Genomic DNA, 144,179 nt, shown 5'->3' with positions numbered 1-144,179 from the left:
TAGCTCAGAAAAGTAGATTTCTTCAGTGGTTTTCCAGGTTTAATGAGTTTTATTTTTCTTGCTACAAATGTCTCTATTGCTGTAGATGTTGGGTGCTCAACAGAGCATCTAAGTCATGGTCTAGGTGGGAGAACTGCATCTGAAAATGCACAGAAAAACTTCACAGCAGAGCAGGGAAATGAGCACAGGTTTCCAAGCACTTTTCCTCCTGCTTTCAGGACAGAGGAATTTTTTATTTGCGAAATAAAAAACTAGCCAGTGAAAAGGATTGACCAACATTGTAAATTGTAGCATTGACCAAAACATGAATAGTTTGGATAAAAACCCATTTATTTTTATTGAAGCCATCTTTCCCTTCCTTGTACTTCTCCATTTGAATGTCAAATTTTCTCTTCTTTTTTTTTCCTCATGCCAGAATTTCTTCACCTTCCAGCCTGCTTCCATCTCTTCAGCTAACACACTGGACTTTGTATTACCCAAGCTCCCCAGTTCCTGCTCTGAGCTGTTCTTTCACACCAGCTTCTCTCTAAACTCAGAATTAATTTTCTAAATCTCTGCTATCTATCACTAGAGTGTTAAACAGACAATCTTTAATTCCACCTGCTGCTGCTTTCATCAATTAATTTTCATTTTCAGTGACAAAGAGGAAGGATGCCAAGTTTTATGGTAATTCCCATCAACCACTAATTTGAACCTGTCAGCATAGCAGCACATTTTGACAAGGATTTACCCCTGGGAAAATCTTTGTCTGCTTTTGTGCTGAGGACAAGAGATGACAAACAATTATGAAGTGTACAATGTTGTCAAGAGCAGTCATGGAAGATCATCTGTTAATTGTTTCCTTCTAGTACCTTCTGGAAAGCTCTTTTTTTTTTTTCTTTTTTTTTTTTTTTTTTTTTCTTTTTTGCACCAGACAAGCAATTAGTTTGAATTGGCTGCTGGGTAGAAACAACGTCCTGATATCTGTGCAGAAATACCCCGATTAGAAAATTTAATATGCACATATTAATGTATTTTAGGACAGCCAGGTGAGTGGAAAGTGCAATGAAATACTAAAAATAACAAAAGAAAGATTGTTCTGTTCTGTTTTTTGACCTCTTCCAGTGGCCAAAGGTTCCTTTTATTAAGTTTTCTAATAATATTGACTAAGATAGCTGTGGTGTTTTCAGGGTCCCCTGTTGTGGGGAGGAAAGATGAATCTGACTCTGTGTTCTTAGAAGACTATTCCATTCCATTCCATTCCATTCCCATACTAAACTAAACCAAAGAATAGAGAAAGGATACTGAGAGAAAGCTTAACAAGATACTAATGAAAAACTCATTACTCTTTCCAGAGTCTTGACACACCTGGATGTGATTGGTTATTAAGTTAAAACAATTCACATGAAACCAATCAAACACTGACCAGTTGGTGACCATGTTCAAACCACATTCCAAAGCAGCAAAACACAGGAGAAGCAAATCAGATAATTCTTGTTTTCCTTTTTCTCTGAGGCTTCTTAGCTTCCCAGGAGAAGAATCCTGGCAAAGGGATTTTTCAGAAAATGTGATGGTGACAGATAGCCAAGAGTGTGGTGGGAGATTGATGGGCAGGACAGGAGGAGGAATGCCAGGGCAGCTTTCCTTCCCTGCCACAGTGCTGCTCCCCAGTGCTATGGAAATCCTCCCACTCCTCATCTGTGGGAATTTCTCCAGCAGCCAGGAGAGCTCCCAGCAGCCTAGAAAAAGGACTATAAAACACCTGACTGTCCTTAGAGCTGCAGCAAAGGTTCCCTTTTCAATCAAAACAATTAGCAGGGAGAGAAAAGCCATAAATCACTGCAGCACAAAAGTTTTTCATCCACCCTAATTACTTTCCATAGGGAAGGCATTAAAAGTCCAAGCTGTCCTTGTCAGAGGGTTCCAAAATGATGGTGAACAGCCCCAGGCAGGGATTTGTGGCTGGCTATTCACACACAGACTGATATAATGAGATGGGGCTTTGTCTCCAGCTTTTTTCTTCTGTAGGGAGTTGTGTGCTCTTGGATTCCATCCATGCACAGCCCCAGCTCTTCCTTTCTGTGCTTGCAACGAATCACATTAGTACCTGAAAACTCCCTTTGTTTAAAGTGAAAGCTCATTGTCATTAACAAAAGCTGCATCTGGGAGAAGATGAGCATAGAAATGCAGTGACAAATGGAATCCTGAAGAAGTCCAAGGGTGGTTATGAGCACTGTGTATGAAATTGGCTTGTTCAGCGCTGCTCAGAAAAGGAAAAGCTCTTTGTCAGTGAATATCCCAGACATCCAGAAAAATGTGACTTCTTCTGAAAAGCATATTTTACTGCATAATGACAAGAAGCAAGCAAATGCATTAATTGCTCATTGGAATGGCTTTGCTGCCACAGTCACCTCACTGGAAGGGAAATCTTCCAAATGCAATTAAAATTTCGAAATTAACTCAGAATGAGTTGTCAGCCTTCCAGAGCCAGGGAACTGAGGGACAGCAATGATGGGAAATGATGAATTTTCCCTGTGCTGTGTGTGAACTGGGGAACTGGGGCTGTCTGGAGCAGAGCAGGGCAAGGGAGAGTGCTGGAATCCAAAATGCAAGAACTCCCAGAACTTTGGGCCTGTGAGCCAAAGGTTAGCATTAAACACAGGATTTGATCTGAGACTTTGGAAAAGGCTTCCAAACTAAGGTGCTGGAAATGAGAATGTGGATTTATGATTTAAAGCAGAGACATGTTAAACTGAGTAAAGTTTAGAGTTTAAGACTGAAAAAACTAGCTACAAAGGTAAACAAGGAGATTAGAGTGCAGCACAGTAGGCTTGTGTGTCATAACACGATTGGCTAAGAAATCTCACAATGTAGCATGGGTCCATAAGATGAAATATTTAAGGATTGAGTCAAAAACATAAATATCCTTATTAGCAGTGTTTTATTGGGCAATAAATCTTTAAAAGGTCTTGTAACTAAGGGTCTCTTGACTTTCTAAACCATACAGTAAAGATGCGAGCCAAACTCACCCTTCTTTTCGCTGTAGAAGTTAAAAATAAAATCATCTAAAAACTCAGAGGTCCCATCTCAAATTCCTTCCAAAATTCCCCACAAGTGAATTATCACAGGAGAGCACATCTGGGAAGAATCAGAGACAGGAAATTTATGGGGATTCTGGAAGATGTCTGTGATGGCATCCCTCTCATGGGGCTGCCAGAGGAGCCTGTGCCCCTGTGCCCACCCCTCCCAAAATCCCCATGGGGTGCTGCTGCCCCAAATTCAGGGAGGGGATGTTTATTAATGCACTCTGCCACCCTGCAAGAGTGGGGTTATAGCACAGAGGAAACACTGCTTCTTATTAAATTGTGGAAATGGTTGGGATTACAGAACTATGCACTGCCAAAAGCACTTCATAGCTGAGCTCCTGTTCCACCCCACGTGAGCACTGGGCTGGAATCTCTGAAGTGCAGAATTCTCCTAGAGGAAATGAGCCATCCCAGGAAAATCTGTGATACCTGGAGAATAAATACACCAAAACACTAATCATGCATCTTAATGGATTGTCTTCCTTATTTTTTTAAACAGATGCCTGCAGGAGATTGAGGAATTCAGGAGAGACTGGGAGCTTTAAATATTAAATTCTAACATTAAGTTCTCCCATGATTGCCCCTCTCTTTTTTAGATTTTCCTGATAAACACTCAATTAACTTACATTGCCTTTGAACAATACTTCAGACAAATCCATCAGTTAAGTTGCTTTGAAGGATTTAAACTAAGTAAAAAAATTAAAATAAAATAAACCTAAGCCCAGCAACCTTACTCATAATGAGTCCACAACCATCTGTGGGTTATTTTTGGGTGTGTTGCTAATCACTGCCATTATTTATTTGTTGAAAAGCTCCCCTTGCAGAGGGGTGTGTGTGTCTGAGGGCTGTGAAGGTGGCAAACACCTCCTGAACACGAAATGTGGCTCTGCTTGATGTCTCTTTTTAGATGCTTTGGATGTTGCAGCCATAGAGCAACTCGTGGATTCTTTTGCTGTTAGTTTTAACAAGCAAATGAGTCATCAAATAATTATATTTACAGTTCTGAATCTGTGTGCACCTGATTATGAAAACCCTCAGCAGAGCATGTCTGAACCTGTGTCAGTTTTGGCTTCCAGCAGACATCAGCATGTTTAAATTCAAGGTGTCCTGAAAACCTTCCCTGTGTCAGGAATCAGCTGTTAATGATTAATGACTGTTAATTAAAGCACAGCTTCCTCCTTGTCTTGGTACTTCTGTAGCTCTTTACTTCAGGTTTGACACCCCTGTGCTCTATTGGTCTGTGAAAAAAACTGAAAAAGACTGAAAAAGACTGTTTGCATTTTTTAATTTATTTTCTGGAAGAATAGAAGTGACTAGCAAAAGTATATTTTAAATAAGCAAAAATAGTAGTAAAATATACTAAAATTAATTATTAACTAATATATAATGTTTAATTAAGTTAGTTAAATATACTAAAATTATTAATTAATTAATAATTAATAAATATATTAAAATTAATTAATACTACAAAAGCCTTTTGAAACTTGAAGGCCTATTATTTTCTTTTGTCCTTGGCACTGTGTGTGGTGGTCACAACCAATTGCATGGGACTTTTGCTCTCAACACTGTCTGATTTTGGAATAACACCACTGTAGTACCTTGTTTATTATTAGCACCAGTGAAAGCTGAGACTTGTTTTGCTTTTTATTTATTCTTTCATTTATTGGTTAATTACAGCAGCTCCACACAATAATTTGAAAATAAGACCATGCACACCCTTTATTGCAGGTAGTAAAGTGACAGCCAGAGCAGGGGGTGCTGGGAGCAGCCAAGAAACGCAAGTTTTGCTAACTGGGATTATCAGAGAGTAATGGAAAGGTAATGGAAAGGGGCAGTGTGTGAAAACAGAAATAAAATAGGAAAAATTTTGTCTTTGTAAAACCAGAGTCCATCATCAGGCTTCAGGGAAATTCTCCCATTGAGTTTAATTTCAAGGTTTCTCATTTTCATAGTCTTAAGAGAGTCAAAGTGGTAAATAAGCTCCATCTTTCTATAAAATATAGTGCAACACACTCTGTCCTCCCAATCCAAGTTTTTGATATTATTTCCTCTTGTGCTTGAGCACTTCTTGTTGGTTTACTTTCCAATTCTCCTTTTTGGTCTTATTTCCCCTCAGGGCATTTTTGGTCTTGTGCACACTTACTTATTTCATCATTTCTTCACAATCTTTCAAGTACATGGATTTCTCTTGTGTTTTTGATTTTCTTTGCACAGCTATTTTTCTTTCCAGATATTTCCTGTTCTTTAATGAGGATTTTTGTTTTCAGGCTTTCAGTCTAGATTCCTTCCCTTTTTCTCTCTGCACTCTAGTAAGGACATTTTTGTCCATGTAGATTTTATTTCTCTCACCTTCTTACTCTGGGATTTCCCTTTTGTCCTTTTTTTTTTTTTCCCTTGTGATTAATTTTGTTTTGTCTAACTTACCTCCTTTAAATGCACTTGGACAATTCCAGTGTTCTTTCATTGTGCATCGTGGTTATCTTAAATGGAAATTGCATTCAACAGCTAAAAGATTCCTAAAGATTATTTGGAATTCCACCTCCTTTTCCTACCTTCTGTTCTTCTGTTTATTCTTCCTAAGTTGGAATGAGTATTTCCTGTCTAAAGGTTACTTTGGTATCCTCAGAACCTAAAGCTTCACCTCAGAGCTGAGACAATCCCAGGGGAGCACCTGTGTGACATCTGGTTCAGGCCATTCGTGGGATTCAGGCTTAAATTATCCTGGGGGAGGGGAAAAAAATGGAAAAACAAAATGTGGAAATTGTGGGCAAAAATTTTGCGACAGTTGTCCTGTGTTTTGTAAATCAGCGAGGATGGGTTAGCCAACAGCCTGGAGCATGGCATTGCAGGTGCAGAGTGTAGGGGAAGAAATCATTCAGTGTCTTGGTCTTAATTATAAAAAGAACAGAGGGTCTTGGAGCTAAATCCAGGTTTCTCCTGACTGCTGTAAAATCAGACTGATAAATAAGGGTGGTTTGATGTCTAACACAGTGAATTTAATGATCCAGATGCAGATAAAATCAAAGAGACAGTTTTGGTCTGATCTCTAAGTGATTACATCATTATTTCGGCTTCCATTCAAAGTATTGAAATCTGATAAAAGTGGTTGATTGATTTGTTTTCTTTTTTTATTTTTTTTTTCTTCCTTGAAATTCCATGATGAGATTTTTCCTTTAGAGTGCTCTACCTGCTTCATAAACACCAATTTAGGCTGTGCAATGGTTCTGGTGAGCAGCTTTCCTCAGTTAACCTGTGTGAATGTTTCTATGTGATGAGACAGAACAAGGTGGGGTGGCTTTCCTCTTTATTTTATGTCACTGGGGCATCAGTCAGCCCATCCTTCACTGTTATTTAAATTGTGACATGGTTGTGTCTTTACTGGCATGGCCAGATGGTTGTGTTGGACAAACTGCCACAGATATTCCCTGCTTAGCCCACAGCTGAGCCCAGTTCTAAAAGTGATCCCAAACTTGTGGCTTTGTGCCTGATAATCCCTGTCCCCAACCCCCTGGCACCTCCCACATTGCTTGTTCAAATAAAGCCACTCTTGCTGTGCCCAATATTCCTGATTCTACTCAGGATGGAAAACTGCAGAGCTGTACATCCCACTGGGAGGTTCAGTGTTCTATTGAATGCAACAGGGCTGAAATTGCACAAAAATTCAATTTACAGTTAGGTAAACATGAAGAAGATCTATAGTGGTTTTTTTTTTCTTTCTCTTTGCCAACTTCAATGAAAAAACCTCTTCAAACACAACATTTGGGGATTTAACTTGCAGAAATTTTGGTTGGTTCTGACAGTGAAATATAGTGGAAGCTGAATGTCCTCCATGCTAGTCAGTTATGGGAAACTTTTCTGAAGAGCAATTTCTTCTAGGATTATTATTCTATTGCTCTCTAGCAAGTATTTCAGCATATTTGGTACTTAATCTTCTGTGTCAGTGGTGAAAATGGGGCTTCTTTATTGCCTTTTGACCATTTTTTAATATTCCTGTCCTTATGATATCTGCTCATAAGGGCTTTTATCTGAAAGTTAAGGCAGCATGTAGATAAGTATTACCACATTCTTAAAAGGAGAGAAAATAAAGATACAGGCAGTGCTAATTTCTCCAAGGTCAGGAAGCAAGTGAGCATATGGGGGGTGGGGAAGCACTTAAAAAATCAAGAAATAAAATAATTTAAAAGATTCCCTACAGGTGAACTTAGATTGCTCTGTTAAAATTACAAATTGGCAGCACCACTAATGCCATTTAGCCTCTCTGCAAAAGGCCATTAATGGTATCACTCACTGAAAGCTGACAGGAACCCTTTGAGCCCGACCTTTTGTTAAACCAATTCTCCCTGACACAGACTGCAATGCATCAACATTTCCCATTTCAGAGAGCCTGATGGAGAGTAAATAGTCCAGAAAATTAGTGAGAGGGGAAGAATGTCCCCTAGAAAAAAGAAAACTTTCTGTGGTGACTGCTCAGTTTTTTACAGCATTATCATTTCAGTCAGGTGAGCAGTGAGCTTGTGGAACAGCTCCCTTGTTGGGCTGCATGTAAAGAGCAGTTTCCAGTGAAAGCTGTTTCTTGAATAAAACATTTTTCTGTACAAAATAGTAACTGTGAACACTCATAGTCTGAGCTTGAACTAAAAGAATTGCAGAGGTATCACTGGCATGAGCCTTGTTAATTGGAGAATGCATTGACAAACGATATTGACTTCTGACATGTTGGGAACCAAGACATTTCATTAAGTGCTAACAATTAATGATTTGAATAATTAGCCTGAGAGAGGAAAGGGATCAGTATGGATACAAAGCATTGTGCTGGTGCTAGCCCTGCAAAACTGCAGAAAATAAAGCCAGGCCTTGAGAAAGCCAGACCTAGGAAGGCAAAACTCAGAGTCAGTGCCTTCTCTTAGAGATACCTGTGTGAGGTCACATGTTAATGCAAGAGACATTCTGGAGAAGTTGGATCTGTAACAATCTCCTAGTAATTTACTGCCTGAATGCCTTTATGTAATTTATTACAGTCACAGGGATGTTGCTGAGGGCTGGTCAGGATCTTCATGGATTTTATTTCTCCTTATTAAACCCCTGCAAACATAGCAGTGAGCATTGATTTTGTTGTAGCATCTCATTTTAGGATGATCATCATATTACAAAATGTAATACTGTGCTTATCAGAATCCTATAACCTATATTTTTTATTGTCTTTGTCTAGTTTATCATTCTTTTCAATGTTTTTATAATGCTGTTTTGCAGTCCATGCATGCTCAGAAACACACATCTGATGAACACTCACACTCTTTGTGCCAAGCAGATTATCAGTTATTAAATCCTTCCAAATCTCCCTGCTTCACAATGAAATCAGGAGAGTTCAAGTTATGCTTTTATAACTCCATTAAACTGAAGAGTGTAATTCTTGTGAAAAAAGATATTAACTGAGGCAATTTATCATGGAGTCTGAGAAGTAATCAGCTGCTCTGAGAACAGCTATAAATACAGGTTTCCAGGCTGTACAAAAAGGAGACTTTTTGGGAACATTTGAAAACATGAGGAGTGAAGGACAAACATCAGGAGGTGCCTCCTACAGTGCTCCACAGATCTCTCCAGGCTTTTCTGCACCCCTCCTGTGTGTGTGTCTTTTTATTTATTTATTATTTTTGTATTGTTTCTGATCAATAACAAGGAGTGTATAGCATTCTTTTAGCTGTATTACACTATAGAGGGACTATTTTAAAAGAGCATTGAAGGCAGCTCATACTTTGTGTACTCACAGACAAGAAAATTCAGAGTTTAGAGCAATGTCTGATTTCAGCTACTTGGGCTATTTTCTGTCCTCCTGTTCTGCAGTGCACTTTTTCTTGGCTGTGATGTTATTTTATTTTATTTTATGCTCCAGCATGGTCCAAGTGAACAATATATATCTTTATTCCATTCTGTTCTTTGCAGTTTCAGTTTTAATTCTGAAAATTTGGCCTGGAAGCTCTAAGAGAGATAAAGAAAAGAGCCCCCAACTTCAAAGAAGTGGTAGAAGATGAAAGGAACTAGAGAATGCCTTTAGGGATTAACAAGAAGTCTTGAGGAAAAAGGCCCTGAATATCCAGTCAGTCACAACCAAACCATGGAGGAAAATCTCTGTGAAAAAAGCAGAATTATGTGTGGAAGGATGATTGCAATTATTGAGGCAAAAAACTGACTTTCTGATGGTGGCAAGAGACAGAGAATATATAGGATAAAAATTGGGGTTTGCCATCATCCTATAGGTGAAAACTGAAATGTGACATTCAGTGACCCTGTGCTAGAGGATTCATTATTTAAAACTCTCTTGAGACAAAATGTAAAACAGTTCATGTCCCTCATCACCCCAGTGATTTGAAGCAAAGGGAGTGAGATTCCATTTCTAATGTGCTCTGGCTGTGCCTGGAAAAGTTTTTGTTTCTGTAGCAGAGTGGTGTGAGCAGATGTTTCACTGAAGTGTGGCTAATAACAAATCCCACCACAAATAGCAAGAATAAGGAAATGCTGGCCTGCAACAAATCACATTTGCAAACAGTGTGCTTAGATAATGAGCATATCAAAATACCAATATGGAGCTTATTACTGTATGGAAATTCTTCCTCCTGAACTTATATAATTATTGTTTTCCTTTTTCTCTGAGGCTTCTCAGCTTCCCAGAAGAATCCTGGGCAAGGGAATTTTTTCAGAAAATATGATGGTGACATTGAACCACCCCAGGATTTTCACATCTGAATCACTCAGTTACTTTTGAAAATGTAGATTAATTCATGCAATCAATGATTCTTTTCCAACAGTGAATACATGCAAAGGACTTAGGCTACCTAAAAATGCAGCTACTGCTTTTAAGTGGTTTTTATTTTTAATTATTTTTATATGTGCAGCGTGTTGTGAGTCTTGTGAAAGATATCTGCACAATTCACTATTTTCTGTGCCTTCTATGGCAGAAAACATTTTATTTGTTTTATTCTGTCCAGCTCTAATAATTAACCCTTTCCTGCATCTCACAGTCAGGGCATCCAAGGGAAGGAGCTCCACCTCAGATAGTAAATGAAGTATTTATAGAAAATTACCCTGCAACGAGCTGAGCCTGCAGCAAGTCAGGCTTGGGTGTGTGAAAAGATTCAGCCTCGGCCAGCCTCACAAAAATCATTTTTAGCAATTATTTAAAGGATTTATACCAAAACAATCCAAAACACACTCTCCATGGGTTATTACATTACAGTAAAAACATTAGTCCTGCACAGATCATTATTTTATCATTAGCTTAATGTCATCAGTTAATGAAGACACATCCATGCAGCTCTCAGATGAGTTTCACTGGGCTGCCCACGCCCACAGATAACAGATGCAATTAAAATGCTGCCAAAGTCATCGTCCTTGTGACAAAGCTTTGTAAGCGGCTTTGTGGTGGTGGAAAATAGTTTTAATTTTATACACATGGGTGTTTGTTTCCCACTACGCCTAATTTTTTTTACGCATAGCATCAAAATAGAAAATTTCCTATCTTAAGTGATTTACTGTTCTTGCAATGTTACCCCTTTCTCTTTCCATATTTCAGGAAGGTGTGTGCATCATGTCTCTGATAAGGAGGAAATTAAATAGAAAACGGATAAACATCCAAACTATGAGAGCCCTCTAGTGAAATCATTATGCTACTTTTTAAATATTTTTTTTTTCACTTTGAAACCCTTTGGGAGTACAATTTGTTTCAACAGCAGCTGTATCAGACTAAAAAAAAAACTAACCTCCTAGCCAATTCTGCAAACTGAAGATTTAGGATCTTTTTAACAATACTGTACGTTTTTATCAAAGAACTAAGTTCAATCCTATTACGTTTCATTGTAAGAAGGTTGTGATTCATAGTGGGAGATGTACAAATTAGTTACTCACTCCTTGGGACTGGATATGAGAGTTCCTTTCATTATTTAGAGAAGGGTACTCCCAATGAACTGGTTAATTGTAATTCCAGCTGTAATTCCATCACAGAATGGCACTGTTGCAGCATCCCTGGAAAACACTGAGCACTGGAGCAGCTCCTGCATGTCTGATACATTTCAGGCCCTGAGGCAGATTCTATAAAGCAATGACAGCTGTAGCAAATCCCCCTTCCTCAAGAACTTCTGCCTAGCCAGTAGAATAAAATAAAATAAGCATTAAAAAAAGTTTCAACTCAGTTTGACTCTGAATTGTTTCAGAAATCAGAACCTGCTGTTTGATTTTCAAAATAGACTTCTCTTGAATACTCAAACTGAGATGAAATCACAATGGATACAAACTCAAGGCACTGTGCATCACCCAGGGGCTTTAGCCAATGTTTTGAATTATATTTTCACCTGCTGGTCTTTTTTTTTTGATGTTGTCCCTTCAAAGGAGTCCATGATTTTGGATTCATGGTTTTGGATGATGTCTTACATAGAAGTCAGTCTACCTTTTAAAAGCATTTACAGAAGTTTTCAGTACATAAATTTCCTGGATTTTCATTTAGGACCTACTGGACATGATGGAATGGAATCAAAGGTATTAAATTCCTACTCCCTGTATGAAAATTACTCTGAGTCACCATTTAAAAACTGAACCTCTGAGTATGTGCTGTCCTTAGGCTGAGACTGAGCAGAAGCTTTCTCCCATCCCTGCCAGTGCTCCCAGCACAAACCTGCTCCAGCTCTGCTCTCTGGCACTGCACAGAGCCCTCAGGAGCTGCCAGGTTGTCAGTGCAGCATCTTCCAGAAGGAAGGGACTGCCAAACTTCAGCCAAGCAATTTAATAAAGAGCTGTGTGCTGCTTGGGGACGCACAGCTGTTCTTTTCGTGGAGGTTATGAAGCATTTCTAGAGAATTTACAAATCTATTTGGACATTGTTGCTCTTCCCATCTAGAACAAAATGCTGGGGTTTTGGAGTTATCAGTTGAGATAGCTGCTCCTGAGCTGTTTGCAGGAGGGGAAATGGAGATGAGAGGCTAATATACCCACCTCTGTGTAGAGTGTGCATTATTGTTCATGAATAATTCATCAGCATCAGCTCTCCCTTTCTGTTCCCTATTTGCACAGGCCTTGAGTAGGGGATTGTGTGCAGGCACTGTTCCCTGGACCTTTCCAGTGTCTCCTGCCCTCAGTGCAGGACACAAATCATGTCCTGAGACTTTTAGCACCTCATCTCAGAAACAAAATGAGAGAAGTTTCTTGACAGTCTTGTTATAAGTGAATAACTTTTATTCCTTAGCGTTCCTCCTAATTTAAGTTGTTGGATTTTATTACTTTGTTGAGATGCTTGCCACATGGCCAGGACTACTGAATCTCCAGACTGGCAGATGTTTCTCCTCATTAACCCAGTTTTCAGCCAAGGAAGGAAGCCAAAGTTTTTCCAGGCTTGTGTATTGAAGACCTATAAATACCCAGAGTGTGTGTTTAGGCAGGACAGCCTGTCCCCAAAGGCATTCAGCAAATCAGCATCTTCTAATTGGAGGGAAAATCAGGTCATTTGAAGTGAGGAATCAGGTGTGGATTCCAGCACTTGGCTGCTTTGAATTGGTTACAAAAGGTGGAGGAAAAGATAAGAGAGGAACAAACTCAGCCTGTGCCAGCAGAGCCATCAGTGGGATCCTGGTCAGCCTCACCTGCTGGGCTCCAATCCCTGCCTGGGCTCACAGCCCTGAGCTGGATAAAATCCTGCTCCTGCAGGAGACTCTGTTGGGAGGAAAAGCAGCAGTCCTGAACACTTCCATCCTCCCCTTTTTAAGTTCATAAAATTACATGGACTAGAAATTAATATGCTGTTACAAACTTTATGCCTGAATTTGCTCGAAAATCACAACAGCGTTGTGCACCAGCTGAATTTCTACTAGCAAATTAAAACAACCTCAGTGAGCTGTACAGCAATGGATTGAAATTAAGCTCACCTTAGCTCCTTAACCAAAATTTTGTATTCTACCAACAATGTGTCTGAGTGGATTTCTATTGAGGGCAACTTGGGAGCAAGCACTCCTCAGCAATAAATGTAAATGCAGTGCAAAACTTCTCTAGGAATCTTGAAACTGAGTCAGTTTTCCAAGATGTTTAAAAATGTGCAGGAAGAATCCTGGCTTTATTTATTGTTTTGGAGGAGTTTCATCTGTAAGAGAAGACTCTTGTAAGGTTTAGGTGCTGGCTGTTGGCAGTTCTCAGCACCTTCCATAATTTATTCCTCAGTGTAATCCAATTTCAGCAGTCTGAGGAGAGAACTGGGTTCTTGGAAGAAAACTGGGATGTTTGAACTAAATTTGCCAGACAGACACGATTTCCAGCTCTGTGGTGAAATTCAAACATTTTACACAACGTAAGTGAAGGTAAAGGCAGTGTTTGCACTGGTGAGCACACCTGTATCCCTAAGAAACCCAGTGAGGAAGGAAAATTCAATAAATTCTTCTGTAATTTAGAGAAAACATCAGTGTTTAAGTGAGACTCATCTAAAAATATAATCCAGCTGATGTCTGTCCTCATTGCAGGTGCCTAAGAAATAACAAGACCATAATGAGTGCCCAGGGTATTCTCCTAGGGAAATAAGGATGTTTGGGAACATTTGGAAAACAAAAGGAGAGTTTTTATTCTGGTCCAGACAAGGGGTGAATGATCTCTGCTGTGTCTGACAACACTGGGAAATTCAGGTTTTTATTTAAAGGAGGTCACAGGGTTGGCTGTAATCTTCAGTAGCACCCTGAGCTCTGCCTGCAGAGGAGAGGATCCAGGGGAGAAAATGTCTCATTGAACAAATGCCCTTAAAAGGGGTTTACAGGTAAAAAGAGATGTGTTCTTAGAGATAGACAAGCTTAGGAAGCTCAGGATTTCTTGCCTAACCAGAGTAACTGAGAAAGCTCCTAACAGAGAAGGCTAAAACCACCCCGACTTAAGGACTCTCTCCATCCCAAAAGTGCTGTTTGCCTGGCAAATGAGGCACTGCAGCCCCTTTCTGAAATGAAAATGTGCTGGGGAAATTCATTGTAAAGAGTGTTGGAGTCTGGGGCAGCATCTTTGCTTCCTCCCCCAAGGTTTAATGAGGATTATCAAGTGTGGGAAGTTTATCAGCCCAGTCCACAAGGGCTGTCATTAGGAAAGGCTGAAAAAAGCAGCTATTTAAAAGCTTAAGTTAAAAGGAACTTTACCAAAAATGTTTCACTTTTTTTGCCCATACTGGAATCTTCAACCTGGCATCCCTAAAATCTGAGCAAATTCTCTCTGCTGAAATGCCACAATCATTTCTTTTCTCCACTTTCACAACAATCAGCTAATTTACACCTCACAGGCCTCAGCAGAGCTGCACTCATTTCAGCACAGGAGCACCATTTTACACTGTGTAAGCATCAGCTCATCAAATCCTCTCTGAGGATGGCTGAAAACTGCCATTATTGCATTATTATTACAAGAGTAATATTAATAAAGATCTTGCAGGGTGCTGTTACAGTGACCAGCTGGTTTTTTTTTCTCTGCCTGATCATTTTGGTGAGATCTTAATGCAATTTTATTTCTTGCACAGTTTAGGGTCTGTGGAATTAGGTGCTTTGGAGAATATTAGAATGAGACTGCCTGAAATAATTGATGCCTTGAAGCCCATGCTGGCAACTTATCCATCATTTCAAAGAAAATTCTCTTCTGATTTCCTGAGAGATGTTCAGTTTGCATTCAAAATGAAATCTGGAGTCTCCATTTTTCTGGCTTGAGCCTATTTGATCTCCAGCCTGAAGGAACTGAGTCCCTGTGACTTGAGAGGGAGACAGAGCAGATCCCATCATCCCTCTTGGACTTCCAACCTGTGGGAAGAACAGGAGCAATTTAGTGAAATTGCTGCTTGCCTTTTTAAATAGCAGCTATTTTATAGCCTAAGTTAAAAGGAACTTTACAAAAAAAATGTTACCTACAGAACAGAGACAATGAATTAAAACTCATTAATATAAAATTAATATGTGAAGCATGTGTTGTGAAAAATAGAAGCAGAACATGGACTGAAACCCAACAAAAGGAAGACACCTCTAGTAACCAAAATTTTCAGATCTAAGATATTAAGAAATAGGCACACATTTGTGAAACTACACATTTTGTAGCCCACAAAACAAGATTGTTTTACCCTAGTAATTTCCACCAATTACACAGAAAAATGGCCAACCACTTGCTGACATGAAATGTAAAATAGAGCAGGAAAAAACAAGACATATTCACCCTAGTGTTTTAGAAACCTTTGATTTCTCACTAATAGATAGGGCTGAAATTTCATTCTCTAGTCCTTTCTCTCTTCTTTTTCTTTTCTTTTACTTTTCTTTCTTTTCTTTTCTTTTCTTTCTTTCTTTTCTTTTCTTTTTTCTTTTCTTTTTTTTCTTTTCTTTCTTTTCTTTCTTTTCTTTCTTTTCTTTCTTTTCTTTCTTTTCTTTTCTTTTCTTTTCTTTTCTTTTCTTTCTTTTCTGCTTTGCTCCCAGTTTCTGATATTTCTTTCATTATTCTTTGACTTTTAGAAGACCTACCATATAAAAACCCAAGAGCAATAAGACATGACAAAACCCATGTCAAGCTAATTTCTAAATTTTTTTTTCCCCTCAACCATGAAATTGTGGGAATACATTTTTAATATACTCAGAGCTGTTTGTTAATTATGAGATGTCATTGCCTTTGAGGACTGCAGGAGATAGAATCCAAAGCCTTTGCATGATTCGAGACAGCTTTGAAAACACATCCCTACAGTGACCAAAAGGATCAAAAAAATGTAAAAATAGAAAAGCTACAAGGGGGCTCAATTGTTTAATCAAAGAGATGGAGAGGAATAACAAATGTATGAGAAGCTGCCTTTGGGAAAGGCTTCAGTAAATATGGCAGATTTGCACTGCATGCAAATACGCTGACAAAATCCCTTTCCCTGTAAGAGACAGGTCAGCCCACTGGTGCCATCTGTAATCTTTGTAAGGGCTCTAGAGCTGATTTTTATTTATTTTGTTCTTTTCCAAAATTAAATCTACATTTTAAATCTTAACTGATGCCATCTTAGTAATTAGTTTCAACATCTATCCGTGCCAATCATTACCACTGTAATTTTTGTTAATTAAAACCAGTCATGGCAAGGGGAAATTAAAAATGCAAATGCCTCAAGTTTTACACCAGTGGCTGTTGTGAAATTTTGGAAGCTTTGTCTGAAAAAGCAACAATTTTTCACTAAAATAATTGATCTTCTGCTGTTCTACATTTGTAGCAGAGTATAAATCTGATGTTAATTAACATGATAAATATTAACATGTAGGCTGTGTTTTGGTGAGCCAGGAACAAATAAATCAAATGCTGCTTCCAGGATCCATCCTTTCCACTTGATGCCTTGTGAAGGCTGCCCTAGAACAGAGGCTGGACAGAGCTAAAGAATAAAGTAGGGATTTTTTAGGAGGTCTCAATGGACACACCTTGGGCAGCACAAGAGCCCAGCCAGGGCTGCACCCAAGATGAACCAAAATGGCCCCAAAATGCACGGCCGGGCACGGGCTCTGTCCCTGGGATCAGTTCTGCTCCATTTGCACCTTGCAGTTCATTGTCCCATCCCAGCTTTAGCCCAGGCAGTCCCACCCTGCTTGTTTTTCTCTCTCCAGCCCACGGGGTTTGTGCTCCTGGGCTGGGATTTGGATCATTTGTCCTTGGTGCCCAGCTGGAGCAGGAATTGTTTTGTCTCCCTGCTCTGTGCACAGAGCTCAGCATCCCTGATGTGAACCCAGGGACTAAAGCAGCACAGAATGGGAAAAATAGAAAAGCTAAACCTAAGGTATCACTCTGAGAGAGGGATGGGCAGAGCATCCATGTCCCAGTGTGTGCAGAGCATCAGAGCCTCTTCCACCAGATGTGCAAACAGCAGCACATCTGGAGCAGCTGCTCTGCTTTCACGGGCCTTTTGCCACTATTTCTTCTCACTGCACCTGTTTTCTTCACTGCTGTTGAGAGAGAAAAGAAGGGACCAAATTCCTCCTTGCAGAAACTGCACCGATGTGAGCCCACGTTAGAAATTTTCATTCTTCTCAAAGGCAAAATTATCACAGCAGCAAGAAAGGTTTGGTGCCACATTAAGGCTTTGTAGAAGAGCCAGAATTCTCATCCTTTATTAATGAGGATTTTCTTTTGACAGATGTGCTTTGTATCCCAGTAGCTGTAAGTGGTTTCAGTGTTACAAGCACTTTCATGGGAAACACTGGTTACTCACAGCTAAACACTGATTTTCAAAGGGCTGATGTGAGATCCACGATATCTCAGTTAATGAGGAGGTTTTGCTATGAAGCCTGCTGCTGTTTGTGAATCCTTTCATTTGAGGATCACAGGGCATCAGACTGGGACATAACAAACTCACATTTTTCCTAGCTGTGTTGAGTGACCTGGATGAGCTTCTTCATCTTCCTGTGACACAGTTTTCCCTACAGCAGAATAAACATTTTTTCTTTGAGAAATTGCATGGCAGAGAATGTTCAGTGCCCTACAACACCAAAGCATTGTTATTTCAGTTATTACAGGGTAAACTTTTCCTTTCCAAAGCAGCTGTCCATGGTTGATCCCTTGCTGTGAATGCCTTTGAAGGCCATTAACACTGATGGGTATCAGCAGCAAACATTTAACAGGATTAATCACCTCTGCAGTCATATCTTGTGGGGAATCTCCATTAATCAGAAGAAAAATTTCTTGGCATGTAGGGTACCACTGAGTTTGGACCAGGCAAGGATTTCTTTATGTAAGTGAAAAGCAAATTGTTTGGTTAGCATTTTTTATCTATTCCTACTTCAGGACTGCTTATGAACAAACCCATCATTTCCCATCCCTCCAAATTTACCAGGATTTTGTGATATCTGCAACCCAGCAGTGCTGCCCACTGCTGAATCTTTGTGCATCAAAGTGTCTCACACAGTGATTCACTGAACTGAAGAAATGTGGAAAAATCACAAATCAGATTGTTTTCAACCTAATCAAAAATGCAAGAACTCATTTTGCCCCAAAACCCTTTTGAGGGCTGGGGAAATCAATATGGAAATTGAAATTAAAAAAAAAAAGTTGCTGACTGAAAAATAATGCAGTTATAGTTCTCACTGAATTTTGTTATATGAAATGAGGAATGCACTTAATTAAATGGTCCCAATGGTAATACCTGAAGTAATCAGGTTTCTATTTGATGCTCTTCTTATTCCTCTCTGCCACTTTCCTTGTGTAATTTCTAATCTTGCTACAGTAATTTTTAAATTACTGCCCAACAATCAATGCATAAATAAGAATATAAAGAGGGCTAGAACAGTGCAAATATTCACAGGGGCAATTAGTCTCACCTGTTGCAAAAATACTTTCCTGAAAGTCCCATAACTTGTCTTTCAGAAGTTTTAAAACATGGAAAATAAAACAAAAATTGAAGAAAGGTATTATCTTTTAAAGGGGAAAAAGTACTAAATTTTTGTCTGTGTTTTGGTGGTGTTGTTTTGAGTTTGTTTGGCTTTTTTTTAATCTCTGTAAAGAAGCACTCATCCCTCAGTAAATTGTGGCACAATGGATTAGTCATGTTTGTCAATATCCTGCAAAAAACAAGCCCCTGAGATGGCTTGTGTTTAAATTACTTTACAAAGGACTATAACAAATTATGAACTACAAGATTACATTCCAAAACTGTCGTTTTTCCCTAAAAATATGCAAGAAATAATGACTGTTGGCAGGTAACTCACCTGCCCCTATCCAATTTGTTGACCTTTCCAGGCCAATCAGCATCTCTAATCCCTGGAAATTTAGGGAACTTTAAATCCTCTGGAAAAGAATTTTGCCAAGTAGAAAACCTTATGGATTTATATCTAATTTCTACTGCTCACTTTGCGTGGTCACCAATTTGACATTTGTAGGGTGTACAGAAGTTCTTATATTCAGGATTAATTGATGGATTGCATTCTCTGTTTCTGGAAGGTTTCTCCTCCTTTCCTGCAGAGAGGAGGAAATTGCTGCACACAGGAGGGCCAGGGCTCCCACTAGGCTGGAAACAGCCCTGCAAGGGCTGTCACATGTTTTACTTGGTTTAAAAAAGTTTTGTTATTAAAAGTGCAAGTCAGAAGTTTTAAGTAGTATGTATCAATATTTTAAAGCTACATTTATAAGAGCTTGGGAAGTTAGATCTAGGAACTTGTGGTTTTATTTGAGGAATATTTTTTTTAATAGGTTAAACATTTTCCTTGTGTCAAAATCAAGAATGCTTTGTAAATATCATTCCTCTGACTCTGAGTCCCCTTTGGTTTTAATATTGCATAACTCATGCTAAATATTTAATTACTTTTTTATGTTCTCTGCTCTGAAGTTTTCATGTCTGGGATCTGGTTCAGATTGATCATTCTGTCTTCAAATCAGGGATATTTTATTTGAAATTCTGTGGAGAATAGAAAGCTTGAGAACTGTTTTATTATGGAAAATTCATCTACAATAATCCACTATAGCACTAAGGGCAAAATGCAGCAAAGAGAGACAAAGAGAAGGAACAGGACAATAAAAGGATGAAGATGGAACAGAATTGATAAGCAGGGGGAAGGTGCTTTGGGCTCACCCTTTTAGATCTGTTGCCCTTGTCAGTCAAGAAGTGGCTCTTTAATTTGTATTAAAACTGAATATCAGCTCCTTCTCAGAGCAAAACTTCCAGAACTGCTGGAAGAAACAGTTTGTAGGGGAATGGGAAATAAAAGGGAGGAAGCCTTTAAAGAATAGCTGAACATTGGCCTGTGAAAATTGTGTTTATCACAGACTGTTTGTCCTGGCTGGCAGCAGCTGAGCTCCGAGCTGTGCTCAGGGGTTCATGGGGATCTTCATTGCTCTCCTGTGCTCCTTCATCTCTCCAGTTTCTCTCCATTGCTGCCATAAGCAGCCACCTGCTTTCACCTGCTGAAGTTCTGAGGATGGGAACTTTGGTGACAGCAGATCCTGTGATTTTAATACTGATATTTAAACCTTGAAAACCAGTCTTTTTTTTCCTAAAGAGTGTTCAAGAAATATTCTTTTCCCAGCATCCATCAAAACCCATTAAACAAAAATATCTGCAATACAACAAAATTAAGTAAAAGCGATAAGTTAAAAAAACAAAATAAACCTTGTAACATCTGTCTATTAAGTTAGAAAGTTATATATTACCTTATAACACAAAAACTTGTAACTACTCTTAAACTATAGCCAGCTACTTATAAATCTCACAACCTCTAAAACTAATGTTTATCTAAGTAATAAATAATTTTTAACCTAAAAATAATCCAATTCATTCATTATTAACAACAACAACAAAAGTACTTTATGACCCCACAATGAGTGAAGTTATAAAAAACCAAATTATCTATTGTTTCTGAATTTTTTCAACACTTGCTGATTTTAAGCAAGTTTAATGAGCTTTGGAAGAGCACTGTAGAAGTCCTGGATTTCAGGGATGCTTTTGTTTCCTGCATTTCACCATAATTCCCACTTGAACTCACACCTCTCAGGCATGAAATGTTTTCCACTGATCAAGTTCCTAAAAAGACTTTCAAGGCCAATTCCTGAAGGCCTGTTTGAGTTTTGGTGGGATTTGTAGCTATGTCTGTGAGTGATTTTGGTGATTTTTTGTTTTTAATTGCCTTTGCTTTTCTTGTGCTAAAGAGAGAAAAGTCAGAACTGGAAAGGTAAATAAAAAAACATAAAATTGAGTATAGGAACATTGCCACAGTGTGAAGGGCGTTAAAAGCAATTTATCACCACTGAAGCCAATCAAAATCTCTCTTTCACATATGAGGATGAACTAAACCAGCAGATATTATGATTTTTCTGACACTGCATGCTGGAAGAACAATTTCACATTTTAAGGAATCATCTTTAAAGAAGAGGATGTGAACATTGCAGAAAATCACCAGTAAAGCAAAGCCATAACCTCCCTCCACCACTTTCACTGAAGGGAAAAAACAGATGGATACTGCTAATGCCACAGAACATAAACCAACATTTACAGCTCAGACAGGGCTGTAAAGAAATACATTTTATTCATGGTTGGTGAGGCAGAGTTCTGATCTTTACTGGAAGATCTATTTTTTTTTTAAATGGACTCTTCTGAGGATGATTTTCATGTAGATGGATAAATTGTATTTGTCTCTTAATAGATTCAGTATTTCAGCCAAGTCATTTCCTACCCTGCAGACACTTCTAAGGACAGGACACTTAATATGTCAAAAGTGATGGGCCTTATGAGGATTTTTACCTCTACATTGCCTTTATCAGTGATCATAAAACTTGCTTTTTCAGCACTATTTCAAAGTCAGATCAAATATTTATTGTACTTATGGGAAATATTTACATAAGCTCTTTAAAACCTGAAATCTGATAGAGTATTAAGACTCATTTGATTCCTTTCTGTAACTCAATGGCCCCTGAGAAAGTTTAAAGTGTGAAAAGCAGGAACAGCCTTGAAGAAGCAGCTCCTGAGTTTTACCTTCAATGCACTGATTTTTTTCTCTTTCCTGTAGTTCCCAAACTTTAATTGCTGTCAACAACAGCCACAACATCATCAGTGAACCAGCTCCAGAAGCTGATTTTTAAACTACTTTTATTTAATATCTTGACTCCAGCAGCTGTGTGGAATTGCTCTCTGACACAAATCTGTGTATTTTTTTTCTGCTGCCACCACACAGATTGCACTAGATGATAATTTTGTTCTGCCAGACTGCTGCATGATATTCTGCTTCTTAAAGACCCTTGGTGATCACTCCTTTTATTTAAGCTGGAAAAGTGAAAAATCCCGAATCAAGTTGTCTGGGAATTGTGTTCCAAAACCTGCATCTTTTCTTCCTGCCTGTGATCAATTTATAATTACTCCAGAGGAAAAAGAAAGCTAGAGGGAAGTCACAGGTCATCACTGTGCTGAGGTGGAAAGCAAGTTTTGTGCATCATAATTATGGAATTTTCCTAGAACTTCTACTTTTTGCTCCTGTTCACCTGCTAGATTTAGGCCCTCCACCTAATATATGTAAGTATATCAAAAATATCAGAGCATTTTTCAGGATGTTTTACAAAAAGGAGCAATAAATTCCACCAAAGAACTCAAATACCACAGCAAAAATATTGTGTAATGATCTTAAAATATATTTTATTAGGGAAAAGAGTGATTATAAAGCTTCTTTAATCACTGAATATGTGATGCCTTCTCAGAAACAACTACCTGCTGCCTCTCAGAGGGACTGTGGGAATGCATCCATCACCTGGGCAGCCACAGGAACAGCAAATGTGGTGAGCAAAACCTTGCTTTAATGTCACTGTCACCCTGCTAATGCTCCTTGTATTTACAGAGGGGTTTTGTCTTTCACAGGTCATCCCAGCATTTTATTTGATACTTTATATTGTTTTATCAAGCCAGGATTTAATTATCTTCAGTGTCCATCGAGCTTATCAGAGACTCAAAGTTTCACTGCCTCATAAACCACAGAGCACAGAATTCCCTCATGTTTGTGGAGAGAGGCACTGGTGAAGGAATTGTTGTGGTTCAAGTGGCAAATGTGCCAGGTTGGATTTTTACTGCCCTCATGCAGATTGTGCTGCTACATACTGAATTCTACACATTTATTTTCCATGTGTGCCTTCCATCCTGAGCTTTGAAGCAGGGCCACACTTGGACTCCCAAACTCCATTGGATATTGGATACGAACAAGTCCTAATATGAGTTTTCCCAAAGAATGTGAGAACTATTTAATGAAAATATTATACATCATGAAATAATTAAGGTTTATGCTCTCATAAGAATTATTTCTGGGCTGCATCCAACCTTAAATATTAATGTGTAGGTTATATAACATGCAGTAATTAATAACACTTTACTGGATCTACATGGTTACCATGGTTTCTGGACATTTGAATCTTTTAATTTAGTTTATAAAACCCTGCACAACCCAAAACATTAATAATATGGATTAAAACTTTTTCCATCCATTTAATATGCAATATACATGAGGACACTTCTATTTCTCAATATGCACTTTATCAAACTCAGTAAATTACTGTGTTCACATTTTCATTAGCTGTAGTCATGGAGTTGCTGATGGCTCTTAAAATCAGTTTTTACTTCAATTTCCATTATTTTTTCAGGAAGTCTGCCTTCTTAGAGACTCCTTCCTCTTTAAAAATTTATGTCATGGAACCTCATGTTGTCAGGAGCACTGATTGATTCATCAGTGTGGAGTATCCTGCATTGTTTCACACAGATTTCAAATCCCAATTTCACACCACTGTGGCTCTCATCCTGTATCTTACAGCATAATTCACTGATGCTGAAAAATTACTTAATAACTACAAAAAAAACTTCATAGCTAAAAAAAAAAAAGAAAAAAACAAAGTCCTTATTTGGTACCTAATAAAATAATAACCAAATGTTCTCCCTCAGGTTGCTAGGAAGCTTCCAAAGCTCTGAAATACTTCAAAAATTCTCCCCTTTAACCCATTTGTTTGATCACAGCTGCTGGCACCCCTCTGTGCTTTCCTAAAGCAAGAGCCAGAGTCTGAACTCCAGGAATACTCAGCTCTAAAAACCCCAGGGTTCTGCTAGTGGAAATTCTGATTTCTAGTAGGAAAATCCCCGATTTGTGATGTCCAAATCAATCAAATTGGTCCTGGGTGCTGATATCTGGGATTGGCATCCTTGTTCCCTCTTTGTGTCCAGGAGGGATCACACTTCTTCCAGCATATCTTACAGCACAATGCACTGATGCTGAAAAATTACTTATTAGCTACAAAAAAAACCTTCATAGCTACAAAAAAAAAAAGGAAAAAACGAAGTCCTTACTTGGTACCTAATAAAATAATAACCAAATGTTCTCCCTCAGGTTGCTAGGATGCTCCCCAAGCTCTGAAATACTTCAAAAATTCTCCCCTTTAACCCATTTGTTTGATCACAGCTGCTGGCACCCCTCTGTGCTTTCCTAAAGCAAGAGCCAGAGTCTGAACTCCAGGAATACTCAGCTCTAAAAACCTCAGGGTTCTGCTAGTGGAAATTCTGATTTCTCGTAGGAAAATCCCCAATTTTTGATGTCCAAATCAATCAAATTGGTCCTGGGTGCTGATATCTGGGATTGGCATCCTTGTTCCCTCTTTGTGTCCATGAGGGATCACACCTCTTCCAGATCTCTGTCCTTTTTTCTGCACTATTTCTCCAGAGATTTTTCACTGAATTTATTTCAGGGAGTTGGGCAAATGTTCATCTGCAGGAATATTCAAAAAAAGGACCAGAAAAAAAAATGTGAGGGCCAGGGCTCCTCAGTGATTGTGTTACAGCAGTCATGGATGAAATTAGAAAGAAATGGCCCAAAACTGGCACTATTATTCAATTCACATGCTTTAATATGTGAATGAAATAATTCTACACTTCATCATCTTTCTGGACCCTTAGAAAAAGAGAAATATATAAGGGGAAGGAAAAAAAAACACAACAGCATTTGAGAAATATTTCCTTTGGTGAAACTTGGTCAAAAAATGAGACTGCAGGCAGTCATTAAGGTATTTTCATGGTTCACTCCACAACCTTTGAGAATTTAAATTTACATCTCCAGCAGGTTCAGTGGAACTGGATTAGACCATGATCACTTGGAAGGAAGTTTCTGGATAATTTTAAGCTTTGAAGTTGAAAGCATTTGGAAAGGGAGACAAGTGTTTGAGTCTTTGATTAAAGCCATCTGGTTTTGCATCAAGCTGATAGAGTTCTAGAAGCTAAATATTCCACACTCTGAAATTCATATATTGGTTTTATTTTTGTGTTAAATTTAGCAGAACTCTGACACACCAGAAATAGAATCTCCTTCATCAATACTTTTTATTTAATCTTCTTCTGAAAATACAGCATGAAATAAAAAGATCTCTACTGGGATTATGAAGTTAGACTGTGATTAAACGAATCTTGACTTTAAATATATTCCCTTAGCAAAAAAAAAAAAAGGAAAAAACCCAAAGTGTGAGGCAAAACTCAACTGTGCAAATCTCCTGCTCTGTGCAAAACCTCTGATAAGAGAGGATGGCATCAGTTTTTAGTCAGCCCCCTTTCAAGCAGGGACACTTAACCAGCAGAAATCTCAAGGAGATTTAAATGCAGAGAGCAGAAGTGACACCACCAAGGCAAGAGCAGTGTGGTTTATAATGCAAACAGAGCCCTGCCCCATGTGGGGGTTGTTACACACCCAGTCAAACTGGGGTTTGTATAAAGGAATGGATCCAAAGTTCACCAGTGGATCCCAGGAGCTCCTGCAGCTCTAACTTAAGGCCATGGAAATCAAAGAGGTCCCAGAAGCTTTCACAGGAATATTCCTGCAATAATTACTGTGTAAAGGAGAAGCCTAACAGGGAGACTGCACACATCTCTACTTCAGTCCCACTTTCTCTTGTTCAAACTCACAGAAAAATCATTTACAGTCATGAACCAAAAGCTAAGTAGAATCGTACTTCTCATTATTTATTTAATCATTAATTTATTAGAATGGTTTTTATGATCACCCAGAACTTTATTCTCCATGTGTCCTTAGTGAGGACTATTGGAGCTGTCTGGAATGAAGTCTCTCCCACTGTGTATCACATTTTGGGTGCTTGAGAGGTCTCAGTGGGTTTAATGGTATTACTGACTCTGCAGTTAAACAGCTGAAAGCTTGGTTTTGCTTTTTCTACAGCAGCCAAAAGTCTATCATTATATATAAAGAACAGAGAGAAAAAAGTGCCTTGATGTATTTTGCATTCTTGCTTGGCAATGGTTTAAATTAACAATAAGATGTGAGAGAGGACATCCAGTTAAGCACTCCAAAAAAAGAATTTAACATCTCTGAACATCTTTAGTTCACATCCACTTGCTGTGTACCAGTTTGAGAACTCAGTGTTGGTGAGTAGCTGTGGATCAGGAGTGGAATCAGTTCATCCCGTGCACATTTCAATTCCTTTCAGCTCTTCCAATGATCCTTATCATTGTTCACAAACCTTTTCTTCATCTCCTCCCTATCCCTCTGATGAATCTTCAGTATGCATTCACCTGGCTCATGCACCCCACCCTGATTTTCACCCTATCTGACTCTGAAAACCACTCAGATTCTTTTTTTCCCCAACCAATTGGTGACACAGCCTTCATTTCCTCTTTTGCTTCCCTTTTTCTGGTATCTGTCCTTATCTTCAACTGCCTTGAAGTATCTATTTCCTTCAGGCATTTCACTCATTGCTTGGTTTTCTGATGTCAAGAAAATGGATACAAAACTGTCAAGAAAAGCTTCTGTTTCTATTGTGCAATGAAAGTTGCAAGAGACCCTTCTCACAAATCCAACAAAGCAAGAAAATAAACCAAAAACATGAGCAGAAAAACATTGCCCAAGGACACAGAGTAAAAACACACCATTAGCAAAAATAACTGAAATTAATGAAGCTAGTAGCTGCTCAGACTCTTACAAAATTGATCGCCAGAGGTGCAGATCATGTAGTCCTCAAATAATGACAAAGAAAAGGGAACAAAAAAGCTCTTTACTTTTCCAAAAAGGTATTTTTCAGTTTTAAAAGTAGACAGAAATCTTTTGGGATGAGACGGTTTCATGAAAAAAGTTCCAATGGCATGGTGACCTGGAAGTGGCAGTGAGTGATGTTCTGTGCTTCAAGAGCAGAATTCTTTAGAATGGAAAAAGGCATCAGCTGCAGGTTGTTTCTTGAGTTCCCACTTGTGCAAATTCAATTGTGATTAGAATAGAAAGAGGGGAAAAGAGGATCAGTATTATTGCATCTTCTGTGACAAAGTGACACTGCAGCAATGTAAGAGTGGGTAGCTGGCATCACATTCTTGCCATCTCTGGCCATCTAGTGGCATCTTTTTCTCCACAAAATATAACAAATAAACAATTACAATTATTATTCCAAAGATAAAAAAGCACCCCAACAGCCATGTCTGTTAAATAATGAGCTTGCAAGTACATAATTCTCATTATCTTATTAATGCTGTGGCACAGAAATTTGGTTTAGAAGCTTCACAATCAGGTTGGAAAAGACCTTTGGGATTATTGAGTTCAACCCCAATGCTCTGCAGCCTGGTGTGCTCCAGTGCAGATGTCCAGCACTCCTGCACAGGGATGTGGCATCCCAGGTGGCTTTACCTGGCCTGAGTGACACCTTGGGGACAGCTGGAGGATGGGTTGGTGCCTTGTGGTGGAACGTGTGCTGCTGTGACAGACAGAGATCTGCCACTGTGCTTTGTCACTGAAGAGGTACTTTGGAGCAGAAATCACTACAGTGAAAAAAAAAATGTTCTGGTTGTCCTGCAGCATCCAAGCAGCTGGAGATGGGACAGGGAGCCCTTTTCCCAGTGAGGTTCCCAGGCTGCAGCCTGAGAAGGAGCACGAGCATGCCTGGAGCTGGAGGCTCTGGCATCCCTCGGCTCCTTCCCCTCCCAGCCACGGATGCACAGCCAGCACTGTGTCCCCAGCCACGGGGGCAGATCTGGGGAACCCTTCTGTGTCAGCAGATCTGGGGAACCCTTCTGTGTCAGCTCCTGGGCTCCTCAGTGCAAGCCACCAAGCTGCTGAGATGGTCCAGCCATAAAGATGAAGGGTCTGGAGCATCTCTTGATGAGGAGAGACTGAGGGAGTGTTTGGGCTACAGAATGAGAGTGGATCTCAGAAACGCATTTAAATATCTCTAAGGGGTGCCGGAGGATGGTGCCAGACTCTTCAGTGGGAGCGACAGGATGAGGAGCGACGGCCAAAAACTAAAACACAACAAGTTCCAGCTCAGCGTGAGGAGGAACTCATCACATTGAAGGCGGCAGAGCCCTGGGACAGCAGCACAGGGAGGGCGGGGATCTCCCTCCCTGAGGGCACTCGAGCCCACCTGGCCGCGTCCGGCGCCACCTGCCCGGCTGCCGCTGCCGTGGATGATCTCCAGAGGTCCCTGCCCACCCGAACCGCTCTGAGACCCACGTCTGGCCCCGGGCACTGCCGAGCCCGGACAGGGCAGGGCAGGGCGGCGGAACTGCCGTTCCCGGGCCGCGGGGCCCCGGCGGAGCGGGCGGCGGCGGCAGCGCCGAGGCGGCGCTTCCTGCGGGGCGGTGCCGGCAGGGCCGCGGGCTCGGCACCGGCGGCCGCGGCTGGGGCGGCCCCGCCGGGTTCCGCTGCGGGCTCCGCTCCCCGCCGGCCTCGCCATGCAGCGCTTCACCGTCAACATCAAGCTGCCGGCGCGGACCCTGACGGGCGCCCTGAGCGCGCCCAACCGGGGCGCGGCGGATTGGTGAGGGCCGGGCCGCGCAGGGCCGGGCGGGCAGGGGGTGCCGGGTCCCCCCGCGGTCCCTTGGCCGCAGCCGCGGGTCGGGCTCGGTTCTGGTCCGGCCTCCGCAGAGCCCCGAGCAGCGGCGGGAATCGCGGCCGGGAGAGCGATGGATCCGGCCCGGGAGAGGCCGGGAGTGCCGCTGTCCGCCCGGGGCAGGGACAGAGCCGTGCCCAGAGACAGAGCCGTGCCCAGGGACGAGCGCGGCCCAGCCCCTGCCGGGTGCCCATTGAAGCGGAGTAATTGAGATCAGATACCAGGAAGGAATTGTTCCCTGTGAGGGTGCTGAGCTCTGGCACAGGTGCCCAGAGCAGCTGTGGCTGCCCCTGGATCCCTGGCAGTGCCCAAGGCCAGGTTGGACAGGGCTTGGAGCAGCCTGGGACAGTGGAAGGTGTCCCTGCCATGGCTGGGGTGGCACTGGATGGGCTTTAAGATCCCTTCCAACCCAAACCAATCTATGATTCTGTGCTTAACTTCTCCTGAAGTCAGACAAGCCTCACTTGATTTTCACTGTTCCTATAATAACTCTTGACATGCTCCTTTTTCATCTATAAATAAGTAATAAATAAAAAAGTTATTCAATTACTTATATCAATGCAAATATATTTCTTCCCTGTGTTCTTACATCTAAAATTTGGGAATGATCATCATGATTTCCTATGTGATGTTTTAAACTTAAAGAAGATCCTGAGATGGACACAAAGAGATGCTTTGTGGTGGCTCAGGGCTCCAGCAGACAGTGCAATATTATTTTATAAAGCTTTTATGTTACTAAATAGTATTTACCATCTGATAAACATCAAATAGAGTGTCTAGTAGCATGCATTCAGCTTATCAAAAAAGCCCCTCATTCCTGATGTGAAGAGGTTTTGTTGTGTTTTCCTGGTTGATGATGCTCTGTGCTCTCCCAGGGGCTGGCAGGGTTTGATTGCCTATGGATGCCATTCCCTCGTGCTCGTAGTGGATGCCAACTCTGCTCAGACCTTGCAGGTTTTGGAAAGACACAAAGCCAGTGTTGTCAAGGTGAGATGTTCCTGGTTTGTTTATTTATTTATCACTTGGTTCTGGTGTTGATGTTATCCTTCCAAATCACTTGACATGATGTTCATTGATGTGATTTTGACATGAAATCTGATGTGAAATACAGATACTTTACATGATCTCTTCTGCAGCTAAGTCACATCGTGCATGCCGAAATTTGAGTTGAGGTTGATGGTATATCTTTCTGGAAAATACAGAGTATAAAAACTAGAATATCTGGAAACATTTGTTAGTGTTACAGAGCATGTTTCTAGGAAAGCTGTTAACATAAGAGGAACATTACAAAATATCAAATGAAGCTCTCTGCTGCTGCCCTTTCTGATCCTGCCTGTTGTGGAAGTGCACCATTTGTCTAGGAAGTTACTTTTAAGCTTTTCCTTCTTTTCTTACCTATAGAAAAGGAGCAATAGCAGGCAAAACTGTACATTTATTTTAGTGATATAAAATAGCTAAAATTTTAGTTTAAGTGCAGGGTACCTGTACTTTCCTTTGAAGGTCTTTGACTTGAAATTGCAGAGTTTGACTTTGGGTGAGTGTGGAACAGGTTGTATTTCTTTGGTTCATCTTTTCTTTGATTGTGGACAATGACAGATTTCACTTAGAGTTTAGAGGATTGTTTGCCTGGCAGATGTGTTTGATGGTCCTTGGCACAAGTTCTGTATTTATTAGAAGGCTGTAAATAATTTATGAAGAATAATAGAGTCTTAGGTAGGGGGGTTTTTAGTGGGATCTTTTTGTAGTAGAAGAAAAAGGTTGAATGTGTCCTGCTTTAACATTTTTGCTTATCTTAGGTAACAAATTGTAGCAAAATTAGTTTTTGATCCATACAGTGATAGCATTTGAATGAGTTTTGTTACATTCACTGCCTTTGAGAAGTTACATTATTTCAACAGGAACAGAAGTGCTGAAGTCCAGTAATTTATAAGTTAATTTTTCAAAGCCACTATCTGAAGCTTTATGAACAGAAATAGACTGTAAGAAAGTGGCTAATTAATGAGATGGAATAATGAAAAGGAATTCCCTTTATGTGAAGAAATAGGCATTATATAGGAAATGGTTATGGGGCCATGATCATTGCAGATACCTTTACATTGCTGAGAAATTTTCTTCAATTCCTAAATTATTTTTGAAGAGTTTGTAGATGCTAAGAGCACAAATAAGCTGGAGTGGATCTGTAAGAAATCTGCTGTGTAGGTCTGGCTTAAACTCCTTGGAGCAGAGCTTCACACCAGCAAACTCAGTGCACTGGGGATCTTCTCCCCAAAAACCTCAGTTCTGAAAAATTCCAAATCACACCACATCTGTCATGAAGCAAACAAAGAAAAACCAATTGTTTCATAATCCCTTTACAGTCCATTTTGCTGTTTTCCTTTAAATGCATCCTCTCCTTTGGCTGTTGTAACTTTGTCTGGAATAGGTAAGAACTTCCCTGAAAATGGATCCGTGTTAGTTGTCCGTCTGTCCAAATGCTGTTTGTAGTCACAGAATGCACAGAACTGAAGACTTTGTATGGAGTGGATTATATTTGATTTTACCTTTACAAAGAGTATTGAAAGCATGCTTTTATGGAAGAGAATCTAATTACAAGAGAAGTTTTTTAATCCATCACAAGAATGAGAGGATTGAAATTACCTTTGTGTCCTTTTTGATGCATTAATAAGCAGTGATAATAAGGCTTTATAAATGAAGTGGTATGAATTATGAAAATTTTTTTAAATCACCTCTGGTTCCTGATTCTGCTGTATTTTGAAGCCAAGTAGAGAGTGACTAATACTGCTAGAAAATAATTTCTTTTAGCAGGTGGTCAGATCCTGTGTTGGATCAGTGGGACTGCAGAGAGGAAAGAGATTCATGGGGTGGGAGCACCACGTGGGCTCTGCTCAGGGCTGCTCATATAAAGATCTCCTTTTCTGTTGTTTTGAGCTTTGTTGTGACAGCTCCTCCCTTGAGAAAGGATGTTTTCCAGACTTGGAATTTGCTTTGAAGTAATATGCATTTAACTGAGAACTAAATAGCTTTGTGGGTTTTTACAGTTACACTTACACAGCCACCTGCAGATATCCCCAGGGGTAATTCTTTCTTGAACAGCAGGGAAGCAGGAATTGCAAAAATGAAATTTGTAGGTAGAGGAGAGTCTCTAAAGAATTCTTTGTGATTCTGGTAGAAACATACTTGGAGTTTATAGAGTTTAGAGATTGTGTGCTGTGCATGTGTCACATTTGTTTAATTTATTCAGCTGGTTTGTGAGACAGATCCTTCTCACACCTCTGAGAGGGGCAGCACAAAGGTGCCAGCAGGGCTCAATGCTGCTGTAAATCTGGTTTGTGGTGCAGAGTTAGTGGTGCCTGATGACAGTCCTGTGTCAGTGTTTAAATGTCATTATTTTCAGGATCTGCAGAAAGTCCTGTGTCCTTTCTGTGACAGGCAGTGACAGCACACAGGGTGGAATTTTTGTAGCAGGTGAAGTGCTATAAGTTTAGCAGTAATATTTCTTTATTCTGCCACTGTCTGCAGTCTGTCCTGGGGCAGAAGTTCACCTTAAAAGCAGATAGCAAAAAACATGTGGGATAGATAAGGAAGAAGTCAGTGTTCTCCCTCCCCTTGTCATCTGAGAGGAGTTGTAGCCAGAGTGTTTCAGATTTCAGACACAGATTTCTCATAAGTATTGCCAGTTTACAAGCCTGTGCAGCTTGAAATCCCAAACTGGAAAGGGGTACCTGGAAATCAGTGGTGGCAATGGGATGAAAATAACCAGAAATGTAGCAAATGTCAGCAATAACTTGGTTTTGTTTTCTTAGGAGACAACACATAAATTAAAGACTAACCTTCCTTCCTCACCAATACCACAATACATTTGTCAGATTAGGAAAATTGCATGTTTTAGGATGTGTAGAAAAATGGAATGATAGTTTTTCAGCTTTCATTTGATGGGAAGTCAGTGGGTTTAGGTTTGGGGGTGCCCACAGAACCTTAAACATTGCCATTTGGTTTCCTCTAATTATTTGAGTAAATTCTTTATATATTATCTATAAAGATATAGTATAGTATATACTTTATATAGTATCTATAAAGAATATGTACATATACATATATTATGTATATGTTTGGATTGCTGTAGTTACCTCCAGGAAGAAGCATTGTTGATTTATGTAATTGGGCAATATCAGCCATGCAGTCATGCAGCACAGTGCTGACCTGCCTTCAGTTTACACAAGTGATGGTGGCTTAAAGGTAAGTCACAGGTGCTGCTGGCATTAACTGTTACTGTGCTTTTTTATTGAGTTCATTATCTGAAAAACATGAATTAGGGTGTCTGTGCCATCCATTTGTCTCCTTTAACCAACCCCCATCTGCATTTTCAGGTGAAATGGGCTAAGGAGAATTACCACCACAATATTGGCTCTCCATATTCCTTACGTTTGGCTTCTGCTGATGCCACAGGGAAAATCATCGTGTGGGATGTGGCCACAGGAGCAGCTCGCTGTGAGATCCAGGAGCACTCCAAGCCCATCCAGGGTAAGGTTGGTGCCTGCTGCTGAGATGGGAGCTGTTTTATGGAGCACTGTGTGCAAATCCATCAAAATCCATCACCTGCCTTTTATCAGCTGCTCAGTGCTGCCAGGGAATTTTCCTGTTGGGATTACTAACTCTGTGTGTTTGCTTGTAAATGGAAGATTTACTGTCCCCCAGAGGAATGCTGTGAGATTTCATTCATTATGGGGATGTTTTCCAAGTTCTTGTGACAAAAATGAAATTTGAGTCTGTTTTTATGAACATTATTGATTACAATAATAACATTTGCTATGTCAAGTACATCTTCCTGCTCTTCAGCTATTTAAGAGCTATTTCAGCTCTTTAAATTTCAGCTATTTAAAAAATCTGTTATGATGCTTATGTTATACCTGGTGGGCTTTTAAAATCTATTATATAAAAGTCCTCTTATATAATTAAGTCGTTTGGTTTTTGTTATTATATTTTTGTTATTCTTCTGTTTTATAAATCCTGTGAAAGAAAATGCAACTTTTTAAATCTCATACTGGGCCACTGAAAAATTGTTTATTGACTACAGTTTATATTAATTTCATCACTTTTTGTTTGTGTGCATTATAAATTGGGTTTTATTTATTCCTGACACCGATACACTGAAGGTTTAAAGAAGTTCTGACCATTCCATTTGAGGATTTCTATGGCTTTTTGGACCAAATGGAGCCTTTTATTTCCTGTGAAACCAGGGAAAGCTCTTACCACCTCTGAAAGGGCTGAGTGTTACATTCAGTTTCATTTTACTCTTGGAGTTAAGACTGATTAAAAGGTTTTAGAGTGAAGAAGATATTTGTGTCCAGATCCAAACTGATACCATCCCAAATAATAATTTTGTAATTTTGTTCCCTATTTCTTTTGACAGACATGCAGTGGCTGTGGAATCAAGATGCTTCCAGAGATTTACTGCTTGCAGTTCACCCACCAAATTATATTGTACTGTGGAATGCAGACACTGGCACCAAACTTTGGAAGAAAAGTTATGCTGAAAATATCCTGTCTTTTTCATTTGATCCCTTTGATCCCTCACATTTAGCTTGTAAGTTTATATGTATGAAACAGTGGGGCCTGGATATGTGTGAGCAGGAAAATTGTTAAACTGGAATGTAAATTGGAAATTAGAAGTATTGGATGGGAGAAAATAGTGTCAGAAATGCCAATAAAAACAAAAAAAACAAAGGGAGCCTTTGGCCAGTGGGGAATGTTGGTTCAGAAGGTGCTGCTGTGTGGGAAGGGGGAAAGCAGGCATGAGGGGAGAAGTTAAAGATCTGAAAAGTTTGAGACTTCACAAAAGCAAATGTGGAGTGTGTAGAGGGAGCTGGAGGAAGCCAAGGATAGAGAGCCCTGTGAAATATAAAAGGCTAAAAAGGGATGGGTGCTGAGGGAGAAGCCAGTGAGATAAGTAGACCAAGAATAAATGTTATTTTCAACAGAAAGGATTTCAGAGGACTCAGTGTGAGATCAGTACCAGAAGTGATCCAGATATCAAGGGGGATGTAGTGCAGATTTATTAATTTTAGCAGAGAGAAACTGAAGAGAAATAGGAGAGTCACCATTTTATTCTTGAATTTATTTTCATCACTCCTGACCTGTAATGGGACAGTGCAGTTTTCAGCCTTTGTCATTTGGGTTTTTTTTATCTGCCATATCATTCAGCCTTCTGTAAACACTTCAGCTGTACAGCTGAGCTTTGTGCTGCAACATAAATAATGTGAATTAATGATTATTTGAGCAATGCTCTGCATGAGAACAAAAAATGGTGATACAGTCAGTGTGCATTTTGTCTTCTATTTGCATTGTGAATCTTAAAGAAAAACAGTTGGTGAGAGAGAATAACTGAGTTTCTGCCAGAAATACAGTGGTTTTTAATATAAAAATTTGCATTGTGAATCTTAAAGAAAAACAGTTGGTGAGAGAGAATAACTGAGTTTCTGCCAGAAATACAGTAGTTTTAATATAAAAATTAAGGGTTTTTTGGTATCAATTAATTTTAATGGATCATCTGCTGCTCTTTCAGTTAGAAAGTGCTGGTTGTCTAGAATTAGGAGTTTTCTGTCTGATACAGTATTAGTCAAGTTAGCAGCATTTCTCCTCATGAAAATGGAATGCCACAATCCAATTGCATGCTGAATTGTGCTATTTTTCTTTCTTGGTGCAGTGCTCACCAGTGAAGGAATAGTGTTCATCTCTGACTTCTCCCCTTCCAAAGCTCCTGCCAGCTCAGGGAAGAAAGTTTACATCTCCAGTCCCCATTCCAGCCCTTCTCACAACAAGCTGGCTGCTGCTACAGGGGCCAAAAAGGCCCTTGATAAAGTCAAAATCCTAATCAGTAATGAAAAACCAAGGTGGGTTGCAAATATTTCTTCTCAGGTAATGCTTTGTGTGCTTGATGCTGTCAGTGTGCTGAGGTTAAAGGCTGTAAGGGAATAAACACAAGATACAAAATGGAGGTAAGCAGTGGCTGAGGGTCATTTCCCATCAATGCCAGTAAATGTCAGGGCAGCCAGTGCTGTTCCTGAGTGAATTGCTTTGGATTTGAGATGTGCAGGAATTACACTTGTGCAATTGTTAAAATTACTCTGTAATCTTATTTAGACAAAAGTCAACAGAATGTGGTTTTGGAAGTCAGTGGTGCTTTGCACTGCTCTGACAGAGAAATGGAAATCTGCATTTGCCTTCTGCCCAAAATATAGATCACATGAAAAAATGCAGTGGCAGGGAAAATGAAACTTCTTATTTTATTTTGAATTTGATCTGTTCATTACACACCCTGATAAAAGTTCATGTCTCATTTTACAGTGCTGAATCTGTAACACTCAATGACTGTCTTCAGTTGTCATATTTGCCTTCCAAAAGAAACTACATGCTCTTACTGTATCCCAGGGAAATTCTGATTCTTGACTTGGAAGTGAATCAGACAGTGGGTGTGATTGCCATTGAAAGGACAGGGGTGCCTTTCATACAGGTGAGGTAGAATTCCATTTTTTTCAATTATTTTTTCCAATTCATTGACTTCTTTAGTCACAAATCCTGTAGCTGAAGAAATTAATGGAAGTGTCGCCTTAATGGTGACATTTTTAATGATTTGCTCAAGCATCAGGAATTGTGGGCTCCCTTGCAAGTGTCCTTTGCAAAGGGTAAGATTTTGAAAATGCAATCTAACAGGCATCTCCTTGCCCAGGTAATCCCTTGTTTCCAGAGGGATGGGTTATTTTGCCTCCATGAAAATGGCTGTATCACACTGAGGGTTCGCAGATCCAACTGCAGCTTCACTGCAACTCCAAATGAGGAGCCAGGTGAGTTTTGTGGCAAAAATAAACTTTGATGCATTTTAATTAATAATTTAACACCAGTAATGACCATCATGCCTCATACAGGATGGTGAATCTAGTGCCCTTCTATGGTTTGTCTCTTTTGTGTTGAATTTAAATTTAAATTTCTGCTGTATTTTCCCAAAAAAAATTATGAGAATAAATTCAGAAAGAATTCCCTGATATTGTGTGAAATAGATTGTATTAATTATATTAAATATATTGATATCCTGAAGACCCTCTAATTGCTGAATAATACTTAAATTAGTAAGTGGCTTAATAGGCACGTGTACAATAATGTTTTAAATAAAATATTAGTGTGTTCTTTTTTTCTGAAAGAAAAAAAAACGTTTTTTTGGCAAACACGAGATTTTGGAAGTACTTTGATCAATTGGAAAATTTTATTTTAGATCTAAGATATGGGTTTAAGCTTGGTTTAAAATCTGAATTATTAAACTTTTGTCTCATGAAATGTTACTAAGAGTGGTCTTTTAAATGTAATGGTGGAGACTGGAAAAAAGGGAAAACATAGTGAATTCTGTTTGGGCAATTTGCTAATTCCTAGTGAGCTATATTACTGGCTTCCAACTTCACCAGTAAACCTGGAGTTTTGCATTGTGGAGAGCAGGTTCTGCCCAGCTATACAATAGATATTGTTTTAAGTTTTTCAAGATTCATATGGAATAATATATTAAATATGGAATAATATATTAAATATTTGAAATTTATGTATAAAGTATATACATATAAATATATGTATATAGTTACATTTTTGAGAACTTTTCATAGCTTTGTTGTGTACAGCAAGATCAAGAGTGTTGTTTCTGGTTGTTTTACCTGATTGTTGCACAGGAAGCGCATGGATTTCAGTCAGAGTGCTCAGTCATGGTTCCCATTTCTCCCTTTTTGATTGATTGATGTTTTTCCCTCTGTGCTCCCTGTGGGCTGTTGGTGTTGCAGATGCAGAGCCAGCTCAGGAGCTGGTGTATGATTTAAGGAGTCAGTGTGATGCCATCAGGGTGACCAAAACAGTGCGGCCCTTCAGCATGGTGTGCTGCCCCGTGAACGAGAACGCTGCCGCTCTCATCGTCAGCGATGGCAGGGTGATGGTCTGGGAGTTAAAATCCTGCATTTCGGGCAGAAATGTGCGCAGCAGGTAATGGGATTTATTTTTCTTACCAAAGCTCCTTTTATTTCCAAGTAGTGTTCAGTATTTAATTGGATTTTAGGGTGATTATTCTGTGCCTGGAAGTGCTTCATGTGCTGTACATGTGTGTGAGGGAAGGAAGAGGAACAAATGATGTCTTCCACACAGATCAGTTCCCTTTCTTTGAGGAAGTGCAGGAACTGTATTTACTCTTTTTTTTTTTTTTTAAGGCAGTTCCACCCTTAGTGTCTGGACTAAAAAAAGTTAGAATGACTATTTGCTTTATTTTGGGGAAGCATTTTCCTCTCATTTGGCTTTTTCAGACCACATAACTTCCCTTAGGAATGAATCCCTCACTTTCACATGTAAGGACCAAAATGAGTCTGTAAGAATTACACTTTTAGTAGAGGAATGGTTTTCTGCTGGATCTGTGTGAAGTTGACACTGAGCAATATGAAGCTGCACAGTAGGTGACTGGAATATGGTGGCATAAAAAATGTTTTTATACACAGAGCCTTTAGAATTTTAGATTTGGAGCAGTCTCTCAAAATACTGTGGGAAGTGATACAGTGCTTGGAACAGTCAATGTATTAAGTCTGTTCTGTTGCAATAAACCTTCAGAGTACTGTGGAATAAAATAAATAACTTACTGCCATAAAAGAAATAGAGTTCTTTTAAATGTCAGTAGTATCAGGTTTTCAACATAGATCCTCTTGTTGCTCATCAGAGATTTAGTGTTTTTATGTTGAGTGCTCCCAAAAATAGTGCTAGATGGATTCCTTGTGCTGCATATCCAGGAAAGCTGTTTAGAATCTAAATTGGTTTTTACTTCTTTTATTATTAAGGGTTATTTCTAAAGCATTGATCTTTGTCAGGAAAAATGCAATATTATAAGAGGCAGGTAAGTCTGTGTTTTTAACTGATGACACAGAGCTGCCCCAGCCCAGCAGGGCACAGCTGCCAGGGCTGCCCAAAATAAAGGGGCACTTTGAGTCCCTTGGGGATGGAGATGGGGCCTGCAGGAGGAACCTGTTCCCATTTCTCTTGCAGCAGCTCCAGTGCTTCACCTCTGTATTCCCCAGTCTCCTTCTGTGGAATCCCTGTGGGAGCATTCCAAAATAAACTCCCAGACCTCTCATTAGACAACATGATTGGTAAGAATTTCTTCCATTGATCCCACTGCTACTAATTTCTCATGGTTTTGAATCAGGTACATCTTGCCTTAAGAACTTAAGGTATTTTTTAGAATTATTTTCTAATAGTAACTCTGAAATAGAAGAATTCCTGTTTCTAAAGAAATCATCAAATGAATCCTCTTGAGGATTTTATGTTGATCAATGTTCCAAGTTCATTTTCTTTGAAGATAAAAAGTATTTTGAAATGGAATTCGGACAAAACACTTTGATTTTTGTTACTAATCTTAGAAGCCAATTTATCTGACACATGCCCTCTTTGTGACCTCTAAACAGCAACCAGTCTGCAGAAAAGTTTCATCATGCCAAGCTCAAGAGGAAGAAATGTGTCTTATACATTGTTTGTAAATTTTTATTATACAAATTTCAGTCTGAAAACTTGCTATAACATCTCCATCTAAAACTTTGTGCTAACAAGAGCTTTCACTTTTAAGCAGGGCAGGGTGCAAGCCCTGGAGAAGAGCTGAGGAATTCATTCCTGCAGGAAGTGCACCTCAAATTCCTGCTGACAGGACTTCTGTCAGGGCTGCCCCTGCCTCCCTTCGCCATCCGCATGTGCCCGCCCCTCACCACCAAAAACATCAAACAGTACGAGCCCATCCTTGCTGTTGGTGAGTGCCTTCAGCAGAATTCTGAAGTAATAGATCCTGTATTAAATTCAAATATAGTTGGTGGTACAGAAAAAAAATGTATCTGTTGATGCTGTGTAATTTATTGCCAATAATGAGCCCTGTATTGGTTTGGTTCTCTGAGTCCTTGGGGTTTTTTCCTTGCCCTGGGTTTCAGCAATGCTGCCTGAAAAATGCAATATAGTAGCAAGTTTTTATTTTTCCTGATATTGGTCTGCTGTTACACTCAGCATTTTATGTGTTGCTCCCACTTTATCCTGTATTGAAGTTAGAGGGGAGATGACCCACCTTGCGTTGGTCAGCATCGACTCCCATTTATTAATCAATCAATCACCTTTTATAACAGTGTTAATCAAGTTCATGCATATTGCAAAATCTGAGCTCACAATAGGCCAGAGATAACACACCAACTCCTCCTTATGTTTCCAATACCAAGATTTGGGTTCTCAAAATTATTCTTGCTTTCCCAAAACAGCCAAAGATAGAACATCCACTTGTTATGAGAAAGCTGCCTGAGAACTCTGATGTGCAAGGCTCTCAAGGCCTTCATGTTTGTCACCTTTACTTGTAATTAAAAATAACCTGAGAACCTCTGCTGTTCACAGAAACAGGCTGTGAGAACCTGCTCCTCACAGCTGCCTTCTAGGCCATCCCTGAAAAAATCTCCAACAATCCTGAATGTCAGGAAATAGGGACTTCTGCAGCCCTGCACTCCTACAGCAAGCAAATGAACTTCACAGAGACTTCATTTTTGCTCTGATATGAATTTCTAAAATTACACCTGCAGCACATTATTTTTTCTGGATGAATCTATTCTGTCTTACCACAAATGTAGTTAAACTCATCCAGCTATTAGAATAGTTGCTAGTGAGCACCTGATGCATTAACTCAGAATTTTCCCTATTTAAAGCTGATTTTTCTGGCATCTTCTTTCAGAGCTCTAAACCATAGGCAGTCCATCATGACATGATGTGATGCTGCTAAAATGTAACTTGTGGTTTCCCATGAGCTGCAACTGTTAAAAAAGTTGAAATATAAAGATTAGAAAACAGATAGGGATAAAGGCATTTACAGCAAGGTCTTTTTTCTTAACGTACCTGAATGGCTCTTTAGGTATCCATTGTTGTATTTCATGGGGTTGATATGAATATAATGAAGTGTCTGATGGAAAATTGTAGGTTTCAGTGTTTCAGAAGGTTTTTGATGTAATTGAAGCTCAAAGCTACTAGGTTACTGATTTCTAATTTGGAAGAAGTCATTATTTCAGGATGAGAAAGCAGAATTGCTTTAATGATTCCATAAAATCTACCCAGGATTCTCCCCTGGCATTATTGGGGGATAACAGTTAAAACATTTCCTTGATGCATTTACTCATCTCCTGTAATCAAAGCAAAAAGAACATTCCTTTCTTCTTCAGCTGGATGGGTGTGTTGTGGAAATTGAGGAAAATAATCTGATTTTCTACAGGCTCTGCAAAAAGGTTTGGGAAAATGTTTTGATCCAAGTGGCTATCAGTGGCTGCTGAGGGTTCAATATTTGGGATTTAAGTGCTAGAAATTCACATAGTTTTTTTGTAAAATTGTAAGATATTATTAGTTACAGATATCTAAAAATAAGAGAGAGAGAAATAGCTATTTTCACTAAAGCATGGAAGAAAAGGATAATATGTGTGCCTATATTTTTTTAATCAATTTTTATAGGTACAAGCAACGGCTCTGTCCTGGTGTTTCACCTCACAAGTGGACTCCTGCACAAAGAGCTGAGCATCCATTCCTGTGAAGTCAAGTGAGTTTCATTTTAATTCCTGCTCTAATCCTTCTAGGAAACAATGCTGGAACAGCTGAGTGATGTTACCCAGCAATGTCTTGCCTTGCTGTCAATGAAATCAGGAAAATTGTCAATGAAATCAGGGTAGATTATCTACCCTGCCTTTGCTGTGTGGGAGCTGTGACACCCTGACAAAGCTGTAATGAAAATTACACTGAAAGAAATATTGGAATTGCATCTGTGCCTGCTGATCTGGGATGCATATCAACTACTTCCAGTCTCTCCACTGCACTGCAGGACAAACAAGTCTTTTTAGGACAAGAAACTTTATTTATTCTATAACTGTTGGGATTGAGTCCTTTGAAATAACGCTGGTTGGTATGGCAGGCTTTATTTACTGTATGTCCTTGGGGCTGAAATTGCTGTTGAGAGTTTTAATCCTAAGGGAAGTAAAGATAATTTTTAAAGACTGAATGTAGGAATCAGTATTTATCCATCCTGAGAAGAAGCAGAGTAAGTTTTAAAGCTTTTGTGCTGTGTGTTTGTGTGCACACAATGGCAGAATTTTTTGGATAACTGATGGCAGACATATTCAAGGTGCTGCTTGCTGGATACATATTTCCAGGCAGATTTAAGCATGAAAATAAAATATTCATTTCTAGTACAAATATTAATAAAAAATTGTATCAGAATTGTGTTGTGAAGCCTTCATCTGGTTAAAGTCTGCATTTTACTGTGCATTCTGCAGAAAGTTAAGGAAAGTGCTGAGAATGGGCAGCTCTGAGAGTTCATTGTGGAAACCTGCTTGGAATCTACCACCAAAATGAAGAAATTTTCTTTATGTTTGAGATGTGATTGCTTGGCCCTTTGTCTTCTGAACCATTTAAACCTCTTGGTTTCATACCATTAACTACACATGATATTATTTTAATTTTGCTTTCTGTTATGCAGCACAAGGGGAGAGTCCTTTTTTATCACAGTGATTATAGAACTCAAAATGAAAACCCCTACTTGCATTTCACATTTCAAAATAAAAAAAAAGGAAAATGGAGAGAGAGGAGGAAATAAACACAATTTTGAAAAAAAAAAAGCTTTGTGCATTACTAGAAGTGTGTTAGTTTGGGTTTTTCAATTTTGCAAAGGGTTTTGAGAAACTTTAATAATATATTGCCTTTCCAGCAAATGCCCTCAATAGGTCTTTTTAGAGTTCCTACAAAATGTTTATGAATTTTATTTATGCTTAAGCTGTTATCAGGGTACATCTTTTATATTTGTTTGTTTCCTCATTTATCTGAATGATTTTCTACATAATTTTTACAAGTTCAAGGGAATGCTTCAAGCAATTTAGATGAAGGCATGGAGATTCTTTTTTTTAAATTAATTTTCACGGAGTGCAAAAGTTCTTCTTTCACCGGGAATTGTTACTTTACTCTAAAATGTGGATGGATTGAATAATGCCTCTGTTTCCATTTTATCTGAAAGAACACCTTCAGGGACCATCATTATTTTAGTAGGTAATTGAGAATACCCTGAAATTGTAACTCAAGGCCAGCAGAGTCCTCAGTGCTCTTAATTTAGGAAGAGAATGTAATAAAAATAAGGCAATTTCCCCTTACAAAACAAGTGTTCTGAATTAACGGCCTCTGAGTTGTTTGGGTGTTTGTTATTATGATTTTTATTTTTTTTTTTGAGATTAAAGTGTTCTACATATGTCATCACATGCTGATTTATTTATTTTATAGTTATTTTTGCTGATTTTTTGGTTTGGTCAGTTTTTTGTTTGTTTTTATTTAAACTTTGTGTTGTGACTAGAAGGGGGCAGAATTACCTTGCTGTCCAGATATTTCATACTTGTGGGTAACCTTGAATTTTAATTTTATTTATGATTATTACTTATCTTTCACATTTGTTTAGAATTATAGAAGTAAATACTTTTCTGTTGAGTTGAATTTTATTTTTATAAAGAGATGGAGGGAAGAAGCAGCAGAAATGCTTAAAGCACACAAAGAGGGAAAATCAACCAGGCCAGGAATGTAAGTGAGGGGGGAAATCAAGAAATAACCAAGTGTGATACCTGGGGACAGCAGGGAATACAATAAAACACCTTCAGTGCAGAGAAGAATATTTTTGAGCCATGCAAATACAAATCCTGCAGTGAGCTCTCAGTTCAGTGGCACATTTGCAGCTCTCAGTGCTGCTTTTGCTTATTTGCTACTGAAATAGCTGAGAGTGGAGCAGAGCTGCTCATTCTTTGTCACTGAAGCTCAGCAAGTTCAAGGCTGCAACAGCTTTTATTTTAAAATTAAAATCTCACTGACTGTTACAAGAATGTCTATGGCCTGCAGGCACAACTTGAAATTTGCTACATTACATCCAAATTTTAGCTGTTCAATTGAAGCTGTTTTAACATTTGAATTTCAGCTGACTGCTCTTTGGGAAACTGCTTTGCCAACATTCATCACCTCTTCAAAAAAACTCCTTGAATAGAGGAATTAAAATGAAAAATATCTACCACCACTTTGGGAGCACATATGGTTTAATTTCCCATTTTGCCTTTCTCTTTTTCTTAGAATCCCCAAATTTAAGTAGCAGCTGCCATGTCATAAAGTCACAACAATCTATTCCCAACTGGAAATGGAATTTGTGTTTTTATCCACTCCAGTGCACTTTGTGATTTGTTTGCATTGGAAACATTAATCAAAACAACTTGAGTCTCACTCCTGAAGTAACTGAGACAAGTTGAATGTATGGAAAATCTAAATATTGCATTTTAAAAGAGTGGATTCAGTCTGAGAATGGTTGACAGCTGAATGTAACCCTTCATTCTGGCAAATATGATTTTGTTAGGAAATGTTTGCTGTTTCAATAGGGAAGGCATTACTCGTTTCCATCATTGAAATTTGAAACAATTCTCAATTTCTGTGTATGACAGTGACAAAATTATGTTGTTTTAGGTGCAAGCAGTTGGCTGAGCTAAGGTTTCCTCTTGATTTCGAGTGTCTTGGGTTTCTGTGGATTTTTATTGCTATTGACAGATGGCCAGGCAGCAGCAGAGGAAAGGACTTGCCCTGTTCAATCTGAGCTGATGAAAGAAGTGTGGAAAATGCTTCAGGTCTTTGCAGGAGAATGGAGAATAACTACCAGCAATAACAATGCATTGGGAGTGGACTTTTTCCAAAAATCATAGCTGAGATAAATGGAAAAGTGTCAGAATTCACATTTCTTCCATTTCAGAAAGCTCCCTGGATTTATGGCCCTTTGGAGACTTACAATGTCACCCATTGCTGCTCTGGCAGATTTCTATTCAATCATGCCTGAAATGTTTCAATTAATTGAATTCAATTAATTGAATACTTCTCATTTTGATTGAAATTATTGGTTGAACTTTCATAGGTCCTGCTGGGAAAAAGACTGGGTCCTAAATTTTACCTTTTCTTGAGGATTTAGGAATAAAGCTTCCCATGTTTTTAAAGCTTGAACTAAAATAATGTAAATATGGCTGTAAATTGGATGTGCAGAATATTATGGGAGTGCTTTTTGGTTTCACCCATGTACATTGTATTTAGGAAACTTCTACTTAATGCAGTGTGAGTTGGATTTACTGATAGTAAATCTTAAATATTGTTATTTATTTTTCTCATACTGCACATATCTTCTTCCAAAGCAGGCAGCTGATGAACCAGAATACTTGTCCTGGGAACAGTTCTTAAGTAATCTGTGTTTGAAGGCTTTGAGGAAACCTTAAATCCTTTTATCTGTGTTGAAATGAAGTTGGGCACATGTGTGTATTAAAGTTCAATTTCCTTGAGAAGAGTTCCCCGATTTATTTCACAGATAAAGCAATTTTTGCAGGCACCAAGTGTGTTGGAAAAGGGGCTGGAGAAGGGTCTTGTTGAGGGACAGTCCCACCCAGTGCCACTTTCTGTCCCTTTTGCCCTGTGGTGTCTTTCAGGAATTGGCTGAGAGTCCATCTGTGCTGCCAATATGTTCTGTTGAGTTCAATTTTATTTATTTATTATTATTATTATTAATTTATTTATTTATTAAAGCACTGGAACTTTACATCCTTGCAGCACTGCAGTGTGATTTGCTTGAGAGCTGCTTTGGTATGATCTAAAAGAAAAAAAAAACCAAAACCAAAGCAGGTTTTTGGTTCTTTTATGAAATCTCTTCAGGGCCTCTCTTTTTATATCATCTTTATTTCTCCTCTCTCTGGGCTGAAAGAAATCAGGCAACCCACACTGCCACCCACATGAATATTTTCCTGTGTGCTGGGAATTTGCAGTTGTTTGATAGCAACTCTTGATTTGATCAGAGCAGGGCTTTTAATCCACTCTAGTGCTGAGTATCTGTGAGGGCTTTTTGCAGAAGTTATCAGTGTTTATACCTGAATTTTTTATTGAACTGAAGTCTGAAAAGAAAGCTGCTCTTAAATTTAATTCAGTAACTTATATTCACACCATAGTTGTTAATGTGTAGCTTCCTTTTATGCTTAAATATGATGTTTCCAGAAAATGTATAAAATTACATCTGTGCTGGGTTTTTAAGAATATATGTGAAAAAAAACACTTCAGTTCAGGCTTCTAACAATTCAAATATTTTAGTTGATATGCTGCATGTATTTCCTCCTGATCACAGGGGAATTGAGTGGATCAGCTTGACTGGCTTCATTTCCTTTGCCACATCAACACCCAACAATCTGGGACTGGTCAGGAATGAGCTGCAGCTGGTGGACCTTCCAACAGGTTTGTGTTCCCTGGGAAATCTGCTCCAGGAGCTGACAGATTTGCTAAAAAAATTCTATTTTTTTTCTTCTTTTCTGTTGTCATGACAAAATAAAATAATAAAGGAGCTTTAAAACTTCCTGCTCTTATTTGTGAAGCCACAAGATGTGGTTTGTCAGGTGCTCTGCAGACAGACTTCAACCAGCACCTTTGCAAAAACATCTTGGACTTATTAAAAAAATAATAAGTGTCAGCAGGGGGGTTAGGAGCAGCCACATGGGGTATTAGTGGTGGATTTTGTTCACAAACTGCTCAAATTTCCATATTTCCAAATGTGTTTTGTCAAAGTCTGCTCCCACTGTTTTATGTGCACATGAAATAGTGTCAAACCATTGGTTGTGTTGCACATGGTCAGGATGTGAGTGTGAATAAGTGTAAAAGAGATTTAAAACAATAAAAACTGATACTTTTAATGAAGAATTGGAAAGGTTAAAAAGTAAATAAAATATACTGTTGATAGCAAAATGAACAGGTTACAACTATTTTGGCCTCATAGTGGCTGATAAATACATTTGTAATGAAATCAGTATTTGCACAAGAAGAGATAAAACTGGGGAGGTTACACAGCCCAGACCAGGAAGCACTTCAATAATTTTCCATTATTTTTGAATGTGAAAACCTGGAGCCACTTAAATTCTAATTGAACAGCCTGAATCTTGTAGCACATGGCTAATTCTGAATTGATTTATACAAAGTGATTTTTTAATTTTTTTTTTTTTTTAAACTTATGGAAAAACCTTGGTTGTTGTATTTGCAGGGAGCTGCACAGAGAGGTTATTCTTGTGAAGTTGTAAATATTAAAATATTTAAGTTGTATTTAAGTTGTTATTCTTGTGAAGTTGTAAATATGTAAATATTGTAAAGTTTTTTCATATAATGTCTTTTGTTCATCTGTTTAAAATCAAAGCAGAAAAGATACCTGCACTGGGAAATTAATCTCATGTAAAATGGAAATCTGATTTTTCACTCTGCTTGTAAATCAGTATAGAACATTTATAGGCAGAAGTCCTCAAAGGTTCAGAATTTCTTTCAACCAAGTTTTGAATAAATATTAATACATGAGACCTTAGCATTTGGTTTGCTTAAAAATGGTACATTTCCTCTTTTAAGTCTTTCAGGAAAGGCACAGCAATTTAACTTTTTGATTTTTGCTTCTTCCCTCACTTAGGAGCCCAACTTTCTATTTTAGGCCCACAAAAACTGCTGATTCAGCTTTACTTTGCCAAAATTCTCATGTACATTTCTGAACAAAAATATGAAAGAAAATTGCTAAGATGTTGAAAATAGAGAAGAGAGAATTCCAGTAGTCTTTGACAGGAGAACTCTAACTCATTTTCTTATAACTAGATTTATTCATGCAGCTGGCTTAAGTGATTTAGCTGTGAGCTACAAGAGGAGCTAAAGTTTATAGCTTGAATTTTCCTTGAAGCTAAGGAGAATGAAACTTGCATAGAAGATGCTGCTTGTAGGTCATTATTTATTTTGATAAATATATCTCTAACACCTATAATTCTGCAACACTTCCTACAAGTGGATGAAAATTTTCTTGGGGCTGAAATTATAGATTCTTAAGATTTACTATTTTAGCTGGAAAGGAAGAGAGAATGGTTCTGAGAAGTGTAGAATGAAATTCTACCATGAAATTCTATCACACTTAGTTCATGGCAGAGTTCATTTCTCTTCTCAAATTTGAAATCTATTCATGAATTTCCTCCTTGGGGAATGGAGAGAATCTCTCATTGACTTTGAGTGGAAAATAATAACTCTTAGAACTCTCTATATTTATGTAGTTCTGATGCATCCAATTGAGTTGCTGTGCACCACTCTGGAAGTGAGTCAGGAGTTAGACTTGACAGCAGAGTTTACAATGTATTTAATGTAAAGATTTGGGAGCAGAGTTTACAATATATTTAATGTAAAGATTTGACAGCAGAGTTTACAATAAATTTAATGTAAAGATTTAGGAGCAGAGTTTACAATATATTTAATGTAAAGATTTGGGAGCAGAGTTTACAATATATTTAATGTAAAGATTTGACAGCAGAGTTTACAATAAATTTAATGTAAAGATTTGACAGCAGAGTTTACAATATATTTAATGTAAAGATTTGGGAGCAGATGTTACAAAATTTATGTAAAGATTTGACAGAGAGTTTACATATATTAATGTAAGATTTGGGAGCAGATTTCAATAAATTTAATGTAAAGATTTAGGAGAGTTTTATATTATGTAAAGATTTGGGAGCAGAGTTTACAATAATTTATTGTAAAGATTTAGAGCAGGTTAATATATTTAATGTAAAGATTTGTGAGCAGAGTTTACAAAATATTTAATGTAAAGATTTGAAGCAGAGTTTACAATATATTTAATGTAAAATTTAGGAGCAGAGTTTACATATATTTAATGTAAAGATTTGATAGCAGAGTTTACATATGTTAATGTAAATTGAGATTAAATATTTATGAAGTGTAGCAGAGAAAGTATTTAATTAAATATTGGACAGTTAAATAGTAATGTAAAGATTTGGGAGCAGAGTTTACAATATATTTAATGTAAAGATTTGGGAGCAGAGTTTACAATAAATTTAATGTAAAGATTTAGGAGCAGAGTTTACAATATATTTAATGTAAAGATTTGGGAGCAGAGGTTACAATATATTTAATGTAAAGATTTGACAGCAGAGTTTACAATATATTTAATGTAAAGATTTGACAGCAGAGTTTACAATATATTTAATGTAAAGATTTGGGAGCAGAGTTTACAATATATTTAATGTAAAGATTTGATAGCAGAGTTTACAATATATTTAATGTAAACTTGGAGATTTTAATGATGAACTCTGCACTAAAATGAAACGCAGTAAAACTTCGCCAATGAAAAGAGCAGCTTCAGAGATGAAGGTGATTTGGAGATGCTCTGGTTTGGTTTTGAGCTGGCTCTGTTTGCAGCCAGAGCAGTTTCTGCTGCAGTGCCTCAGGTTGTGTTCAGTTCCTGGCTGAATGCACTGCTCTGTTCTCCCCGCTCTGCAGGCAGGAGCGTTGCGTTCCGTGGGGAGCGGGGCAATGACGAGCCAGCCATCGAAATGATCAAGGTGTCTCATTTGAAGTAAGTGCCCCAGCCTTGGCAGGTTTATAAATTTCACTGTGCTGCATGAAAATCCTCAGATGGTCATAGACATTCCAAGAAAAAAAAGCATTCCAGAGTGTATAGGAAAATATTCAACAGTATCAAGAGGAAAATGATTCAGAATGTTAATTCCGAGTGAAAAAGCTGTGATTGTTTCTGTGGTTGACTTTGTCACTTCAGGGTCCAATCACGTTGCAAAATCAGTAATTAATATTTTATTTCTTACAGGTATTGTCTTTACTGAACATGCTTTTTGATAATATTAAGGAGAATAAGTGTTTTTTCAACTTTGATTCTGTTATGAGTTCATTCACTTTTCTATAACTTAAGCCTTACTTAAAACTAGGAAATTTGGCATTAAAAATTATTCATATTTATTTAGCTTTTGTAAATATTTCACACCTTTGCAATAATTGTCTGCTGGAAAACCAGGTGTGAGATATAGTTGTATGAAAAGTCAGCTGATAAATGACCAAATTGCTTCCTTTCAAGTCTTCATTATTTTGAGCTCAGGCCTGTGACAGGAGGCCCTGATTTTCATTGTATCCAAAATAATAATTGTAGTACTCTGGAAAATTACTTCACTTTCTTGTATAAATGAAATTAAAATAGTATTGATTTTAATAGGGCATGGTCTCTAAATCTTTAAAGCTTTTTCTTTACAGTGGAGGAAAAAAAATAATGTCTCTAGCTTGCACAGGAGTATTTTTGTGTGTAGGAGTTCCAGAGAATCTGGAAGAGTTCAGCCATATAATGTTCTTAATAATGCATTAAAAATTAAGAACAGCCTTGGGCTTAGATGAAGAGGCTGGAGAGTGTTGAGTGAGGCAAGAAGGGAGGTTCACTTGCAGGGAGATGAATGCAGGGCCTGAGAGGACAAATTGCTGCCTGGCCTCTGTGTTTTCAAGTTAAATGTGAAAAGTGGTGGATTAAAGGTGTTTGCACTCACCCAGCTCCACAGGTGAGCAGTCTGAAGGCATGGCTGAAAAGGGGTTTGGTGTGGGATGATTTTGTGCTCATTTATGCTGGGATTGGGAACTGGCATGCATCTGCAGGAGGGAAAAATCTCTGCCCAGCCTGCAGTCTTGTGTGTTTTTCTGGTATTTTGTGCCATCAACTCAGGCTGAACATGGTGAGATCAGAGGTGCTGCTGCTCTCTCTGAATTATTCCCCTTGTCTCCTCCACAGTGATTGTGCAGAACCACCTGGCAGAAATTTATAATTCTGTTAGCTTTGAGGAGAACTCTGTTTCAGACATTCTTTTGCTCCTCAGTAACTCGAGGGAATCACAAGCTTCAGAGGGGGATTTGATTTGCTCTGCTAGCTTTTAGTTTTTGAGGGTCTCCAGAGTGCTGCTGTGAACAACACAAGTGAAGTAAAATGCTCAAATAAATGACTCTTGCTGGAGTAAATTCTCATTTGTTTCAGGCAATACCTAGCTGTGGTATTTAGAGACAAACCACTGGAGATCTGGGATGTCAGAACTTGCACTCTGCTCAGAGAAATGTCTAAAAACTTCCCTTCAGCCACTGCTCTGGTAAGGAATAAATTCTGTTACATTTTAATAAATGTAATACATTGAAATAGTGTAAAATCTTTGAACAATTTTGCAGAAAATGTTACTGTAGCTGTTGCATATACAGAGAAGTGCTTTAATATTTCATCTCCACCAAATGGAGGCAGGAAAAAAGGAGGTTCTGGTGAAGAAATCTGCTCTGTCCCTTGGGTGATGGAGGGAGGTACTGCAGAGAGCAATCTCCTTGGAAATCATTATAAAGCCCAGTACATTCAGGGAATAAACCTTTGTCTTTTGCATTTTTCCTGGGTTATTTTCCACAGGAGTGGTCACCTTCCCATAACTTAAAGAGCCTGAGGAAGAAGCAGCTGGCAGCCAGGGAGGCCATGGCCCGGCAGACAGTGGCACCAGACACTGAAGTCAGCAGTGTGGAATCCTCTGTGATCAGGTACCCCCCTCCTGAGGGAGTCCTGGGCCACAGCAATTGTTGGTTTCCCACCATGTGCCATTCTTTTAATGAAAAGAATAGTTTGGAACTGATTCTTGAGTACACAGCAAGCAAAAGAACTTTATGGGCCTCCATGTGGGACTTTGCTGTACCTGTTACTCTCAGGTGTGTCTGTGGCAGTCCATTGGTTACCTGGTTCTTCAAGTAAAACTCTTACTTGTCCTTTCCACAAGAGTGCAAGTAATAAATAGTTAACTGTCACTTTAGTTTTTTAAGATTTTCTAAGCCTTCTGATGTTGACATTTTTGGAGTGAATTTTTTCACACACTTTCTGTAAATAACTCATTGTTTTACATTCCTTTATGGAGGAGGAGAGAGTTGATGGACTGTTGGTTTGACCAGTGACATTGCAGAGGTGTCAATGTCACCTTCCAATCCACTGTCACGTTTGTAAAACTATAAATATTGGAGTCAGAGAATAAAACTTCCCTTTTTTCCCTTCACCTTGAGTAGTGGTGTGCTTGTGTTTTCTCGTGTCCCTCAGCGACAGTTAACTGTTACATAAATTCTTTAAAAGGATATACATTTTTTATATAAATTCTTTAAAAGGATATACATTTTTTATATAAATTCTTTAAAAGGATATACATTTTTTTGTGTTGTTTCTATGCATTAGCTAGAATTTGTCTTGCAATTCTGATTTCAAGAAAGAAATAATTATGTCTCATTGTGTTCTTTTTAAAGTTTGTTGCAGGAAGCTGAAAGTAAATCAGAGCTGAGCCAGAACATCTCTGCCAGGGAGCACTTTGTGTTTACAGGTGCTGATGGGCAGGTTTATCATCTCACAGTAGAGGGAAACTCAGTGAAAGACAGTGCAAGAATTCCTCCAGATGTGAGTTTTCTATCACTGATGCTTGAATTTTTTGCTTAGCTTTGATTGCTAGAAAAAATCAAGGATAAGCTTTGTAGCAGCAAGTCAGTAATGTAGTACTTTGAAATCTGAAATGAATTCCAACATAAAAACTGACAGCAGTTCTGTTTTCACAGTCTTATAAATAATTTTTCCTGTTTTAACTGAGTAGTTTGGTCTATCATGTTGTATAATTTTTTTTAATGAATACTAATGTTGAAATATTTATTCATATGTTTGAGTCTATTAATCACAAGTTATTTTTCTGCTTCTTAAATATTTTCAGGGAAGTATGGGTAGCATTACTTGTATTGCCTGGAAAGGAGATATCCTGGTTCTTGGAGATGTTGATGGAAACTTAAACTTCTGGGATTTGAAAGCTAGAGTATCCAGGTATGAATGCAAATTAAGTCTGTCAAACATGAGATGATGAGTATTACAATGTGGAATGTTCTCATCCTTCCTCATTTTTGTTCTTTACTGTAGGGAAAAATGCAAATATTTTGGAATAAAAATTCAGAAAATGTCTACTGTGTCACAGTTCCCTATATTTAATCTCTTGTGTTTTCAGAAGAATTAACATTTAATCAAGGTTTTAAAAGCAGCTAGATATCTTTTTTTACATTAAATCTACAATGGCTTCTGGTTAAACATTAAGTATTATTTATTCTGAGCATTTAATCATTTTAGTTTAATAAATTCATAATCTGGACATCCATTTGTGTTTGCATCTATAGAGGGATTGTTCTCCTCAGTCTGTGCAATACCAGGATCTGCAAAGTTCCTGGAAAGGATTTAATTTCCTGCAATATTGGGTGTACAATGATGGATCCTAATCTTGTCTTTGCTTAGGGGGATTCCTACTCACCGGAACTGGGTGAAAAAAATTCGGTTTGCCCCAGGGAAAGGAAACCAAAAACTCCTTGCCATGTACAATGATGGGGTAGAAATTTGGGATTCTAAAGAGGTAAGTGGCTGTGGGTTTGATGGACACTTCAAAGCCCACACCTCATTTCTGAAAATCAGGATGAGTGAGGGATTAAGTTTTACTGAGTCAGGATTTCTACTGGCAGTTGCATGATAAAGTCATATGGCTTCTTCAGAAGATTTTACTCCCTATAAATTATCTTTGAGCTGCCATCAATGAGAAGTGTCTTCCACTCTTACAGCTGACAATGTCTGAGATCCTCTTTGTCATCCTCTTGTGATGGTTTTGAGGCAGACCTTGAAAATCTAAGGGGGACTCCCCAGTCTGAGACTTCAGTCTGTGGACAGGAGATTGCTTCCACTGCAGGTTTCTGTGTATGGTCAATAGATTTAATTTGTTAGGGAATACCAGAAAGCCAGACACCTGTTCATTAACACTCTCTAGTTTCTCTTCTTACTCAGAAACTCTATAGTTATGTTCACAAACCTTCTGGGGTTTGCTTTTAGGTCTCTCAGGGCATTGTGGTACCATGGGGAAGGAAATATAATTGTACTGTTTGAACTTAGCCCCTGGAATAAGGTCAGGGTATCAGGGTATGAAAGAGGAATTTTAGTTTTTTTCCTGTTTCCTTTGTAATGAGCACCAACTCCAAACTCAGACCCTTAGTTAGTGCAATATGAAACTCCACTGATGATAAAAATGAGCAGATTTGAACAACTACTGTGAATTACATAAGCTGAGTAGGGTATTACCCTCCTTGAAGCACATTTGAATAGTTTTGATGCCACAGGATAGTGTAACTGTTCCCTCTTTTTTTCTAGGATAAAGGAGTTTCCTACATGAAAGCATTTAAAATGAAATTCACATTTTCAGTCAAAAGTCTTTCAGAATATCTGTAGTAATATTTTATAGTCTCATTTCTATTATACATCTAATCCTGTCCTGTTAGAAAAGATAACAAAAAGGCATCTGTACACTTGTGGTGGTGTTCACAGGGGCCCCAGGACCAGGGAAGAGATGAGAATCTTGACTCCAGAAGGCTGATTTATTATTTTATGGTATATATTATATTAAAAGAAGATGATATGTTAAAACTATACTAAAAGAATAGAAGAAAGGATTTCATCAGAAGGCTTGAAAGGAATAAAAGGAATGATGGTAAAATCTTGTGACTGACCAGAGAGTCTGAGCCAGCTGACTGTGATTGGCCATTAATTAGAAACAACCACATGAGACCAATCACAGATGCACCTGTTGCATTCCACAGCAGCAGATAATCAATGTTTACATTGTGCTCCTGAGGCCTCCCAGCTTCTCAGGAGAAAAATCCTAGCAAAAGGATTTTTCATAAAATGTGTCTGTGACATGCACTATGTTCAAAAGGATTTTTTCTCAGCCCTAAATTAAGAAATAGTATTGTTCCAGGGCAACCATGTGAGCTACTCCAAGGTTTCTAAATTCCCTACTCTCCAGAAAAGACCATTATTGAAATGATTTATGGCTAACTTCACTTTTGATGGTGAATTTTGTGCTGTGCCTCCTGGGTGTGTGACACAGCCTCACAATGAGTGATGGAGAGGCTGCTAAAAACAAAAACCACCTGAATTTTGCAGGTACAAATGGTGAGCAGTTTAAGGAGCGGCAGAAACGTGAATTTCCGGATCCTGGACGTGGACTGGTGCACGTCAGACAAAGTGGTGCTGGCATCTGATGATGGATGCATCCGAGTGCTGGACTTGTCCATGAAGCCCTCGTGTTTCAGGATGGATGAGCAGGATTTGATCGGTATGTTGTGTCTTCCTTGCTGTCTTTTGTTTCTTTGTTGAGCAGGGGCTTGTCACATGTGGAGATGTTGGTGCCTTTCTACTGCTTTTCATGGCTACAGGTCATTTTTTAATGCTTAGGTCATATGTGTGGAAACCCAGAGCAGCAGGAATATTTCTGTGTCTGCTCTGGGGTGCCCTGACCCCCAGGGGAGCACTGACTTTGACCCTCATCCATGGAGAAAGTTTCCCAAACTTTTCCAGACTTCTAGGATTCAATTCCTTCAATCCACAGAAGTGTGGAATAGGTCATAGGGAGTAGTGTGGGTGTATCACTTGGTGAGAAATTGAGGTTTTGGGATTTTTAGCATGTTGTGCCCTGACCCCCAGGAGAGCACTGACTTTGACCCTCATCCATGGAGAAAGTTTCCCAAACTTTTCCAGACTTTAGGATTCAATTCCTTCAATCCACAAAAGTGTGGAATAGGTCATAGGGGAGTAGTGTAGGTGTATCACTTGGTAAGAAATTGAGGTTTTGGGATTTTTAGTATGTTGTGGATGGAAGCAAGATGGAGGGCACAGGGTGTCATCCTGGGTTTCTTCTCCATGCTGCTTCTTCCTTCTTCTCCATGGTTTGGGTGGCATTTTGTAATTGGGCAGAAAAGTCCCCATTTCAGCTCTCTGGGATCAGTTATTGGGTTAAAAAGGGAAAATAATCCAGGTGTCAGTCCCTAATTGCATAGTTTATTCTTAAAAGACTTTGTAACAAGAGATTGTTGGCCATTTTGTGCCTTCTAATGAAAAGCTGCTGAACTCACAGTGGTGAGACTGTTTTACTGATAAGAAATAATAAACACCTGAGTCCCAGCATGAACTATTGTCTCAAGTGCCTTCAATCCAGACCCCAAAAAGACCAATAATATGCATGGGTTTTTGAATACAAGTTTAATATCCCAAATAACACATACTTTTTAATATCTTAATTTAAATATACATGAAGAAAATAAGAGCTTTTTGTACAGATATCTAGCAAATTGACTTAAAAAGCATTGACACATCAGTTAGGTATCAGTACCTGCATCACTGATACTCATTACATGATTTAGAAACATTTGTTGATGGGTAAAATGTATTTTCTGAGTTTTGTTTCAGGTGAATATAAACTGATTCATTGCTCTTCAAACTGACATTTAACATAGCAATATTAGTGCTGTTTGCCTTTTTAGCCATATGTCTAAGAAGGGAGTTGAAATATTTAACTAGTTAACTAAACTGCATTTTTTTGTATTTATTATTACTGGTGTTCCAAATAACTCTTCTTATTGTTGCCTTTTGAGTCAATCCTACCTTTACTCTTTAAATTTCCTTAAGTAATTTCCTTAAAACCAGTAGATTCTAAGACATATACAATAAACTGCGATGTGGGGAGCTGTGGTGTGGGTTTGTTTGAGGAAACATGTAATTTATCACAGCCATTTTTGCTACCAAAGGAATTTTCTGCAATATTAAGTTCTAAAGATGAATGTAAAGGCAAGCACACTGAAATGAGGCTGTGCCAGCTGTAAGGCTGCTGTGATTGAGCTGTCCTTCTGTGCTAATGTTTTAATTACCAAATCACATTTCCAAGAGTCCTACATCACTCAGTGCACACCAAGCACAGGGAGCTGTGAGTGTTTAATGATGGAGCTGATTTTGGTGCTCGTTTTACTGCTCAGTCACTGGGTAGCATTTGCTGCCTGTCATCACACCTTGTACTGGATACACTTCCTGGCTTCTACACTTGTGTGACAGCACTGATGGATCATTTTTATCTTATCAAACTGCCCACCATCCTTTCCAGATGATGGGGTTTAATCCTTGTATTATACTCTATATTGCACTGATGGATCATTTGTATTTTATTAAACTCCCCACCATCCTTTCCAGATGATGGGGTTTAATCCTTGTATTATACTCTATATTGCACTGATGTATCATTTGTATTTTATTAAACTCCCCACCATCCTTTCCAGATGATGGGGTTTAATCCTTGTATTATACTCTATATTGCACTGATGTATCATTTGTATTTTATTAAACTCCCCACCATCCTTTCCAGATGATGGGGTTTAATCCTTGTATTGTGCTGTAGGAATTAGGGGACAAAGCAAAACTAAATATGCTTTAGGATATATTTGGTATAGCTTTACTGACTTTGTAACATGTAGCAATAATCATTGTGTACAGCTCTGCCAAAGCCAGTGAATTCCTGGAGTCTATGGCTGAACTCACTATGGAATATCCTGAAATTCTCATTTGACCATGGTTGATAACCCTGTATCCTCTATGAAATGTTTTTGTTGAGTGTAGTGATAAGCTTTTATGTCTAGCAGCCTCTGCTGGGTGTGTGAAAAGACTTTTATGTATGATTTTCCTGGTGCTTGCAAACAAGCTGGGACATTTTCTGCTGTACATTTTCTGGAAGTAAATTTTTGGATGTATTTATTCTGTGGTGCATTTTCTGGTGCCCTTTTTTTGCTGCCCATTTTCGTGGTACATTTTGTGTGATTGGGATATTTTCTGGTGCCCATTTTCTGTGGTATATTTTCTGTGATACATTTTCTGTGGTATATTTTCTGGTGCCCATTTTCTGTGGTACATTTTGTGTGATACATTTTCTGGTGCCCATTTTCTGTGGTATATTTTCTGTGATACATTTTCTGTGGGATATTTTCTGGTGCCCATTTTCTGTGGTACATTTTCTGTGGTATATTTTCTGGTGCCCATTTTCTGTGGTACATTTTGTGTGATACATTTTCTGGTGCCCATTTTCTGTGGTATATTTTCTGTGATACATTTTCTGGTGGGATATTTTCTGTGGTGCATTTTCTGTGCTATATTTTCTGTGCTATATTTTCTGAAGGTACATTTTCTGATCAATGAACACAGCATTATTGCCCATGACTCCCTGGACAATGAATCTTTTCCTTTTGTTTCAGAACCTGTCTGGTGTCCCTACCTGCTTGTTCCAAGAGCTTCATTAGCTTTGAAAGCATTCCTGCTGCATCAACCCTGGGATGAGAAATATTCTCTAGATATCATGGACATGTAAGAAGAAATATAGATCTATATATAACACATTATTATTTTTTAAAGCCTATATATTTTATTAGTCTTTCTGTGCAAATAACTGTTGGATGTATAAGTTTCCTCACTCTTGGGGACAGTCAAAATTATAATTAGTTCTGTATTTATTACTGCAAGTAATATAGGTGAGGCTCTAAGGTCAGGTATTTCTTCTGGCTTTCAGTAGCACTTGGCTGTTAAAAACTGCAGTCTGCTTTCAGTCCTGGCAATATTTTTATGGCATTATATTACTTCTGAGAAAAACTGTGTTCTCTTTGTTCTAGAAGTTAATGCAGCCATCAGAGTTGCTCCTAGAGTGTAACTGCAAGTGATATTCTGATATCCTGATAGACCTGTCTGTACTCATGGAGAGCCAGAGGAGCACATTTCTGTGTCCTGGACTGGGCTCATGGTCCCATAATAATGCTCTAGGCATTGCCATTTTTATTCATTTTACGATTAATGAAAAAAAGAAAAAGGGGGAAAGAAAGATTGGCATTTACTCTGAGACTCAATGGAAGCAAACCAAATCTTTCACTGCTGTTTTGGAACTCATAACTGGATAAAGAATCCTGCATGAATGGCTTACCCAAAGAATGTGAAAAATTGTTAACATGTACCAACTGTTAACCTGTGTTTTTCTCCTACAAGTAGTGCTCTTCCGTTTCAGATAATTCTGTCCTTTTTGTAACACAGAAAACCTCTATTTTTTTTATTCCAGTGATTATCCAGAGAATGAAAATATTAAAAGCCTTCTTCAAGAGCAGTTGAATTCATTGTCCAAGTAAGATTTTTTCTATTATTACTTGTGTAAGCTATGGAATTCTGAGAAGGCAAAATATCTGAAGTTTGTGGCAATTCACAGTTAATGAAGAAAGAATTCTCTTCTCTAAAGATGTGCCTGAGTAATGGCAGTTTTTATTTTTAAAAAAGGATTTTTAATGTAAATTTTATTTAATTTTTAACTTGGTGCTTTAAAGGTACTGATAGGGTCAGTACATGACTTGCCAGTGACCTGTGAGCATTTGGAATATTTTAAGCAGTACTTCTCATGGATTTAGGGGTTCTTTATGCTGATCCAGACTGCATTGAACACTGCTACTTAAATACTCCAAGGTTTGTTAGGATATTTGAGCTCTGAGGAAAAAAAGATGATTCCAAAAATCCTTTGCTGCAGATGTAATTCCAGAGTTATGTTGATGCACGTTGCTGTATTTACAGAGAAAACAGATTTTGACATTCCACCTAAACCTTGAAAATTATCGTTAAAGCTAATAAATATACAATAAATTGTCCATTTTCCTTTTGTCCTTTCATGTAGTAGGATGGCAAAGGTAACAGCCTGTTTTTATCCAGTCTGAAACACCTGTGGAAAGCCTAAATTCATGCATGTGCATCCCTTCTCTGTGACACTACATAGCTGCAAGGTTATTTGTAGCTGAATTAATATTGTAATTAGTAGAATTACTGCAGACTAATTGGCAGCTTTGCATACACCCTGGTGGTGATTCCCTATATTGCAAGGATAAAGAGTTCCTGATGGACTCCCTGCATTTACCCCTGGAGATCAGCTATATTTCAATTTATATATCATTCCTGTTGCAGTTGTTTTAACAGATGCATTTTTTGATTTCAGAAAAGAAATTTTGTATTTTGTGGGTTGATCTTTTCAGTTTGTATGTGATGGATCCAACCAAACAAAAAATCCTGCCCAGCATTTTACAGTTTAACACTTTCTCTTTTGCAGTGACATAAAGAAACTTCTGCTTGATCCAGATTTTACTCTCCTGCAGAGATGTCTCCTGGTTGCCAGGTAGAAGAGATTCAGATGAATACAGGAAATGTTTCCTAGGAAAATCTCGATGTTTTTAATGCACAGGAATGAGCTGAGGTTTAGGAACTCTCCCAGTTGTCCTTAGCACAGCCCCTAAACTACTTTGTTACTCATTGAGTAGAGTGGGTTTAGGATCAAAATGGAAATTTTACCTCACTGAAACAGTTTTATTTGCTTGCTGGATAAAAGGAACTTCCCTCAGTCTTGGTGGAACTTTTATAACTCCAGCTCTGGCAGCCACATTACATTTAGTTGATCTTGCCCCAAAATGTCATTTAGAACTTCCCAATAGCTCTGTACAAACAGGACCTGGGGTTTATTTCAAGTGTCTGTGTTCTGTGTGGTTCCTCTGCCTAAACTGAGCTAATTTTAGTCTGTCTGTGCTCAGAGATGGTTTTCAAACTCAGTAACTTGTGGTTGAAAGAGGATATCAGTGACTTAAGTGCAAAATCATAATAAATATCAATTTCCACATATTTCTGTGCTGAACATTCCTGGAGTTTAATTGCTGTTGTAATGAATGCCATTCCATAATCTTCTCTGAGTTTGTCCCACTGACAAAGCAAAGTATTTGTGTTGCCCACAGGAATGCACAGTCCTTGAAAAAATGAAATATATCATATTTTTATGTGGTGTATGACATCCTGCTTTGTATCTTCTCAGACTGTATGGGGATGAATCTGAGCTGCACTTCTGGACTATTGCTGCCCACTATTTGCACAGCTTCTGCCAGGAAAAGCCTGCCAAAGCAGACACAGCTGTCCTTCAGGAGCAGCTGGGTAACCCTCTGGATATATGCTATGATGTGCTCTGTGAAAATTCTTATTTCCAGGTATGTCAGAGAACAAAACCAAATTTCAAATTTTGTACTGTCATCAGTACAATAAACACTCAGTTCCCTGTGCATATTTCACTTTTATTAGTAACATACCAGTCTGGGTTAAAACATTCCTTGTACTTAAAAATAGAGGCTGGTCCAAAAGCTGGCAAGATATGTGAATATCTTTTAAAAGCCTGGTTTTATTTCTTATGGTAGGTTTACACTTAAAATATTTTTCCTTCTTTGTCCAGAAATTCCAGCTGGAAAGAGTAAATCTCCAGGAAGTGAAGAGATCAACATATGATCATACCAGGAAATGTGCTGATCAACTTCTTCTCTTGGGCCAGGTTTGTGGGTAATATTTGAATTTTTTATTCTTCTTCCCTGTCTGTTTTGTGTACTTAGCCCATTTAAGGAAAGTTTTTTCTAACTTTATTTGTTATTTCTTATTTGTGTGAACCCAGTGCAGAATTTTTGCATTGTTATGTTAAATTCATGATGGATTTTCAATGTTGTTCTTATTGACAATGTCCTATTAAAGTAGAATCTTAGTCATTAATAGACAGGGAGACATTTTTGTAGCCTGTTTTAGAATAACTTCCATTGTTATTTGTTCCATGTCTTAAAAAGGGTAAAAATAGAAAGGCTTTTAAACAAAATTAATATATTGTGGTCAAAGTTGTATTTTTTTTTTCTCTTGCCAGACTGACAGAGCAGTGCAACTGCTGCTGGAAACCAGTTCAGAGAATGCACATTATTACTGTGATTCACTCAAAGCTTGCCTGGTCACAACTGTCACCTCATCAGGGCCATCTCAAAGCACCATTAAACTGGTAGCAACCAACATGATAGCCAATGGAAAGCTTGCAGGTAAAATATCTTTCTCTTTGCTTGTAAACTGATAATTCTCATTATTTTTAAGGATGCCAGGGAAATAGGAGTGAATCCTGCTGTGGTGGATGTGCTGTAGTGGACACTACACAAAGTAGTTAACACAAAAATGATCAGTAACTGAGTTATAAAATCCAGCTTGTCTTGATTTATTTTCACTGGAAAAGTCACTTCTGGAGTAAATCTTTTAGCAGTTGTTTGCACGAAAAGAAGCTGAGCACATAATATGTATTTTCCACTTTTCTAATTAAAGGATTAACGAAAATTTGGTGTTCCTGTTACAAAATGTGAAATACTGATTTAGTCTTCTTTTCAATTCAGAACTTTTTTTCATAATATGTGTTTTCTTACAAGTACAGGTTTATTTTGCTTAATGCAAGAGCTGAAACATAACTATTTCAGTTATACCCATACAGCTGAAATACTCAAACATGCTGAGAGAGTTAAAAATCTATTCTTGCCTGGAAAAAACTATTTTCCACTCTGTAGACTATTAATAATTGCACTGTGAACAACATTAAATTAAAATAAAGAAGTACCTAGGAAATCTATTTATTTAATTAACAAAGATTATTATGTCTTTATGATAAGAGATCCTGTGAACCCCTAAATTTGTGTTCAGAACAAAGATCAATGAGAGCTTTGTGTGGCCTCTGTAGCCCAGAAGGAAGATGCAATAACTGGCACCCAGGTTATATGGAGAGCAGCCTCAACATCTTCCTGTGCTGAGGGTGTGGGGATCCTTTTCCCCACCCAGCAGCCCTTTTTCCCTGGATTTTCCTGAGAGGAGTCCTGTGGGATCTCAGCACCTCAGGACTGAGGTGTCACCGAGACCACCCTTGGGGGGCTCGGGAGTCCTGGAATGTTCCAGAAGTGTCTGGTGGCTGGACTTTGATCCTACACAGGAGACGACACCTGTATGAGGACAGGAGGGTTTCACCGGGGTGAATGGTGAAGGGATTAGTTAATTAGAGAGTGAAACACAGGGTTTAGGATTTCTGTACAGGGGGGTTTAGAGAAATAAGATGGAGGAATTGGGGCGTGTCCTGTCCTCCTTCTCCTTCTCCTTCTCCTTCTCCTTCTCCTTCTCCTTCTCCTTCTCCTTCTCCTTCTCCTTCTCCTTCTCCTTCTCCTTCTCCTTCTCCTTCTCCTTCTCCTTCTCCTTCTCCTTCTCCTTCTCTTCTCCTTCTCCTTCTCCTTCTCCTTCTCCTTCTCCTTCTCCTTCTCCTTCTCCTTCTCCTCCTCCTCCTCCTTCTCCTCCTCCTTCTCCTTCTCCTTCTCCATCTTCTTCTTCTCCATCTTCTTCTTCTTCTCCATCTTCTTCTTCTTCTCCATCTTCTTCTCCATCTTCTCCGGTGATGGTGGCACTTTGGGATTGGTCATTACTAAAAGTGCACTGGGCAATAAGGGTGAAAGGTATTGGGGAAAAATGATAAATATTGTACACGTAACTTTGGGTATAAAGATAGGTGACCGCCCGGAGGGGAGGGAGTGTGCTCATGGCTGGCTGCTGAGCAGAGCTCTGTCGGGCCGAGAGAAAATCTTTTAGATAAACAATTAATAAACACAGAGACCGAGAAAAGATTTGAAGCCTCTTCTGTTCCTTTGATACGTGGGCTGTCCCAAGGCCACCCCAGGCCTTTCCAGGCCATCCAAACAGCCGAAAACCGGACAGAGTCCCTGTTTGTGTTGCAGAGGGGGTGCAGCTGCTGTGTCTCATTGACAAGGCTGCCGACGCCTGTCGCTACCTGCAGACCTACGGCGAGTGGAACCGGGCAGCCTGGCTGGCCAAGGTGAGAATTCCTCACTCCCCAGGCTGACAGCACCAACCACCTGCTCAGCATCTGTGCTTAGGAAGGCTGAGCAGGGTGCTGGAGTTCCCTAAGTCACTGAAACATCAATTAGAAATACCATACAGCTATGAGAAGCCAGGCCATTCAATCAGCGCTGGCAGGTTATTCAGCATTCTGACCACACAGGTCTGTTCTCATCCACAATACAGGATTGGGGCCTAAAAAAGGCTTGGAATACTCAATTCCCTAATTTTTCAGCAGTTTGGGAAGGTCCACATAGCTGCAGCAGTATAAACCTAATAATAAACTACAAAACCCCACTCCTGGATGTGGATAATTAACTGAGCTTCGTGCTGAGCTCTGTGTAGTGTGTGAGCTGATTTCACAATTACCACCACCCACATAAACTGGCATCACCTTCTGTTACAGCAAATTACAGCAAAACTACCCAGTCACAGCATTAATTCTGCACATTGTAAATGGGCAGGAATTAGTAAATATTTTTCAGCATCTCTTAAGTAAAGTTTCTGTTTTGTTTCCTGAAGAAAGAATGGAAAAGTTAATGCTTAGGTTTTTTAAGTGAGGGAATGCTGCTTTTCAGAAAAATTAAGATTTTTTTTTAAGTCTTCAGTAAAGAATGAAGAGTAACTTCTTGATTTAGAAAAGCTTTAGAACAGCTCGGGGTAAAAATGATGTTAATCACAGGTAAAAATGCAGCGACCCAAGTGAAGTATTTTATACCGAGATATATCTGATTTTCCTTAATGCCCTATTAACTCAAGCAACATGCTTTTTATGAAAAAGTGATGCTTTCAGATGCTTTTGCCTCTGCCCAGGGTGCTGCCTGAGGGGATTGCAGCAGCACAGGGTGAGGGTGTGTGTGGGGCTCACGGGGCTCTGCTGCGTCCCCAGGTGCGCCTGAGCGCCGAGGAGTGCGCGGACGTGCTGCGCCGCTGGGTCGATCACCTCTGCTCCCCACACGTCAACCACAAATCCAAGGCCATTCTGGTGCTCTTGTCTCTTGGCTGCTTCACAAAAGTTGCAGAGATGTTACACAGGTAAAGGTGGAGCAGCACAACCTGTGCTGTCTCTTGTCCACGCCTAATTCTGATATCTGTTTCTGTTTTCTCATGTGTTGGACTAAGCCTTCTCTGACCCAGAGATGGGACAACTGAGAGCCATTTTACAAACTTTTATTCCATTTTCAGTCTCATGTGGAGGGTGAGACAATACAGATAATAGTTATAATTCACACCATCACAATCAGAAGCCAACTATTTCCTAATTACAATATATTAAAAGCATTTCTTATATTTCTCTAAAGCATCTAATCTTATTTACAAAACCATCCTTTAAAACTTGTTCCTAGTTCCATTTCTCTCCCAACAATGTCTATCCCATTCCATAACATTTTTAGTCAGTATTTCTTACCTCAAAGTTTACATACAAATACGTACTGTGTGAACTTTCTGTCAAACTTTGAGAATTCTCTACAAATCCATTTCCCACAAGCATGTTTTTCTTTAATTAGTTTTAACCTGTGGGCTCTGACTGGCATTTCATTTTACTGCAGGCTTTCAGATTGCCAGCTCCCATGGACCCAGCAGCAATGATTTATAGTATCTATGATTTTTTCTGAGTAACTTCAGCCCTGATCTTTCAGGAAAATTTATAGCAAGTGTCAGTTCATGAGTGCAAGGAGGAAGGGGAGATATAAAAGAGTTTTAGAAAGCCTCTCTGTGAATATTTTGGTGTGATGTCCTGGAATACTTTTCTGGTTTGTATCCTAACAAATTATTCTCTTTTTTTTTTTTTTTTTCCATTTTACAGTATGAGGTACTTTGACAGAGCAGCTTTATTTGTAGAAGCTTGTCTGAAGTATGGGGCATTTGAAGTTAATGATGATACAAATATCCTTTTTCTGAAATCCTGTCTTTGATTGCTAAATCTTCATATCTGACCTGGTGTTCTGGCAAGCTGAGAAGTTGCACAAACATTTGTGTTATATACTATAAATAATAATGCATATGTAAATAATACCTATGGAGTCATCAGCCTGTAAATAAAAAATGCCACTAATAAGTCATGTAGATATGCTCAGGTCTGATTAATGAAAAAATCTTTGTGACATTAAGATTTATGTTGCAATTTATGCCATTGTATCATGGTAGGTACTTAAGCATATCTGAAATCTGTCTGGTTTAGTTTACAGCATTCTGCCTGTTGCTTTATAAATACTGATATGAGTTCAAAAGGAGAATTTAAAGCAACTTTTTTTTTCTTACTTGTGCTGAAAAATAATAGATTAGCACAATTGGTAGCAATGTTCAGCATTTTCACCTTGGGAGAGGTAAGGAGTAAGAAGGGCGGAAAAAAGGGATTCTGAAGTTTTTTTGTTTTGCTATTAATTTGTGTTTTCCTTAATGCCTCATTTACATAAATTGATCCATGCTGTGTATGCAGATTATGCCAGAAGCTTGAAGCTCCTGGGCTTTAAGGAGGGAGCTGCTCTCTTTGCCTCAAAAGCAGGAGAAAGTGGGAAGGAGCTTCTGAGTGAACTCAAGCAGCCGAAGGAGGAGGTGACCCAGGAGTGAGAATTCTGTGGCTGAGAGGTTGTCTGGCAGACTGGGATCCCACTGGGTGAAAATTCACTTTTCTCTTGAATCACTGTCATAGCTGATCTGTGGGATTGGAGCAAATACTGTTAAATGTGTTGGAAGTCAGGATTAAGAACTGTGGTGTTGCTGTTTGTTAAATTTGTCTGCACTTTCACAAGAGGGGAAAGAAGCTTATGATAAAGTTATACAATAATATTTCCACTTTTTCAGTTGTAGCAGGAATCAAATTTAAAGATGTGCTGAAAGGCTTCCATACCTGTGTCAAAGTCTGGTCCATTTACTTCTAAAAATCAAATCTTAATAAAACTTCAATACTGTTGTATTTATATGTAAAAATGATTTAGTCTGTACTGTAAAAATATAAATATATTTAAAAATAAATAGAGATCACAAAGCACACAATTCTTTCCTGGAACATCATGGCTTTTCCACTCCAATTTCTTGTTTAAAATTACTGTTATTTTAAATCAATTCACTGTATTGTCATTTCCATAACTGCCTGGCATGGAATCTTTAACAGGTTCACTTACAAATGTTGCTCTCCTGACATTCCAGAAATGCATAAAACATCACTTTTTCCAGTTAAGGGAGTGTTATATTCCATTTTATTTTCAAGTGTGCACTCCCTGCCCACCCTGGGCACTGAATTCTGCCTGTCAGAGGGTGGCAGAAGGTTTTACCTCCAGAGCAGCAGGGTCAGGGCACTGCTGGTGCTGTCCCCAGTCTCTGGTGAGTTACTGAATGTCTGATTAACAAAAGGTGAAAACAGCATTGTGCAAAGCCCAGACAATGGCTTTTTCATGAGATACTGCTCCTGCTAACATACCTGCTGGTCCACATACACAAGGAGGCCACCAAATTTTCTGATTTTTGCCAGTATTTCAGTACTTGTTTGTGTTACTGTTTTTAATGTCAGATGTCTCTTTTCTGTGTATTACTGATGAGGAATTTCACAGCTGAGGAGTGGCTGCTGATGCTACACTGCCCTTGCAAACTGAAGACTGTGGCATTAGGCTAAAAGCCTGAATTCTTCTTGTTCCCAGCTTGTTGGAGCTGCTGAAGTTGAGTTTGTTGTCATGAAAAGAATCCTGTAAAATGTCTCTCATTTGAATGTAATTTTTGTGTTGTCTACTTGCAGTAACAGTGCATTGGATTCTCCTTTTGTTCAAGGATTTGTGGATATGTGTTCAGAACTCCCACCAGCCCTGGGACATCTCCAGCTCCAGAAAACTTTTGGTTCAAGTCTTAAATAACATTTCTGTTAAAATTGGAAAGGGTAGATTGTTCAAGTCTTTTTGAATACAAGCTGAAAAAGGGAGTTTCATTATTCTGAGCAGAAATGTAGGAGTTAAACTGCAATGTGTTGTATTTGTTCTTGCCACATCTTACATAAATTACCTTTTGTTCAGTGTATTGTGAACTGTGCTTATGTTGTTGCTTTAGCTTGGGAAAATGAGTATACAAGGAAATTTGCCTTAAGTATTATGCGAGCAACAGAATTAATGAAAATTAACTGTAATTAGCAGTGGTTTAAATTCTGGCTCACACTGACTGCTACAGCTCTGCTCCATCTCCTGCTTTTGTAGCAGCCCTGGTGGACAAGACTCCCCCAGAGTTGTGAGCACACCCAGACTTGTTCTTTGACAGCCCTTGAAGCTGTCAAATTCAACTCAGTGGGTCTCTGAGATAAATCTACTTCAGTGCACACTTGGATTTTTAACTCTGATGGTTAAAAAAACAAAAACAACAACATATTGCAAAGGCCTTTTAATACTGAATGTTTCTATAAACTTTTAAGTGTATAGGTTACTTTGTGGCATTCCCAACTGGAACCTTCCTGAGGAAAATAGAGTGTAATAGTGATTGAAAAGTTTATTTAGATAATATTGCAGTCTCATTACAATAATAAAAATATTTTTAAAATCTCTGTGTGTCTTGATTTAATACAAACCCATCATTGGAATTGAGTGCTGCTTGTGCAACTGTTGTCATTTTGCCTTCTGGACAGGAACAATGCTCAGGGCTGCTTTATAGAGGAAGTGATTATCCTTTGTACATCTGAGTCACATTTTCCATATTAGTTCTAATGAAACATTGTGTTTGAGCAGAATTCATTCCCAGGCTTTAGCAGCAAACATAAAATTTGTATGGGTTAAATTAGAGCAGGACACGGTCTGCACATCCTGAGTTTTGCAAAGCACAGAAATAAGTGATGAAAGAAACCTCCTCCCTTTCTGTTCTCACAGACTAAAAAGTGAACTGAATGAATTTTTTAAATAAATATGATTTTAACTCCTTTAAGCCCCTTTGAGAATTCCTTCCTCAAAGCCCTGTGAATACTGCAAGTAGCCCCAGAGGTTTATAATTTATTTTCTCGTTTTTGCATCTTGAATGTTCTGTCAGCAGTGAAGCCATAACTCTGGAACCTGTGTTTGACCATCCTTGGCAATGAGGAAATGGTCAAATTGTGTTTGCAGGTCAATATACAGAGATTCTGTCTAATATACAGAGATTTTTTGTGCATTTGTCTTTGAACACCAGCCTTGTATTAATTAACTGGGATGTTGGATTAGCAGAGTATTCAGCAACTGCTGAAAGATTCCTTTGCAAAAGGCAGGACCTTTGGAAATAAGGAATTTTTTGGGCATTTAGGTTGTCTAGATGAGGAACTTCTAGTCGGAGAAAATCTTTCAGCACAACCAGTGCTGGTTCCCCCTCTCATTGTTTTATAGGAAGAATTTTGGCGTTCCATGATCAACAACAAAAAACCCAAAAAAAGCTCAAAATTGAGTCTGCAGGGATGCAAGAATTGTCTTCAGTTCAGTGAAGCATCTGAAATTTGTCCATCTCTGGGGCTCAGTCAGTCCCACAGGCATTTCTGTCCCCATCTGTGTGCTCACGTTCCACTTGTACAACCTGAGGGAAGCTCATGGTGAATGTTGTCATGGGACTCTCTTGGCACAGCTGGATTTTAAAAATGGGCTTATTTCTTTCCAGTTCCTGATGGGATCCTTCCAAAAAGTCCAAATTATTTCAGTTCTATGATAATGGATTTATTTCTTCTGTCAGTGAAAAGTCTAGCTTGGCTTCAGTAAAGGCAGGCCCTAATTAGAGTTTTAATTGGATCATGATGTGCTTCACAATAAAGGCAGCCTGCAAATTAAACATTGACCAACAGTGTCTAAAATTGCCTAACTTGGGTCAGTTTCTGAAGTACTTCTCAAAAAATTCAGTTTAATGGTGTGTGGATGTGTTTATATACACACATATACATAGATCTGATTCAGAGGGAATAATTAGGGAAAATGGCAACACAAAAATACTTGATTGCAGTGTCAAAATTATTAGTACTATATTGCAAATTATTTATCATTTGCTTTCATTAAAATGCAGTCTGCCAGTTTAGAGACACTGCAGCCAGAGAGAGGCATTTATTATACATCAAGAAACCTGGCCCAGAGTGTTGATGTTGAGTGTCTGAGCAAATAATCTGAGATCATTTTTGGTGCAGCTGACTCTGGAGACAGAACATGAGGACAGTCACAGACTCTTCAATGGGAAATGGGTTTGGTTTGGATGATCACTTGCTGCCCAAAATTGTATTCTAAAACAGTTCAACTAAAAATGTAATTGCTGGGAAGAAGGAGAATAGTAATAGCTTACAAAATAGTAGGGTTTGGGGTTTTTTTTATATTTATTTATTTATTTCTCAGAATAATTCATCACAACTTTGATGTTTATGTGAACCATTCATTAATGAGTTCAGGATAAAAAAACTGATACCCACAGATCCAAGCAGTGACATAAAATCCTTTAATGAGTGTGGTGGTTTGACCAGGAAGAAGTGGGAATACTGGCTGATACTGGCCCACTGATATTTTTGAGTTGGGAATTCTGATAGTAAATTGCTCAGTTTCTACTTAAACACTGAAGATAAGGAGGGGGAAAGATAAGAATGAGGGAAAATAAGGATGGGGAAGGAGTGTTTAAAAGGATTCTCTAGGAATGGGAGAATGGCAGAACCAAACCAGCAGGGGGATGCTGCTGATGTGTTTGCAGACACTCAAGGCAAAAGCATTTTGCTTCAAAGTGGCAGCTTTAATACAGGAGTATTCACAGAGGGGCTCAGCAGAGCACAGTGAGAGAGTTCTCACCTCTCCCAAGGCTGCAGTACTGAAAGATGGAATTGCAAAGTCAATATCTGTTCATTTCCCAAGCTGATTCAAATTCTTTTCCAACTCCACACCCCCTTGCCTGAGTTAGGGCTGTGTTGTCACTGCTTTGTGGAGCTGGGATCTCAGTTACCTCACAGACAACGTGCATTTTGTCCACTCCTGGTGATTCCAGGGGAAAAGAAACACCCTAAAAACATAAAATGAAATTTTTCAGAAGCAGATTGGTGGATTTGGACTCATTGAAGTTCTGTTCTGTGGAAGGACAGTACAAACTTTATTTGCAGATCTGAATCCTGCCTTCCCTAAGGATGGACAGAGCTTGGCAGAATGTGCAGTCAGAATTTTCTGTCCATGTGCAAAGTGCTCTCCTTCCTCTCATATTTTAATCAGAAGACAACATCCAGCTCTTGAAATGTGCATAGTTTCTAACAAGTATTTATTATGCATGGTGAATCAAGCCCTCCTAACAAAGTGCCTCCTCAGCCCAGCTGAACAAATTAGGCTGTAATGAGTTGGGTGTGGAACCACCAATGAAAAAGGGAAATACTGGAAAGGGTAAAATTTAACATCCAGGTGGAAATCATAGGCACACTTTGAGGGATTAGAGCTGGAACCTCATCCATTTGCTCTGGCAGAACAAAACCAAAAAACACGCAAATGTAGCTGAAATAGAGCATCTAGGGTTTAGTTGTTAAAGTTGGGGTTTTTTTTAATAAATTCTCTAATTTCTTTGTGTTTAATTTGCTATTAGTGTGGGTTTTGGTTGCTTGTTTTTGGGTGGTTTTTTTTTTTTTTTGTGGGTTTTTTTGTTTGTTTGGTTTGGTTGGTTTTTTTGTTTTTTGGGTTTTTTTTTTTTTTGTCTTGAGATTTAAAATGGCTTTCTGACTTGGTTGTAACTATTTGGAAGAAAAGGAAAAGTGTGGATCCCCAAAGGAAGGAAGCAGCCCATTTAAAATGCAGCCACAGAAGGTAAGTGGCAAGTTTATTTCAGTCTTGAAAATCTTAGAGCAGCCATTAGGTGACACTATGTTTATTTCTATGTTTTTCATTGAAACTGTTGGTCCCCCTTTCATAGGATAAACTTCCTGTTTTCTCCTCCTTCCCTGCAAGTGCAGCACCAAAGGAGGAATTTGGGTGATGGGGAGGGAGCAGCTCATGGGCAAGGAAAGCCAAAGCTGCTGTCAGAGCCAGCTCTGCAGGTGGTGAAGGCAAGGCTGTGAAATCCTCCTCCAGTGAGACTTTCTTGGCCCAGCTTTAAGGTTTTCTATCTGGAAATCAGATCCCCACGTTGAAAACGCCTTTTTTGTCCGTGTCATTGTCACTGCTGCTTCATTTAGCAAAGAGTGGCTGCAGGTCAGGAGGTTCCCCTGGCAAACTCTGCCTCAATGGCTGCTGTCCAGAGGTTTATTGAGTGATTGTGTTATCCGCTGGGCAAAACAGATGCCAACAGGTGGTTTTTTAAAAAATGCAGTTATTGCTTTTCACCCTGGTGTAGCAGGAGATAATAGAGTTATATTAGACTTGTCTGGCTTTTATTTCACTTGCTGTAAGTAATAAAAAGCTACAGGCAACAAATTTCAGTTGCAAAAAAAGGTTATCTTTCTTTTTCTTTTTTTTTTTTTTGTGTGTGTGTGTGATAATTTTTTAAAACTAGTTTCATATTTATGGCCCTACTGAGTAATATTTTTTCCCTGCTTTTGGAATCCAGCCACAGGCTCATGAATAATGGGATAATTTGTTGACCCTTTGGAAATGTTTTTTTCCAGCATTGTTTGTGAACTTTTATACACACACCTCTTTTTACCATCTTGGTTTCTGTCTCTAGTAATTCTTTATATAAAAGATGGGTTCATTTGGTGTTTTATGTAATATGCAGGACCAGCTATTTCAGAAAGGTTTAAGCTTCTCCAGAGCTCTGTACCTCTTGTCTGGATTTACTGTGTAATTTTTGCGTGGTTTCAGCTCCAGCATTTGTTTGTGCTAGGAAAAACCAGCCAGGTTGCTGCTGCAGATGTCATTTCTTCAAGACCAGATTTTGGTCTTACCTTCCTGGCTCCTAAATGAACTTTTCCCTCAATGGTTTCACCACCAACCACTTTTCTTTTGAGGAGAAAAAATTGCCTTGGGAACAGGAGGACATTTATTAAAGCAATGGTTCTAATGTTTGAAAGGCAGCTGGGGATCTCTATGACAAAACCCAAAACAAAATTTTAAAAATGCTGACAAACACAAAAGAAACCCCTCGAAAAAAAAGAACCAAAAGGCCAAAAATCAACCAACTAAAAAAAAACCCAGCCAACCAAAAAAACCAACACAAACCCCTTCCTCCCCTCAAACAAATATCTAACTCTTTTCTTTCCTGCCATGTTCTATTTCAATAATTTCTTGCTTCTGGAATTTTAACTGGTACTTACAGTAATGGCAATACTGGATCTCAGTCTCTGGTTGTTGGCATACAATCCCTCCCCAGAGCAGCTGAATGACTTGGAGTACTTGTTGGATTGTTTGGAGTGTTTGTTTGCTTGTTTCTTAATTGCTGACAGCACAAAAATTTCATTTCCACAATCTGAAGATTGATTTTCAATTTGTCAGCATTGATTTTTTTGCTTTTTCTGTGTTGCACAACTAAATAGGAACTGGCACATGCAAAATGCTGTACAAACCCCATGCTTTCTCCATTTGGGAAAAGAAGCCAGGCATAGCCATTTATCCAAGCTGGAAAAAAATTGAGCATTTTCTTTCTCCCTTCCCTCTAGAAAAATAGTTCTCAAATCCTTATCAAGCCAAGGAACCTTTTCTTTTTGACTGTTTCTTCCAGTTCTGCTCTGTGGTTTACCTCAGCATCTGCTTTCTTTTTCCACTGGAGAGTTAAGCCTGGCTTTGATTAAAAGGCAGCTGAAAGGCAGATTAATGCAAGGGAAAGCAGCCTGGCTGATATGGAAAGAGAGCAGGGAGGGAATTTGTCAGACATCACCTGGATGTGATGTTTTCTGGTAGCAGCTCTTTCTCCCAGTAGGGCTAAGCCAATGTGGAGGGAGTTTATTCTTATTTTATGCCACAACCATCTCATCAAAAAGCCAAAGCACATTCTTTGAACTGAACTGAAATCATCTGTTTATCCTTTCTGACTGCTTTGCAGGCAAATTCCTTGGCCACAGGATTATTTGCAAAGCACATTTTTTCTCTTTCCCATTCCTCCACATTTTCATGTTTGATGAACTTTTGAAATGTTTGCGTTTCTGTGAAACTCCTGCGCTTTCAGATAACATCTTAAATAATTCAGGGACATAATTCCCAGGAAGGATGAGGGAGCTGGGAAGGGGCTCAGCTGGAGAAAAGGGGGATCAGGGGGGACCTTGTGGCTCTGCACAGGAGGGGACAGACAGACAGACAGGCTCTGCTCCAGGGAACAGGGACAGGAGGAGAGGGAACAGCCCCAGGTTACACCAGGGGATGTTCAGGTTGGATATTAGGAAAGATTTCCTCTCTGATGAGTGGTTAAGCACTGGAGCAGGCTCCTCAGTGAAGTGGTGGAATCGCCATCCCTGGAAGTGCTCAAAAACCAAGTGGATGTGGCACCTGGGGACAATCTGGATGACTGAGCATGGTGGTATTAACTCAAAAGTGGACTTGTTAATCTTGGATGTATTTTCCAATTCATTATTTAATTTATTACCATTGTTCCTATTATTTTATTACAATTATTATCATTATTACCATTATCATTATTATAATTTTAACATTATTATAATTATCATCATTTTGCCCCTTGCTGTGCTCAATACGCTGCCACGACCACTTTTCCTTTTCAGCTGAAATTTTCCCTACTCCTAAAGCTCCTGCCCCATCCCCTCGGAGTTTAAGCACTTCACCACAGCAGCTTTAACAGAATTATTTCCCTGAAATCCTGGGAGTTCGCAGCTGCTGCAGGAGAGGGCAGCAGAGATCAGCGAATGGAGAGGGCTGGAACAGCCTCAGCCAGAGGGACCGGGGTTTTCTTTCCTATTTTCAGTCCTGGAGGATTGGCAGCTCCCAGGCACCACCGAGCAGGAATGATCTCAGATATGGATTTGAGCATCAGCTATAAATAGCTACAGGGAAGGAAAGAAGGGCATTGAGTGTGTCCAATTTTTCTATAAAAGCAGGAGCTCAGGTTGTCATTAAACACAAAGTCACACCTCGCTTGAAATCTGCTCTGATTTGGCAAAAAGGAAATGCTTGGCAACGCATTAATAGGTGTGAATAAACTTTATGTTGCACCTAATGCTGGAAAGGTGGGGTTTGCTTCAGAACTTGCTTGTGGTCAAGTCTGGTTCAGTTTATTTTTGTGCTGATGATGCCTCAGGTTTGGCTTTTCTATGTTTCACATTCTGTGCTGCTTTAGTGTGTGGGTCTGGGCTCACATCAGGGGATGGTGAGCTCTGTGCACAGAGCAGGGAGACAAAACAATTCCTGCTCCAGCTGGGCACCAAGGACAAATGATCCAAATCCCAGCCCAGGAGCACAAACCCCGTGGGCTGGAGAGAGAAAAACAAGCAGGGTGGGACTGCCTGGGCTAAAGCTGGGATGGGACAATGAACTGCAAGGTGCAAATGGAGCAGAACTGATCAAAGAGAGACCCCCCCTTCTGGGCTCCAAGAGTCACTGTCATCTTTGGGGAAGTGCCAAAATGAGCAGGACTGCAGCAAGGGACAGAGAAAACCTTAATTTTGTGCATCTCAGAAAAGTCTGTAATTGGGAAGAGCAGAGGAACACCAGCAGGAGATTTTTAGATTGCAGCACTTCGTGCACCATGAGTTAGGAACTGTGTGATTCCAGTTTAAACCACCTCGTATTGCTGACATTTGTCCCAAATCCATTTCAAGGTCCAGTTTGTTGCTGCTAATTTTCTTTTTAACCCACTGGTTTCTTACTTATAGGAGGAATTTCCTTTCTGCTGGCAAACCTTCCCCATCCTTTTCCTCTTCCAGTCTCTGGTGGATGAAAACATGTTTTCACAGAGGAATGACTGAACACTGCAAGGCTCAGCTCCCTCCAGAATCTTCCCTCCTTTTCACATCTCTGCAGGATTTCATCCTTGCCAGCTCCTCTCTCAGTTCCAGGCTGCTTACGTGAGCTTTTGAAGACAGCTCTCCTGTCAGTGTCAGAGGCTTTTATGGCAGTAATTATCTCAGGATGAATACTTTGTTGGGATTAAAGGTTTCAATTCATGCCCTTTCGGGTTTTATTTGGTTTCGTTGAGTTTTTCTTAAAGTTTCTGTGCAGTGCTGTTTAATTTCATCTTCCAAACTTTTAATTATTTAAAGTTTTGCCCTTTTCCCTTTGACTAACATGTTACAGGTTCCCTGTGGGAGTCCAGCTCAGGATTCAGTAATAAAACCAAGTGAAGAGTTAATTGCCTGGGCTCTGTCCCATCCTATTGTCTGCCCTCTGACTTAACAGCTGAAATCCCTAAAATGACAGAGCTGGTGGGAGCAGTGGCATTCACATGAGGTGAATAATCTCCAAGAGAGCTTTTCAAATTCACTGGGAGGCATCTTCAGGATGTAACTGAGCAGGGCTTTTTCTGAAGCCAATTGTGCACCAGCTGAGGGTCTGCCCAAAGATCCCTTGTGCACCACGCCTTCCCTAAACTCATTCAAGTTATTCAAAGAGAATCAGATGACAGTGAATCTACAAAAAAATTAAGAAAAAAAAATCAGCAAAGTGAAGTCATATTTGTTTTGAAAGTTTGTAGAAAAGGGTTGGATTCTTTTCTGTAATGTTGGCAGGCTCTGATTCAGCTCTGGCAGTAATTATTCAGAGGAGAGATGGATTCTGTATGAGAGAGAAAATACACATAATTCCCAGGGAGTCTTGCCAGTCTGTGCAATTATACTGATTTCTGACATCTCTGGACAGTGGGAGAGGATGAAAATGAGGTTCATGTTTGACACACATGAATTTCTGGGGTGGAAAAGCCAGCCTGTCTCCCAAGGTGCCACATAATCCCATGTCTGCCCCTCTGGTTCTGGTCAGGCAGGGGCTCAGCTCTCAGACGCCCTCCCCAGATTCGGAATCTCATTTAAAATCATAATTTCTGCTAAAAACCCGTGTGCTGCCTCTCCAGATGGAGCTGGCTTGGTTTCAGCCTGTAGCCATCCATCCTGAGGTGGAGCTGAGGATTTTTCTGCTGCCCAAAGCAGCTCTGGCCCCTGGGCAGGGTGATCCCAGCAGCATCTTCCACTTCTGGGGCACCCAGCTCCCAAATTTCTGCTCCCACCTGGTGTCACACAGTGGATGTGCCCCTGCCCCTTTCTCTGCCATCCCCCTGATTACACATTTAATCTCTGCCCACTGTTCTGGTTCTGATCCTTCCAGTGTTGTCTGGCTCAGCTGTGGCTAAAAAATACACAAAATTCACCAAAGTTTTGTGGCATATAAGCAGCAGAATGACACCAAAGTTTGGTGGCATATAAGCAGCAGAATGATTTTTTTTTTTTTTTTTTTTTTTATAAAAACTTTCGAATATATGGATCAGTGGGGCCTGGGGAGTTGTTTGGTGCATATGGTTTTGAATCAGGGTCAGATTTGCTGTTCAGGCATTATAAATCTCTGTCAAGCCTTTGGGACTTCTGTTTAAATGCAGACAGTTAAATTCTGTTCATTGTCACCAATTTAAGCATGCACAACAGGTTCATGACAGTTATTTTAATATTGATTAAATGCAAAAAGTGCATTTAATAAAACACCTAGTTCTAAACTGGACCTGCTTTCCTTTATTAAGTTCCATTTTTCTCTGTTTGTGGAATTGTATTCATACCAAAAAAATTGAGTAGAACATACTACAGTTGGATGATCTTTATAGAACTGAGTCTATTGGGGATTGTTCCTCCTTGTAATTTTCCTCTGGTAGTGTTTGAGCCCAAATTTAAAATCCAGATTGTTCCAAGCCTGATCCAGCCTGGCCTTGGGCACTGCAGGGATCCAGGGGCAGCCACAGCTTCTCTGGGCACCCTGTGCGAGGGCCTCAGCACCCACACAGGGAAGGATTTTTTCCTAATATCTCATCTAAACCTTTCAGTTTGAAGCCATTTCCTCTTGTTCTGTCCCTACACAGAAATCCCTCTCCATCTTTCCTTTAGTATCTGATTCCAAGCAGAGACCTTGCAGCTAAAGCTGTTGTGTGTCTGATGAGGAGATCAGGGCCAAGTCAGCAGCCTGGAGCTCCCTGTGAGCCCCTGGCCACAGAGACCACTGCCCACCCTGCTGTTAAATCTCTGAGCAGGGTTTGCTTTGCCATTGCTCCACCACTTTTGTTTCCTCCAAGCTTTTGCAGGATGGATTCCTCTTGTCTCATCACTCCCAGCCCAGCCTCGGGGCTCTGTGCTGGGGCCAGCTCTGGTCAATGTTTTTATTGATGATATGAATGAGGGGGTTGAGTCTTTCATCAGTAAATCTGCAGATGACACTGAGCTGGGAGCTGTGTCCATCTGTTGGGAGCCAGGAGAAGGGAGACCTGGAAGGGTTGGATGGATGGGCAGAGTCTAACAGGATGAAGTTTAATAAGTCCAAGTGCCCATTCCTGCATTTTGGCCACAATAACCCCTGCAGTGCTCTGGGCTGGGGATGGTGTGGGTGAACAATGCCCAGGCACAAGGGGACCTGGGGGCACTGATGGACAGACAGATGGACAGGAGCCAGCAGTGCCCTGGGGCCAAGGAGGCCAAAGGCTGCTGGCCTGGAGCAGGAATGGAGAGGCCAGAGGAGCAGGGAGGTCACTCTGCCCTGCCCTGGGCACTGTGAGGGCACACCCTGAGTGCTGTGCCCAGCTCTGGGCCCTCAGCTTGGGCAGGACCTTGGGACACTGAGCACACCCAGAGGGGCTGGAACACAAACCCTGAGAGGAACCCCTGAGGGAGCTGGGGGGGCTCAGCCTGGAGAAAAGGAGACTCAGGGCTGCCCCCATCACTCTCACAGCTCCTGAAAGGTGCCTGTGCTCAGCTGGGGCTGGGCCCTGTCTGCAGCAGCACTGACACAACCAGAGCACACAGCCTCAAGGGAAATACAGGCTGGATAGCAGGGAAAAGATTTTCACAGAAAGGGTGAGAAAGTTCTGGAATGGAGTCCCCATGCCTGGGTGTGTTTAACAAAGCCTGGATGTGGCACTGGGTGCCAGGGTCTGGCTGGGGTGTTGGGGCTGGGTTGGACTCGATGATCTTGAAGGTCTCTTCCAGCCTGGTCATTCTGTGATTCTGAATCCCTCCTGACTCCCAGAGCCTCTCTGTAGCTGGGCTGGTGACTCAGCCTGGAGCCCTGCTGCCTCCCAGGAGACCTTTGCAGGGCCAGGCCGAGCTCCTGAGCAGGGCAAGCAGATCCCAGCCCTGGGCCAGCAGGTGAGGCTGGCAGCACAAGGCCTTGGCCAATCCCTCTCTCATCATCCCAGAAAAGCTCCCTCTGAAGTGGCTCATTCCCACTCCAGATGGGCTGGAGCCAGAAAGGGAGTGCTGGCTTGGAGGAATCCACGGCGTGCACTTCATAAAAAGAAGCTTTCAAGAGAGGAATGTGTGAGCTAATGCAGTCCCAGGGCAGCAGTAACTCGTGCTCTGACAGGTTCTGTGGCTGAGGCTCGTTGCCTGCCCCTGCTTGTCCATGCTGATTGTCTCCTGCCGAGGGAATGCTCAGCCCTGAGTGGTCAAGAGGTTCAGCACCCCCAGGCTGGCAGGGAATGCTCTCCCCAGGTGTGCAGGCACTGAGGTGGATTGTAATCACATTTATTTAGAACAAGGTCAGCTGGTGTCCAAGCTCCCCTTGCATAATGCAAAAAATAGAAATAGAGCAAAATAAAACAGGTTTCAAATAACAACAACAGGCAAAAGCATCAGAGCATGTTATAATGTCCTTGCCTCTTGAATTAAAAAACTCTAAGGGAGATTTTGGAATCTATAGCACAGAAGTTTTATTTTTAAAGAAAGCAGGGTACACATTTACTGTGAGCAGCACAGACTGATTGTCCAAGGGCAGAAAGTTGAGTGACTGGCATCTCATGGTCTCTTACACTCTAGTTTTATATCTGAAAAATATATTTCCACAGCCTGTATAAATGACTTTTTCTAGTTCATCTAAAGAGACATTGCCTTTCAATTGGCATCCTGGTGTCCCAATGAGCTCAGCCATAACTCCTCCACACAGATCACACATCTGAGCTATTAGAAACTTTTGCTAAGAGGGAAAAAGTGTGCTCCTGAGCTATTGGAAAGTTCAGGGGGTGTAAAATATTTCCTGCTTCAATGAACATTTGGAAATCAAGTGTTTCATTACAATGGTCTGAGCTGGCAGCTCTCACTTTGGGGGGAAAGGGATTGTGACAGTAATGAAATAACAGTGACAGTGTGAGATAGCTGACAGTGTAATTCCCTCTCAAACACAACTTTCAGTTCAGTGTCAGCAGACTTCCTGAACAAAATATTGAGGCACAAATGAAAATATTCCTAAAGAAGGATTAATTTTGGGGGCAGGAGGAGTACAGGGGAGAGAGGGAGGATGATTTCTCAGCACTCCAGGCTGGAAGGGACCCCGGAGAGCTCTTGTGCTCTGAGAGGGAGCTCTGGGATCACACTGGGCTCTGCAGGGCTCCCTGTGCTCTGCTCTTGGGAGCCTCCAGGGATGGAGCATCACAGCCTGCTCCCCTGACATTACCAGGGAGAGATTTCTCCCAGGCACTGGGCTCTAGAGACTGGAAATCAGGAGAAAATGGGACAGGGGTGGCCTTTGAGATAATTCACTTCTGTGAAGAGGCAGGAATGTACAGCTTTGGGTTTTGGGGGCAGATCTTTGTCATTGCCTGCTCTGTTTTGGGGGAGAATTTATCCAGCCTGTCCCAATGGAGCTGATATAGGATATCTCTAGGAGGAGTTTGCTGGCTGGACACCTTTAGGAAGACAGCAGCCAGGAATTCTGGCTGGTGTGCCCCCTCCTGCTTGTCCTCCATGGGGAAACACAGGAATGGTTTCCTATTTGTTTCCTATTCATTGCAAAGATGCAGCAAAGGACAGAAACTGCACTCAGGTTTCAGCTTTAACCCCTGAAAATTGCTGAAGAGCAGCAAAGTGATGGTGTGGAGGAGCAGCCTGAAGAGCTCCAGTGTTTGGCACACGGTCCCAGGATGCTCCACTCTTCACATATTCCAATTTCAGTTTAACCATGTCTGACCAAAGCCAAGAACTCTGAATATTGTATAATCGCATCTCAGGTTGATACCTGTTCAAGCAGGTGTGTATTATTAATGCTGGATTTCTGGAAGCAATTTCAGCTCTGTTGATAAGTCCTCAGGGCTTTCTTTTTTATTTTTCTTTATTTATGCTTCTCTTAGAATATGCTTAACTGATTGTATACAAATATCAGTGTTTATTTTTCTGTGGGAAGGTAGGAATTTTGGGTTTATTTACTTGTTGATGCTGACCTCTTTGGGGGATTTAAAAGTAGTATGTAGGTATCCAAAATATGATTAGCTTTTCAGTATCTACTAGTCATTAGGTTAAACTTTATGGCTTTTCAATAAATTCCCTGGGGAGAAGGTATTTTTAATATAAATTGTCACAATGTGATGGTTTATTTTAATGTGTTTTTTTTCTATGCATAGAACATACTGATTTTAATTGTTGTTTACACAAAATTTCATGCACTTTAACAAAGTCTGTTGAAATATCTAAATATTTACCAGGGTATATAGTTGATAGCTGCATTTATGATTGATTTTTATCTGCAAATTTTGACCTGCTTGGACTGGAGACTGGTGTTTTAAAACCTGTTTCTCATATCCAATGCTATTGTAAATGGAAATGTTTAATTTGAAAGCATTTAAGGGAACAACAGCAGGCTTTAAGACTGTATACTCAACTCAGTGGTCTTTCCCTTCAAAACCCAGTTACTATGAATGAGACTCTCATGACTGGAGGTTGCAAGTCTGGATCCAGAGTAAATACTTGATTTAGTGGGAGAATATTCTGAGTTCTTTGAAATGTTATTCAAGATATCCTAAAGTATATTTATAATTTACTGGAAATATTTGCCGTTCCCAACTTATTTTTCTTTCTCTGTTGGTAGTACTTGATGTATAATCACTCAAGCTTTCAATAACCCAGTTTGTAACAGATATTTTCCGTTTCCTTTGAACGTGTTGAGGTTAAGTAACCAGAGGTGAGAATATATTCTCTAAAGAAATCCCTGGCCTGTGGCCAAGGAGACTTTGGGGACACTTGTTTGGTGCCCATCACTGTTGGTTCTGAAGTCACAGAATCCCAGAATTTGGATTGGAAGGGACATTAAATCCCACCCAGTGCCACCCCTGCCATGGCAGGGACACCTCCCACTGTCCCAGGGTGCTCCCAGCCCCATCCAGGGGCAGCCACAGCTGCTCTGGGCACCTGTGCCAGGGCCTCACACCCTCTCAGAGATGAAATTTTTTCTTAATATCTAATCTAAACCTACTCCCTTTCAGTTTGAAGCCATTTTCACTTGTCCTGTCTCTCCATCCCTTGTCCAAAGTTCCTCTCCAGCTCTCCTTGGCCACTGGAAGGGGCTCCAAGGTGTCCCCCAAAACATATTAACTCTTGGTGCTTGGTTCCCTAAAAAATGCTTGAGAAGCTCATTCCCTGCAAAACCACTTTGAGACACACCACTGAGATAATTCTTTGAAAATTAAATTTCTATCTAAAGGTTGAGATTTTTTGAGAGAGTTGGTCAAGAACCAACACTGCAGTGCTGGGCCCATCCATGGGTGCAAAGACACGAGCCCAGCCAGCATTTTTGTGTCTCTGCCTGTGATTAATGGATTTGGGATATTTCTGCTCCAGACTGGACTAAACCTGAGCTGACACATATTTCAAGCAGACTTTTCTAAGCAAGGAGCAGTCTGATGTGGGGGAGCAGGCACAGAATCAGGCCCTCCAACTTCATCTGCCTCACAGCAGCCTCCAGAGGTTTATTTTATTTGGGCTGTGATGGTGAAAACAAATTCACTGCTCATGCAGGTTGAGATCTTATCAGGCAAACCTTAGTGAAAAGCACATTTTACATTCAAGCTATGAATGTTTGAAAAGAGAGGCTTATAAGGGCATTGCTGACAAGGTTTGGCATTGCAGCAGGGTTGGTTAAAATGATCTTGTTTTTAAGGTAAGGATTTGTATTTGGTTTTACACAGTAATGCCTTGGAAAAAAAAGAGGGAAAACATTACTTAGGACGAGTCATAAAAAAGCTTTAAAAATGCTATTAAGATTTAAGGCATAATGCAGATCCTATAAATCTGCTCTGCATTCTTTCACTAGGAATGACTGACTTTTATGAAAACTGGGGGCTGTAAATCAAGAACCTAAATAAGGGGGGATTTTGACATGTAAATATAGATTATACATTAGCTGAGCCCAGACTTGACTGCCTCCTGCTTCCAGGGGGGCCACACAAAGCAGGCATTTATTCTCCTGAGCAACACTTGCACCTTGTAAAAGCTGCTAGGCTAAAATATAGTTTATCATTCCTCTGGGGAGAAACTTTTTTTTTTTCCTAGTGATTTGGGAAGGGGATTTGCTTGCTGTTTCACTCAGGCCTGACTTTCTGCCTCCCTGTTCACTCATTTCTTGTTTTGGGCTCTGCGTGTGTGTGTGTTTGAGGAGATGGCAGTGCTCCTGAAAGCAGTCCTGGGCTCTCTGAACACAGATGTTGGATGGAAGGTTAATCCCAGCTGGAAGGTTAATCCCAACTGGAAGGTTAATCCCAACTGGAAGGGTAATCCCAACTGGAAAGATAAACCCATCTAGAAGCTTAAACCAAACTGAAAGATAAACTCAGCTAGAAGGATAAACCCAACTGGAAGCCTAAACCCAGCTAGAAGGTTAATCCCAATTGAAAGGCTAAACTCAAATGGAAGGTTAATTTCAGCTAGAATGCTAAACCCAACTGGAAAGATAAACCCATCTAGAAGCTTAAACCAAACTGAAAGATAAACTCAGCTGGAAGGTTAATTTCAGCTAGAATGCTAAACCCAACTGGAAAGATAAACCCATCTAGAAGCTCAAACCCATCTGAAAAGATAACCTTCCAGCTGGGTTTCTCCTTCTAGCTGAGTTTAAACCCAATTGGAGATTAATCCCAGCTGGAAGGCTAAACCCAACTGGAAGGTTAAACTCAGCTAGAAGGATAAACCCAGCTAGAAAGGTAAACTCCATGGTGGGTACACACATACCCTTTTTCAGCCCACACAGATGGGGTTTGCTGTTTCTGAAGCTGTTTTAAGCAGCAGCTTCCACTCTAAACCATCTTTCAAAATGCCAAGAGCCTTCCACCACCTTATCTCAAATGCACTTGACCATTTGCATCCCTGGCTTGAGCTCAGTCATTGTTGTGCCTCTCATGGTGCCCAGCCATAGCTCAGCTGTGGGATGGTGCACAGGGAACACTCCCCTGCAGCTCCTTATCAGGGCAGCCCTGGCACAGCAGCCAGCCTGCCTTCACCTTATCTGCCTCAGGCTTCTAGATTTAAATAAGGATTTAAACAAGGGGGCTCTCTGTGGCTGAGCTAGCATCAAGCATAGCTTGACTGGAAGCCTGGCTTTTAGCGAAAGGGCATCTATCACTTTTATGTGGCATTTCAAAGCAGAGAGCATTTAATAACACTGAGAGACAAAGGAGGGATTCTGTCTCAATGCACAACCAGCCAGCTAATGATTAACTTCTCTTAATACTTAATGGGTTTATGTAGAAAAATCCCCCCAGCAAGCCCAGTGCCATGACCTGGCTCAGAGTGAAGAAGGTGTAGGCTGAAAGAGAGTTAGTTTAGATGGGATATTGGGAACAAATTCTTCCCTGTCAGAGTGGGCAGGCCCTGGCACAGGTGCCCAGAGCAGCTGTGGCTGCCCCTGGATCCCTGGCAGTGCCCAAGGCCAGGCTGGACAGGGCTTGGAGCAGCCTGGGACAGTGGAAGTTGTCCCTGCACCTGGCATGGGACTGGATGGGATTTAAGGTCCCTTTCATCCCAAAACCAATCTGTGTTTGAGAGAAGGACCTGCTGAAGGACCTGTTCCCCCCTCTGATTAAGAGAGAGAGGGAAAAAACAAACTCCTCATCCTCCTCCTCCAGTGGAAAAATGCCTTCATATCTCCAGTTTCCTTTCATGAGAGCACAATGCAAATGAGGCAGAAAAAGGCATTTTGACTTGCCAGTGCATTTCCAGAGAGTTGGACCCCTAATCTGATTTCTCATGAGGATGGTTGTTACATGTATTCTCAAAAATAGTTATTTATAAGTGAGCTAGTTGTGAGAAAAAGGTTGTTTGGATTTTTTTGGTTTGGTTTTTGTTTTGATTTTTTTTTGTGGTTTTTATTGTCTTGTTTTGGGAGTTTTTTTTTGCGGTTTTGTGTGGGGTTTTTTTGTTGGTTTTTTTGGTTTTTTTTTTAAATTTTTTTGCTTGTTTGTTTTTTGTTTGTTTTGTTTTGGGGTTTTTTGTTGTTGTTTTTCTTGGGTTTTGTTTTTTGGGTTTTTTTGTGAACTGTGAGTAACTCTGACTCTGTATGTGTAGAACGGAAATCTCTGTGTGCCCCTGGACAGCGATCCCTGGGTGTTTCCCTGGGCACCTTCTGAGATCAGTTTGCATCTCAGGAGCATTGCCTGGCTCACCCAAAGGCACTTTGGCCTCACTTTTCCTGGGCCGCAGTCCCAGCAAGGTGCAGCCCCTGAAGCTGCAGCTCCTCCTTTCATTCTGGCCTGAAGCTCTTCAGAGGTGTGTGAACTCCTGTGAACCCAGGCTGCACTCAGGATATGGGGCTCTGGTTATTAAACACTTTTTCAATGTCTGCAGCAGCTTTCACCCAAGGACACTGCAGTGCACTCACGATTAACTGCTCACTCCACACTCTGTCCCTGTGGGAAACACCTGGGAAAGCCATGGCAGCTCTGAACACCCTTCCCCAACAATGGTGGAAGGGGAACTGCTCTGAAATCTCATTTAAAAGTGCAGAGCACTTTCCATGAGCACTTTCCAGCTCTGCCCTTTGAATGGCCCTTGTCTGTAGCATGATTTAAAGCAAACACAGATGCCATGCCATATAAACACAACACCACAGCCCTGCTTGGTGCCCATGCAGTGAGATGAGGGCAGTGACAGCTTTAGGGTATTGCTGTATGATTTGGAAACCTGCTTTCCAGCATTTCCCTTCCCATTACAGGAATTTGGAGGGGAAGATCAAACCAGTTCTGTTTCTCTGTTTCATACATATTTTTGTTGTTTTATTAGACTTATTGTACTTGAAAGAAGATGGTTTCTCCTGCAGAAACAAAAATTAGGAGGAAGCTCTGTCCCAGTGTCAGGGTCACAGTGGCTGGGCAGGTGACATGGATAACCCAATGTTCAATTGCTTCCACTGAACTGAGAGCCAGCAGAGGGTACAGAGCCTGCCTGAGCTCCCTTGCCTTGTTTTAGGGACCTCCTGCAACACAGGGAAATCTTTGCCAACCTTTTGAACACTTTTGTGTCAGTCTCCTTTCCATACAGGTGGTGTTTGGAGGGAATTTGGTTTATTTCCCTTTATTGGTTTTATTTTTTTTTTCCAGTTGCATCTGTCCTACAGCCTCCAAACTCCAGGTGAGTTTGTTGTCTGTGCAACTGGATTTTGCCTTTGCATGTATTTGAAAGCAACTGTCAACACCAATCCTGAAGTCTTCTACCTCCTTTCAGACACAGCTAAGCCTCAAACCACAGAGCTGCCCTGCCAGCGTTGCTGCATGGCTGGGGTTTTACAGCCAGATCAGCCCTAGGTGTGACTGACAATCCATAAAACCCCAGAAGCTGGGGGTGGAAGGGGCTGTGAGGTCAGCAGCTCCATTTCCCTGCCACAGGTGTGTCAAAAGTTCCATGCCAGGGGTGGGTGCCATAAATCACTGATTTTCTGAGCCTAAGACTGAGCCCTGCTGGTTCTGAGCATCAGCAGCACCTCAGAGCAGTGGGAATCCAGGCTGGCCTGGGACATGATGGTTGGAAGGTGATCTCCTGTGATCACCCAAGTGATCAGCATGGGATGAGCTGGGCTGCTCACACAGGGCAGGGCTTCCATTGTTGGGGAGATTGAGACACTGCTGAACCTGCTTGCTGTGATAACTTCATCTGCCTGTGCTTAAATCAGGGAGGATTTTTTGTTCATTCACAGTTATGTGTGTTCTTCCCCTCCTTGAAGTTCAGCACTGTGCAAATCACTAGAGGCTTTTATTATATAATATGTCATGTGTCATATATCAATAATAATATATAATAATTATATATAATATATACAATATAGTATATATAATATATATTATATATAATATATATAATAATATATTATATCATAGATATCATTAGATATCTATGATAGATATCTGTGGTAGATATCATAACATTTTTCTTCTGTTTGTAGAATAAGGGTTATTAGGGTATTTTTTGTCTTTTTTTTTTTAAGCAAAACCGAAATTCTTTTGCTTTTTACTCTTAATATATCTGACACACAGAAAACAGAATTAAAGCAAATAGTAACTCAACTTTTACCACAACATGAAATCCTGTTTGCACTCTGCACATCAGCTGTTGACATTAACTGGCAGATATGCCACTTCCATGCCAGGGTTTCATTCTTGGGACATGAGATCAGTCTGACTCTGTGCAAATAAACACTAAAGCAAACATACTCATTAAAGTGCTCAGCTCATAAAGGCCCAGTGCTCAGCAATCTGGGCAGCTGCTGCCACCCCACCGAGGCTGGCTCAGCTCTGCAAGCTGTGTTTCTGCAGGTAACCAGCCTGCCCCCATTCCTGTTTAGAGTTACAGGACTCAGTTCCCCCCAGCACTGTTTGGAATGATCCCTTTTCTCCATTCTGCAAGTGTCAGTTCTTTATTTCTCAGCTGTTTCCATGTCGTGATAACCTGGCACTTCCTTGGCTTGTTGTGTTCCAAAGCTGGAGACTTGTTTTGGAGAGTTGTTTCCTTCTCTTTTAGAGCTTCCCCAAGCCCAGAAATTATCCCACAGCAATGTCCAGCCCCCTCTGTGCCTTCTCTTCCTCCACAGAATCTTTTACAGAAGTTAAATGTGGCACAGGCTGCTCTTGTCTGGTGCTCAGAAGATGCTGGGACATAAGAAGCAGGGCACAGGAAATATGAATAAAAAGGAGAGGGAAGTCCTCTTCCCTAGAGTTATAATTAAAGCTAAATCGAGAGTCCTGAGTTGAAAGGTAGGGAAATTAATTTTGTTTCAGGTGGAACTCCTTTTGGAGGGAAGTGTTGAAATGAGAGAGCTTTGGCCTTAAGAAAGTTTTTATGCTCAACTAAGTGGTAGCTGAAAAATTGCTTTAAATAATTTCAGTTAAACTAGTGAGCAGGGAAATCAATTTCCTTTCAAAACGATGTGGTGGAAAGGCAAAGCCTTGGGTTACAGCTCAGACAAAAAAGAAAAAGGGAGTGCTTTCTATTTAATTCCCTGTGCCTGTCATAGTTCTGCAGACATCTTTGAGATTTACAGGGCAGATGCGCTGGTTTGAAGTGCCAGCTCACCTTGCCTGACCTCCCACACAAGGCAGGTCTGGGAGTCTGACCCTGTAATTTCTGCATCAGGCACCTCGGTGTGTCTGAGCCTGAGATATCCATCAGCTCCTGGCTGGGGGCTGCAGCAGAGGAAATCCAGCACATCCTTAGGTAGCTGGGTTTAAATCACTGAGATAAGCCTGCACTTCTAAGGCTTTCCCTGAAGACAAGACAGCAGCAAGAATTTGAAGAGGAGGGCAGAGTTTGTGGGAGGGTGAGAGGCTGCAGGTCCTGCCAGTGTTTTCCTGAAGCTGGGAAATGGGGAAAATGCAAAGTGTTGCTCTAATTCCAATTAAACAAAAGTGCAACATCATTCTGCAGAGGACTTAGTGGGAAATGTATTCAGGAAGTTAAAGGGCTTTGAAAGACCAGTGGGCTTGTGTTTATTAATTATTTGGTTTTCAACGATGACATTATTTATCAGGCAGTAATGCTGTAGAGAACAAATTTAAGCCACTCTGGGAAAAGGGAATGGATTCTATCTCTGAAAGCAATTCTATTTGGTTTTATACTATCTGAGTACAGGTCATCTTTTTCTATCCCAACTGTTTCAAAAACTTATTTTGAAAGTATTTCACTTGTGAGTTTAGCATTTGAGAGCCAAGTCTGGTGTCTTTACCAAAGTAAAGACAATCAGTGAAATTCAAGCCAAATTTAAAAAGAACAAAGTTGTCTGAGGTGACATTACATGGAATAAATTTATTTCAAGCTAACAACTTCCAAATGATGTTACTCTCTAGTAGTGATAAACACAAACCCACATTTCAGTTTTGTTGTTCTTTATATCTATATAACCATAGTCAGAGTTTCTCAGGCCTGAACATGAAGTTCCATCTGGGATACTTCCATTAGTATTAGAGAATTTAGTTTCTCTATTATTCAAGTAATATAGTTTTTACCACAATTTGAACATAGGTGCTAACTTACAGCTATCCAATGGCTCTGCATGTTTTTATATAAATATTTTTATATATTTTAACATATTGAAGAAGTTTCTTGTATTTCCCCCCTCTTGTGTACTATATTTTTACTGCAAATCTCTAATGATCCTACATTTTTGCTTCATTCCTTTTTCATCTCATTCCAGTAATTCCTAATGATTCTACATTTTTGCTGAATTCCTTTTCCATCTCCCACTTTCTTCAGTACAGATCTCCTGTTCCTAGCTCAACACTTCTCCCTTCCCATGCAGAATTTCATTAACAGGGATGCAAAACAAAATAGAATGTGCTGGCTTGGTTTAAGGGCAATTATTTCAAATTTTGTGGGTGAAAATACATTTTTCAGACTCATTTATAAGAGGCTAGGACAGTGTATCTTATCATTAAAACACCTACAATGCCTGAGGTAAAAAGAAATGAAATGTAAGAAAGATGAAAGCTGTCTGAGTACCTGTGGTATGAAGACCAAGGTATTCAGGGAGAAAAGATGAAAAAGAGAGAATGGAAAATAATGTTATTCATTAATAGTTGTTCATTAATAGTTGTTCATTAATCTATAAACATGCATTCTTGTTTTTGGAGGGGGTGGAATTTATTAAGAAAAATTAAGCAGGATACCATCTGAGGAGACGCAAAATACTAAAATACATACGAATTTTGTCTTTCAAATGAATAATGTAATTAAGGGAATATATTTAGATAGCAGCCTAATATCAGGACTGTGGACCAGACTCATCAGTCTGTAGCTGCCTTGACCAACCCATTCTGACTGGAAGGATTTTGTCTGCTTAGAGCTGCTCTTCTGAAACTTCAATTGCCACCAGTACAATACTGGGAATCATAAAAATCCAGGGAACTTAGGGCTCCTGTGCATAACACATCAGTGCATTAAAAGTGCTCATTCTGAGATCCCAATGCTGCTTAAAATTAACCCAACTGGAAGGGAATTACACAGAATTTCTGCACAGAATAGCAGGAACCTGCTCTACAGAGCGTTTGGCTACAAAGATGCTCACTTCAAGGTATCTATTGTACCAAAAATATAAAGATTTTTTTTTTCTAGCAGGCAAGCAGGGAAGAAAATGTGCAGGTTGCTGTGCTATGGAAACTGCAGGGAACTGCTGGAGATCAGGAGCACCCTGGTACCTCTGCAGTTTCTGGTGCTGCCTCCAGGGCAAAACTTTTCCCTGAAAAAGAGCTTTTAAAGCTTCACAGCAGAGGTTGGGCTTATTGCATGAGCCACTAGCTATTTAAAAGTTGGGATCCTCTGCCAAACTGATTGCCTGGTTTAGGCAAAGAGGCAGCCCCAGGTAGCAGCTCTCCCCTCCCGTTTGTGACTGGGCTCTGGTGGGCTCTCAAGTCCTCCTTAATCTCTCTCCACGCAGCAGAAGCACAGGACCTACCATGTTGTCAGGCAGAGAGTTGGAAATATGAAGTAAAATGTTTATTTTCCAAAAGCAATTAGGTGTGAGTGAGGCCCTGTCTGGTTTGGGCTCTGCTTCTAAAGGCACGGGCTCCAATTTGGCAAGTGCTGGCCCAGCCAGTGCATGATGTTATTTAAAAGTGAAATCCAGAGTTTGGAAAGCAGCATCCAAATAACTCCCAGTGGTGTCTAAACCATATCTTGAAGGAAAAAAATGAAGAAAAAAATTTTATCCTATAATAAAATGAATCAATATTAAATTAATATTCGTTTTAATTAAAGTAGATTAGCATTGTCTAATATAATCCTCTGACTTCCAGAATACTTGGAAAGTCCAACTTAGCTATTTGATCAATAAAAATTGAGAAGAAAATTGTGTACAGACTCCATCTACATTAGCCTGGAAGGTTTTGGGTCTGTTTTCCTATGCCCTCCTTCCATTGCTTCTTTTATTTTGACTGCTTCATGGGGTATTGGTAATTATTACAGAAGCAAAATGAAAATAAATCACAGCTTTTCCAAAAGGTTATAGGAAGTATAGACTCATAGCCTAGGAAACCTCCCCAAATTCACGTCAACTACACAGCCTGTGACCACAGAAGTGTTTTAGGAAATTTGCTTTCATTTCTCTTAATTTTAGGTATCATGAGGTGCTTAATAAGATGTGTAATGCCACGGTGACCTGCCCCTGCTTTCCCAGTGCAGTTAGCTGAGACAGGCTGGGGTTTGTGCAGTTGTGTGCTGGGAGGCTGAGGGGATGCAGGTGGGAGAGCAGCCAGTGCCAACCATCACAGCAGAGCTCCTGGAGAGGGGGGTCCATGTGAAAAACGTGACCACATCCCTGGGTCACCTTTCCTCGCTGTGCCTCCTGCTCTGGAGGGGAGCCTCACTGTTCAAAGGCTCACATTGTACCCACAGCCTTCCTAAACACCATAAAACACCCTCTGCCTCCGTGTGGGTGGGCAGTTAAAGCAAAGGCAAACAGCCAGCAGTGCCAGGTTGTGTTTTTTGAAGCAGTGGGCAAGATGTGCTTCCAAAGGAGTGACCACAAAGATGTGGGAAACACCTGCAAGGCTTTGTTGCATGACACCCAACAGGAGTCCAAAGCCCACCGGGGAGTTCTCTGCAAAGCTGTTGCAACAGCATCTCTAAGGCAGGAAAGAAATGCCCCTATTTATTTATTGGTGATGTTTTGTTCATGCAAATGAGATGGGCACACACCAGTAATTGTAGTGTGAGGGAAAATCACTTCCCCATCATCACTGGGCAGCACAAGCAGTAGGAAAAGGGCCTAAGGTGGTGGCTGTGCCCTCCAGAGCAGCCAGGATGACGCACCTGCACCCAGGGGTGTGACACAGCCCTGGAATGTACCTGGGGTGCTCCAAGACCTCTCTTTCAAGACTGACTTGCTAAGGACCCTGCAGGTCCAGCTGTGATTCATACAAATCAAGCTGGCATCACATTTTTGTCAAACACACCTTGTCTGGTTTCATTTGATGTCTTGAAAAGTATCACCTTGAGTGGGGAGGAAATAAATGTGTTCCATAGGAACCAGTAACTTTATAGAACAAGAACATAACCATTCCTAGATTAAGGCCAGAAGGGAATATTTGCCTTCCTATGTAACCCAGGGCAGGCTGCATTATTCCACAAAAGGATATGTTTTAGAAAGACATCCGCTTTTGTTTAAAAACTTTTAGTGATGGGGAAACCATGCATGAGAAGTTCTTAGAGTGACTGACTGCTACCGAGGAAAAGTCATCACCCATTTTCCACTTTGAATTTATGTGGCTTCAGCTTCCAGTCTTTCAGCCTGTCTTTGTTTAATATGCTTTATTTTTAAAATCCTCTAGTATCATTTTTTTTTCCACATTTCACTCTGTATTGGGGTCAAAATAGTGGCAGGTCACCTTTGGAAGTGTAAATAGATCCAGCTTCTACAGTTATTCAAAATTTTCTAGAGGTCATATTATTCTTTCATCTGTGTTTTGGCTTTCCTCCAGTGTTTCAGTAACAGGAGTAATACACACATTTCTTCCAGATTAGGTCTTTTAATTTCTTATTCCCTCTACATTTCTTTATAAACTTGCTGCTGGGTTGTAGCATGGTTGACACCTTCCCAGCTGATGAGCTGCCATGAGGAGCAGCACACTCGGCGAGGCAGGGGAGCTTCTGCTGCAGCCCAAGGATTTGGGAGAAATTAAAGGAAAACAGCCCCTTCTCCCTGGGTGTCCTGAGCCTCATGAACACAGCCAAGAGCACAGTAAATTAGAATAAATAGCCTCACACTCAGGGAGCTCTGTGCCCACAAAGGGGGTTCAGAGCTAGGAGAAGGTTTGATTTTATTCATCTACATCTGTAACAGCTTAGGAAAATGCCATGGTTATGTACAGTGCTGGCTGTTAATGTCACTGCATCCCCATAAAACCCATCCTAGCAGTGCTCTGGGGTCCAGCTAGGAGCTGGGGAGGTCTCAGACCACAGAGGGTGTTGGTTTGGTCAGGAGGCTTTCCCTGGGCTCTGCCTGCACCTATTTAAGCCATATTTTACCTGGCTTCTCTTTCCCCCTGATCTGAGCAAACTGGAGGCTGTGTAGCCAAGATTGGTGTGGGAGTAATTCTGAGGGAAAAAACAACTGCAGAGAATCTGGGGTAGGTGGTGTTGGATCATATCTGCCCACAAACACACTGTGTAGTCATGGCCCCCAATAAATTTCCTGGGATATACAAAGATCCATCCCTGCCCTGAGCTGGCTGAAGCTGACCTGAATCTTTATAGACTTAAACAAACACCTGGTGGAAAAGTGTAGGAAATATCTGTAGGATCTTTGAGTGCAATCAGTCCCCCAGCACTGCCAAGGCCACCACAAAACCATGTGCCCAAGGGCCACATCTACATGGCTTTTAAATCCCTCCACAGGTGGTGATTCCAGCAGTGCCAGGGCTGGGCAGCTCTTCCCATGAAGAGATTTTTTCTAATATCCAATCTAAATCTCCCCTGGCACAATCAAGAGACATTTTAACCTGTTCCCTGTACCTACTTAGATCTATTTCTTTTGGTCTTTAAATAACCCACTGGTGCTCTTTGGGGGTTTTGTTCAGCCCTGTAGAAGTGGAAGGTAAATTGGGTTCTGGCTCTTGTACTGTGAGTAGAGACTTTTCAACATTCTCTTTAGAAGATCTTTTCAGAAAGCATGACCCAGAAAATGTCAGGCTTTACCATTATTTTGCTCTCAGTGAAAATCAGGAGCAAGACCATCCTTTCAGCGCTGAATTGGATAAACTGGATTGAATAATAATTGCAGGGTAATTAATAAGCTATCACAAGATGCAATTTTTACAAGTTTGCTTTTCACAGAACACTGAGCACGTCATTGAGCTTCTACTGTTTTTGCTCTGTTTTCTCAGGAAAAAAAAAAATCTCCCTTTATTTGAATAATGTCAAAAATCCAAAATTGAAAAGCCTAAAGAGATGATCTGAAGCTGAGGAGACATTCACAAACCCTGGGACTTTCATAGGTTTAAAAAATAGATCAAATGTTTAATCATTTGAAGTTTTCTTTTATTTGAGAAAATGGCTTTTGTAGGTGTATATTGATATTTCATTGTAAGAAAGAAAAGGCAGGGTTAATGTCTGTCTCCCATTCTGGGACATGGGTTCAGGTCACTTTTTGTGATGTGCTCAAATATTTTCAGGGTCCTGCAGGAGTCAGAGGATTTCTCTTCTCAGGGTTGGCTCTCTCAGGTGGCCTCTCCCCTTCTGTTGTGCTGCGGAAAGATGTGCAGAGCTGTGCGTCTGCGTCCTGCAAAACATGGAATTGTTGGAATTCTCAGTCCAAGGGCTAATCTTTCAGCTGGCAAAGGCAAATTAAATGCCCCAGCAGTAATGGGAAAAAACAGAGCAAAAACAGTAGAAGGTCAATTTTTCTTGTCCTGCTGCTGCTCCTGGGATGATGTGACCATGGGCAATGCTCCAGCTGGTGCTGTACACTACAGCAAAGGCAAATCAGAAAAGGACAATAACTCTAAAAGTATAATAAAAAATAAGTAAGGCTGCCTGGAGCTAAGTTACTTTACTCTGGAGATAAGAACTTTAAACTAGGCCTCAGGGCCTTTACTAGCTAACACAGTTTCTTAAGGCACTTAAAATGTATTTCTACTTGCTTAAAACTTAAACCTACACTTCTATTTCACATCTATGTGGCTTAATGTATCTTAATTTCTCTAAAAGCTTTAATTCAACCCCTGCATTCATCTCTCTGAGGAACTGAACAAGGCTTGCATTCCAACATGCCCCCCCCCCTTAGAACCATGTGGATTAAACAATTCCTTTGTCTTTTTAGACTCTGCAAATTATTCTCAAGGAGTGACATGATAAAGATCTGCCCTGCCAGGCAGGAGAAAATGTTTCAGGGGATGTGCTGGGGAAATCTGCTTTGCTTAAGGAGCAATACAGAAAGTTGTACAAAAAGGAGCCAAACCAAAGTTGAACTATCACAATCCTCAGAGTTGCTCTCATGCTTTCTTGGTTTAGGAGTCTGGAAAATGGCAGATTTGTGCTCATTGTGTGACAGACAAGCAGACAAGCTATTTAAAATGTTGTCTAAATTCCTTCAGTCTGACAGGTAAGGGATTGCTCTGTTTGGATTAATGGGTCCTTACTACAGGATGTCCCTGCAGGCTCAGGTTTTGTTCCTTTCCTCCTGGCAAGCTGGAGCATGATCCAGGTATGCAAGTGCCAAAAGCATCGTTTCCATCTTCCCCCAAACTGGTGGAATGCCAAACAAACAAAACCCAGCAGTCAAATCCTGCCCTGCTGGCACTAGAACAGTGGGCTTGGGGAAGAAAAGGTCACTTCTACCTTTTTGCACAGAAACTGGGGGGTTTGTTATGTTAAACTGATAATGTTTGTTATCAAATGTGTGATAGGATCCTGATTAGAAATGGAACAATTTAAAAAAAAATACAGAACATGACAGCAACAGTGATGCAAAATAGCCAGCTAACTTCACATGGCTTCTGAATGCTGCTGGTGAAGGCTGGTGCTGCCTGGGCTCACTGGGAGCCCTGTGTGGGCACCACTTGCCCCTTCCCCAGCAGCAATTCTCGTCTTTCCCAGGCCAAGAGCATCCCAGGGTGTGCTGAGCTAATGCCAGCACTGTTTCTCCTTTGTGGATCAAATAGCAGGAATTGAAATGAGCCTTCCTCAAATTCTCTCCCAGGATCTCCTCCAGGCAAAACTTTGAGGTTTGCATAACTCTGAAAAGTAATCTGACTTGACTTTGGCAGTGAAAATGAAGCCTCTTATTTGTGCCAAAAAAAGATATATTTCTTTTTAGTAGCATTTTTCATTTCTAATATGTCACTTCTGTCTTCCTCCTTTTTTTTGCCTCTTGCTGTGACTTTCCCGTCTTTTAAGGATATTTTTACACATACTGTTCCAGGCATGCTGAGACAAGAGTCAGATATGTGCAGAAGTTTATCAGAATGCATGAATTTGGTGTGGTCAAACAAAACATTTCAGTTACTGATCTGAATGTGTTGTTGAAAACTGGAGGATTATATGAATAAATGGAAAAATCAATTTTCCTTTTTTGAAGCACTCCTAGAAGCTTCAATAAGGACAGTCCCAAAGAAAGGGAAAGAAAATAAAATAATATCCTTTGCAATTAATAGGTTAAAATGTGGTTTTAAAACAGTATAACATGCTCCCAGAAGAGAAGTAAAGCAGCTATCATCATTTTTTGATCAAGGCAAAGGATTTGTGTGACACTTTTCATTTTCTTATATGAGAAAGTTTAGTTTGGAGCCAGATGCAGCCACAGAGATGTCAAAATGTTGCACCTTCTGCCTTTAGAACATTGTGCTAGTAGAAGGTTTAGTTCAGGACCTACTAGATCTGAAAGTTTCAAGAGACAGCTTTTGCCTCAAAAGTGAATATTTTTTTAAAAAGAAATAGATTTAATAAAAGATGTGCAGATGTCTTCGTGATAGAGCTGTGTCTTCGTGGTGGGTACTTTTGAAACAATTGGCTCTAGAAATCTCTGTATGATAATCTCAAATTCCTGGTGCTCTGGTGTGTCTCAAACTATCAGAGACATGCCCTGCCTTTCAGCAATCATTCTGCCCACATTCATGCTGTAATCTTTTTTGGGAGAGGAAAGAGAAAACCATCTAGCTGCACATTATGGATTTAAACCCATAATGGGTTTAAATTCACAGAGGCCAGAGCAAAAGGGGAGCTGCTAGGTCAGGCAGGATCCCATCCATCCCTGGTCAGAGCTCCAACACCCAGAGGAAAATCAGCCAGGCCCAGCATCAGCCAGGCCCATCTGCAGCCATGATATTTTCTGAAAAATCCCTTTGCCAGGATTTTTTCTCCTGAGAAGCTGAGAAGCCTCAGAGGAAAAGAAAAACAATAATTATCTGCTGCTGTGGAATGAAACAGGTGCATCTTTGATTGGTCCATGTTGGTTGTTTCTAATTAATGGCCAATCACAGTCAGCTGGCTTGGACTCTCTGAGGGTTGCAAGATTTTGTTGTCATTCCATTCCTTGCTAGCCTTCTGATGAAATCCTTTCTTCTATTCATTTAGTATAGTTTTAATATTATATATATATCATAAAATAATAAATCAGCCTTCTGAAACATGGGGCCAAGATTCTCTTCCCTCTTCCTGGGACTCCTGTGAACTGCACCACAGCCCAGGATTAGCCAGGCCAGCATCAGCCAGGCCCAGTATTAGCCAGGCCCAGCATTACCAGGCCCAGTTTTAGCCAAGCCCAGTATCAGCCAGGCCCAGCTTTAGCCAGGCCCGGTATCAGCCAGGCCCAACTTTAGCCAGGCCAGCATCAGCCAGGCCCAGCTTTAGTGCCTTTTGTGGGCTCTGGGGTGGTGGAGCACAGTCTGTGGTCCTTGATGTTCCATGGGGTAATGCCCCATGGAGATGGAGTTAATATTAAAGAGAGCAAGAAGGGAACAGAGCCTCTTGAACAAAAGGGACGGCTTGATGTGATTTATTGGGAGGGCTGAATTTCTCATTAATGTGTCATGGAGAAAAAGGGTTTTAGAGAACCAGAAGTTTTTAGGCTTCCCATGGCCTGGGCTGAGTGTTTGCAGTGGGATGGGCAGGCAGAGGATGCCCTTGTCCTACATTGCATAACCAGCCTGCAGAGAAAAGCACCTTTGCCATTCTGTGTGTCTCCTCAAGCCTTTACACTCTAATCCTCCCCATAAATTAAGAGGCAGTAATCACCTACTGCCTCTCCAAGTTTCCTGCTCCTGTTTGATGTCATTGTGCTTAATTCATCCTTTACACTGGGGTTAAGCCTGGCTTGCTTTTTTTAGTGCTGCCCCTATTTAATCTTCTTAATTTATGTGGCGTGCTGATATTTGTTTAGAGCTCTAAAATAGATATAAATAGTAAAATGGAGACATCCCTGAAACAAAGAGAACTCTGTTTAGAAAGAACTGGAAAGAATCCTCTTTGTCTGCTCAGAGGAGATGACATTCATGAGGAATTGTGTAAGAAAGAAAGGATTCACTTTGTCTTAGGTTGTTTTTTTCAAGAGAAAATGGAACCTAGGAACAGATTTTTGGTATCTTTTTTATTACTATTGCGCAAAAGTACAAAGACTAAAACTCCCTACAAATAGATGACATCATCTAGAACACCTCTGTGTTATTAGATTTTTTGTTATTAAAAAGACTATCCCTTCAGAAACAAAAGCTGCATCCTTTATTGACAAGACAGAATCAGGTATCAATCCTAGCTGTCCAATCCATAACACTGACTGAATTAAAGATATTACTTAACAAGAGAATTCTCTAGATTTTCCTGCAATCTTCGGACAGGCAGCTGAATGCCCAGTGTTGTTGGGAGAGATGGAAATGAAAATGGCAGAATAACATCCCTCTACACAGGATCCACAAAGGATAGAAATAAAACTGCCAGAAGTGTGGCTTTTATTTTTTATTACTGCAATAATTACACTGATTTTAGATTGTTGTTCAACTGAGCATTGCTAGTTTGGTGCAGATTTTTTTTCTGTCTTCCTGACTCATAAAGTTCTTACATTTTAGACAGGATCTTAATGAAATTTCTCAGTTGAATGATCTCAACCTTTTTTTTTTAATTATTTTTATGTTGTCTCCATCTCACAAGTGTCCTTTTCAATATTAATTTACCAAAGCTGCTTATGTAAGTTCATTAGGCCTTCGACTGGTTTTATATATAACTTTGTACAACAATATCTGTAGAATACATAAATGGGACCTTATTACTCTGCATAAATTTGTGTCTTTCAAATACAGTGTTTCTCATAGAGCCCAAAGCCCCTAATGCTCTGGTTAAGGGGGGTTTTTTTGGTTTTGGAGGTTTTGGGGGGGGGTTTTGGTTGTTTTACTGGGGCTTTTTGTTGTTGTTGTTGTTTGGTTGGGGTTTTTTGGTTGTTTTTGTTGTTGGTTTTTGTTTGGTTTTTTTTGTTTTGTTTTGATTTTTTTTTGTTTGTTTGTTTGGTTGTTTTTTTCTGTGATAATTATTTATGGAAAACACCAAGAATTACAGACTTCTATGTTCAAGTCCTGTGCAGCAGAAATGCAATTCTTAGAGATCAGCCAAAAAGGAGAATTATGAAGTCTTCTCAGAGTATTTAGGCGTTTGCTTGATGATGATTTAGTCAGTTGATTACATTTTGTCCAGTGAAGAATAAATAATCTTCAAGGAGCAATGAGAGAAATATATACCCATGGCTTATATCAGTGTATAGTTGGCGGTGTTCTCAGCTTTCTGTATTCCTTTAGTCCAAACTTTGGTTTGGTGACTGAAATTCCTCCCTGTGAGTGTGGTAGGCCCTGGCACAGGGTGCCCAGAGCAGCTGTGGCTGCTCCTGGATCCTTGGAATGTCCAAGGCCAGGTTGGACATTGGGGTTTGGAGCCACCTGGGACAGTGGAAGGTGTCCCTGCCATGGCAGGGGTGGCACTGGGTGGGATTTAAGGTACTTCCCACCCCAAACCATCCTGTGATTTTTGCTATTTTAGACAGACCACAGCCTTGTGACTCCTGCCCTGATTTCAGCAGTGACCGTTCCCAGGCTCCAAAGGGCTGGTCAGCTCCTGGCTCACCCCTTATGATGCCCTCAGGGCTGCTGAGCCAGGGAAATCCTGTTGGCTTTGCCACGATCTGCACTATGAGTGCCCCAGCCCACTGAGGGCTCTGACCGGTTCCTCTGGGCATGGTGTGCCCAACACTGCTCACAGTGACTCCTCAGCTGAACTTAGCTTGTCTAGAGGCAGACTGAGAGCATTTGCATGTCTGGTACTGAGCTGTGTTTGTCTCGGGCTGACACCATCACTGTTAATAATCCTGCTGTAATTGAAACTTGCCTTTGACATCACCTCCCGCCTGACTAATAGGATTGTGTCTCCTTATCCTCCCTCACTATTTATTCCTGTCTCCCTGATCAGCCTGAAAGGCAGCAGCATGGCACGAAAACCAAGCTGACCTGTCACAGAAACCAAGGTTTTACCCCCTTCCTGAAGGAGTTGGGTGAGCCAGGTGGCATCTCCTGCTCTGGTGGTGGAGCTCTGGGACTTCTGCTGTCACCCACGACTTGGGGAGTCAGTTTTTTTGCTCTTGCTTTGCTTTCACCATAATTGTTCCCATTGAGACAATATGGGATCTTACAGGCTTCCAAATCTGGATGTTACCATTATATTCTCTCAGGATATATAAATAAACATGTGAATTGTGGCATATTTAAATTGTGTTCTCGAGGTAGTTTAGAACATGGAACACACCCTTCATGATGCTATTTATAAACTTGGGGAGAGCAGTGAGTGTCTCAGTTAAAACAGCCAGCTGACACTATGGCTCACAACCTATAAAGCGCTTTCCTCATAATGTTTGCATTTGTGGGAATATTTCTTTTTCCTACACTTTGTCATGCACTGAATTTGAGTGACTGATCTCTTGCACGATAACTGATGTGGCTGTGATACAGCTGGCAGGCAACCTAAGACATTCTTTAATTTTTAAATAAATATGTTAAAATAACAGTGATTGAAACCGTGGCTATATTAAACTTGGTATAAATAACCTGAATTACATAAAGACAGCTATAACTTCATAACTTAAATTCACCTATGGATTCTGTATCACTTAATGCATTATTTTAAAAACATTTCTAGGGAGAACATACTAGCTGACTCCCATGGCTTTTCTTGGAGGGACTGAGGAACTTTTTGCCCCTTAAGTCGCCTGTAGTTTCTTCAAAGTGTAAAGAGCAACACGGCATCATGCTTTTTCTATATACAGACAGGTACTGAATAATAAAACATCTTCAGCACTGAGATTATTTTTTCCACTACAAGAAACACATAATATTTCCACTAAATGTCTGCATGAAGTCACAGCTGGTGTAAATCAGTAAATTCCCATCAACTCCTTACTGGATGCCGTGCAGCTTTAGGAAGTGCCTGGCATTGTTATCACAAGGGTAAACAAGAGATCAGCCAGAAACCTCAGACACAACTAACACTGTAAATTCAGTGGGACACGGTGCAGAAATTTTGTGTGAATTTATCTAAAACAGCTAAAGTGTGTTTTGGCTTTTTCCTTATTCCAGAAATGGTATAGCCATGCCATATGCACTAGAGTAGAAAAAAACATATAATTTAAGAAGTATATATTGCTTAACACGAGTGCTATTCCAAACATGCAGCATAAATCCTGCTCCTCGTTTTAGCAGCTGTAGCAACCCCAGTTCCCTCAGGAGCAGTGCAAGTCTTGGCTCACCCTCCCCTGTCCTGCACCTCCCACTCCCACCCCTGGAGTGGGGTGAAAGGATTTAGGAGAGATTTACTGTGGCAAGGAGCCTGAGCCTATCTATTTAATTCCAGAGCTGCTTTCCCTCTGCAGAAGGGAAGCTCACAGCCTTTCCTTGCACACCCTTTGTGGTGTAAAGCTTCTCTTGGTTAGAGCACTGTATTAATTAACTTTTGTGCCCATGTCCTTGACTGGTTATGGTGATGGTCCTTCTGCTTCATCTGCTGCTGTCCATGCTGGGATCTCCATTTCCATCAAGGGAAATATTTGGGTGCTGTTAGATTTATATCTGAGTGGGTCTCAGGCTGAGATTTTTCATATTGTTCAGGGGAGTAGGATGCCAAATTCCCGCCAGGTTGATGAGACTGTAACCTTTCCTTTTCAAAAAGGACTCTTGTGTCTCAGCTGAAGGATTTCACTCACACTGGGTACAAACTTTACAGGTCAGAGACTGTTTTCATGTCTGCTGCCACAGGTGAACAGAATAAAAATAGGTGATAAAATTCCTTTCTTTATAATCAGCCTGATTGGCTTGACTTTGCAACTTTTGGCAAGGTCTGATGGATTCCTTTGGGTGCTGCAGTGCCCTTCCCAGTACCAGCTGCCCTTCTACACATCAAAATCTATAAAAAAATGTCCACAGGCTGAACCCTATACATAAAGTTGATTTCTGTCTCCCAAACTAGATTATTACTTGGCTGAAAAATCACTTCCACCTATAATATTCTGTGTAAAAAAACCAACTGGGCTTGCATGCCTGCTCTCTTGTTTGAGTGGAAAAGGATAAAGGTGGCTTGTCAGATTTTATTTCCTTAAAAATTATTTATTTCCTCTCGCTTTCAGGTTTTTGTGCAGCTTTTGTAATCCCTGGAGACTCTGTATCTAACTGCATCAGGCAGAAAGTTTCTCCCCTTCATCCCTGAAGCTCAGCAGCAACGTTGTTCCAAGCACCTGGAAGGTAAGAACAGGTGTTGTCATTTTAGTTCAGCACGATTTAATTTTTTTCCAGAGTTATTAATAACTGGAATGGTAGATTTCCATCCTTGTGTTCTGGTTTGCTTCAGAGCTTCCAAAAGGTCACAAATTATCTAAAGTTTCAGGAGAGACTCCTGCCTCTTCCATGAAGGCTGTGCAACTGCTGAAGCTGTGAAATTGGACTTGGACCCAGATGGGGATGACAGAAGGATATTTTATTGAGGTTTTCATGGGTAAAAAAGAGAAGAAGAAGGGAATAAAACCCTGCTTCAGCATCCTCAACCTGCTGCATGTGAGGCTATGATTTACTGATCCCTCTGATTTACTGATCTCATTGTGAGCACCCACAGTAACCTTTGCTCCTGTTGAGCAGAACTGAGATGTGCATAAAAAGCACAGCTGCTTTCAGCACATAATGAGGATAATTTATAGATCAGGACTGTAGATGGCTTTATTGTGCAGTCACCAGCTCCATGAGACAGAAACTGCTTGGAATAGCCTTGATCATGGCATGGAACCATCTCACAGAGTGACCATTGCACTCCTGGTCACTTGCCTGTTGTCCCTTTGTCCCCAGTAGGACCCTGGTTCTGGGGAACTAACCAGATGAGGCGCTTTTTTTCTATATTTTCCCTGTTTTGTAGCCTTTGGCAAGCACTTTTCTGCTGCCTGCACACCTCTGATCTTCTGTAGATCCTGATATGCCAAATCTCTTCCATTTTCATCTAAGCTGTGCCATGGCAGCAAGAGCAGAGCATGCCAGGAGTGAGTTAATGTTTGTAAAAAAGAGAAATGTTCATCAGAACTAGGCAAGTTCTAAGCTACCAAGCTGGCTTGGCTTATTGACAGCCTGTTAATGCAAAATGCAGGCCATGTTAATTGTTAAATATACTGGTCATTCTTTCCAAATTCTCATCAAACTAAATCCAACTTCAGAGTAAAGGAAGTAATTCAACTTCAGCTTAAATGGAGATACTTCTATTTAATGTGTGGGTATTCCTAGCACTCCTCCCTGCCTTTTACCATTTGTGTGTCCTCCTCCATTCTCCATGAGGCAGAAATGCTGGATGGAGCAGCCCAACAAAACATCCTGGCTGCTGCTCCAGGCTGGATGTGTGACCTCAGCCAGTTCCCCCAAAACTCCCCAGAAACATCCCTTTCCTGCAGAGATTCTGAGAACTCATTCTTTAATTCTTATTGCTGTTTGGCACTTAATCCTTAAAGCAATCACAAGTTGTCCACTGAACATGGCAGCCTAAAAAGTCATAAATTCTGTGACTTTCTCAGTAACATCAGACCCAGCTGAGTGTTTGGATGCCTTGCTACAGCCAAATTTGGGACACATCCTTTGGTGCAAAATCATTAATATAATGGTGAGGATGTATTTAGTTATAGATACCTAGAGCTCTTCCTTTTTGGAGCTCAGATGTTAATAGTGATGGCAAAAAAAAGCTAAGTAATGTCTTCAGTTTTTTTGTAAAAGTAAAGCACTTCTCCCTAAATTTTAATAACATGATACCCTGTGCTTGTTCCAAACTTCTATAAATGGTCTCAAAAAGAAATCCCTGAATCTGTGAAATGTGGAGGGTTCATTTGACATCTGGAAGTGCTCTCCTCACTGGCTTTCAGGCAGTGAAAAACGAGGCTGGCTGAGTCCTGGATACTCACACAAGGAATCCTGAGCAGCATCAGTGCTAGTCAATAAGAGATTAAATTTTCTGCACTGGAGATTGATGCTTGAAATGTTGGGTTTGGGCATTTCCTGAGGGCCTGTTACTCATGCAGAATGTTGGGAGCTGTTTGTTTTCAGTCTGTAACTAGAGCAGCCAAGCTGATGCTCATGAGGTAATCTCTGTTGGACCATCTCTGCTGCATTTGTACAGAATAGTGCCCTTATTACATGCCTAGTTCCATTTATTTCATCTGTTAAAATTAGATGTTTCCACTGAACTAAAAACACCTCCATGTTCTTGGCTAGCAGGCCCAGGAATTGAAGCTAACCATTAAACAGAGTTTCTAAACTTTTAATGAAGTTTATTATTTTCACTTTTTGCAAAGTTTATTATTTTCATTTCTTTCGTTCAGGAACAAGAGCTCACAATGCCTGTGGTACTCCCCCCTGGAATCTGAAGGGAAGGAGCACACTGACAACTGTGATTTAAAAAAAAAAAATTAAAAATAAGCAGACAAAGCTCAAAAAGGTAAGAAAGTAAACACTCAAGCATTTCATTTTATATAATATAATATGAATATTTTAAAAAGTTCCAGGTTCAAAAAGCCCTTTGTATCATCCTGTTAATAGGGTTGGGGTTTGGATCTTCCATAAATTACTTAAAAAAAAAATGAGAGAGAGAGAGAAATTAAAAGAAGCAGTTCTGGCCATTTTTAGCAGGTTAATTCCCTCTTTTGACATTTTCTGTGTGCTCCCTGATTTTCAGTTTTCTGTTTTAGAGAGCCACAGTGAAACACCAACCTTGATGAAGAAATAGGGCATTGGTGTGGTCACAGCTCTGTGACTCAAAAAATGGCTGGAAGAAACAGAGCACTTCCAACTAAACACTCAAAGAAATCAAATAATTGCTCAGACACCTTTGTGTTGAAAATTCTCACAAGCTTCCACAGAAGGCACTGAGAGAGGCTGCTTGTGTCCTTTTTGTTAAATTTGGGTTTCAGCATCTATTTTGCATTTTTCAGCTGAACCAGTAAACACAGAATATATTTCTCTGCAGATATTTCTGGGGGAAAAATCTCTGCATTTTAAGGCCTGTGATCATTCAGCCTGCACTGTAGGCATAGACACTTTCTCTCAACTAATCAGCATTTGGATTTTAAGCAAGGAAAACAAAGAGCAAACAGAAGGGACTACATGAATAAAATGTCTGTGTGTAAAAAAGGATGGGAAAAACAGAAGGAAAGAAGCAGCTCAGCACTATGAGCAGCTCAGACTTTAGGACAAATGAAAAGGTGACAATAAAAAGGGACCAGCCACCATTGAAATGGATGCAAAATATGAACCACAGTTGATGCTGAAATTTGAGCACCAGTCAAGAAGTGCTGCAGTCAAGAAGCTACCAAAGTCCCTCTGGATAATAAAGTCACTCTGAACTCACAAGATTTAGAGGGATGTGCTCTCAGGGTGACCACAAAGAGATGGAAAATCTTGCTTGGTACTTCCTGCTTCCTAAAAACATTGCCCCAGAGTTAGGGAGTACTGAAAAAGGGGAAGAGAGTTTCCTCTGCAACATGAGGAAAGGGAACTTGAAAAATCATAGAAAAATCACTGATAAAAGGTTGAGAGAAAACTGGTTTTTTGCTGCACGGAGTTCAAGAACAGAGAGTTTAATAATTATGTAATCTTGGCCAGAAATCCACGATTAAATCAGTGAACTGGAGGATATTAAACACAGGGGAAAATACCGTGGGCATAAAGCAAGAGCTCCCAGATGGACTGAACCTCTGCAGCTGTGCTGAGCCTCCTGCTGAGGCTGCTGGACACGCTGGACACAGGGCATGGCCCTCAGCTGGCTGCACAGCGACCACCAGCCCCAGCTGATGCTCTGTGCCAGGCTCTGAGGGGTTACCTGCACAGGGCAGCGTCCTTGTTGCCTGAAAAAACAGCAGATATTTCTTATTTCTCTCTGAAGAGCTGCAGCTTCCAGGCTGAGCTGGTTTTCTCCTGGAGGAGCTGCAGGCAGCAGGCTCAGGGGTGGTGTGTGTCAGTCCCACAGGCAGCTGGAGAGCTGGCCACACAACACACACAGCCTCCACCAGGGCTGGCAGGAACTGCTTCCAGTAATTCCCCCCGAAATGGAAGGAGCAGCCCAGGATCTCATGACCTGTGCTGTGAACTTCACTGATATCCTCGCTGAAAGGAGTTTGTTTGTAGAGATTTGCTTTGTATTTACTGATCCAAACAGAGGAAGTTCTCTGTCGTTTTCTTTTCATCACCACATTTTCTTGGAATATTCTTTTGTATGTTTTTACTTTCTTTTTGTTTGTATGTTCTCTAGGAGGCACGGAAGACGTTTCCAAACAATGTAAAAACCAGGATTTTCCTTTTGAATGTGACATTTTAGTCCTCAAAGGACTCTCATCTGTGCACTTGGGACTGTGCTCACAAGACAGAACTCCTTGGAAGCAGCCACAGATTCAGAGGTGGTGAATTTGGGATGTCCTATTTGATACAAATGTCTTGGATTGCCAGATGACACACTGACTTTGTAAAAACCTCCCCAAGACAGCTATTTCAAATGGAGAAATCTTAACAAACACCTCGCCTGAAAATACTGACTTACCGATAGAATTGTCCCTTGCAGGACAAATATTCCTGATTCCAATATGCCCTATTCCACTGAATTTTCCTCCCATTGGAAACAGCACCAATTTTTCCCAGCAGATAATCCTGACAGCTCAGAGGGTGACCTGGCCATGGCCCACTTTGCTGACGCACCATCACAAAATCCCTTGCCATTGCCCACCTGCTGTAAATGACACCAAAGGTAGAGCTGAGACAACAGTTTACTACAAAATGTGACTGCAGGCCCATTTCTCTTCATTAATCTCATGTTAAACATAACCTATTACAGGGTTTCCATTTAAGGAACAGATGGTAAATACAAGTTAATGCAGATACAGATTAAAAAATATTGGCAACAGCTAATGCATTTACTCAAAGCACAAAGCCAGTAAGTGCGAAATGTTCTTTAAAACTATGCTTAAATCATGGAAAATTAAATCCTTTGATAGGTTTGTTTTAAAATTTCTTCAGTTACACAGTATTTCAGTGAAGTTACAGGGCAAAGGGCACCCAAGATCTCTGCCTATAAAACTTCAAGATCCACTCCATTAAGTATTTTGAAATTTCTTTGTATTCTATATTTTTCCTGAGCTACAGTATCAGACAAATGCATTGCTTGAGCAGGGGAGCCAAGAGTTGGATCACAAGAATGGAAGCTGAGGTGCCTGGGCTTTTCCAGAGGGAGGAAGTGCTGGTTCAAGAATAGCACAGCAATTGTTTGCCTAGGAAAAACCCCAAAGAATTCAGCTTCCACACGACAAAAGTGCAAACTGTGCTGTGTGAAGGAAGGTATTCCTCACACTGCAGCTGCACATCTGGACAAAACCTGCATCAAAATCCTTTCTCCTTCACCCTGCTGATCCCTGCTGAATGGCCATTTCCATGGCACTTCCCAAGGAAGATCAACCAAAGCTCTTTTCCTTCCTGCTTGCTGCTTTCCCATGCAGGTGGATGGGGCTGGTGAGGATCCAGTCCCTGGGCAGAGTTTAGGATCACCCTGTGAGAGAATTTCTAGGAAAGGGACAAAACAAAATGGCCAAACGCTGTCCTTGTGTTGGCTGGGATAGAGGTACATTTCTTCACCCCACTCCCTCTTTGTTGTTTGGATTGGTAAGAAAGTGGCAGAAATGCTCCTGTTAAAAATTGGATTTTTTTTTTAATGTTAAAACAATATCTAAGGGAATTCCCACATTTAATTAAAAAACAAGACAGATTCAGCTGATTCTGCAGGACCCTGCTTCTGTGCTTGCCTCTGGGTGTAGCCAAGTGAGGGAGACAGAGGGATGCAGGATGTGTGTCCACAAAATCATCTGCTGTATAACTGGGTCTTCCCAAGTTCTTCTGGAGAACCAGGATCTCAAACTCCTTGAAAATACCACAAATGCAAGTGGAAGAGCTGCAGTGACTCAAACAGAAAGATTCTATTTTCTCTCTTTTTCCCCTTTAATCTGCTCTCCTCATTTTCTCTTTGCTGTCTCATCTCCCTGTCTTTCTTTGTGTTTGTTTTGAGGTATGCAGATTTATACAACATTTATACTCAATCAAACAAAACCTCCTGCTTTGAAAACAATAATTATTCAAACATCTCGGGAAGAAAAGACAATGAGGGGATGTTGTTCACTGAAGCAAAATAAAGCAAGACAAAGAAAGTTTAGATTTATTACAAAACAGAAACCCAGTGCTTGCAAAACAATTTGCTTTAAGTGCAGTAATAATTCCTTGAGGCAGATTATACGAGGCTCTTGCACATGAGTTACATTTCAATAGTGAGATCCAGCTCAATCTAGTGAAGAGATACAGCTCCAAAATTTAGGGCAAGGAAGCTTTGGCTAGAAAATGTGCTTTTCAGAATTACTGCAGGGTCTAAAAGAATTGCTCTGCAATTTTTCAAACATTCAAGGTCATGGAGTTTTTGGTTATTTATTTTTTCATCTTAGTGATGAGATGCTGTAATCTCAGAGTAATGGCATTGTATAGATATTATTCCATTAGAGGAATGGAATCATGTAGACATTATTTTCCATAATACCTACAAAGTTGCTGGCTTGATTCAGAGAATTAATTCACCCCTCCCAAAAAATACTTGGAGTTGAGCTAGGCTGCCTTGCTGGCCCATATTGCCCAGCAGGCATTTAAGGATGGAGATCCTGGTGGTGTTGGGAAGGGAGGGAGGGTGGGACCGTGGTGCCACCTCTGTGGAGGACAACCCACTCTGGTGCCCAGTTCCTGCTCACACTGACTCACTGTGGAGCCCCTGTGAGGTAAGAATCCAACTCAAAGCATTTTCCTGTCCCCCACCCTGTTCCTCCTCCAGTTTGTGAAAGCCTGGCTTGAAATTACTTAGAATCCATTTTACTTAGGTGAGTTTTCTTCTACATATATAGCATTGCACTGTTACAAATACTAAATTCTTTCCCTTCCTTAGCAGCCTCCAGCACATATAATTTTGGCAAGCAGCTTGAATAAACATGTCTCTTCCCATCAGGGCTGCATAAACATATTGGGTGCTGCCTGATCCAAGACACCTTTACTCTTTCCTAGGCATTAGTGCAGTCTGCTGCAGGATGCTTTGGAAAAATTGGAGTTTCCAGCATGACTGAAAGTGCTCCCTCCAGATATTTAATGTACAAATGATTTTTCTTTCACAATCTCCCTTGCTCACTCTCTCCCATGTTCCACTTGGACAGCAAATCCAGCAGCATTTATTTTATGTGAGCTCCACTTCAGAATGAGGTAGGACTACCATTCTTCTTGTTTGTTTTTTTCAGCCTCATCTCAGTTTTTTGTGCTCTTGGAAGGCTCTCTGTCTCATTTTCCCACTTGGCATTGGCTCAGTAATTGATTTTTTTCTAGTTGTCTCCAAGGCTACAGCACTAAAAAGCCCCAGAGGAGTTGGGAACTTGACTGGAAAGACACCAGAGATGTGGAGGCCCTGCTTCTCCTTGTCAGTCAGCAGAAATCAATTTTTCTGGGACTTCCAAAGGAAAAAATACAGAGCTGCAAGCACCAGCTGCCCATGAGGTATCTGTCATCCCTTTGCAAACCTCAGCATGTGCATCCATCTCCTGGAGATCCTGCCAGAAGCCCTTCAGGACCACTGTGAAGGTCTAAAGACAGCCCATGGTAGAGCTCTGGTTCCAAGCCATGGGTCCTGCTGTGCTCCTGGGCTGGGGGAACAGGGAGATTTGGACATCGGCAAACTCTGCTCACAACCATCAGCAGGAATGTGCAGGGCTGCTCTGGAAAACACAGTCTCAAATGGAAGAGCTGTAAATATATAAATTATACTAGAATTAACCAAATAATTGGGCCAGATCTTCTATCCAGTTTAGGCTCTTTGTGCACTAGGTGGAGTTTAAAAGTGTTATAGTAACTTAGATGATGGTTTTTAACAGGCTTTAAAGCTGTTTTGAAATTTTCAAATTTTCAGGACGAAAACCAAGCTTTTTGAGAATTTTTGTCTGAGAAAAAGCAGTGTTTAGATCAGAGTGGAGATTTTGTTAGTGGTAAAAGGTACTAGAATAACCAATACCACTCCTGGCTTGGTCATGAGGACAAGGGACAAGAAAGTAAATCAGACCCTAAAGAAAGTAGCAACCTAAGCAGCCTTATGGCTGAGTATTAAAATAGCAGCCAAAGGATTTAAACCCATATTATTTACCAGAATAAATCTAACAATTGGGCAATTTCACCCCTATTTCCTAAGGTCAACCATGTCACCATCTCAGTTTAATCCCAGAGGTTCCTCTCTTCCCTGTGCTTTACCCCAGTGTCTGATTTTGTGGAAAGGAGGTGGGATCCAGATATCTCCAACATTTCACCTGCTGAAAGATCAGATGGCATAAGCTAAATGAGACAATTTAGATGTCTTATCAATGTATTGCCTTTGACATGTGAAGAGATCAAAGCTATTATTTAGGGCAGAATTACTTAAGAATTGAGCTGACAGCTTATTTACATTATTATTAATGGTAGCATTAACAGGACAGTCACACCCCAAGGGAGCTTTGCACTGTACACACATGTCAAAGGCAAATTCCCTGCCCAAATAACAAACAACTGCAAAGAATTTGCTTCCTTGTCTCTTCATTTTTTGACAGCAGTGAAAATTTCAAATGGAGACACTGAAGATTGAATTCCAGTCTCCAGTGCCACCTGCAATATCAAGAAGTACTTTTGAATATAATGCTACCTTCATGAAACACAAGGAAGTTTTTTAGATTTATAGTCACCTGAAACACTACTGGTGACATGCTGACACAAATAATTCATTTTAATCTCTGTCCCAACCTTCTCAATTTTATCCATCAATATTTTCCTTTCATTGTTTGAACTTATTTTGCAGTGATAATTAATATGTGTTTCATGTAGTTTGAGCCATGCAAGTTTCTGGTTATTTGGAAACTCTTCCCATTGTCCTAATTTTAATTAAACTGTTCCACTTTGCACCTTACAATGGATTTTATTAAAATAAAATCCCATATTGGAGAGAAAACAAAAAGAGGAAAATTGATGGGGTTTAGGTATTCCAAGAATAGAAGGCTTTAAATTCTAGATCACTCAGAGGGATTATATCACCTTGATCAGATCCACTCCAGGATTTAGACTCCCAAATGAGATTCTGGCATAATTTAGGGGCCTGTTTCCAAGAATAGGATGCTCCACCTTTCACATGGGTCTCCAGGTGTGGAGAATTATTTGGAATTTATCAACTGGCCCATTATTCTGGTCCTGAGGTTTAGTGAAAATGCAGAGTGGAGCTCTGCCATGCTTGGGAGTGCTGCTCCATGATCAGCTCCAAGGACAGGCCAAGAGATCCTGTTCTAGAGGAAAATCGTGTCATGCTGACCTGGATGGGACTGGTGGGTACTGTGGACTTTTCCAGTCATATTTCAGCTGTAGCTCTGGCCAAGTTCTTTGGATCAAAATGTTCTAGTGTTCACTAATTTTGGATATATATCAGGTTCCTGAATATTTTTGCTAAGGATAGATCAGTGTAAATTATAAAACTAAATGTTCACCTGATGGTGGCAAGAATTGTGGAACCCTACTTCAAAACCCCAACTACAGAATAATGTTGATGTTATTGTTTGTAGGTTATAAAATAATGTTTATGTTATTATTTGTAAGAGAAAAACAGGCATTACATAATGTGTTAGAAAAAACCAAGGATATAAATATATAAATATATAAATCCCTTCCAGAAGGGAAGTGAACATGGAGCCAGTGACCACATTTCTCCAAGAAACTTCTTTTTACTTTGAGCTGCGCTTTTTGAAATATGACTTCTACAGAAGGTGTTTGTTCCATGGTGTTGGTTTATTTATTTTTTTTCATGCACAACTGAATGGGATTTATGCACTCAGACTTTCCTGGGCAGGGAGTGGCAGCCCAAAGCAGGAGCAGCCACACTGGGAGCAGCAGGAGGAATGAGGGGCTCTGGGCAGAGGCTGCACTCTGGGGTGTGCCCTCCATCCCTGCTTTTGGGGGTTTTTTTTCAGTTTTTGGGGTTTCTTTGGGGTTTTTTTGGCGTTTTGAGTCAGAGGCACGTGCACAGCAGTCCTGTGGCAGGTCCACAAGTCAGTGCAGAGACAAATCCCCGTGCCCAGTCAGCTCCCTGAATTAAAACCCAAGACTGGCAGTACATCAAGAACCAAAATTTGTTCCAGGTTTAAGCAAATGCAGCATGGCAGGTGTACAATGGAATTTAGGTCAGGCAGGGGAGAGAGATCAACAGCACAGAGCCATGGGCTCTAAATTTGACTAATCCAAGACTGGCCAGGGGTTTGGTCCTGGCAGAGGAAGTGGCAAACAGAGGATAATTACATGTTTGGGGAAAACATCCCCTTGGGCACTTGTAGGCAGCCCAGATTACCAGAAAGGATTGTGACAAAAAACAGAATAACCAGGTTGGCTGGTAGCAACCAGAACATCTATTGCAATAATCATAATCCAGGCTCTGCAAAGAGATTTCTGGGGGAAGACTGAAGGACAAGGCAAGAACAAGTGTGTAGGGAAGTGCAGCTTTGCTGTAGTTTCGGAAAACCAAGATTTTAAAATCTTTAGTTTAAAGACTCCTGTATAAGAATAAGAACAATCTGACACGTTAGATTTAGCAGAGTACTCAGAGATAAACTTCCTAATTTTCATGACAGATGTAAAATATTTAAAAATATTGCTTGGAAAATTGCTCTATATTTCAGGCAGGTGTTCAACGAAGCCTTTGCAGCAGCATGAAGATGTCTGCAGAAATCTAAAGCACATAAATCCAAGGAAATACCCCTGAGGTTAAGAAGGAGGATGTAATGTAAATTATTCATAGCTGGAAATTAGTAATTAGTCATTTGGTGACAGAGGAGACAGGAAGCCCAAACCAAGTTCATTAAGGGGTTGTGGGCTCTTTTTCAGCCAGGCTGCAAAGTGACAAGCAGAGGAAAAGCCACAACACAGCCAGGTGAGAGCACCCTGAGTGCTGTGCCCAGCTCTGGGCCCTCAGCTTGGGCAGGACCTTGGGACACTGAGCACACCCAGAGGGGCTGGGAACACAAACCCTGAGAGGAACCCCTGAGGGAGCTGGGGGGGCTCAGCCTGGAGCAAAGGAGACTCAGGGCTGCCCCCATCACTCTCACAGCTCCTGAAAGGTGCCTGTGCTCACAGAATCACAGAATTTCTAGGTTGGAAGAGACCTTTAAGTCCATCGAGGCCTACCCGTGTTCTAACACCTCAGAGCTCAGCTGGGGCTGGGCTCTTTCTCCATGAACTGACACAACCAGAGCACACAGCCTCAAGGGAAATACAGGCTGGATAGCAGGGAAAAGATTTTACAGAAAGGGTGGATAAAGTTGGTTTCATAGTCTCAAACTGTTCAACAGATTTAAGGCAGTGATTTCCTAGGGGATGGAGAACTCCATTTGAATTTTCCCACAAAAAAAAATGAATGAGGGTTGACAGTCTGTAATAATTTTAACAGGCCTGTGTATTTGTTACCTGCAATTTGTTATACAGAAGAAAAGAAAATGTATACAAGGTTGAGAGCAGCCCCAGTACAGCAACAAACTGTTAAAACAGGGCACATATATAGGTCAAGAAAGAGTTTCCATGGAGTGGGAAAAGTAGGGGAAGAAGATTTAGGAGGCAGAAATAATTATTGAGGGAATTTTTGGCATGTGGACACTGTCAGGACAGAGTCAAGCAGGCATCTGAAGCAGAGTTGGCCAGTTTTTGCTGTGTGAGCAGCACAGCAGTGAGGATCATTTTTACAGGGCTGAGGGAGGAAATGAGAAGATTACACATAAATCAACAGAATTGGAAAAATGTAATAATACAGAATACTGACAAATGCTGGTTTAAAATACATTCACTTATATAAAAGCTCTTACCAAAGCTGCACATAAACCCATAAGCTACCAGGAGTTCCAATAAGAGACTCTGGGGTTTTACTCATAAAAATGTGCTGACATGGTCGGGTCAATTTTTTTTTTTCCATGAAGTTTAACAGTAGGATCAGAATGTACATCCATGCATGGCTTGAGAAGAAAAATGTCTAATTTGAGGAGTCTGGTACCAGCAGTGAACGAGATTAAGAAAATGAGATCTTAACACAGGGAAAAGCTCCTGTTTTTCTCCCATAAAAAAAGAGTAATCACACAGTCAGCAGCAAAAATGATGCTGTTCTGGTGGATGCTGGAAATATCACATTGCATTTACTGTGGCAATGCAAAGCTGACAAAGATTTACACATTTCCTTCCTCCTGACTTTATTTTCTTTATTGTGTTTACTTTTTTAAATAGAAAATGTTGCTTGCAGAGAGCAAAAAACCAATGGAATGAGAGCAAAAGAATTAATAGTGATCAGGCACCTCAATTTTATTTTATTTTAATGTAAAAGGACCTGATCACAAAATGGAAATTTGATTTTAGTTCCATCTTTAAACCAGGGAGTAGAATGATGATATTCAAAGCGCTCAATAAGACTTTAAAAATACCATTTAGATGTGTAAATAATTGTCCTGTGGAGTGTAAATGAGCACTTGGGCAGTCAGATGCTCCATCTCTCTCCAGAATGGCATGTGGTCAAGGAGAGAGAACCATTATCTCCTCCAACAACTCACACTGTAATTAATTTATTTGCTCCTTCATGCACTGCTATTGGTGATGCTTTTTACAAGTTTTTATAGAACTACAGAAAAAAAAAATATTCTCTGGAAATGACTTCTGATTAGGAGTCATTTTTGGGACAGAACTTGCCCCCTCCACCCCAAATACACCAAAGGAATACAGGCAAAACTTAGGAGAGGGGCTCAGCAGAATATAGACATCAGTAAGGACTCCTGATTAGGTTCAACAACCAGAAAGCCCTGAAAACATTTGCATTGTATAAAACAATTTTCCAGAACTATCCTCAATCCTGTAAACGCTGTAGGCGCTAAAATGTGCCATTCCTCTGATGGCTGAGGCTTTCATGTTTAATTAAAATTTAAAATTTAAAATGCAAAACTGACAGTCTAATCAAAGCCAAGGCATGGTGTGAAATTCAAGGTTTGCTCCTGCTCCCACCTTCAGAGGTGCCCAGCTCAGGTGAGGGGGCTCTGCACCCCTGGGGTACCACAGGCTGAGCAGAAGGGCTGATTTTAACCTCTGAGCTCTCCCAGAAAGCCAGAAAATAAGGAATTACATTGCAGAAGATACTTTCACCACAAACACGAGAGCAGATAAGAGAAGATCAAAGTCAATTCTTCACTAAGGAGGGGAGCTAATAAATTTAAACTCTAGATAACACCAAGAAAATGTTGGCTCTAGGAAAATCTAATACGTAGGCCAACTGCTCAACAATGCCAAAATTAAATGCAAATATTTAAAGACAATATCACCTGGAAATTACAGGGACAGAGATTAACCAGTAACTAAAGAGAGACAATTTTTACCATCAGAGGTGGGAAAGCTTTCATTTTATTGATCAGAGCTATAAAATGTGGATGTTGGGCACACGTGTCTGCCATCTGCAGAGCCTGGCAGCCCCATTCCCACATTTTGGATGATAAGAAAGTAACACAGTGGCAGCAGTGGCTGCGGTGTGCTCCACCATGCAGGTGGTGTTTACACACAGAGGCTTCTTTGGAGTGAGCACTTGAGGCCAAAATCATCCAGGGAGTTGTTTGAGCAGAGCAACAAACAGAATTAAAATAAACATGAGCTCACTGTAGCCCTTCCTGCCTCAGCTGCTGCGTTTATGGCAGGTTCCCAAAAGGAGCAGGTCCTCTTTGTAGTCCTGCAATGCACCTGCCACCTTTGCAGGGCAAACCCACACCTCTGTTTTCACTCTGGTAATTTGTGAACTCCCTGTGCTCACAGCCTGGCAAGCCCAGGAGAACACCCAGGTTTGCCCCTGAGTATCATTTTCATGAATTGCATCATGGAGATGCAGCCTACAGGGAGATGTAGGTGGAAAAACACACCTTGTATGAGCAAAAATTGTGGCTATTTAAAGGACAAAATGAAGTGGCAGAGCAGCATATACTGAACAACTCAAAGATGCTACCACCAGAATGTTAAATAATAGGTTTCATGTCCAGCCTTGGCTGTCAGCCACAGTTACACACCAAAATGTGCCTTTCACTGTGATCTAAAGGAGACAATCACCACAAAGATGAATTAGGACACAGAGAGTTTGGTGAGATCAGCTCTGCAGTGTTACAACTGCATTTAAATACATGGACAATCTGTGGAGTGGGAACAAATCACAGCAGCCCAGCCTGAGTGAGAGGTCTTTGACTCTCAATGTGTGATTTAATGCTGGTTTTGAAGATTAATTTGCAGTGGGATGAAAGGCTGGACTCACATCCATTAATAACACTCAGAATCTTATCATTCTAATACCAAATTATTTTGTGAGAGTATTTTCTTCTCTTTGGTTCTGTGTTGGGCTACAAGGAAAAAAATATGTTACCAGTTTCAGTGAAGGCAGACGGAATTCTTGGCTCTTACCTCTTCTGAAATGCATCCATCTTCCCAATTAACTATTTAATTTTATTGTGGATTTGAAAGCCTTGAACTCAGCCCTGTGCTGCTTCACTCCACGAGTTGTGTTTACAAAGCTCTCTGACCAAAAGTGCCTTGTAGAAAAGATTTAATGGGGGAGCTACTTCTTGTTTGTGAGTCTGGAAGAAAAGTGAAAACCTAAAATGTCAAACTTCCATCATTACTTTTGAACTGAGTGCAAATATTTGACTCAGCAGAATATAGACATCAGTAAGGAAATAGCTTATCTGCTCAAAATACTCTTAAAAATACAATGGCAAGAACATGCTGGGTACTTTAAGATACTTATAAAAAATAAGTGCATGGGAAAGATGTACTGTAAATGATAAGGCAGATGTTTATACAATCTTTTTACAGAGTCCAGAGCAGAATTCTGTGTCACTGATGGCTCCTTCTGGTAAACACAGCCAATTGCTCAGTATCAGGGAGCCTTTACTAATTTTCTCTTTGCAGGCAGCAGAGATAAGAAAAGTGCACTCCCAGCTTTTTTAGTGCTGCTAGAGCCTTGAAGCTGCTTTTTAACACAGATGGTACAGAGGTGGAACAGTCTCATATTTTTGTCTAGTAATAGCTATCATTCGTAGGGAACTCTACTCCCAAGGCACTTTTCTACTTCTCATATACACATATTTACATATAGATACGCATGAAAATAGATTAAAAAAAGAATTTATGTGTGTAAAAAGAGCCCACTGAAGGCAGAGTGCTCAGAATCTCCTTTAGCAGAATTCCTGGGGGCTGCCTGTGTGCCTCGGGACAGAGCGTGCCGTGCTCTGCCTCGGGGATTTATCTCAACTTGCATGGCAATCCACTGTGAAATTATGATTTTTCAGCGCTGAGTGGCTGTTGCTGGCAGGAAATGAGGTTTGTGAATGCTAATGATATATGATTGGAGGCCACCATTGGATCTTTGCAGAGGAGGGCTCAGAGCTGTGTGCCAGCAGCGCTCGTCTCCTTCCCCACTCTGCACCACAGGGGCTGGAGAAAGTCCCAGTGTCTGCTCAGGATTAACTCTGGAGAATTTTGGGACAGAACTTGCCCTCTCCACCCCAAATACATCAAACAAACACAGGCAAACCTTAGAAGAGGGGCTCAGTATTGGTTTTTTGAGGTTAGACAGTAGTTTATGCTCGGACTCAGGTGTTTATTATTTCTTATCAGTAAAACAGTCTTACAACTATGAGTTTGGTAGATTTTCATTAGTAAGGTACAAAATGGCTCACTATCTCTTGTTACAATCTTCTAAGACTAAAAATCTAATTAAGAAATGATATTTAGATTGTTTTCCTTTTTAACTTAGTAATTGATCTCTCAAAGCCTGCAATGGGGACTTTTCTGTCTAATTACAAAACATCACCTAAACCCATGAAGAAGGAGGAAGAAGAAGGTATAGAAGAACAATTTGTTTCTGCCTTAAAACTTCTATTTTGCTTCATATTTATTTCTATATTTTAAAACCTTAATGTTTAATTTTTCTATTTTGTGATATTACACACTTCTAACTAATTACACACCCATAATCCAGGGCTATCAATCAATTTTGGAATTCTTCCCCACAGACTCAGGTCAAATGCAGTGTTCTCTTGTGGGTCTGTGCCTTTAAGCACAGAAAGTTTAAAATTCTCAGCACCCGGGGTTCCACGAGCTCAGCATTAAATAAAGTTGAGTGAAGGGGATCTAATCATTCTTGCTCCACTCCAGCCACAAAACCTGCCACAATATCCAAAGATCCCAGACCATTAAGGTCCAGCCTGAAAAGGGATGGTTGCTGCATCCAAGACACCAAATCTTTCTAGTTTTCCTCCCTTATCTGCAGGCAAAGTGATGCCAACAGATTACAAAATACACCAGGAGAACTGTTGAGAAAATTGGCATTATTATAGGAAGACCTTTACCTTAGATGCCAAGGACAACAAATAAAATCCAATAACTGGATTTTTTTCTTGAAAACAATAGGGCTCAGTGATTTTCTTTCAAGTTTTTGGTATGTCAGTGGAGTTTTGGGAAATTTAATATCTACATGACAGCAGAATGTGAAGGGCACATTTCTCTGTCCATCAGGGTTAGGAGGCAGCTATCTCTGAGTTAAGTGACATAAAATTTATGACCACAGTGCTCATAATTTTTAAAAACATCTCTGGTTCTGACTCGAAGTATTCTGGATCACTCTGTGAAAACTCCAGGTTTCCTTGTCTGATACTGATTTTAATTGCAGATAAGTGGCATTAGGTTGTTTACATACCCTGCTTCTCTGAGGATGGGAGATTGATGATATCTGTTAGATGATTTATTTCCCAGCTGTTTAAAGTGTGTGGGGTTTGAAAGTTAATTTGAAAAGAAGTGGAATGGAAGTAACAAGAAACCCAGTTTAAAATGCTGTTCAGTGGTTAAATCCACAGTGAACCAATCTAAACCATAATTTTATAAGGTTCCTTTTCACCATTTTTACCCAAACCTTAGAACACAAATCTTATCCTTTTATTGGTAAATGACACTTTTTGAAGCACAGTCATTTAACTTTGAATTGCCATGCTTATTTGTGAAGTTAAGATTACTAAGGGAAGTTTAAGCCCCATATAATTGAAAACATCAAATTATATACCCATGAAAATGGGATTTAGGATGGAAAGAGCAGCTGATGCTTAACTGAAACAGATATGTTGGAGTAACAGTTATGTACCTGATTTTTAATTCTTCAGATGACTCATTTATGCAGTCTTGTAATTTAGAAAAAAGGTAAAGGTCAAACATCTTATTTGCAAATCCATGTTCCTTGGTTATTGTGTATATATCTCAATTCAGATTTACATGTAAGTTATAAACCTGGAAATATTTTAAGCTGATTAAATGAAAGTGGCTTTCATATTACAACATGCTAAAACACACCTCCAGAATAAATAACAAGCCCCTGAAGGAAATTTAAATAGAAAGTGATTAATACCTTAAACTGATGAATAACACAGTTTTATTAGAGGTGTGCTAATGAATCAGACACCTCTGCTTGCAGTCAGTCCATGTGGGTGGGCCCTGCAGCTGGAACAGCCAGAACTGGTGTCTCTGTGTGGGTGGAAAGGTCCAAACACACCCACATGTGCTGCAGAGCTGGGACTGACCCTCAGCACTCTGCAGGCCTTCTCATCCTGCTTGGAAAACACCACAGAAGGTGTGGGTGGAAAGGAAAGGTCCAAACACACCCACATGTGCTGCAGAGCTGGGACTGATCCCTCAGCACTCTGCAGGCCTTCTCATCCTACTTGGAAAACACCACAGAAGGCCAAACACCACTGACCTCAGTGTTTGCGAAGAGTTCCTGCCAAGTTCCAGGCAAATCTATAAAGAATAAACATGATTTTACTCAGATTCTGAGTCACTTCATTAGCAGAACCAAGCAGTAATTACAAGTCACAACTATTTTCTTAATTTGAACACATTTTTATCTACCAACTGTTTGGTTTGTTGCATCTTTTAATTGCACATCTCAGTAAGGGGAACGCTGGGAAAGATGAAAGGGTCAAAACAAGGATCTTGGAGGATAAACTGTTGTCTTTAAAAGCAATCCCTACTGGAAGAAAATATGATGATTGAGAGGCCAGCGGTGCTAGGGTAAGCACAAGATAAGTCACAAGCTATTTGAAGTCATGTTTCCTTTGATCTGCCAGGCCTTTCCATGCATAAGGAAATTCAGTGGGGTGCTAAAGGCTCTGCTAATCTTCCTAATGATATGCTGAGGATGCTTAAGGCTGAGGTTAAAGAGGCCTTTCAGTGCAGCTTGATTTGTGAACTTTTGAAATACACTACCGGCCTTCCTCCCAAAGATGTTTGCAAAGCAGCTGCTCACATTAATAAAATGTGTGGGCAACTGAGTGGATGAGCTCAGGGCAGAAAAGTTAAAAAGAGAAGCTTTAGATGAGCTTTGCCTTCAGCAGTGCTGCCCTGGACAGAGATATTGTGGGGTTCCCACAGGGCTTTAGGAACAAAGTGTATTAGGAACAAGGGTGGTTTAAAATCCTTGAGGAAAGCAGGCAATCAGAGGGCTGGGTTGGTCAAAATCTTTGATAATTAATATCTGTCAGGCTGGTGGGCACAGCACAAATGTGCTTGGGAAGACTCAAGGTCCTCATTTAAACATCTGATTTTAGGTGAATCTTTACCATGGCATTCAAAGTCAGGTGTGAGAGCAAAATCAACCTTTGACTAAAGAGCCTGAAAATAAACTGGGGAGCCTTAATTTGTCAAAAAAGTGCAAGAATCATTCACAGAGGGGGGAAAAAAAGAAAGTGATAGGGATAAATGTGCAATGCACGTTGGCACCACTGAGCTCTGAGTGGTTTGATTTTGCCTGGTTCACACTCCTTGTGTGCCCTGAGCACCGCAAACAGAGCACATCTGTACCCTCCAATACATCTGAGGCTCAGAAAGTCAGACCTCTCCCAGTCTGATAGTGTGACTGGTTATCCTCAGAGAGTGCCCAAACTCCACACTGAGTCTGGCAGTCACGGTGACTTTCTTCCCAAAAAGAGGAGATCATCACTTGCATGGCAGCACAGCCAGGTGTCCCCAGCAGCCCAAAGGATAACTCAGGGGTCTGTAAAGTGTCACAGACCCTCACACGTGCAAGGTGAGGCTGTTGGCACATGAGTACAGATGAAACCTGGCTGGACAGTGCCTGGATGTGCAATTCTGGGATGCTTTTATGCCAGGATGGCACCAGAGGTGGCCGCAGCACTGATGGAAGGGCCACAGAAAGGGGTGGAACCACGGAAGTGGGAATGGGATGTGGCTGGTCCCATTTTGGCTGCTCAAAGCAGAGCCCAAACCAGCCAGGTGTTTGGCAGGAAGCACTGGAACCTCGGGGCTGAGAGCAGCAGTGTCCAGCAGGAGGGCTGGGGCCAGGGCCCAGCAGGCAGAGCCAGCTCTCCTGCTCACACAGGCTGCCTGGGGCAGCTCTCACTCCCAGCCTTCCTCCCAGCAGGTTTGCCACAGACAACTTTTATGGAAAATCTTTTCTTTAGGATTTTTCCTCTCGAGAAGCTGAGAAGCCTCAAGAACAAAATGTAAACATTGATTATCTGCTGCTGTGGAATGCAACAGGTGCATCTGTGATTGGCCTGGATCTGTGATTGTAATTAATGGCAAATCACAGCCCAGATGGCCCGCGCAGAGAGCCGAGCCACAAACCTTTGTTTTCATTCTTTCTATTCTATTCTATTCTATTCTATCTATTCTATTCTATTCTATTCTATTCTATTCTATTCTATTCTATTCTATTCTATTCTATTCTATTCTATTCTATTCTCAGTCAGCCTTCTGATGAAACTTTTTCTCCTATTCTTTTAGTATAGTTTTAATGTAATATATATCATAAAATAATAAATCAGCCTTCTGAAACATGGAGTCAACATTCTCATCTCTTCCCTCATCCAAGAACCCCTGTGAACACTGTCACACAGGTTTTCCTAATCAGTCAATTAAAAAGCCTGGTAAGGAGCTTGTGGCAATAAATAGAAAAGCACCTTCCCCTGTTGGTAGCACCAGTCTGGGTTGTTTGGGACAGCCAAACTCCCTCTGAGGGACATTACATCCCCAAACACAGGCTGAAGCCTAATTTTCTGATACTCTCAGTTGTCCAAGGGTTCTTTGGCTGTCCCATGCAAAGTGAAATACCTTTAACATGAGAAATCTCCCAGCGCACATTTCAGTGGGTTTAGAGCACCTCTGTGGGAGGTAAAGTTTGGCTCACCTCAACCAAAGGAAAAAGAATTACTCCTCGCACTGCAGGTAAGAACTTTATTGGTGGTCTACAGGCAATGATTCATATACAAGTTTGGAAGCACTGCTCTGAAATTTACTTGTCCTGAGTTTGCTATTGTCATTGTTTATTTGGTCTTGTGTTATTTGGGGACTTGAGTCACTGCATTCCTGCCAGTGTTTTCACTTGGAATGGCAGAGTGAAATTCAACTGCTTTCAATTGTCCTGTTTTTACATCTGATTGCATATGAAAGGAAGCCTTTTGAGTGCTGTAAAAATGGATAAGTTTAGAGCAAATCTACCTGGAACTGACAGGCAGGGAATCCTATGAAGCCAAATAGGCTTGGACTGAGATAGGAACCAGTCCTAATGCTGTTAAGGCTCAGTTTCTGTGCAGAAGCAGGGATGGAGGTGCTTTGAAAACTTCACTGGCAGGAACCAAATACCTAGAAAAATTAGACCACTGGAAACATTTTTTTGATTTTGAGGGGCCAGACTTTAGATGTGGAAATCTTGTCTGCTGATAAATGCATCTATGTGAGACTTGAAAAATTCAGATTCATGGTTTATTCCACCAACATTTTGAGTATGGAATATTCCAAATATACTTGGACGTTTTAGCAAAAATAGAAAATAATATTAATGCTTCTTGTTCATTGGTTAGAAGAGCTTTTCTAATGAATAAACCTCTGTCTATAATCAGTAAAAAGACATCTCTAAAAACCATAGAATGAGCTGTTGAAGGGCAAATATCTTTCCCTTTTTAGCCACTATGACTGGTGGCCTTACTTTTTCCAGCTGGATGAAACAGAGGAGACCAAGTCCAGTTAGAACCTCAAAACTCTAAAAAACACACAAACCCCAGTTTTTACCCAGGGCACACACTCCTGGCCTCACACTGAGCAGGTTTCCAAGGGCCAGCTCCATGTAAACACTCACAGAGGCTGAGCAGAGCAGCCAAGTCAAGAGGTGAGATCATGGAAACCACCAACCATTTATGGCCTCACCTCAGAGACCTCTCAGCTGCATGGGGCTGCCACTTAAAAAGCTGCCACAGGCTTTAAAGCTTCCCCTGGTTTGGAGGCTTCCTGCAAACCCAGAATTGCCTCAGCCCTGACCCTGCCAAGCAGCCTGGCACGTCACCCACTCCTCTGAGTCGCCAAAGGTCCCCAGTCCCCACCTTCCAGGAAGGAAACGTTCCCAGATGATGTCTAGGACACTGTTATTCATTATAAAAAACCATGGGGGCTGCCACTGCTTTTCAAAAAATTAGAGAGAAAAAAAAAGTCAGATATTTTAAAAAATAGATAGAGGTTTTCTGTTCATGCTAGATGGGACTAAGACCAAATCTCCTCATCCTAAGTCGTGACCAACACCCTGCAAATCCTCCGAGCTCTGGGTTGCTGCTCTCCTCACAACAGTCTGATGATCAATGCCATTGCTTTTGCATGAGCATGTGGAGCTCCTCTGTCTCAGAGACAGGAGTTCATCACCACTCAGAAATATTTGGAAATGTTTATTTGTGGGGATGTGCAGGAGTACAGAGATAAGTGTGTGGGCTCGTGTTTGTGTATTTAACTACACAGAAATAAACTTTCTGGATGGAAGCTGATAATGGTCAAATAAAAGCAAGCACTGAAATGATTGCTAAAATAATCAAAAGTCCTTTTTTTGTCCTGACAAAACAGCTCCTAGCTGATGCTGGTAAATGCTAATGTTAAAGCCTGTAACTAGTGCATGGAAATGTGGAAAATTTTACAGGGTCCCTAACTTCTGGTTAAGACAAAGAATGTTAATTGGGCCAAATCTTGTTGTTATTTATATGAAGAAAAAAAATAGTTGAATTTTAAGAGGCACAGGTTTCAGCCAGAGAGAAAACAACAAAGAAAGGAGCAGAGCTGGAACACCCAGGTTATGTTCACTATCATAATGTATCAGCTATGGCCTGCACATGCTGAAAATTGAAGAAATCAGAAAAATTCAGGATTTTGTGCTTAAGATGCTATGTGGTTGGATGGGAGGATGGAGTGCCAGGACACTGCTGGCATCTAGCTCCAGGTGAGGATCTGAATCACCCTGGCCAGTCCTCAGCTCTTTGAGTTTCATGGAAACCAAAATGATCCAGGCAGAGCCTCATGGAGATCAGCCTTGCTTGGACTCCTTCCCAAGGCAGCTCATGAACAGAAATGTTTCTCTGGAAAGCACCTAACAGTGCATTTAGTGTGGAGACACACTTTCAGAAAGCTCCAAAGAACAGAGTTTCTGCAGGAGTCCAGTGGTGCTGTGGGCAGTTGAGGGCAGTCCCCTGGAACCTCTCTATGCCCAGTAACCTTAAACCTCCAAATTCCCAGAGACTGACCCCTTATTGATAGCAAAGATAAAGGGGCTGTTTTCTGAGCCTCTCAGCATTTTATCGAAGCCTGAGCTGCAGAGGAGGCCAGAACAGGAAAGAAAATTCCTGTGGGTGAATATTTAGTTCTATGGAAGGCAATGGCCAATCCTGGGTCGGGTTCTGTGGGGGAAAGATTTCTCTGTGTGGTTTTAGATATGCAAAGACACATGGCATGAATGAAATTAGAAATTACTTCATTGGGCTCTGGTAACAGCAAGAGCAATCTGATGTAAGTTTGAGAAGAACCACATTTGAATGATTCCTATCTTCAAGTAATATCAGTTTTCCACAGTGGCTGTTGCTCTCTGATTATTTGCTGTACCTAATTCCTTGTGTGTCTGTGGTAGTTTGGCTGCTTTTAAGTGCTGTGCATTTTTATGCTCACAAGCAGTGCAGTCTTGCTGTTTATTTGCACTGGGAAGTTTTGGGGAATGTGAAACCTAACCTATGTCATTTATGTGACAATTGTGTTGAGTGTGGACCCCATTTTTGCTTGGGCTTCTTCCATCTGACATTCCCTGCTGACACATTTAGGGGGTTTTCTTGCTGCAGAGTACCCAGTGTGTGCCAAACCTGCTTGAATTCTGGGACTTTGGGGTCATCTGATAAAAACTCCCATCTCCCCACTCCATCCATCTGGTTTTTCCCAAGCTAGAGCTGTTTTCCATCCCTGGGTCAGCAGGTGGAGACCATGGCTGAGCCCTGTGAGCCCAACAGCTGCTGCACAAAAGGCAGTGATGCCAAAGGCATCCTTCTTGGAGGAAGGGAACACAGATGGGGAGACTCTTCCTGAGGCCAAGGGATGCACTTCCCAAGGACAAACAGCAGCCAGAGTTCTGCATTCTGGCTTGATGCCATAAACAAGGGGGCTGCAGTTATAAAGGAAAATGGCACTTCCCAAGGGAGCAGATAGATGGAAATATAACTGTGGAAAAGCCCTGGAAATGATGGAAGGCTCTAAAGACAGGTGATGGAAAAGGGGAGGTTGTATGCACATGGCAGCTGGCAGGTGAAAGCTGAGTTCCCTTTGGGTTTGTGTTTAGTTACAGATGTGGCAGGAATTTAAAAAAATAAAAAATCACAGAAACCACCCCAGGGGTATCGGGAGGTGTGGGCAGGACTGTGTCTTGTCACAGACATCTTTTATGAAAAATCCTTTTCTTAGGATTTTTCCTCCTGAGAAGCTGAGAGGCCTCAGGACCAAAATGTAAACAATGGTTATCTGCTGCTGTGGAATGCAACAGGTGCATCTGGGATTGGTCTCATGGGGTTGTTTCTAATTAATGGCCAATCACAGCCCAGCTGGCTCAGACAGAGAGCCCAAGCCACAAACCTTTGTTATAATTCTTTCCTATTCTATTCTTAGCTAGCCTTCTGATGAAATCCTTTCTCCTATTCTTTTAGTATAGTTTTATTATAATATATATCATAAAATAATAAATCAGCCTTCTGAAACATGAAGTCAGATCCTCGTCTCTTCCCTCATCCTAAGACCCCTGTGAACGCCATCACAGTGTCTGTCACAGGAACAAAGGCAGTGTCTGCACACCTTGGAAGGGCAGCTGTTGATGGGCATGACAGGAGATGTGCAAAGGATCTTTGGTTTGAGGCACAGTGCTCTCAAAGGGTGTGAGGCTGAATCAGTTCCTCTTTTGATACAAGGGGTCTCCTAAGTGACACCAAGTCTCGTTGGTGGCTTCTTAGCCAAGGCAGGAGCTTCTTCCACCCTAGGGCAGGCCAGAGCTTCTCCATCCCAGCCAAACCCAGTGGCTGCAGGATCTGTGAGCCACCAGGCAAGAAATGGGGATAAACCAGCTGAAACACGGCCCGCTGGGGAGCAGGGGGAGATGGAGGGAGATGCACAGCATGCTTGGCTCTCTGGGCCTCTCTCCTTGCCCAAAAACCCCTTTAGCTGAAAGCAGGGTGGCCAAAGGCAAGGATGGAATTGTTCTGGAAGCCCTGCATGGCCTTAATATTGGGCTGTCCATGACCAGCCCTGGGCAGGTCAGAGCTGCCCTAAAGATCTCTGCTACAAACAGCAGGCTGGGGCAGTGGGGGACAGCAAACTTTGGGTTTAATTGCCTTAAAAAGGATGATATTTGGTTGTATTTAAATGTTTTAAGGAATGCTGGCTGGGTGCTTCTCCCCACTGTTACACAGTCTCCAGCTTCAGGGTTGCAGTCCTGTAATTTGTATTTCTTCTTGTCAGACATGAGCCTAAGTGGGTGTCCCAGCATTGCATGTCAGAGAGGGACAGGCATAAATACAGAGATGGAAATTTCCCAAATGCATTTGTCTTAAAGTTAGATAAGTGGAGAAAAGCTTGATCCAGTTACTAATTAATAGCAGACTTTAAAAGTAGGAAAAATAATTTTGTTATAATTCATGGTTATAAAATGGGATTATTTTCTGCTGAATTTATGAGGGAAATCCTCAAACCCCTGTTTATTTTTTAGTGCCAGATGAGTCAGTTTTGTTATCCTTAGCAATAATTTGTGATCTAATGAAAAATTTGGTATGATTTATACAAAAGAGTTTATATCTTCATTGTAAATAAACACTGTTCATTTTGTGCCATTAAGCTGAATCAAGAAATATGTGGTTTAAGATGCAGTTTACAAGCTAGTGAAAATCAGAAGTTATAAATAGCATGACAATCTTTTTGGAAAGGATGTAAGTCTTCATGCTCCCAGGACATGAGATAACCTCTAATTAATGGGGGCTAGCAAGAATTCTTTCCTGTCAGCAAGTTATTCCATAATTGCCTTCTGTAAGGCTTCCTGTCCTTTCCTCTGAAGCAGCTGCTGTGCTTCTGCAGGAACAGGAAGATAAAATCAATAAATCCCTGACCCACTCCTATACCTCTGTGAATGTCTTGTTTGATGGGAACTTTCATCCACCCAAGACCCAGGTTCAATTTGCTTTGTTTGCAAGGCAAAAACTGCTGAATGCTAAGGCAGAAATTACTTGCTTCCTTTAGTGATGTCTTCACTTGTGACAGGAAAAACAAAGCCTAAAGCCTTCAACTCATGTGTTGGCATGTAGGAAGGAAGGTAAAGTGATTTTTGTCAATAACCACACCTGGAGAAGCAGTTGGTCGCTTTGTTAATATGGACCCAGAGAACAAATATCCATCTAATAGAGGGAGAGAAATCTTAGTTCTTGAGAGTTGTCTGGCCAAAAGAAATCTCACCCCAACCATCCTCTGAGCTTTGGAGGTGTGTTTAGAAGGTCTTCCACTTTATCCTGGCCCTCAACTCTGTTGTTTATAATTTCCTCCTAATATTTCCACTTGATTTCACCAAAACTACTTTTGGTTTAAGCCTTATTTTTGCTGTGCAATAGGTAGGCCTCCAAAATGGTTGCAGTCACTGGGTTCTAAGATAAATGCAGGAAATGGCTCTCTGGAAGTGCCTTTGTGCTTTTTTCAGTCATATAAAGCAGCTGAGGGATTGGCAAAGGCTGAGACAGGCTTAGTTTAACATTAAACTAATTGGAAGTTGCTGCAATGAATCACATCTAATGTGTCACTGGGAAGGAGGTTTCTTGATCTTTAGATAATGATGCAGTCCAAGATAATATATATCCACTTTTTAAAGGTAGGAAGTAGGCAGGGAAAGGGAATGTCTCAAATGAGTGATAAAGCTGCAGATGCACACACCTGGTTTGGGAAGATGCTCTTCCTGCAGGCCAGGGTCTGTGCAATTAAAGGAAGCCCTAACTGGACATTAATCAGCTTTTATTTTGTCCTCTAGGCAGTCCAACAACAGGACACTGTCCTGAGGTGAATTTTCAATTCCCTCTTTCCCCCCTCAGTGTCAAAGTTTGAATTATATTGTCTTTTTCTTTTTTTTTCCTCTTGTTTGGACATGGACCAGGAAAAACGAATCTATCCATGCTTCAGATCCCTCTGACTTCTAGAGGTTGTACTGATCATCAGCTACTAGCTGTGAATAAAGCCTTCAAACATTATTTAAACATCACAGCACTAATTATGGCTTCCTTAAGTAAAATGCTCTTAAACTGTAATTACCCATAAGATTACACATTGGCAGCTACACAAGAAATTGTGTTAGAGGGTTGCACCAGGGGGCTGAGGTCACCCCACTGTCTCAGTCAATCAGAACTGCTGAGAAGGACAAATGCAGGAGAGTCAGCGGTGGAAAACCAGCCCTGTGCTCTGCCCAGCCCCACTATGAGCAGAAAACTGATTTAATATTCAGCATGCAGTATTCAGTTTGCAGCACTGCTCCCAATGCTCCAATGCTCAGCTGGTGCAAGCAGATGTTGATCTGCTGAATATTGATTTCCATCAGTTCAGGTTTCAGTTCCCAGTGCAGAGATCTCTTCCCTTTGTGTTTAATGTGAAGTGCACCACCAAAAAGGGAAACAACTCTAATGCATGTTTTGGGGTTTTCTTAAAAGGAAATGGGATTTTGGAGGGCAGTTCTGATAAAACACACTCTTGTCCTTATGAGTGTTCACTGCTCGTTCCATCCCTTTGTAGCATGAAACACACAAATCAAACAGGACTGGAAATTTGGAAAAGTTCAGACTTTAGAGTAGATTCAGGGTTGGGGCTAGAACAGATATTTTCCTATCATCCCCTGTAAACCCACACTCCCTTTCTGTACACCATCAGGTAGTTTCTTTTAATCAAAAATACATGAGCAGCATAAAACCTCTTATTCCTGCTTGTTTGAATTGAGTTTTGTTATTTGCCCCTACAATCTGTTGGTTTGGCTGCATGACATTGATTTCCAGCTAAAACAATTTACTCACCAATTACTTCCACAGACAACAATTCCAAGCAATTAAGAGAATTAAGGAAGTGTTTTCATACTGTTAAGGAATACATCTGTGAAGAGCTTTTAAAAGACGCAGTGTGAGATGCTAAAATTCACTTTGCTTTTCCTTAGATGTTAGCAGGGGAAATGATCAGAAAAATCCAGTTAATGTTTGATGTAAGACAGCTACCAGAATTGCAAATGCTTTTAAATTGGAGACTATCTCCTTTCTTCCACAAAACTGCTTTGTGGGGTTGTTTTTTCCTGTTGAATAACCCACTTTTTCTCCTCTGTGTGGATGAAAAACATGATATTTCTATTCCATGCATGTTCCTGCTGGATTGCCTGTGCCTGGTGATGCTGCAGTGGCATTGCAGGGTTTGTCTCCAGCCCTGCCTGCACACAGAGCACATCCCCTCATCCCTCTGGGCAGAATTCAGGACTAAAATGGCATTTGCTGAGGGGTTGGTTGGAATTAAAGCAGATTTTGCCCGTGCATGGAACAGAGGTGGGAAAGCACACGGCATTTTTGTGGGAATGAGGCACAGGAAGGCACCAGAGCTGTAAGGATCTGTAATTTGCACACACCACCCAAATCTGGTGCAAGGGCTGCCTCAATTTAAGTGCAAATCAGTAAGTTTGAAGAGCAATCCTTAAAAATTACTAAAGCATTTCATGATTATGAGGAAGACTTTAATATAGGAGACAATTCCCACACTCCCACCTGAAGACATTAATATTTTCTGTCCACCTGTGCCCCTCCTGTCCTTTTTAATAAGACTAAGTTGTGGATTCCAAGCATCACTTTTGGCTATTGTTTCACAAAGTCTTTTTCCCTAAAAGAGTTCTTGTGACATCCTGATTTTCATGGATTATTTCAGAGGGGTTAAAAAGAGCAGCGAAAAGCTCAGGATCTCACAGGCATTGCCATGACCTCTCTTGCATCCATTTAAAGCAAATATTTCTCTTCCTTGGGATTCTGAAAATGTGTACATTTGACTTCTAAACACAATAGGTGCAATGTTGGAACCAGTTTTACACAGGTGTGACTCCTTGGGTTTTGATGGAGTTTCTCCATATTCATTGGCAGAGGAAGTGAATAAATACTCTGGGGCTTTGAAGGCAGAGCGACCACAGGAACTGACAGACAGCAAGTCTTCTTTTTGAAAGTGAAGCACAGGAATGAATTTAAAATGTGGTTTTATATGTATACATACAGACATGGGGGGAAAAAATCACAGAGAGGAAGAGAGAATCTTTTGTTGTGAAGTCAAAATTCCCTTCACAACCGTGACTGACAATAGCCATCACTTTTGTAAATATTGTAAATATTTTAGAAAATCTTGTCACCTGAGTGCATAAAATCTCTCAGAGATCACTGAGGTGCCTTCATTCTCCTCCCTGTTCCCTCTTCCCCAGAGATTTTCACAAACATTGAGAAGATTAATGTCCAAATATGAACAAAATGAGAATAAACTCCTCTTTGAGCAGGACTAAGAAAGAAAAGGAAATAGCTGATTTAATTAGGTTTTTGGTGATGATTCAGACCAACATAAATCTCAATGAAAGGACAAAAATAATTACAGGTAATTAATGCCAAAGTATCTAAAGCTTAGGAATTTAGTTAGCCTAGAGCACAGTACATAACACACCCAGTTCTTTCTGAAGATAACACAGTGCATCCACTAATTTAGGTTATGGAGTTTCTTTTACACTTGTAATTATTTTTAATACTGACAATTCTTTGGCCAGGAGGGAAACAGTTCTGGTAGCATAACGAAGCCAACCTAAAACATAGAAGATTTTTGTTTTGTTATTCCTGGAGCTAAAATGGCATGAGTCAAAAACAAAACAAATCCATCATTCTGCCACTGGGTAGACCAGTATAAAATCAGTGAGATGCAAACAGAGCTGGGTTCCATATTTTGTCTGTCTCTGGTTGAGGCTCAGTGGTGTTTCTCAGCCATGGTTTTGTTTTCATGTATCAAAAAAGCAGCTCTTCAGTGATAATTTTTTTTTTTATATCAGTGTTATGGTCACATTGAAGCTCTGATTTCAAAGATGCAATTTGTATGAAGATCTTTTTCATGCACAAACCTTCCAGAGTAGTTTAAAAGACAAATATAGGAAAGATAAATAGATTAAATAGAATATTTTGCCATTAATAAGAGCTGCAGGACCACCATCTGGATGGACTAGATTGAGAGTATGGGTTTAAATGATGTATTTTTGTAGTTCAGAAAGAAAAGCATTTTTTCTTGGGTCAGATCCCACTCTATGTATTTTCCTTTCTTTGGATGGTAGGAGATCAAAGTTAATGTCCATAGATAGGTTTGGCCCTCACCACTTAGGGGATTTCATAAACCTTATTTTACAGCAAAAAAAAAAACATGGGAGTATGAATTAGCTCTTAAGTTTCCATATTGGATAACCTACATTTATGCAGGTGGGAAGCAACAAATTTTCAGAATTTCAAACCACAACTGGAAAAAGTGAGCACAAAATCTGGGGCATGTTCATTAAGGAAATAAATTATTGACCAGAGCTGATGCTTTCTTATGATTTTCTTTGTGGTATTTCTCTTCTTGAAAGAAGAATCTTGATGGAACTCCTCCTAATTCAGACATGTGTCCTTAGTTATCCACCCAGTGAAGTTATGCATTTTAGTGAAATCAAATCTGATCTAGAGAAATGATGTTGGGGAAACAAACCTCTCTGTCTTACCATGAAATTAAAACAGCAGCAATGAGCCTGTGGGGATATTCAGCCTCAGTCTGTGGGGTTATTCAACCTCAGAGGAGCAAAATGAGCCCTGTCAGTGGTGAAGGGGAGATCCCACTTGGTTGTGAATTAACTCTAAAGGGAAGTTTGGGAAAGGAACCAAAAATCCAGTCTATGTTTTTTGAGGAGCGCTGATTGTGGAATTGTTGCTTTTGTATCCCACAAAATGCATGGACAAGCTTCTGCTCCATGGTGTTGCCACAGTTGAGTAGCAGCAATCCTGCAGCATCCTGCCCAAGGTTCCTGAGAGGGATCAAACCACTCAGGAGTTGGTGATTTTGATATTTATTCCAGGAGATAAAAAGCAAGTGATGCCCGTGCTTGGGCAGCTCTGAGGAAATATTTTCCACGCTGAAAATCTCCAAAGGGAGTCAGGAGCACGAGTGCCATTGGCAACCCACAGAATGAGCCCTGGCAGGGCACAACTGAAGGCCACCAAAAATCAGAATATTCATTGCACTGGGGCACAACAGGAAAAGCTTTCTGTAGCCAGGCATTTGGCAAGTTCCCAGCTCTGCAATATGGCCAAAATTCACTGTGTTTCTGGGAGAGGTGGTGGAGGTTTGTTCCCAAATCCCAGCAAAGGGAAACCCTACGTGAACATCCCCATACCCCGTTCTTTCACACCAGAAGCTGTGTAATTAAGCATATCCATTAAGGGGGCCGCAAAATATGAAGTAATGAACTCCATCTCTCAGGAGACCAGTACTTCACACAGTAAAATTAATGGGATTGTGAAAGCAGCCATTGCCTGAGAGGAGCAGCCATTTTATGGATCTTTTATTATTTAGGAAAGCAGCTCCAAATCCTTCCCTTCACCTTGTGGAAGTCAAGAGAGGGATTTCTGTTTTGACCGTCTAAAAGTCAATGCCTACTTTTTAAATTTAGTCTTGACATTAGAAAATGGCAGTCAGATAAAGATGTTCCTCTCCCTGTGTTATGAATATGATTTTTAAAGACTTCCTGCATCAGAATTTAGGCACAAACTGAGCAAAATACAAAACCGCAGAACATGCAAATAAATCAATCATTCCCATGTTATATATCTTCAGAATATGATCCAAAAGTAATTCTGGGTGTAGTTTTCAAACTTCAGCATTGCATAAACTAAATACCCTGCAGCACAATTGGACTGACATGAATTACAAAGTAAAATAAATACACACTGGGATGTGTCTTTTGTTCCTGTTATTTTACTTTTCCTTTTGCCTTTCAAAAGTTGTATTAGAGCCCATAATACTTGATAAGTAAAAATCAGAAATGTCATTTAGAAGAGGGAAGTAATTTAATTTTGTACTGTAGATTTCTAACATGCATCTATGGAAATGTTCTTGCCTATCCCAGTGATTTCCCTCCCCTCAAATATTTAAGCAAGGATAGGGCATGCCTGAAAGATGCATGTAAGAGCTGTTTTAATAAAAGAATTTAACCTCTGACTTTTACAAGCAGAGATTTGATTTCTAGATATGAGTTCTTTGCCTGCTTTTCAGTAAATTTTTCTTTACAGTCATTTGGAAAACTGTACCCAAGTCTTTATTGTGCACGACACTTGGAGTTCTTTTTTATTGACTTAGGCTGCTTCTTGCCAAAGTCAAAAGGTTGGAAGCAAGGCCACTGGCATGGGAAGAAATGTGTAAAGAATAAAACTCCTTCAGCTGGAAATACGAGAATTGAAATGAAATAAAAGAAATGAAGCAGAATAAAATGAACTTTTCCCTTTTTATGGTCGTGTTTACTTCCCAGGCAGTAATGGCAGACCCAAGCTAAGCTCTCTGCCATGGGAAGGTGCAGGATTTCTGTGCATCCAGCACTTTCCTTGGCGAGCAGGGTCTTGGGATTCAGGCACATACCCTGGATGTGAGCAGCAGGGAGATCTTTATCTCAGCACCCCTCATTTCTCAAAATTTTTCTCTACATTTAATTCCTCATAGCTGTTTCCTTTCCCCTTCAAGACCTTCCACCTCCATTTCCCCCTTTTTGTTCTCCCTTTTCCCTCTTTTCTGAATTCATGTTGGCTGTCTGAAGGTTTGAATTATTTGAGGATTTATTGAAGGATTATTTTTGTGTTAGCCTACTTTTAAATGACTGCTTTAACTTATATATAGGAAAATACAAGTTCACATCCCCTCAGTTCTATCCAAGCAGGAGAACACAAAACTTTATAGAGATTTTGTTTTACCAGCTCTCATTCTTTCCTCATGTAGGAGATGAGAAGAGGGATCTGATGACTTCTTAGCAATGCCAAAAATCTCAGCTTTTGTTTGTTCAGTTATTGTTAGCGTGGCCTCAGGTTTGCAAGTGCACCAAACCACAAATCCACAGTTCAGTTTGCAAAGGCCAGGGCACAGGATTTAATATTGACAGACAAACAAATATTTTATCTATTTCTACTATATCATTACATGGCTTAGGAAGTAAAAAAAAAACCACCAGCAGCTTTCCAGGCAAAATTAAAGTGACAAGCGTCACTTGTGTTCATAATGAAATCAAACCAGACTATGGGTTTCATATTGATCTAAAAGAAAACCAAAATAATCTGTATCTGACTCATTGAAAGAATTGAATTGACACAAAGTCCTGCTGTTACAGAACTCAGCCATGATATTCACCACCTTGGAATATATTCAGGCTGGCAAACCTGGAAAGAGACAACATAAGCAGAATGACAGAGTTTTATTTTCCTGTTATTACTCTCTTTGTCTTGGGGATCTTTCTGATTTATAAAAATGTCTGTACATTCTTACAAATAAGTGTACCTGGACCAATTACTCAAGACAAAGCTGCATGGTTAAGTTTATTATTTATATTTATTGTTTATAAGATTATTTTTAATGTACAGGTTGGCAAGAAATCAGCTCCCTCAAATACCTCTGCACTAAACTATCCAGTCTAGCCACATCCTGATAGAACAAATATGAAGAGTCTAAAATAAATGTAATTTTTGACACTGAACACATCTGCGGAATGGCATTTCTTTGGGCCAGCAATTCAGGAGCAGTTTCTGTTCCTCCTCCCCTCATACACACTTCTTGGGGGCAGCAGGAAAAGCAGAAACAGTTGCTGTGAAACTTGAGAGAATATGGATGGCACTCATAAATTAAAATGATGTTATTCCCTTCACAGGCTGTGCAAGGTGCTGTTCAACCTGGTGAATTCTTGAAGGCAATGCTCAATCCTCTCTCCATGCTGAATAAGGTAAGAGAAATAATCAGACAATGAGGACAGAAAACCCCAGAAAAACCAGTGAGAAAAGACAAAACCCAGTGGGACAAAATCTAAGAGGTTTTCTGTCCAACAGAAGCCTTTTCCATGCTGTTGTGAGGGATTTTATGCTTCAAGAAATGTGGATTTGTCTGCACTGGCTGCTGCTGTGCTGGATCATGGGGTGACTGTGGTTGCTCATCCAGGAGTAAATCCTTGACTAGAGAGGTTTAAAAAGTAATATAAAAGTTTATTCAACAATAAATAAGACTGCAAGGTCGAAGCCTAAAAGTTTTATAGACAAGGGAAATCAGAACTCTATCAGTCGTTTTGGAGTGGTAAACCTAAAAATAACACCTCACAAAGGGCTGCTCTGTTTTCTTTTTTTCACTTTTTCCCCCCCCCCTTAGAATGAAAACATTCCATTTAAAATTAACTTGTTTTGACTGAGCAATACAAAGGTAAAACATGAAAACAAAATAGTCAGCGTTTGGCACTGGTGTTTCCAGCTGAAACTCCTGTAAATATTGCCCAGGCTGGGTTTGGGAAGCAGGAAAATAACATTTTAAAAGGGAAATTCATGCAATCCACAAGCACAGGACCCTGCAAGCAGCACCACCAGAGCTCAGGTGGTAAAATGTGTGTAGGGGAAAAGCAGAGTGAGCAGGAATATCATTATTTAAGTACAGTGAGGAGCTTCATCCCACAAGGTCCAGAGTGCCATAAAATATGATTAACATTAATAGAGTTAAAGACAATTTGTGTCTTTCAAGACAAAAATTCATGCTCTTACAACCATAGCCTTAGGATTTTGATAGGAAAATGAAAGACTGGAAGTGGAATGAATTATGTGAACATTCCTTTGTTCAAGTCAGTGACATCTAATAGCCCAAGGAAGAATGAAAACTGCATTTTAATGAGAAATAATTTGTCATATTAGACAGAGGGAAAGAGAAAATAAACCCTCTTTAAAAAGAAAAAAAAGAAAATAAATTAAAACCCATAAATTGAAAATATGTGATTTCCTGGGAGAAAAACAACTGTGTTTGGGTTTTTTGCTTGCTTGGGTGTTATGATTTTTAAAAAGAGGAAGAATTGTATCATTTTACATTTTAACACTCCATGTTCCCCATGTCCTAAGCAAATGGTTGGAATTCTGCACAGAAAACCCAACAGAAATGGAAGGGTTCATTCTTACAGAGATGTAGTTGTGTGCAGGGTACTTTTTGCTCAAAGAGTGATAAAAAGCAAGCTGAATACGCAATGAATAAATGAAAGTGAAGAAAGGTCTTTTGTACTCTTGATTTATCTTTACATTAAATCTTTTTTTTCCCCCAAGAAGCGGATGTAGCATCAGTTACAGCTCTATCTGAATATTCTCACATTTTTGTAGAGGAGCCAAAGAATATACAGTTTATAGAAATCTCCAGAACTGCTTCAGGTGAGATGACAGATAGAGCCACAACTTCCTACCCCGAGCTCCCCCTCTGCCTGACAGCCAAAGCAAGCAACACGAGATGGGGAACAAACCAAAACAAAACAAAGCTGCAGATGGATTCACAGCTGCACTTTGTATCCAGGAAGGTAGAATGTCAAGAAATGCTGGCCAGCCCGTGCTGAAACTCCCACAGCATTAAAGGGAAACTCAGTTTCGCTGCGTCAAGTGCAGTCGAGGCTTTCATTCTGTATTATATACAAAAATGCTTATTATAATTGCAAAAAAAAAAATCTAAAATAAATTTATTTCTTTAAAATGGCTTCACACTAACAGATTTATATATTGGGAAGAAATTCCTCCCTGTGAGGGTGGGCAGGCCCTGGCTGGGTGCCCAGAGCAGCTGTGGCTGCCCCTGGATCCCTGGAAATGTCCAAGACCAGGTTGGACAGGGCTTGGAGCACCCTGGGACAGTGGAAGGTTCTTTAATCCCTTCCACCTCAGGCCATTCTGTAATCCTGTGACACTGGCCTGCAAAACGTGATTTTTAGGGAACTGGGTTAAATTTTCTTACACAAATATTTATCCAGAGATGGAATCCAAAGCTCTTCTCTCCTTGCTGCGTTGTTCTTTGCCTGTAGCAGTTTTTGGGGGTTTTTTCCAGGCCTGAATGTGGAATCTACAAACATCAGAGTTTATGTTGTACTTAGGACAGGGTTACTCAATTCAGGACAGTTCAGTGCATACTGCTTCCTAATTTTAGCATGGAATTCTGGTGTAGGTGGGAATATCTTGGTTGACTTCATAATATTTTGGAACAAATTGTTGAGAAAAGTATGGGATGGCAGTGAGGAATAAGCCCACAGAATCCTTGACCTGCAGCACACATAGGTTGAAGGGTTTTGCTAAACCAAATAACCATTTTAATTTAATCTCCACTAGAAAAATAGGAAAAATGAAATGCTTGCCATATGGTGAAAATATGTTAAGCTTCAAAGAAGTAGGAATCATTAAATACAACTATGAAAAGGGGCTTTTAGGTTTGAATGGTATGCCAGTTTCAATATAATAAAGCATACATATATAATCCTATTAAAGCCTCATTTGAAAAAAAAATTAAAAGATTCCTTTGAATAATGCAAAATCTTAGGTCACATTTTTTCACCTGTGTATTTATTTTTATTTTAATCAAGGCTGCCATAGTAGGAGAACTTGGTGAGATTCTCAGTGCACATCCACTGTTTCAATTTTTTACACAGGTAACATCAACATGAACCAGGCTTTGAAGATAAAGAAATGAGAACTGAACCCCTATACTCATAAACAGTGAGCCACTCCATAACCAAAAGGAATATTAAAACCAAAGCTGCACCAAGGACTCCCCTGTCTTTTCCCCAACTGCTCTGTGTAGAAATTGAGGCAATAAAAAGGAAAACCTGAGCCTCCCACTGCCTCTGCAGTTCCACTGTTCTCACAAAGAAAACTGAGAATCCAGATCAAGGAGCCCTGTGAATAATTCTGATATTAATTAATATTAATTTTAATATTAATTAAAATTAATTAAAATTAATTTTAATATTATAAATACTGCAAGGGGCTTGCCAAAATACAGTCCCACACACTAAATACCCGCATTCCAGCACTCACAGCCCCCTCCCTGAAATCCCCCTGTAATAAAGGGCAGATGGGCACAGGAGTGCTCATGGAAACCTAAAGGGGAAGGAAAATGGTGTGAGAAGGGTCACAGCTGATGGCAGAGAGGAGCTGCAGCCTCTGCAACTCTTGGAGCGGTTCCTTACCAGGTCCCTTTGAGTGCAGGGCCTTCTTAGAATTGTTTGGGTTTTTTTTCCCCTCTCATCACTAAATATCACAAGCAACGCACTCGCTGTTCTTGATTATTCCTGTTATTTATTCTCATGAGGTGATGCAGGGACACCCCAAACAGAACAAATTGCTGTGATACAGCTGACCAACACACAAAAATATTAGCTCTGTCCCAAACATTTTACAGGGTAGTTTTTCATTTTTATTGGAAGATCCACCTCCAACCTTCAGGGCTGAAGAGTGTGGCCATTTCCCAAGCTGCTGGAAATGTTACTGAACTGCAAAGCTTCCTCCTCCTTCTGGAGCTTCATCCCATAATAAATATGAGAAATAGACTTCAAGATAAATCAATGTTTCCTTTTTGTTTTTATCTGTTCTGTCAGTAATTCCATCTAAGGCCACATTTCTGACACTGCTTTTCCTCAGGTTTGGGTTTGGGATTATTTAAGAGTTTTGCAGTTTTACCCAGTTTCTAGAAGATTCTCTTTGAGTACATTTGGTGCTCTTTAGATCCAAGTGACTGCAGAAGTGCAAAATGTTATCATTTATTTATTTATCACTGCTGTTAAATAACAAGGTTGATAGAAAATCCTGCAGGAAAGAGCATCTGTGCTTCTCTCCCTCAGCACTCACCAAAAAGCTGCACTGTTTGTCCCAGCAGCACAAAAAAATCAAGTTCCTAAAAGTTCAGTCAAAATGTTGGCTTTCCAAAAGGAATTTTTCAAAAGTGTCTCTCAGATATTGATTTGGGTGGTTTACTTCCCACAGGATGTGCAGTTTATTTATATAAGTGCAGTCAGAGAGTTTGTGTGCATGCTGCTGTTTTGGGGATGGATTTTGTTTGGATTTTTTTTGTTTTTACCTTTTTGCTGTTGGCTGACACCTGCTTTCATGCACAACAATTTTCTCTGATCCATTTGGAGCTGAGCATTTTTCAGAGGGAAAAATGGTTTTGGCTGTGTATGTATTCTGCACGTCATTTTAAACAGAGAGGGGAAAGACTGAACATCCACAGGTAATAGAGGTATCTAAAAGATAAACTTAATCAGGAACTATCAGATAAAATGAAATATTAGCTGGGTGTTGCAACCAAACTCCCATGTGATTCATAGCATTCAGTTTTCTTGTTCTAAAAAACCTTTAAAAAACCCCACAGTGTGCAGGATCATGTTTTACACAGTGCTGGAAAAAAGCTCCTTTTTTTTAAATACTGTCCTTTGTGATTAATAACATTAAACTCTATTCATCCAGGAATACTTCACCTCCAATAGCCATAATTGGAAAATCCCTGGAAAAAAATGTCACCATTGTCCTGCATACAGAAACGTCAGCCAGCAGCCCAAATTGCCTGGAACAACAGCTTCCCACAAGGGTTAAAGGAGCTATAAAAAGCTCTGCTCAGACCTTCTGACACCCTATTAATTAGCTCCTTCTGTGGATGTGTTGTATGAACTTTGTAGGGTCATTCAATAAATAAGAATAAAAACTCAAGGCTTGCAGTTTGCCAGCTCGTTGTGATTTACCCACTAGCAAAGCAGAATATCCGTGGAGCCTGTGTTTTGGGGAAGTGCCTGCTCCAGTTCCCATTTTGCTTCACTGGCTGTTTAGGATAAGAAAAGAACACCACGAGTTTCTAGATAAAGTATGTAAACTACTGATCTGTATACACAAAACAATCTCTTAGGGAATAAGCAGATTAGAGGGGGTAAAACTAGCAAAAATTAACATTAGCAGCCAAAAATGAATGGCAATTAGTGGTAAAGACTAAATAAAGCTCAGGAGAAGGAAATGTGCTGACACTCTGGACTACTGCTGATATTTCCCACACACTCCACTGCTGATGGGAAACTCCTGCATTTGCTTATAAATTCACTCTCTATAGCCTAAATAATACAGAGAGCAGCTCTGAAATGCATTGGTTCTATGAGGATCACAGCAGCTAAAAAAGCCCCAAACATGACTCAATTTTAAATTAATTTTACAAAGGCTGTGAATTCTTTAATTTTTTTTCTTTTTTTTTTTCTGAAGAGAATGGTTAATTTCAGAGCTGGTCTCTAAACAAGGAGTCCCCATAACCTCCCAAGTTTCACATGCTGTTAGGAAAGATAACCTCCCCAGCTGGAAGGATGAGCTGCAGCTCCAACAAGGAACAAAACCTGTAACCTTCCTGCAGCTGTGCTGCACAGAGGCAACCAGAAACTGTGGGCAGACACAGATTGTATCTTATTTTTTAATGGAAAACAGAAATAAACTGCAAGCCAAGATGGCCAACCCCAGCTAGGGAATTAGAGGCTGAGTTAGGACTGATTCTCTCTCTTAATGGAGGAAAGAAAAGAATTTTCATTCTCAGGAGCAGTTCCAATTAATGGTAAACTGGGCTTGAAGCTGTTAAAGAATGAGATTTGATGATCAGAATGTAAAGTTCCATGAAAATATCTCAGTACTCAGCAGCTAATGAAAAAGATGAAATTAAATGTTGGGATGTTAGGAAAGAAATAGAGAACAAAACAAAGCAAGAATATCTTTATGTCAACTTATTCATCTGTGGTAGCATGAATCTTGAATGCTATCTGTAGTTTTAGTGTGGAAAGGAAAGGAAAGGAAAGGAAAGGAAAGGAAAGGAAAGGAAAGGAAAGGAAAGGAAAGGAAAGGAAAGGAAAGGAAAGGAAAAGAAAGGAAAGGAAAGGAAAGGAAAGGAAAGGAAAGGAAAGGAAAGGAAAGGAAAGGAAAGGAAAGGAAAGGAAAGGAAAGGGAAAGGAAAGGAAATTTCTGTATACATGTAAGAAGGATAATCAAGATGATGCTGGATTCTGGGCAGGCAGATCAGGATGGCTCAGTGTGGAAAGGGGTGGATGAAGGGCAGTATGAGAGAGCACACCTGAGTTTCCTGGGTACTCACTCCTGGTCTCTGTTCATGAAATTAGGCAAGCAGGCATCAGAAGGAAAAGCTTCTCCAAGCAGTGCACATCTGCTGTGGAAGCCTTTGCACCAGTGTCAAAAGTCTTTAAGTGTTAGAAACGTGCTTTAATTCAGAGAAGAAAAATCAGAGAGGAGAGCTTAGGAAGCCCAGAGGAGCAAGATGTGATTTCTGTGAGGTCCCTGGGCATTGAATTGTTGGAGGTTAGGAAAGGATTTCTAAGAAGCACTACCACAATCTTTGTCTGCTCATTAAGTCTTTTCTCTCGGCCACATTTGGAGACAAAGTGCTGGGTTAACTGGGCCTCTCACCTGCCACAGCTGAACCTGTGTTGTGTTAGATTCCCTTCAGTCCTGTAACAACCACTGCCACTGCCTGCATGAAGAGGTAACACTGAAATAATTTGACATAGCAGACATTTTTAAGCTGAAGTTTAGCAGCTGCAAACATGGGGCACTGGTACCCTGGGATTGACTGTCTGGTGTTCTTCATGCAGCAGTGATCACAGAATTATCTGCAAAAATCTGTTGTGAGAGAAACATCCAGATGTAGGAGCAGAGCTTGGAAAATGAGACACAGAGATCTTCAATTTCAGTCCCCTAATATTCTAAGGACTATGTCACATAATCCCTTTTATAAACTGTTCAGGCTTCATTATGATTAAATTTATTGGCCTTCATTTTTCCTGGAAAGCTGTTCCAGAGCTTCACTGCTCTGCTGATTAGAAACCTTTTAATTTCCAAGTGAAATTTAATATGACAAGTTTATACTGTTCTGGAGAAGTGTTACAGTTGCTCTCCACACACACATCACAGAGCAAATAGCAACAAGGGAAAAAAGCAATTCAAGTTAAAAACAGTAATAGCACCAAAGCATTGCTGGCTGAGAGGTTTCCTCCAATTTTAGATGCAGATCCCACTGCAACTTTTAATTCTTTGGTAATAAGCTACTACTGAGGGAACTCAGTCTGTTCAGATCAGCTCTGGTTTATATCTACAAATGCATAATAACCTCTGTCCCACTAATGAATCACTGGGGCTGTCATAACTCTAATGAACACATTTCTTTCTGGAGGTGTTGATCACCTAAAAGCGCTCGCTGGTTTTTCCTGTCTTGAATGATTGTATTGAATGTGGTAAGTGCAATCACATCTCCAGAGAGTTTATCTGCAGAGGCTGCACCAGAGAGAGAGCACTGGAGCTGGAAAGGAGGGGATTTCTGTTCACAGCTCTCTCACATGCTCCAGGTGTGACCCTGCAGAGCTTTGGTGCTGAGGGTTGACCCAAGTGGGTCTGGAGCAGCTCCCCAGCAAATGGTGGGGTCACCATCCCTGGAGGGATTTAAGGCATGAAGTTGTGGTTCTTAAAAGCCTGGTTTAGTGCTGGGCACTGCTGGGTTTAAGGCTGGATGTGATGATCTCAAAAGTCTCTTCTGACTGAACTGATTTTGTGGTTCTGAGGTTTGGTTGTTCAGCCACAGATCCACAGCTTCTATTTTGTCTCTGATTCAGGTCAGCCACGTTTCATGGGATTGCTCCTTCCACACCAGTAGAGTGTTGGACTTGGCCAAAACCTTTGATCACTACAAAAACATTAATGTAAGTGGAGCTTGCAGCTCGTTTGCTTGGATTTGAAACCCAAGGCTTTGTTGTAGGCACTTCTGTGTTCCTCCCTGTCACCATCCCTGGAGGGATTTCAGGCACAAAGCTGTGGTTCTTAAAAGCCTGGTTTAGTGCTGGGCACTGCTTGGTTTAAGGCTGGATGTGATGATCTCAAAGGTCTCTTCTGACTGAACTGATTTTGTGGTTCTGAGGTTTGGTTTTTCAGCCACAGATCCACAGCTTCTATTTTGTCTCTGATTCAGGTCAGCCACATTTCATGGGACAAGAATTGTTCCTTCCACATCAGTTGGAGTTGGCCAAAACCTTTGATCACTACAAAAACATTAATGTAAGTGGAGCTTGCAGCTCGTTTGCTTGGATTTGAAACCCAAGGCTTTCTTGTAGGCACTTCTGTGTTCCTCCCTGTCACCATCCCTGGAGAGATTTAAGGCATGAAGTTGTGGCTTTTAAAATCCTGGTTTATTGCTGGGCACTGCTGGGTTTAAGGTTGGATGTGATGATCATAAAGGTCTCTTCTGACTGATCTGGTTCAGTGGTTCTGAGGTTTGGTTGTTCAGCCACAGCTGCTATTTTGTCTCTGATTCAGGTCAGCCACGTGTCATGGGACAAGAATTGTTCCTTCCACACCAGTAGAGTGTTGGACTTGGCCAAAACCTTTGATCACTACAAAAACATTAATGCAAGTGTTGCTTGCAGCTCGTTTGCTTGGATTTGAAACCCAAGGCTTTGTTGTAGGCACTTCTGTGTTCCTCCAAACAGTCAGGAGAGGTGGGTGGCTCAGCGTTCCTCCCAGACAGACTATGGTCAGCCCCTTTCCAGAAATAACCAGGAGTAAATGACTTCTAGCTATAGTTCCTGAAATTTAAAAAACATTTATGAGGCTTTTTACAGTGTGCTATTTCAAAGAAACCTCTATAATTATACAATATTTTCAGGACAATGGAGCAAAAGAAAAAAGTAATCTTTTTCTCACCATGAGGTTCAACATTTTGTTGTTTCCAATGCCATTTCTAGCAATGACTGAAGGAAGATAATTTTGGAGGTAATTCACATTTCATTACCACTTTCTCACAGATTTACTGGCCAGGAGAAGAGTGACTTAGAGAAACCAAGAAAACACAAGTTGTTGTTTGACTCCTATCTCACAGAAATTCCATTTGTTCCCTCAACTGATTCAAATCTCACTTTCCATTTGTATTTAATTTTGTCCCACACCTCTGTCACCCTTCAGACCCATTCCCTTTTGGTTTATCTCATGCCAGTGGTGTCACACCCAGTCCTACAGGACATTTGGTCAGGCCATGAGATATTCCCCTAAGGACAGGGGTTTAATTGAATTTTGTTGCCTAAATCATCCCTCTCATGGCTGGGTGCATGGCAAGAGCTGATGATAAATTTCTCTGTCCTCAGCTCTCTTGAAAACTGCTCAGTCACCACTGAAGATCTGCTGTGGTGTCACAGGGGAGGTGGTCAGGGGTCCTGCACATTTTACCAGTCACAACTCCCTTTTCCATTGGAGATCATTCCTTTTATTGGTGTGTAAAATCAAAGGAATGATCTCCTATGGAGGAGCACATCAGCAGCACATCATTTTACATCCTCACCCAAAGGAGAAGGCAGCAAACACACCCTTGTTTCCAATTTTGGCCCAAAAATAAATGGTACCCACAGCAATGGCAGCAGCAGGTGCCTCTCCAGCTCCTTCTAGCAGAGATTT

At 40.4% G+C, this 144,179-nt stretch overlaps 1 protein-coding gene and 1 long non-coding RNA gene across 5 annotated transcripts; both read left to right on the top strand.

Annotated features, from left to right (window-relative positions):
- Nucleotides 1-28,139: 28,139 nt before the first annotated feature.
- Nucleotides 28,140-67,429, top strand: WDR11 (WD repeat domain 11). Of its 4 annotated transcripts, none has more exons than XM_064716750.1 (29): nucleotides 28,140-28,301; nucleotides 29,249-29,360; nucleotides 32,741-32,894; nucleotides 33,784-33,957; nucleotides 35,077-35,263; nucleotides 35,718-35,883; nucleotides 36,100-36,214; nucleotides 37,190-37,385; nucleotides 38,430-38,530; nucleotides 39,007-39,180; nucleotides 40,899-40,983; nucleotides 45,604-45,710; nucleotides 48,780-48,855; nucleotides 50,305-50,413; nucleotides 50,716-50,840; nucleotides 51,585-51,732; nucleotides 52,037-52,143; nucleotides 52,603-52,717; nucleotides 54,292-54,463; nucleotides 57,420-57,528; nucleotides 58,268-58,330; nucleotides 59,294-59,359; nucleotides 60,044-60,212; nucleotides 60,452-60,547; nucleotides 60,905-61,070; nucleotides 62,787-62,884; nucleotides 63,797-63,942; nucleotides 64,715-64,797; nucleotides 65,324-67,429. In XM_064716750.1, the coding sequence occupies exons 1-29, from the start codon at nucleotides 28,216-28,218 to the stop codon at nucleotides 65,476-65,478; spliced, it is 3,660 nt and encodes a 1,219-aa protein (XP_064572820.1). In that variant the 5' UTR covers nucleotides 28,140-28,215; the 3' UTR covers nucleotides 65,479-67,429. The 4 variants fall into 4 exon arrangements, with proteins under 4 accessions (XP_064572820.1, XP_064572819.1, XP_064572818.1 ...); XM_064716749.1 differs by having other exon boundaries at nucleotides 39,004-39,180; XM_064716748.1 differs by having other exon boundaries at nucleotides 38,427-38,530.
- Nucleotides 67,430-70,552: 3,123 nt separating this feature from the next.
- On the top strand, nucleotides 70,553-106,676 carry LOC135449854 (uncharacterized). Its single transcript, XR_010440862.1, has 4 exons — nucleotides 70,553-70,646; nucleotides 101,289-101,403; nucleotides 103,506-103,621; nucleotides 105,431-106,676. It is a non-coding gene; the product is annotated as an uncharacterized LOC135449854 (long non-coding RNA).
- The last annotated feature ends 37,503 nt before the right edge of the window (nucleotides 106,677-144,179 follow it).

This window comes from Zonotrichia leucophrys, chromosome 6 (genome assembly GCF_028769735.1).
Source record: "Zonotrichia leucophrys gambelii isolate GWCS_2022_RI chromosome 6, RI_Zleu_2.0, whole genome shotgun sequence".
Taxonomy (NCBI): domain Eukaryota; kingdom Metazoa; phylum Chordata; class Aves; order Passeriformes; family Passerellidae; genus Zonotrichia; species Zonotrichia leucophrys.
Note: the sequence above shows the minus strand (reverse complement) of the source record. Positions and strands in the feature narration are given on the sequence as shown.

Coding starts and splice junctions, on each gene's coding strand:
- WDR11 (XM_064716747.1), top strand. CDS start 28,216: ATGCAGCGCTTCACCGTCAACATCAAGCTGCCGGCGCGGACCCTGACG. Junction 39,181..40,898: donor CGAGCCCATCCTTGCTGTTG/GTGAGTGCCTTC, acceptor CAATTTTTATAG/GTACAAGCAACGGCTCTGTC. Junction 58,331..59,293: donor CAGTTGAATTCATTGTCCAA/GTAAGATTTTTT, acceptor TCTCTTTTGCAG/TGACATAAAGAAACTTCTGC.